At 44.0% G+C, this 135,593-nt stretch overlaps 7 protein-coding genes across 13 annotated transcripts; 2 read left to right on the forward strand and 5 right to left on the reverse strand.

Annotated features, from left to right (window-relative positions):
* Positions 1-3,885: 3,885 nt before the first annotated feature.
* On the forward strand, positions 3,886-32,468 carry spred2b (sprouty related EVH1 domain containing 2b). 2 transcript variants are annotated; one of them, XM_030106978.1, is made up of 7 exons: positions 3,886-4,308; positions 4,349-4,555; positions 20,805-20,997; positions 21,114-21,282; positions 23,480-23,544; positions 28,538-28,696; positions 28,842-32,468. In XM_030106978.1, the coding sequence occupies exons 2-7, from the start codon at positions 4,530-4,532 to the stop codon at positions 29,613-29,615; spliced, it is 1,386 nt and encodes a 461-aa protein (XP_029962838.1). In that variant the 5' UTR covers positions 3,886-4,308; positions 4,349-4,529; the 3' UTR covers positions 29,616-32,468. The 2 variants fall into 2 exon arrangements, with proteins under 2 accessions (XP_029962838.1, XP_029962837.1); XM_030106977.1 differs by lacking the exon at positions 3,886-4,308 and having other exon boundaries at positions 4,322-4,555.
* A 99-nt stretch (positions 32,469-32,567) lies between these two features.
* Positions 32,568-48,963, reverse strand: actr2b (actin related protein 2b). 3 transcript variants are annotated; one of them, XM_030106980.1, is made up of 11 exons: positions 48,817-48,963; positions 45,583-45,693; positions 45,065-45,079; positions 43,573-43,788; positions 43,345-43,417; positions 42,907-43,043; positions 42,646-42,795; positions 41,025-41,170; positions 40,735-40,867; positions 39,117-39,309; positions 32,568-32,735 (listed from the first exon to the last, which is right to left on the reverse strand). In XM_030106980.1, exons 1-10 carry the CDS (start codon positions 48,862-48,864, stop codon positions 39,139-39,141), a joined length of 1,200 nt encoding a protein of 399 aa, XP_029962840.1. In that variant the 5' UTR covers positions 48,865-48,963; the 3' UTR covers positions 32,568-32,735; positions 39,117-39,138. The 3 variants fall into 3 exon arrangements, with proteins under 3 accessions (XP_029962840.1, XP_029962839.1, XP_029962841.1); XM_030106979.1 differs by lacking the exon at positions 32,568-32,735 and having other exon boundaries at positions 37,947-39,309; XM_030106981.1 differs by lacking the exons at positions 32,568-32,735; positions 45,065-45,079 and having other exon boundaries at positions 39,139-39,309.
* Positions 48,964-50,779: 1,816 nt separating this feature from the next.
* On the reverse strand, positions 50,780-52,685 carry LOC115399260 (aftiphilin-like). The gene is made up of 3 exons (XM_030106540.1): positions 52,673-52,685; positions 51,853-51,979; positions 50,780-51,007 (listed from the first exon to the last, which is right to left on the reverse strand). Exons 1-3 carry the CDS (start codon positions 52,683-52,685, stop codon positions 50,866-50,868), a joined length of 282 nt encoding a protein of 93 aa, XP_029962400.1. The 3' UTR covers positions 50,780-50,865.
* A 675-nt stretch (positions 52,686-53,360) lies between these two features.
* LOC115399548 (uncharacterized) lies at positions 53,361-61,395 on the reverse strand. Its single transcript, XM_030106976.1, has 7 exons — positions 61,319-61,395; positions 58,103-59,499; positions 57,844-58,001; positions 57,072-57,198; positions 56,847-56,903; positions 56,489-56,602; positions 53,361-56,031 (listed from the first exon to the last, which is right to left on the reverse strand). Exons 2-7 carry the CDS (start codon positions 59,462-59,464, stop codon positions 55,930-55,932), a joined length of 1,920 nt encoding a protein of 639 aa, XP_029962836.1. The 5' UTR covers positions 59,465-59,499; positions 61,319-61,395; the 3' UTR covers positions 53,361-55,929.
* Positions 61,396-66,037: 4,642 nt separating this feature from the next.
* Positions 66,038-77,491, reverse strand: lgalslb (lectin, galactoside-binding-like b). 2 transcript variants are annotated; one of them, XM_030106983.1, is made up of 5 exons: positions 77,325-77,491; positions 76,745-76,828; positions 76,577-76,665; positions 75,634-75,820; positions 66,038-71,484 (listed from the first exon to the last, which is right to left on the reverse strand). In XM_030106983.1, exons 1-5 carry the CDS (start codon positions 77,355-77,357, stop codon positions 71,341-71,343), a joined length of 537 nt encoding a protein of 178 aa, XP_029962843.1. In that variant the 5' UTR covers positions 77,358-77,491; the 3' UTR covers positions 66,038-71,340. The 2 variants fall into 2 exon arrangements, with proteins under 2 accessions (XP_029962843.1, XP_029962842.1); XM_030106982.1 differs by having other exon boundaries at positions 76,745-76,837.
* Positions 77,492-82,626: 5,135 nt separating this feature from the next.
* On the reverse strand, positions 82,627-87,861 carry LOC115399261 (eukaryotic translation initiation factor 4 gamma 3-like). Its single transcript, XM_030106541.1, has 3 exons — positions 86,563-87,861; positions 85,945-86,454; positions 82,627-83,025 (listed from the first exon to the last, which is right to left on the reverse strand). The coding sequence occupies exons 1-3, from the start codon at positions 87,859-87,861 to the stop codon at positions 82,627-82,629; spliced, it is 2,208 nt and encodes a 735-aa protein (XP_029962401.1).
* Positions 87,862-89,019: 1,158 nt separating this feature from the next.
* Positions 89,020-118,112, forward strand: abch1 (ATP-binding cassette, sub-family H, member 1). 3 transcript variants are annotated; one of them, XM_030107235.1, is made up of 20 exons: positions 89,020-89,105; positions 92,412-92,560; positions 95,944-96,103; positions 98,056-98,210; positions 99,673-99,780; positions 100,443-100,536; positions 103,499-103,573; positions 103,769-103,952; positions 104,082-104,178; positions 104,262-104,430; positions 105,166-105,266; positions 107,800-107,870; positions 108,136-108,185; positions 109,466-109,522; positions 109,602-109,672; positions 109,805-109,893; positions 110,758-110,861; positions 112,645-112,804; positions 113,380-113,484; positions 115,039-118,112. In XM_030107235.1, exons 1-20 carry the CDS (start codon positions 89,031-89,033, stop codon positions 115,143-115,145), a joined length of 2,181 nt encoding a protein of 726 aa, XP_029963095.1. In that variant the 5' UTR covers positions 89,020-89,030; the 3' UTR covers positions 115,146-118,112. The 3 variants fall into 3 exon arrangements, with proteins under 3 accessions (XP_029963095.1, XP_029963096.1, XP_029963094.1); XM_030107236.1 differs by lacking the exon at positions 89,020-89,105 and adding an exon at positions 89,471-89,587; XM_030107234.1 differs by lacking the exon at positions 89,020-89,105 and adding an exon at positions 90,684-90,818.
* The last annotated feature ends 17,481 nt before the right edge of the window (positions 118,113-135,593 follow it).

The raw sequence follows: 135,593 nt of genomic DNA on the forward strand, positions 1-135,593 counted from the left end.
CGGGAAGTGAGACGTCAGCGGACTGGAAGCTTTAAAGCAGTGTGGTCTGCATGCTAGATGACCTGTAAGGGTACCTGAACACACCACCAGTAGCAGGCGACATTGCCTTTGGGCCAGGGAGTATTTACAGTGGGCTGTTCTCTGATGAAGGTCTGTTCACACTGAGCAGAAAAGATGTTGGAAACATCAAGGAGAGCGCTGTACGCCAGCTGCTGTTGTTGACTAGATGGCCTTTTGGTGGTGGTGGTGGTGCAGTGTGGGCAGGTGTGTCCAGTCTAAACAGAATTGCCATACAATTTGTGAATGGCACAATGATAAGCTCAAACTACCCAAAAAACCCGATGAATCCAGTTATTGGACCCCTGCATGAACAGCACAGATCTAGTTTTATCTTCATGGATGAAAAGGCTCCAGGTCCTCAAGATCTCATCATGAGGGAACAGCTGCTGGAGCGCCTGCCATGGAGTGACCTGAACTTTCTCCAGACCTGAATCCCACAGAAAACCTCTCGTATTCTGAGTCGTTGTGTAGAAACTCATGACCCTGTTCCCCAGAACCTCAGTGACCTGAGAGAAGAGTGGGATGCCATTGCTCAATGGGCTTAAGTCCACTAGTGAACAGCAGGAGATGTCACTGTAAAGCTGTAACTGAAGCCCTGGGATACATGACAAGTTGTTAAGATGTTGATATTTATTGTTGTAGTATATTAAACACTGTTTCTCGTTTTTGTTTCAATAAACTGTTTGAGATGATGAAATCCCCACATTGCATGCTTCAGCTTAAACTCCGCCTTTCATGATATAATATCACTAGCATAAAGCATATTTTCCATAAATTTCACCCAACAGTCAAATATTCCTTGCTTTTTGTGGGTAGTGTATATGCAGCACACTACTTTTTTAAAAAATACTGTGACACAAAAACATTTTAAATGGCTTGATAAAAATACTGAGACATATCAGAATCAGGCAATAATTTAAAGCGTTAACTATTAATTCCTCTTGATAAATTCCCTCCTCAAATTATCTATTGGCGGGTAATTGTTTAATTTAAAGGCTGAAAGATACAGCTGCTGGTGAATTGTTGAATTTTACACTCAAAAATCAGTTAACAGCAACTGAGCCATCAAATTGTTCATTCTCGGTTCACTCCTTGTGGTTTAATCGCCGGAGGATCAATTCAAACAAAACAATCTTACCTTCTGACGCCTGCAGGCATCCAGAAGAAGAAAGAGTGAAAGACTTCTCGGTTGGTTGAATAAACGTTCGGCACACTCCGTCGATATGTGCATAAAAGTTGACTTTGACTATCTGACATGCAGAATCAACTGAGTGGAAAGACAGGCGTCCAGAGGCTGAGCAGGAAGGCCCAGACTAGTAGGAACTCCTGCAGATCACATTTGTCCCAGGTGAGGGCAGTGTTTCCAGACTGATGAACTCTCTGAGTATCAGGTTTGGTGAATGGTTTTGGCAGATCTTCACATCATCAGTTTGACATCTTTTGTTCCGGATAAACCTTAAACTTTTATTGGTTAATAAACCGGACAAAGATGCAATCATGTGTGTATTTTGTGACAAACCTAATAAGGACATAAACTGTTTTCAGGCCATTCGCAATGCAAAATTAAGGGTTTGTATTAAAGTAGTGAGAAAAAAAACGGTGTGAAAAGTTTCTTCTCCAGTTGTGGCCATTTTGGTTGAACTTTTGGTTTTGAGCATTGAAACTTTATTGTCATGTTTGAATTGATTTGAGGAAAATCACTCCAAGAAAGTCAACGTTTAATGAATTAAAATGTTATGTTTTATGTTATTTCACGGTTCGGATGCGGAGCATTTTCAACCACAACAGCATTATAGGTGGACATAATGTTCTCCACACTGACATGTGTCCACCTTTATAGAAAATACTGAGACAGCTTAGGCCATGCAAAGAACATGTCATGGACTGACAGGAAGAAAGCAGAATGGTAAAAACAAAAAGGGTGAAATTTGCCATTTTATCAGAGAATACCTCAGTTTTAATCATACTATTTGCAGTTAATAGTATGCAAATCTATATAGGAGTGACCCAGCTACACAAAGCTCCAGGTATGAGCAGCATCAAGAAAATTCTGTGGCTCATGTCGAGTTTTTTTTCCCCATAGATTTTTAGAACAATTACTTTAATAATGGAGAATAATGGAATTATAAAATGGGCTTTAATGGAAAACTGTGTCAGTTATGACCATTACAGACATATGAAGTCTGACACAATGTTGTAATTAAAAGCATGGAACTAGCTTTTGAGGATTCATGCATCTATGCACTCTTTGCAGATGGGATTTTAAATTAATAATAATAATAATAATAATAATAATAATAATAATAATAATAATAATAATACATTTAATTTCACAGCACCTTTCTGAACACTCAAGGACGCTTTACAATGAATGAAACAATGAAATTGTAGTATTTTTTAGAGACTGGCAACTTTGATCATGATGAAGGCCACAAGAATGTCATTCTATTTATTTCAAATCGACACATTACAACCAGCTATTTAACCTACTGATTTAACATAAAGGGCTGACAGTAAACGTGTAAATTAAGCTCAGTGAATCAAAACACATACATATGATCACTTCTACCTTAAAAGGATGTCTATTTTGACAATATTTGAGGAAAATACATAAATAGTAATAGTAATTAATACTGGGTTCAGAATAAACTTGACAGTGAAATTAAGAGGTCTGAGTCCATTTACATCTCCAGGAAATGCTTAAAAGCACAGTTATTGGGAGGATACGATTCTGCTGTAAAGTATGGTGAAAAATTAGAAAGATTTTTTTTTTGGGAAATATTTTGTGATCGTTTTTGTATTTTGATTCGCGAAACGGTTGTATTTGATTTTGTGAATGTTTTGTGATATTGCTTAGCAAATCTGGACAAACTGTCATTTATTTTATGTTGATGGGGGCAGATATTATAAGTCTCACTTCTTTCTGATCCTTTTCATTTCTTTTAAAATAATGAAATAAATAAAAATCAATCAATCAAAACTGACCTTCTCAACCTGTGGGAATTGAAGTAAAAACCATTCTTGATATAAGAGAAGGGTGGATGGATAGTCCGTCCTAAACCTGTAAGACGCAGTCACCGCCACGTGGGGGCGCCGCACGACCACGTGTTGAACCGGCAGTGTGTTGGTCTAAACGGGCATGGACCTGAAAACAATGCAGGCGACTGTTTGGGGCAGGAACACAAATCTGGCAGCACTCAGCGCAAACAAAAGTGGCTAATCGTCTAACTTCCTCCGCACTTTAGCGGATCAATAGGTGATAAAGAGCTCAATCTCCGGATCCGTTGACTTCACAAAGGCAGCGAGATCCTCCATGGAGGTGTGATGGAAAACACTAAAGTAATCCACTGATCACAAACAGGAAATACACTCCTTTTGGTGAGATGTAAAATTGTCTTTTTTTTATTTGTGACTCAAAATAAACGTGAATGAACTGGTGAAACATATGTGGTAAAAATGATACAGCTGCATGCATGCCTTTGGTCACAACTATAAATAATGTCTCCAATAAGAGCCGCCAACTCGCACTGATATGTTTAATTTCCCGAGGAGTGCATTTAATAACCACACTGAAACGTTTTATAGGGGAACAAAGGTGACATGCCTGGCTTTGAAAGCCCGGATCCGGGGAGGGGAATGGTGGTGGTGGAGGAGAAGGGGGGGGGGGGGGGGGGGGGGGGGGGGTGTGCATTTATCAAGGAGGCCCCACGGCGCGCGGCAGCCACCGACCGTGGGCCCTCAACCTAAATGTGGACCTACGTCACCGCTTCCGCCCTGCGCCCCCCCCTCCTCTCCTCCTCCTCCTCCCCTCCTCCCTCCCCCGGCGTCGTTGGAGCTGCTCGGCCGCCTGCGATCCAACATGGAGTAGAGAGAGATGGGGCTCTAGCGGGGCCACCCCTCGGTATCAGCAGCGACGACGCGCTTTTTTACGCACAGCTGGAAGCGGAGTCGTCGGTGAAAACATGCGCCAAAGGACTTAAGAGAAGAAGCAGAAGAAAAAACGGAACGTGTGCCTTGTGGGTCCGTGTGTGTATGTGTGCGTGCGTGTGTTTGGGTAGAGCGAGAGAGAGAGAGAGAGCGAGAGGGGGGGGGGGGGGTGAGAAGACAAGAGCTGGATACGGCTTCTCAATAGTCTGTGTGCGCGACTTTATCTGATGGGGGGCTGGAAGTTGTAGGGAAACCGGGGCTTGTTGTTCGCGATCCGGAGGACACGGAGCGGCTGCGGGGGCAGGAGAGCGAACATTCGGGGTGGGTGGGGGGGGGAGAGGAGGAGAAGAAGTAGAAGAAGAAGAAGAAGAAGAAGACGGAGGCGCAGCCAGTCGAGGGCAAGCCAAAGAGCCGACACTCGCACAAAGGCGCAGGGGGGATTTATGCGGAATTGGAGACGGAATCGGCGGAGCCGCGCTGAGAGAATGACGAGCGAAAAGTATGCAACCGCCGTGGTACATTACCTGAGGTGAAACGAGAAAATGATAGAAGAAACACACCCGAACGAGTAAGTACTGTCAGAAGATCCCTCTCCCTGTTTGTCCTTTCTTTACGCTTCTCCCTGCGCCTACAAGTTGGAGATGATTGAGGCAACTTGGCGGAATGTGCAGCTTCGCTTTTCTGCGTTCCGCGTGTGATTTGTGAACCTTTTGTATTTTTACTGATCATCTATCTGCTTGATCCTGTTTGTGCCTGCCGCTTGTGGAGCAATGCAATTGACAGTGCTGGAGAAAGAGGGCTTTTTTTTTTCGGGCCCCCACCTCGGTGTGGACGAGGCTCGAGAAGGCAAAAAGAGAAAGACGAGGGGGAGGAGGAGGAGGAGGAGGGGAGAGTAAGCGTGGGTGGATCGGAAACATTTTCTGAAAGGATCTGAAGCGAGCAGGCCCTGTTGCAGCGTAACTTGGAAACTCAAACACGCCCAGAAGTTACACCTTTTTCCAAATCCGCGAGCAGCAGGAGAGCTCGCGCACCTTTTGTTTGCGTCTTGTCGGGGGAGAAAGACAACAGACCCCACGGCGCTTATTTCGCCTCGTTATTTGGTCACATCTGCGCGTGTGAGTGTGTGTGTGTACGTGTGTGTGTGTAAGTGTGTGTGTGTTTGCTTCCAACCGAAGGGGGAAGTCTCACAGGATATGAGATATCCGATATGCCTCATCCGCCATCTCTTTCTCAATCGCCCTCATTTGCATAGCCTACCGCACTCCATTCATAAAAAAAAAAAGAAAAGAAGGAAAATATAGCGATTGCAAACGACGACTTGCCCCGAGAAAGAAACGCGCGTCTGTTTCTCTTCGGCTCGAGCCTCTTTCCTGGCATGTCTGCGCGTTACGATCCGGCTCACGGAGCCGCCGATCGGGGCTTTTTTTACGGCGGATCCGGAGCCGGAGTGTGGAGGTAGGCCCGCAGACGTGTTTATATGGCACCGAGCGGGCCTGCGCGCGGCGGAACTCCAGCTTTACCTTGAAGGAACTGTGGATTGTTGCGAAAGACACGCGCGTGCGGCGCCGCTGTTGAATATTCACGGGTCTGATCCGTAAATAAAAGCAAAATAGAAGAGATTCATTCTGTGACAGTGGCCGTGCACGCGGTCGTGTGCCACACGCGCACACGTATGATCGCGCACGCCACATCTGTGTGAAGTCTGAGCCCCGGAGGCTTCGCTGCGGGAGCCGGACGGCCCGGGCCGTGTCTCTCGGCGGGATCGCCCGCCTCGCGGTGCGGTGCGGTGCGGTGCGGTCGGCGGGGGTGGAAGGGCGAAGGGCACCGGAGGGGATGTGTGCGCCGCGGCGGCGGCGGCGGCGGCGTGACGCCGGCTCATTCATAAAAGCCCTCTAACCTTCAGCGCGTCCCCATTCATGCCTGCTGGCCGCAGGCTGAACCACCGAGCCGGCGCGACCGGGGCAGACCGGGCCAGACCGGGGCCTGGATCCGGTTTGGGACAACCTGTCCTGCTCCCACCGAGTCTGACCGCGAGTCACATTCACCCACTCCCCCGCTTCCGGCCGCTTGCTGTGAATATTCTTTGAACACAAAGAAAATATATGAGGATAATCTGAAGATTAGGTGACAGAAAGGAGCCGCAGCCAGAAGGCCAATCTCTGCTTATTATCATCTTCCTTGAGGGTAATGCACCAGTAACAACATGGTCCTGTCAAGGCACCTTTACAGGTTCAATAGATAACAGGCAGCAGCAACAGCAGATAAGAAAGCCTCCCTTTTATTAAAGGAAACCCACTGCAGAACGTTTTTCACCTTCTGTAAATTTTGTTCTCCAGACTCTGTTGTTCATCCCGTGCCAATAAGATGCACTTTCAGACATCAAAATAGCACAAAAAGGCATCAAATCCACATTTATAGATCACGAAATAGTTTAAACAAATCACTTCCAGGCCTTTGTTAGTATGTGTTCTCTATGAAGTAATTCATCAATAATACACTCATATGTTCTGGGTATATCTGGAAAACAGAGTATTTGCTCAACCAGTAAACATTTGGTCCATTAATATTAATAATAGATGCGACAATGTTTTGCAAATCTTACTCACAGCTTCAAAATTAACTTTACATCAATTCATTTTGTGCCCTGTAATAAATAATATTTCAGTTTGATTTCTCTATCATATCTGTGTTTTGATTTCTTATTTCTAAAGTTAAACGTAATCTGCATGATTCAGACATGACTGGTGATCTTTATTGGTGCCACAAAAGCATTTGAAGAGACTTTTTTTGTCTTCCTACAAAAAGTCAACAACACCAGATGTAACAGGAATCAAGAGAGGAATTACCACACACACTGCCAAAACCAATAAATTATAAGGGAAGCATGTGTACACCTGTTTTTTTTTTTTTTTTTTTTACTGTGCCATCGTACCAGTTATTGGCTAAAAACATGCAGTTTGTGGCTTTAATAATTACACCAGGCACATCTGGAAATGCAGCTGTGGCGTGTATTTACAGATAATCCACGTTCACCAGAGAAACCCAGTCTAAGCTGAAGATTACTGGTGTGATGTGTAAAATATAGAAGCTGTAACAAGTGTTTCCTCCTCAGCTTCGCTCGCTTTATTCGGTGATTTCTGAACATTTCATCCATCTCTGACTCCAGTATTTCACTCCTGTTTTTATTGCTAGCTGTGGTGCTCTATTTTCTATTCTGCATTCAATTTGCGATTTATTCCTCAGATGCGAGTCTACGCAAACTGAAAGCCTTTATTTACGTGACTTACTTATAGAAAAGTTTTTAATCATCGTATGACAGGGGAAAGATCCCATCTGTGCCCGGTTATGTGTCGGTGTGAGTGTTGTGGTTTTGCTGTCGGAAATGAAGGCTGCTGTGAGATTAAGGCAGAGTCGGCGAATAAAGACACACCTTAAAATGTTTTGTGGTGTGTTAGAAGGCACATCAGCAGTTTTCTCGCAGTTCTCACAACCTCATTTATGATTTCAGATGTTAGGTTTTTTTAAGCCTTTGCATCCTCGGTGTGTGTTGAGGCTCTCTGAGTCCGGCTGTTCATGTCTCACCTGAACAATCAGTCTGGAAGTGTCGGTTTATTATCGACGATCGGCACATTTAAAGGTACCAAAAGCATGAAAACTGTGTTAGAGCCCTGTTTTTGGCCATGTGACGTGAGCTAAACCATAACCACAGCTATCACATCCTCATTCAGGAGGATGCGTCTCGTTGGGCCCGTCTCTCCGTGGACGTTTATTACCCTTTTCCAGCAGGAGAAGCTCTCCCTCGCGCCGGCTCCCAACACGAGCAGGGGACGTATCGATCGGCCGCGAGCTGCTGCAGGGTCAGCATGTGCACAGTCAGTATCGGACAGGAGATGCCCGGTGACATTCAGCTAAGGTCAACGTAGAGTCGAAACATAATCCATCCCCGGACAAAAAGCACTCATCAATTGGCAGACCCAGCAGCGAGGCGTGAGCAGGGCTGTGTGTTCCCTCAGCGAGACTGTTCTGTTCCTCACGCGTACTCTTTTTTTTTTTTTCTACATTAGCAGCGTTTGATAGTGAGACTATAATAAACCTGACTGGTGTGAAATTTCAGGGCAGTGGAAAGACTCCTTCACCAAAACAGTGCACTGAAATAACCGACGGTGTGAATACTCTCAATCTAAAACCGTGTGATAACTTTATATATTGTTATAAAAGCAAAGGTGGAAGTGTTTTGATTGCTAATCCTACTTTTGTTTACCTCGCTTTCCTTCTTATGTTGTGTATCACTACATTTTTAACAGCCAGTGCATTTCTCTTTTAGCTGTACTCGAATCACATGTGGGTCGTTTGAGCCCTCAATTGATCCCTTGCGTTGCAGTCTGGGTAATAGAGGCCGTTCCATCGGTTGGTTTGTGTCGCTTTTCGATCATTCAGTCGAAAGGCCAATAATGAATATTAATTTATCTGGTTTTTGCACGTGCACGTCGGTCGCATTCAGGATCTCCAAACCGTGTGGGAGAGAAATTCAGAGCAGCCGAAAGAGATGATTTAGATGAAAAACAGTTATCAGTTAAATTGTAACCACAGCTTTTACAATCCAACATTTAGGACACATTGCATTGAAAAAAAAAACCTTGTGTTTTTACAGGAAGTCGTTTCAGTGCATGCAAATGAGATATCAGGAATCTCAGATAAACTTCCAGATCTAGAGATGGAGAGATCTGCAGGAATGTACAGAGAGAGAGAGAGAGAGAGAGAGAGAGAGAGAGAGAGAGAGAGAGAGAGAGAGAGAGAGAGAGAGAGCGCACAGACAGCAGGAAAGAGATGCACAAAGTTGATGTGTTGGATTTGCATGAACAGCTCTGATTCTAGTATTGTGCATCTGATGCAGAATCAGTAGTGTTGCAGTCAGATTAAATAAAACTTTTAGTGAAATTCACACGATCTTGAGATGTTAAACGTGATTCCGATGGACCAGAAGTCACCGTACACATGAAGTTATTTGAAAAGTTGTCACATTATGCAAGATTGAACTCAGTGTGGACGAATCTTCTCATCTGATCACAAACATAACATTAAAAGACATTGTATACCAGTGATGACATTACTCAATATGAGGCAGCGACGTTAAACATTTCCTTTGCAATGGAAGTATTGTCTCCTCCTGCACTGTCCAACCAAAAGTTATGATTTTTCAGGAAACATTGAGACAAACTGCGATCAGATACAAAAAATAAAAGTTTGGAACGGAGAATATTGACACATGCTGCATGTCCACAAATGAACTCCCTTTGCAGACCCTTGGCATTTTTCTCTCACTCTGTACTCACACACACACACACACACACACACACACACACACACACACACACACACACACACACACACACACACACACACACACACACACACACACACACACACAGACACACGCATCATGTGGAACAGATCCTTTTTCACAGTGTTTCCTGTGTTTTACAGAGAAGCTCATCACTGCTTGCTATCCGGAGCCTTTATATAATGGCCTGAGCTGTTTATATCGAGAGACCAAACAATGGAGCCGGATTGTTTGCCTGTTTTTTTACTAATCTCTGCTCATCAGCTGACTGGATGACCAAGATTATAATAGCTTGGGTTTTCATTCACTCCACTGTGTGCTTCCCTCTTGTCACACCATGCTTACAACAATCCAGCAGGCGTCTTGGAGGAGAACTCCTCTTCTCAGCTCCTCTGTGAATGAACTCGGTGAACTTCCAGTCGTTTGGTAACCGATTCAGTTTTCAGCTTTGGTAAAAAAGAAGCAGATTTTGCATTGCATGCAATGTACTGATGTGCTGCATGTCTGTTTGCCTTTGTGAACTGTCCAAGAAGATGTGAAATTATGTAGAAAGGAGCTGTTCTTCTTCTGTGGCCGGTTTGCCAGATGAAGGAGGATCATTTTGTGAAGTCTGATGACTCATCCAGGGAAACACCATTTTAAACAGCATTGTTTTGCAGGCTTAAGAGGTTATTTGTGTATCATCGGAGTCGGCCTCAGGTCGTTCCCGTGCTGCTGCATGACGTGTCGTCACTCCCGCGACGCCTCGGATCCCAAACAGGTTCAGAAGCATTAAAAAAATGTTGCTCCGCTTTCACACTAAAGTGTAAAAGGCAGAGATTCACCGGTCGTTTTTCTTCGTGCTCTCATGGATCCTTTTTTCATTTTTAGCCAAAAGCAAATCCTGCAAACATTTATTAAAGTTAGACTAGATCTCACATAAAATCGCAGTTTGGAACATTGCAGGCCGTCATGTGCAGCAGTAAATGCTGCATATCAACATACTTAAAAAGGGGAATCCCTGACGGAACAAAAGTCCTCATTATTTTCAGTTGCTTTGGAGCCCTGGAGCTCTGCAACAGGATGCCCAGTTACAAGATAAACCATCTGACAGTTTATGCAAATGAGGTCCACCCAATCAAACACACCTCGGCTGGCGGCGTGGCGGATATCGGCCGCATTAGAAAGCCGCCGTTCATCACTTACGGTTGACCCCAAGCGGCGACTCTAACAATGCATTGGTGGCTACGAGGCATTATGGGAGGGGCTTGGTTGCTTTCTCAGTTACTTCTAAGAGGTTTAAAGACAATCAGCTTATTTTCAGTGGAGTCTGTGATTAGATGGTGGACTTGTCGAGTCGGTAACGCCAGGCTATGTTTGAGCTGCCATCTGCAGGAATTTCTCTTGTTCATACACAGCGGGAGAATAATGTTCCCCTAAAATGCCTTAAAAAACAAAGTATCTTCAGAAGTGATTGAAACGAGTGAGCGGCACAGCCACTGTGGAATCCTCCGTTGTCCATCCACTTGCACATGTGCAGGAAAAACTACTGACAGGGCACAGTGCATTTAGTGTCGCGCACACTGCTGCGTGCTTCAGAAGTTTTATTTTACCTTTTCTACACTGAGACAGAGACGGGTGCTTTTCGAAAATATTGCACTCTGCAAGCCATTTTCAAAAAAGCGTCTCCGACGGCAGCGGCTTTGAGAGTTCCTGAAAATGGCAAATAACCAAAATGCAACTAAAGTTTGCAATTTAGCATCATGCAAACAGAACCTAATGATGGCAGAGTCACTAAACCTGAAGCCTTCATTTGCCAAAACATATATAATAGTCTCTGTTTGAGTCCATGTTTTATTTTTATTTGATTATTAAAGACTCAGCACACCGGCTTCGAGCAAAGCAATCGATTACCGTGAATAGTTCCTGACCGGCGTTGTGATTGGTCAGCCGGATATGGGATGTTATTCTCCACACGCTAGTGACCTCCCTTCACGTCAACCGACACACTCGCACTCATTCACACCAGCAGCCGCGCGCTGCCCGGACATGTGAGCACTCCATAGCACTGCAGCTGATTGACAGGAAGCCGATCAAACCTCCCCTCAGGAGCCCCGGCCGTCAATAGCTGTGAATGAACTCTCTTCAACCCACCTCCCCCCTTTCTATCTCTCCCTCTTTCTGCCTCCCTCCGTCTCTCTGGCGACAAAACCCAGAGAACAATAAAGAGAATAGACACAGCGCTGTGAGCTCGCTCCCGTTTCTCCATAAGTTATATGTGCTTGTTTTTGACAGTGTGGCCTGCAGAGATGGGCTCCTGCAGTCATTAGGGGTCCCTCTAAAAATGTAATAACAACAGAAGTTCATAAAATCGTCCTCTCACAGTCTAGAAAACATGCATTTGAAGTTAACTCGTGAATGTAGAATTGCTTGTATGTGTGAATGCGAGTTTGTGTGTGTATCTGTACTTGGACAGCGTTGGATGGACATGAATGCATCCCCAGAGTGAAAAACGCAGCGGAGCTTAAAATGAGTGATTGCTCTTTGAAAGGCAGCAGCAAACAGAAAGGTCTTCATCTTGTTTTGAAAGGACTCCGAGTTGGAGCCATCCTGCAGGTTTCTGGGACTCTGTTGCAAATATTTGGTGCATAAAACCTAAACTCAGCTTCTGCATGTTTGGTTCTCCCTTTAAAACAGAAAGCGTGTTTGATCCAGATGACCAGAGAGGTCTGGACGGTTCATAACAGAAAATCTGAAATTTACACGGGGTCTGAACCACTCAGAGCTTCCAGTCAAAGTCATTTGAAGTCATCTCTACTGGTGTGGTTTATCTTTTTGGTGTTTCCCGGTTTGTTTTAGAAATTCTATCAACCAGTTGAACGCTGCACCAAATGGGACACCCTTCCCAGTGTTCCTGTTGGTTTAGTAATATGTTGGGAGGCCAGCATGTGAAGTTTCAATATCTCACCAGACCTTTGACACATCATACACTGGAGCTCACACACTTGACCGGTTCCTCCTCGGCAGCATGACGATCCAGAACAGAAGCACATCCGGCCCACTGACTCGCATCCGCTGCCACTGCAATGTCGTGCACCGGCAGCTATCTTCATTCCTGAGCTTCTGGATTTATTCCAGCTGTAGTTTAAATCGGCTTTTTCATGACGTATCATTTGTTAGACTTGGGAAGAAAAGGGCAGGCTTTCCCCAGAAAGATGGAACTAATGGTAAATATAGGTTGAACAGGTGAATAGGTCTCGGCAGCCTTAAAATGACATATTTGATTTAATGGATTTGTGTTGAGGTTATTTTATTGTTATTTTTAATTTTACACAAGGCATTTTTTTGTGTTTTGGGCAAAGAAAGGAGAGAAATATCAAAGCTTTTTACTTTTGTAAAGATACTTTTTTACAGTATTGTAACAGAAGCCAGAGTTACCCAGATTGCAGCAATCAAATGAAAGATTTACTCGTCAAATCTACAGTTTTAGCGTTATACTGCGCCAACAAACTGTCCGTGCATCAAAAACACAAACCAGTAATGAAGTGGTTTTGATTGTGAAGCGCCTCTCAGTCACTTCCTGCTGGCTGCTGACAGCGCGTATGCTGTGTGTGTGTTGCGTGGAGGTGGAGGTGGTGGGTGGGTGAGTGAGTGGGTAGATGTGTGTGTGTGTGTGTGTGTGTGTGTGTGTGTGTTTGGCTCTGTTGATCAGGCAGAGGCGCGGCCAGTCATTCCTTATCGGAGGAAGTATAGCCGCCCTTATCGCACATGGCTGGGCTGCCCTCACTGCTCACTGCCTCTTTTATCTGTCACACATGAGCTGGATTCCAGACCTGATAGCCAGTCTGACCCTCCTCCTTATTATTAAATTGCAATATTGTTTGATGCGCAGACCACATCAGGGACCTTCAGGGTCCAACGCACCGTAATATTATGCTCCTAATGTGTGTTATTAAAAAGCTTTTCATTCAGAGAGTTGACAGTAAATATTGCCGAAATGTAAAATTCATTATGAGAAAACCTGAAATGTACCAGTTAAGTTATTGAAATAGCGGTAATCACTTTAGGAGGGACTGTTTCTCGTTTGGCAGAGCGCGTCACCTTCAGTTCAAAAGGTCGATGGTTCAATTCTCCATCTCAAAGTGTCAACGTGGCGTTGGTCCCAGTGGATCCAGCTCCTTTGCTTGACAACCATCAATGTATTGAGTGTGAGCGTGGCGATGAGTGTAACGCGCTTTGAGACGTGGAAAACGCTAAATATTCTTAAGTCTGTTTAACATTTAGACAGCAAGACGAAATCAACAGAATATGACTTAATTCCGCTCTGTAGATGATGATTAAATTAACCTTGCCATGTGTCGTCATTGTGAGTTGAAATTTGATGAATACCGGAGCTCTTTTCTTTCCTGGATCTAGTTTTCAAGCATGGTTTTGAGAAGTATAGCAGTTGTTGCTTTGGCTTCTTATGATTTTTCTTAATTGTTTTGCTTTTTAATTTGCTCCTGTCTTATCATGTAATGTTGAAATAAGGAAATGAAACCATCCTTAACAAAATCTAGGGCAGCACAGCTCCATCTGATACTCAGGATATGAACACACACTGCATAAAAACATAAAAATACATAACTGATCTCAACCCTTTGGTTTGTACGTTGCATAAGCACCCACTCATTGAACGTTTTTCAAGTACAACCATATAACTAGAATAAATCCAGTCAAGCTATAAGAGAGTTAAAGACAATCAACAGATAGCTCCAAATTAAAGTCTCCAAACGGTCACTAGACATGTGAGAATACTACTCTGAAAATATAATGTACATCTGAAGATTTGGTGGCCTTATTGAAACCGCAAAAACACACGCACACAGTGAGAGCAGGTATACAGATAAGAGTGTGTGAGCAAGTATAGTTTGTCAAATGTGGTGGATCAGTAGATTATAGGTTCAGTACCAATAAGAATCCAGCGGTCGACCACAGTTACTTCTCAGAGGTTGAACGCCGAAAATATAATATTAAAGATATTCTTCATGATGTATACATGGTCAGTGATGAACAGGACATTTATCCGCCTGCCTGTGAGCATCCAGGGAGCCAAAAAATAACCTGCATAATGAGCCGGATCACAGTCGCCTCTTACTGAACCGTCATCAACACCAGGAGGGTCAGGGAGGGATTTCCTGGTCTTCAGCGAGCACTTTTGCCAACAAAGGTTGACAATTTGGCAGTTTTTGTTTTGGTCCATTGATCTTCTTTGACTCATTTGTGTTTGATTTTCCTCAGTATTATAATATTGATTGCTTATCTCAGTATTTATCATTTTGGTTTTTACGAGCACAGGTGTATTTCTGTAGTTTTTTTTTTTTTGTGTGTTTAAGACAAGATGTAATCAATGGCTGGACACGCCAGCCAAGGTCCGGCCTGTGTAACGCACATTAGTGCGTTATTCACAATTTGATTGTGGTGCATTCAAGTGGACAAAACATGTTCATGATTCAACACAAACGAGAAAAACTATACAACTTCTTCAATTGTAGAGCAACTCCGAGCTGCTGTGTGTGTGTGTGTGTGTGTGTGTGTGTGTGTGTGTGTGTGTGTGTGTGTGTGTGTGTGAGGAGAAGGCAGCGGCTGCAGCGCGCCGTCAAACCGTTGGTATGTTTGCTCACCGAGCAGTAAGTGTCACGATACCTGCGGCACTGCAACTCAAACAGAAACGATTGGCCCTCGACGGCAGTATAACGACGCTCCCGAGTGGCGGAAGGCAGACACTCCCTGCACCTTTGACCCCATATCAAATTAGAGGAGGACGTGATACGTGAATGGCCGGCCTGTTCCTTATCGGCGGGGGGTGTTGAGCTTCACCCTCTATCTTCCTTCTCAACTGAGTCATCGCTCGACGTTTGACGCAACACTTCGACATCCTTATCCCACGCGGCAGAGACCTTCCACGGTGTGCAGAGTGGAAGATTGTGAGCAGGATGTGATTATAAATAGCGCATCGGGCACCTTTTATTTTCTCAAACCGGGCGTCACAGTCCCTTTTCAAGCTTTCGGTACCTCGTGCAACATTCGTGAGGACCGAATTAGTTCCCAAATGTGTGTGTGTGTGTGAGCGTCTGTGCCAGAATGTGTGGTCACTCCCAAGTGTATTAAAGTAGCACGTTGCTGCTGGTTGTGGCCGTCTGTGTATCCCGACCACAGATTACAGGGCCAGTCGGCAGACGCGGCTCTAAACGCGGGTCACAAGACGGCCCCAAATGTGACAAGTTCATCTCAGCGAGCCGATAGCCGCTATCGTGTGTCGTAGAGCACGTGTGCTTATATAGCTCTGAATTGGGTGTTATTTCTGTATGTGGGTGGCCTGGACGTGCGGTTCCGTATGCGAATGTGTCATACATGTGTTTGAGTCATGTTCGACCGCTGCGGTGCCTTCGTATGAAAGCAGTGTTGGGTTTTGGATTTTCAAAGGAAAAAAAAAAACTAAACATCGTATAGTTTTCAGAGCCGCTGGGAAGGCGGGACTCAGCATTACCTCAACATCCCACTGAAAACACAGCCGGCATATAAATCAGGAGTACGGTACATTATCTTTTATATTTGTTGACATGAGCAGAGTTTTTATGGGGCTCGTTTCTAATATTAGCTCTAAATGACCTACATCTATATATGAAACCCAAAATATGCACTTCTGCACTTTTTCAAGATAACCTAAACCTCTAATTTGGTCGATATCACTGTTTTTCACTGAGAAGTATGTGACACACTGGTGAATCTGGTCTATGTTTGGTTGACCATACTGAAAATCTACAGGGTTCCACTGAATGACTGCTCAAAATAAAAAACAAATTTATCGACTTTCTGCCAGCTTTTGAACTCTCTTGGTGTCCCGACCCGTCCAGGAGAGTTCCATATGCCACATGTTGGTTGTAAAAGTCACAACCCAGTCAAATCTTATTCTCAAACCATTTTTAGTTGTTCCAAAGGCGGAAAAACAACAACAACAACAACAACAACAAAGCTATGCTGCTGCTACTGAAGTCTTTGTTATGTCAGTGTTGTAATCTTTCCAACTTCTACCAAGCTCAAAAACAGCAGCCATGACGTAACAATTCAGATCAGAAGGAAGTAATCAAACTAGACATTCTTCCCAAAAAAAAAACAAAAACAAACAAATCCGACTGACATGAGGACGTTCAAATGGAAATGCTTTAGTGGATCCAGATGATAAGTGATTGTTTCAAACTGTTTCCTTTTGAAGCATTTCTCAAAAATAATAAAAAGAAAATTGACAAAACTATGCATATTGGATGTTTTTTGTTAGATTTGTGAATAACTGCAAACTATTGAAAAATCCACACAACAGGTAGAAAGCCTGTGAATGAATACCGGCAGATGTTCATGTTTGATTACAGGAAACACAAAACTTTCAGTCCCACTTCCTGTCAGTTACTTTATTGACCGAGAGGCATTAACATCACAGCCATGCTGTGAGGGGAACGTTTGTAAAAACATTAATTCTGAAGGCTGCAGGAGGATGTTCTCTGTGTTATAAAATGAGATAAGTGTGATCCTCTTTAAGTTTTGATCAGAATATTGAATTGATTATAAACTTAAACTCGGGTTCATTTCAGATGATTTGAGCTTCACAAATAGCTCAGAGCTGGTTTGGTAGCCTTGAACATGACTTAAGAGGAAATAAAAATAGGCACGGACAGCTCTATTTTCGATTCCTATTATTTACTTTGTTGCTTTTCAAGTTTCCCACGTGGCGAAGCAGAACCTGAATCACTTTTTGCCGACGCCCGTTGTGGTTTGACGCGACAGAAACGGCACAGCCGCCGCCGCGGCCTGCCAGTGACGATACAGGATCCTGCTGGCGTCTCGGTTTTAGTCCCGCGTGTTTGACAGCACTTTACTGGGCCGGCGTCGTCTTGTGTGTTTTTAATGCGCTAACACAACAATCCTCCCCGTGTGTGAACGGAGAGGTCTGGTGTGTATGTGTGTGTGTGTGTGTTTGAGACGCAGGAACAGTCCTTGTGGGTGAATCTGCGGTCGCCGTTTCGCCTGTTTGTCTGCCGTCGCCCAGTCAGTCAGTCAGTCAGTCTGTCATTCAGTCAGTTTTATGAATGTGTGTGTGGGCGGGAGCTGGTGAACCAGTTTTACCACCTGCGTGTGTGTGTGTGTGTGTGTACATAAAATCCATGGAACTGTCTGTAAGCTAATTATATAACAACGCCCCTCTCAAACACTCTCACTCTCTCCCCCTCCCTCGATCTTTCTCTCTTCTTTCAGTGTTTTTCTCTCCTCCATTCACCCAAACACACACACACACACACACACACACACACATGCAGAGGTACATCCTGTTATTGTCGGATCATTCATGTGGATTGGGCCTGTGCTCATTGTGTCCCTGTGAGGGTGGTGCCTTTCATGCTAATGCTCCAGAATGTCTCGGATCTCGCCGTCGTCCTGCTGTGAATTGTCTCCTCTGCGCCTTTTGGCCGCCCATTGTTTTGCTCGGGCCGCGCAGACTAAACTGTAGCCGCACTATCTGTCACCGTGCAGGATTTGTGTCCGACGGAGGCTCCAGGCTGCTTTCCGCTCAGCTGAATGGCGCCTTGTTAGAATGAGACGGCGGGTTGAAGCGTCTTTACGTCAAACTCATTCGCTGGATTTCGAGGCTCGATAACCGACGGTTGACTTGGAAAAATATAACCAGGAATTTGTTACGGTGTTTATATGTTTTGATACAGGAACTTTATCACTTTTTGATTTATTCAGTCTTCATCGGTTGGACATCAGGTGTCAAAGAGTCCAACTTCTTAAAACATCCCCCAGATTGGACAAATCTTCATATGTTGACGTCAACGGTCCCACCGCTCCCCGTAACCTGCATGTGGTAACCATGACAACCAACAACACAGCAATGGTGGATTCCATGTGCTTTTTTCAGCTTTCATAACACATTTTTCACAATTTATTAATTTCATTCCTCTTCTTTTTTTTTTTTTTTGCATTTTTCCATAATTGTCATTGTATGGGGACAAGCTTCGTGTGTGTCTCACCATTTTGGGTGTTTTGGTGTGTACGAAGAACTCCCAAGAATTTTCCTCTGGGATTAATAAAGTATTTCTGTTGTATTCTATTCAATTTCCCTTCTATCCTATTACAACTTCCTGGAAACAAACGAGGACAAACGCCGATAAAAAAAAACTAAAGTCAGATGACTTTAAGAGCTTTACAGCATCGTAAACAGGTTCATTGAGACAACTCTGGCAAGGCGACGCGCCCTCCTCATAAGTCAGATCCCAACAGTCCATTTATTCAAACTACAATGGAGATAAGTGTTAAATAAAAAAAAAAAAGTCAGTTCACATCTGCATGACTTCCTTAATGTGGCAGTATTCATCCTGTCATAAGCTCAGCACTGCAGAGCCCAGCCCCAAACGTTCACATCCTTTCAGGAGTGTTTATCTGCACTGCGATCAGGAATGCTTTCTGAGGGGAAACAGTTCAGAACCCGATATTTCACTCATGTTCCTAAAGTGAAGGGAAAATGTCCAAACTTTGGCTCGCGCTTGAATTTTAATCTGCTTTTCTGCTCTTATGTCCTGGTTCTCTCGTAATGAATATGACAAACAGTGACTCAGATTCTTTATGTTGTTTTATCAAAGTTCATTTTGCTTTGAATGTGGAGCAGTGGACTCATTTTTATAGCTCCTTACGCATTTAATAATTCACCTGTGTGTCTTTTGCGAAAACGAGTTTCGTTGGTAAATTAAAGACTAAAGCACACTGAAGTTGCTGTGTCATGGAGTCACACTGTTACAGCTGCTTCCTTAAGGCTCTCGCTCAGAGAACCCCCAGCAGTGAGAATCAAACCAGCAAACTTCCCGTAACAAGTTTATTCCCCTGACCTCCAGACCATCAATGCGTCTGTATTATAAATAACTGATTCATAGATTTTTTTTTTAATGTTTTCGTGGCTCTTCTATTGGAAGACATAAATTTGTTGTGGGTTTATTTCCTGGTGGTCTTTGGTAACGATCATCTCCCGTCTCTTCTCATGGAGGAAGTTTCCAGCCAGAAACCGCCGCCAAGCTGCATTAAAGTTAGCGTGTGTGTGAGAGTGTGTGTGTGTGTGTGTGTGTGTGTGTGTCTTAATGCTGACTTGTCCTGGTGCAACACCTCCCACACGAGCACAGTGAGGACCAGGCGAAGTCGTGACTCGCGCCACCCTCTAACAGCCTGCCAGAGTGTGAATTCAGCTCTAGAATATACTTGTGTGGCATTAACTCGCATTAAGACAAGTTTTTTCAGCTTTCAGGTTTGTCACTTTTCACGCGCTGAAGTCTGGACAAAATGCTTGCTGCTGGAGGAAGGCTCCGTGTCCCTGAAAGACGTTTTATATAGTCCAGGAAATGAATGCTTCTTCTTCTTCCAGTCAAAATCATCCCACACACTTCATACACTGAGTTTCAAAAATGGCTGTAATTCTATAAGTCTATACTCCAGAGGGGGAGATGATTGTTTTTTCACTTTGGTTTTGCTGTGGAAGGAAGTGGTTGCTTCTCGGCCATTTTTTTGCCCTGAGGGCCGACGATTGAAACGTCCTGTGCTTTTTATCGGTGCTCATCCGAAGTATCACGGCAGTATTTTTTTATTTTGTGTTTTTTTTATAGGTGATAAATGCCAAGTCACATGGGAAAATAATACTGAGGCTTTTGTAAGAGTATCAGACTAATGTTTTTATATGACTGGACATTAATTGACTACTTCCGCTTGTGATTCATTATGAAGGTGAAAAATCTGGTAACCTAAAAACTCTGACCTCAAGGCTGAAATGCCCTCAGTTTGCGGCAACAGAGGCTTTTTTCTTTTTTCTTTTACTTGATTTTTGATTGGTTTTTGTTTTACCCCTTACATTTGAACACACAGTTCTCCTGTTTACATTCTTCAGACAAGTTTTAATCTCCGAGGACGATTCGGAGCTACGGTGAAAGAATTAAAGGAGCTGACTAACATTTATGCACTCGGAGCAGTGGTTGAATACCAAGACTTCCCTTTTCTTTTTCTTAAACAAAAGGAATTGATTGTGTTTTCCATTCAGTCCGGGTTGATGATTACTCATGTTTTTAATTATGTTGCAATTATTTCAGATTTCACCCTGATCACTCACTAAATCTTCATCAGCTGTGTTGACATGTCAGATTGAATTTTTCCCAGTTGAGAGATTGGATTATCTCCTTCACATCAACACAGAATGAAGTGATCAGGTTGATTGATGGGCTCAAAAACAATAATAATACAACCTGATTCAGTCAGTGGATCAATCCCATAATGCTTTGCACTGTGTGCTGTTCAGGTGTGACATTTGAACTCTGGCTCTCTGTTTTCTTTGATGAATCTTCATCATAATCTTCACCTTTGTACTTGTATAAAACGTGAAGTTTTCCGACGCCACCCTGATTATTCGTCTTTCTCGTTTTCGCTCCAGTGACAGCTACATCGTGCGTGTGAAAGCGGTGGTGATGACGCGGGACGACTCGAGCGGCGGCTGGCTGGCTCAGGATGGGGGCGCTCTGACCAGGGTGGGGGTGTGCCGCCTCCTGCCCACAGAGCTGATGCCCATGTCGGGCTCCGGAAACTCCCAGTTCCTCATCCGGGGCGAGCGGCTGCGCGACAAACAGGTAAAAGGAACCCCTCGAGCTAGAATAGATCCATTTCAGGACAGGAGCAGGGGGTTGACCTTGTGTGTGTGTGTGTGTGTGTGTGTATGTGTGTGTGCTGTGTGTCGGACACACAGGTGATCCTGGACTGTCCGCTGAGGAAAGATCTGGTTTACACCATAGCTACGCCCACGTTTCACCACTGGAAGGTGGAGGACAGGAGGTGCGGCCTGTCCTTCCAGAGTCCAGCAGATGCCAGAGCTTTCGACAGGGGGGTGCGGAAAGCCATAGAGGACCTGGCTGAAGGTGATTATTCAAAAATGCTCTTAAATCAATCTGATGTAGATGTAAAACGTGCCACGATGGACCAAAAAGAATGGAACAAATATAAAATACATAACTAATATGACAGCACAGAGTATCTTGGTATTGTTTTGTCATCTAAGTCCTGAACTGCTTCACGTTTTCATGAAGAATATCATATACGTTCCAACATGCTGGAATTAAATATCTGCTGGAGCCAAACCACTATTCATTACAGTGGTGACATTTTGTCCAAAAATTTCATAAACTTACAGCAACTTGTTAAACACGGTGATGTGTATTCTGCATAAGATCGCTCCAAAAAGTCCAGTTTGTATAACATCAAACTGCAATGCACAGCTCATAAGATGGGAAGCGATAATGTTAGAGAAGGAATGTGACTCAACAAGCTGCACAAAGAAGCTCTTGAAGAAAACTTTTTAGCTAAACAGAAATGCTTTCATTTTTTCAGTTATTTATTAACACTCTGATTACTTAACATAAGAAGAAATGCAGCTGCACCTTTTTTTTATAAAACGTATTAATTAAAGTCAGACTTCAGCTTATAAAAAAAATTCTCTTTTTGGTCCTTTCATAGTCATAAAAGAGTTAGCTGCATGTTTCTCAATCACCTAAAAGGTTGTTTAGAGGTTACTGAAGCCAATGAATTTAACATTATCCATCGGGCTTTGATCGTAGCCACAAAACGTTATCGAGCTTAGTAACAAGAGCCCAGATTATAAGAGGAGAGCAGCTGTTAATGGGCGTGACTGTTTAGTGGTTGGCTTTGGAGCTGAGGACGCAACGTAAGACGTTCTGACAAAGGCGGTGTAAAGCTCTGCGAATCTCATCGTCACCAGCTTAAACGGGCCCCTCTGAACTCTTGTTTAGGAAACACTCATCAGATTTAGCGGATCGGACTCTTTAAACGGAGAGTTAGTCGGTCCAGCACCTCCTCTACCGGCGTGACTCACAAACCTGCAAATATATAAACACCCAACAAATTCATGAATGAGAGCCTCTGTAGTGGCTGAGTGCAGAGAGGTTGAACGCACAACACAGGTCAAACCTGTTCGTCCTGGCAGTGACATGAATGAAGCCACAGCGCGCAGAAAAATATGCATGTCTTGACGTTTTGATAAGGAGCGGGAAAGGTAAAAGTCGGCGATTTCCTGGATGGCTTTTCAGTCGTTCCTCACGACTCATGTCACGATTTTGGCAGGAAGACTTAAAATTTCGCTTCAGTATTTTGTGTTTTAACGTAATAATCTGAATGACACAAAATGAGGTTATTTAAAAGAGAATTTAGTGATGTCCTGTGATTATATTCACCAACAATCGGCTGGCGTTACAGCTTGTTCTGGCAGGTTCAGTCTTGCAATACAAGTTTGAACCACAGGGTGGTGTATTGAGTCACCATCACAAATAGTTAGCAGAACATGGAAGCTCCGGGGTGATATGCAGCAGTGTTGTCAAAGTTTCCCCCCTGAACTAAACGTGTCACGTGTAGAAGGAGCTACAGGAGATGAAGCAGCACCACTGTCAGAACCACATTTTAGAAAATACAGGCCTCTTTTACAAAGATCAAGCATAGAGTGAGAATTTTACTAAGAATAACATCATTAAATCTTATTCAATTTAGTTGTTTGTTTTTTTTGTGTGTGCGCGTGTTTGTGTGTGTGTGTAGTAGAGCCTATCTTTATGAGAATTATCTCCTGGAAACTATCAGTTCATTCTTGGGGGATTGGATGGATCGCTGGGAGCCAACAAAAACACACACCTGTTGCAGCGTTACAGAAACCTGAATCTGAATTCAGACACACAAAAAGAACACAATCTAGGAGAAAGTCAAAATTTGAAGTGCGACCCAGAAAGTGTCTGTTGATGGACGTCACGGAGGGCCAACACAGGGAACGTCAGTTCACGCCTCCTTTTCAAAACAGGTAACTAGTGACGGGTAAAAACAGGCAGTCTTGTGGACACACTTTATACGTCATATTATTCGAGGAAAATACACGGAATTGTTGGATAAACAGGGAGTTTACAAAAGGCCTTGCAAAAAAAAACAAAAAACAACAAATAATACCAGCATGGAACCCTTTACTTTAGAGATGGTCTCAAAAGCTGTTGTGTGGAAAGTCGTCTGTGCATTGCAGTTGTGTGTGCAGGAGGAAAATAACGTTCCTGTCCCCCTCTGTAGGATCCACCACCTCCTCGACAGCCCTGCAGAACGAAGGCGAGCTGGGAGACGACGACGTCTTCACCGTAAGCATGTTCCTCATGATCACTGGGGTTCGGGTCAGCCTGCGATCCCCTGCATATCTGGTGGGAAACAGTGTGGAGCTTTTACAATAAGCAGTTTATTTTTCTCTGTTGAGTTGAGAGAGTTGAATCCATACTGATAACCACTCTATGGTATTCAATCTGGTTCTTGCATCTTTAAAAATGCACAACAGATTTGACAATAACCCAGTTTTGATTCTTTTTTTTTGTGTTTTGGAGAGTTTATTTAAAAAAAAAAAATCAGTGTTTCCTTCAGTGTAATGGAGCATGTTGAGGAGTTTAACCTTCCTGCACTTCACCTGATCTCTTCACTTTTTATTTCCTGACTCGCTCTGTGCTACATCAGGATGTCACGTCAACCTTAAGTTTGTCTTTAACGACGGTGCAGCAGCAATGTTTGTCTTCATCTCTCTTTCTATCTTTGATACGGCTAAATACAACTCAAGGCCGTGAGGCGCTGCGGATGATTCACAAATATATACATCTGAAATACTTTCAGTTATCTGGAAAAGCTGATTTAAATAGAGGGTCTTTATTAAACTTTCTATTTTCAATACTCTATTATGGAGTGAACCTGTGATTCTGCACCAAATTTGGTCTGTGTGCTCAGCACTGCCCCCTACAGTGAACCGCAGGTACTGATGGCCTTACTTCCTGCATCTTTAAAACATGAAATGGTCGTGCCAGTATGGAATCTGAAGACTGAAACATTTAATTGTGTGTGATTGTACAGTATGAGGAAAAACATGTATGTTCAGGAAGAACATGTAAACCGAACAGAAAAATGATCTAAATCTAATCTAGCTAAATACGAAGGTTTCTTAGATGCTAACTACACACCAGACTGTTCGAATCCTGTGGTTTTACCACAGCAGACCTGTATCTGTGATGGTGATCAGCAGATTAACACACATTTAAACCAGAAAATCAGTCTGGTTATGAGATCGTAGATCACTGCTGTGTGAAGTACAGACTATTGTCCTGTTGGTTACTTTGAATTTCCCGCAGCGGCAACTTTTCCAGAATTCTAAAATCTTGCCTTGAGAGTTACAAACTATTGTGCAGCTTTTTGGAAACAGACAAAGTTTTAAACACTCTCAAACTGGACTTCCTGGATCAGATTTCGTGTCTTTCCAGTATTTGAAACAACACGCCTCCTTCCATTGCAGCCACCAGCGTTGTTCCAGACCTGCTTTCGTCTCAGTGGCTTCTTGGATGTAGACGCAGCTGTAGTCAAACGCTCGCATGCTTTTATTGAAATGTGAGGGGCTGAAGGGTGCTGCTATTCTTCATCCTTTCAGCCGAAATGTATTTGAGTGCAGGATTTCACTTAGTGCTCCTTCCCTGTCACGTATACCTGCCACACTGCATGAAATGTGTTTGTGTGTCAGGGCCTCTCTACCTTAAGTTAGCATGGAGAGCCACCACCACCCCCCACCCTGTTGTAATCTGACACCAGGACCAGCAGGCAGGGTCACAAGGTCACTTCCTGTGTCCCACCAGCTCCCCTCTCTTCTGGTGACCCCCCGCCTCCGTCGCCCTCCGCCCCCCCTCCACCCACCCGGTTGGAAAAGAGAGCAGCCACCAAACTAGCAGCTGTTTCCCAGCTTAGCGCAGAGCCGGTGATTTACGAGAGGAAGTGCCTCGTGGTTCATCTTTGACTCGGGCTGTCTGTAAGGGCCAAGACTAATAGGTACTCTGCTGGGAGTGTACAGCCACCACAGAGACACATACAAACACACGGGGAGGAGGGGGAGGGGGGGCCGGGAGGGGGCTTCAGGGCTGTTAGAGGGTGGAGCAACCGCTGAAATGGAGCAGCGGGTTTTCAGGAACACAGAAGCGTTCAGGGCAGCAAGTCTGGGTTTTTTAACTGCCTCAGAAAGTATGCTATTTGAAAAGCGACTTCACTGATATGGGAAAGTTTAACGTTGCAGGGTTGGTCGCACGCGCACGTTCTTTTACACACAGCAGTGATGGCTGCCGTGAAGGCTGCTCGGCCTCTGAGGACACTGTGATCTATGGACTGAATGAGATGTGTTGATGAGGGATCAAACCCTCTTCCAACAAGCTCCTGACAATCACCAAAACCCAAACAGGTCATTAGTTAATGTGAGCGCCGGTTGCAAAACATAACACAGTTTTTACATCAGCTCTGCAAACACCTCCGTGGATGTCGACTGGCCGAAGTCCTTCTGTCTGTGACTCTGCACAAATTGGCCACAATTTCAGGTTGAATCACTCAGAATTTGCAATTTCGTTTGTCTGACACAGAGACATTCACACGATACTTACGAAGGATTTTCATTTCAAACAAAACTTGTGAGAATTTTCTCGGATATGGACTGAATATACTATAAAAACAACTCCACAGCGTGGAAGCCGCGGCCAGGAAAAGTGTTGGAATTTAGCTTGAAATGATCCCACAGCAGCAGAAAAAAGCAGTGATACCTCTGTGCACTCCTGTATGCCACATGGAAGTGAAGAGAGCCCCCTGAGTGGGGAGGTGGGGGGGCAACACAACCTCTCCCAGCTCACCTGCATTGAGCACAAGCATCGCAGTGTGTGACTTTTCGTGGAATATGCATGTTTTCATCATTGTATTAAGGTAGCTTTTGGTTCTGGGTGTCAGCCTTGTTCTGTGGCAGCTGTCCTAAAACAGTGTGACCTCTAGTGTTCACATTTTGAACAGCAGGGCCTTCTTTGTGACAGAAAAGTACCTTTTTGTAATTTCCCCACTCAAGGTCACCCTGCAGGCTGACCCTCTGTGGGGCCTTTTCTTGGCCACGGACCATTAGTTTCACACCCTGTTGCTAAGTATTCTAACAGCTTTGGAGAAACCGCCGGGTTTCACGGCGCCGAGCCTGAAGTCTGCCTGATGCCGCGATGGTTTCGGCTCCGCCCGTGTCCCTCGCAGCTCGTGTTAATGACCTTTCCTAAAGTTAGCGTTGGTGGCGGCAGAGCTGGTGAGCCAGGCAGTCGTGGACAGGGGGAAATGCTGCTGCAGATTTACAGCCGTTCGGGGGACAGGGGAGGATAGCTGGGAGCTGGGTGGAGGGGGGCTGACAAGGATGGACATACTTCCCTAAATTATTCCTCGTTGGCCAAACCTAAACTTAACCCAACCCTTCCTCTGTCCCTCCCTTCAGCACGTCTCCTCTCTGTCTCTATTTTGGCTCCTTCACAACAGGGGGAGTGAAAGCTATTGAAGCAATTCTGGGCTCATCCCAAGTGAGCGAGACGGGCCTGTTGAAGGATGAATCCTCCCGAGCTTTGAGTCGGGACATGTTTTGTGTCAGAAAATAACTCGAAATGCCCTCTGTCCAGCCTTGGAGCAGAAAATATAGACAGAGGATGTCCACAAGTATAAACTCTCCCCCCTCGGCTCCTCCTTTGTCTCTGCGTCCTCTTGTGCAGAAAAGTCTGGTCTGTGTTTTGAATTAGTTGCAGCCATGGAGGCCAGACTCGGACCGGTTTTAAACCGTATCAGGCCCCCCCCCCCTCCCCAGTAATGGCTTCTCCAGGGGGGCAGGGGGCGGGGCCCGCAGCGGAGGCAGCATGTTATGTTATTTTTGGCCGGCTGCTCTGAGGGCTTTGTAAGAAAGCTGGGGGAAATTCTCAGCATGGCGGTATCCATGTGGGGAGCAGGATATAATAGGGATGGCTTCAGCAGACAGACAGACAGACAGACACACCAGATCTGGGTCATATAACTAGCAGATCATTTGCAGCATTGCTTTTAGGCTCGCTGTTTTCGATTTTTTAGGAAAAGTTCTGTCAGTTTGACGATCAGTTGACGTGTTACCAGCCACACTTTCAAAATATCAGGTAGGCCTCTGCTGGTGGCGGCCAGCGAGCAGCAGGAATGATCTGCAGCTCAGGGCGATGCCTTTTCACACCGTTATTTTTCTCTGTTTATTTTTGAGTCCAAAATCATGAATGGGTTTATTGTTTTGCTCGAGGACACTTCAGCAGGTGTGCAGGATCGCTGCGATGTCTCACACTAATCACCTCATCCTCTCCTTCCCGGAGAAAAACAAGAGAAATTGTCTCATTTAAAGACAAATTCTGTGTTTGTGGAAACATTTTGTTATATTTCATCTGCACAAAAAAAAGGCGAAATCCCACCAGGAGCCATGGATGAACTTTAGTAAACTCGTTGTTGCATAACGCTTTTTAAAAACTGCAAATAGCTGTTTCTTTCACCTAGTTTTACCTGATTACTCACCTCCATTTGCACTCATGCTACTCAGATGGGACAGGAGGACCTGTTGGGAGGCTGGCCTCTGGTGTGCCTGTCTGAAATACGTCCATCACGACATCGAGTCTAGTCGACTCATTGACAAGGACCTCATGCTTATTTTACTTAAAGGTCCCTTTAAATGATATCAAAATATTCTACAAATACTCCGACAAAATTTTCTCTTCATTATATTTCTGCAAGTGCAACCCAGTGACTGTGTCTGCCACCACAGTGATCATTCTCAACTTTTTCCACATGCTTATCATCACAAAATCACCTTAGAAATCTCAATATATTAATTCAAGGCGGTTCATTTTCTACTCTCTCAAATACAAGAATTGCTTCCATCTGCCATCTTTATGTTGCATTATGGCCTTAACTCTCAACAGTTGATTGAAAGTGCGGGTATCACGATACCACGGTAAGAAATGTATTCTGTTTTTAAGCTCTTTCAAGTGGCGGATGGGAGTGTGATCTGGAGTGTTTGTCTCCGTGGCTGCTGCCTGGCGCTCCGGACCAGATGTTATAACTAAAAGTTTACCTCACGTACGTCCATCCCGACGCGGATCAAGTGGCTTGCAAAACAGAGCTTCCTGTTTTTCCCCAATCAGCGCCACGCCGAGGCTTCCTGTTTTTGTTTGTCCAATCACGGCGTCCTCTGGCACTGTTTGTTTGGTCCGTCCAATCAGAGCGCCACGTTTCAGCTCGCATCCTGTGTTTGTTTGTCCCCCTCAGAACACCACCGACAGCTCATCCAACTCCTCCCAGAAGCTGGAGAGCTCCCTGCAGCCGCTCGAGTCCTCGCCCCTCCCGCACAGGCACAAGTGCATGCTGGGACATCGCCACGACGTCCACGACTCCTACCGCCTCTCAGACCACTACTACCTAGACCAGGTGAGGCACGCCTGACGCAGTGATGCCAAGGGAGGGATGGGGGAAGTCGAGTCCAAACCGCTTTTTTCCCCTTTTAGAAATCATGACAAAGATGATTTATTATTGTTTTTGGATCAGCAGTTTGACTTTCGTTCTGTGATTTCAGCCGTTGTCTCGGATTCCCCGCCATGTCACCTTCGAGGACGAGGAAATCGTCCGCATCAACCCTCGGGAGCGCAGCTGGGAGCGTGCCACCGAGCGCCACCACGGACGGCTGTCGGACCGCTCCTTCCTCACCGGATACGAGGACTACCGCCACGCCACCGTGCGCGACAAATTCATTCAGGTGGACGACTCGGAGTCGTACGTCCACTTCACCAAGACGGAGGCGCAGAAGCACGACTACACCTACCCCCTGGCGCCGGCCCTCTCGCCCTCGGACTCAGACCCCGCCCTCGGACCCTTGACCGATAAGGGCCACGGCTTCTCCTCGGTGGTCTCCTCGCAGCCTCGCTCTTTCCTCCCGAGCTCCTCCCCGTCCACCAACGGCGGAAAGGGGCGGAAGGATGACGGGATGGAGCGTGCTCAGTGCGAGCACTGCGGCGAGGCATTCTACGTCTCCGACAACCGGAGGGGCCGCTGCCAGGACGCCCCGGACCCCGTGCGGGCGTGCATCCGCCGGGTCAGCTGCATGTGGCTGGCGGACACCATGCTCTACCACTGCATGTCCGACCCGGAGGGGGACTACTCGGACCCCTGCTCCTGCGACGGGGGCGGCGAGGGCGGCGGCGGCGGAGGCCGCTCCGGCTCGCGCTGGTTAGCCCTGCTGGGCCTGTCGCTGGTGGCGCCCTGCCTGTGCCTCTACCCGCCCCTCCACGCCTGCCACCGGGTGGGGCTGCAGTGCGGCTGCTGCGGCGGCAGACACAAGGCCCTGAGCTGAGCGGAGGACGCTCAGAAACCTCCCAGACGAGGAGCGGGGGGAAAAAAAAAAACTACATCCAACGCAAGCACAGGGAAAGGGAAGGATGGGGGAAACACACAGGAGGGACAAGTGGCCGTGGCTGCTCACTTTCTTGCCTTGGTTTCTCTGGGTTTCTCTACAAATTCCAGACACTGAAATAAGCCAAAAAAAAAAACAACAACAAAAAAAACAAATCAAAACTGTTGGTGCATTTTCTGAACGGCCTGGGAAGATAAGCTCCCCCTTACGGCAGACAGTTCTCTCGGCTCTCCATGTGGCCATTTCATGCTCTGTTTCTAGTGAGAGAGCACTCTTTTTCAGGGGGCCTTTTTTATAGCTGACCTATATGTCATGTATCACATATGCAGGTACTTTATATTGTTATATTTGTACACTGACTTGGCGTCAAAGAACTTGAATTTTCTTCTCTTTTTTCCCCTATCCCTCTCTCTCTCTCTTTCTCTTTTTCTCTCTCTCTCTCTCTTTCTCGTCTTTGATGTACGCGAGGCTGTTTTGTTTATATTCCAATATCAGGCCCGCTCAGCTCAACTCCAGCTACAAGAGAAGTCAGACACTACACCTCTTTGCGCATGTGAGCGTGTGTGTGTGTGTGTGTGTGTGTGTGTGTGTGTGTGTGTGTGTGTGTGTGTGTGTGTGTGTGTGAGTGAATGGTGAGTGTCGGCGGTGTCCAGACCTGGTCCCTCAGCGTCCGTTTCCTTCCTGCTTTCTGTGTCTCCCTGCTTGAGTTTTAATGATTCAGGTGTGTTTCAGCAGAAACGTGCAGGATGGGGGGGGGGGCGCCCTCCGGGGCCAGGGCTGGACACCCCCGGTGTGTGTGCGCAGAGGCCTTCTGTTGTCTGTACTGCAGCTCGTAGTGAAGCTCGTGTATATAGTCGGCATAGCTCTCCACCATCAGCATCTTCTTTGTTCACTGAAACAAGCGTGGTACTCATCTTAATCTTCTAATATCCCAAAGATTCATGTTTTTATCCTATTTATTTTCTCACCGAATTGATCTACCAGCAAAAAAACTAGATAAAAGGTGCTGGGTTGTAATTTACGCCGAAGGAGACGGTGCCTCAGCTCGGGCTATGATACGCTAGCGTCCGTCTCCCTGCTCTTTTCACGTTATTTCAAACAGTGCCTGAAATGTGATCGCTGAAACCAGGAACCCACCGAGTCTTATGATTCCAGTCAGATCTTTGGCTCACTTTACGTAACGGACTCTTAAAGCGGTGTGAGATTCTTAAGGCTCCGTTTCCGCCGGTTCTTTGCGGAACCTCAACGAGAACTGAAAAATCAAATCAGATAACTGTTTTAGAAATTGGTGCCTGAATGCCTTAAAAACGTGGCGTCACACTCCGGACTCGCGCCGCCCTTCTCGTCGAAGATGTCTAACGTGAGCACGGTTATCGCTCCAAGCAATCAGCCTCAACACACACTCTTTTAAAGTTGGTTTGAACTATTTTTGTAATGAATAAAGGACACCTAAAATGCTTGTTAAGTGCATCGACTATGGACTCTAGTTTGCCTGCGACGTACAATCACCTCCCCCGTTCCGACGCCCCGTCCACCTGGAGCACACCAGTCACATGTGGGAGCAGGAAACAGCCTAACCAATGCTCATCTGGATAGATAAAAGATAGGACTCTGTCCATTCATCCATCTTTTCTATACGCTTTTGCAAAATTTAGAGTTAACAGCAACAAACGAAAGGCAGTTCACCCTCCCATCAGAAGGACAGACAATCACCCCCATATCCACCTCATGGCCAGTCAATCTTCACATAATAACCAAACAGGAAGCTGCAGAGCAAACCACTGTCACACTGTGTCTTAAAAATGGCAAACATCAACCAAATAAATACCAGTTAGTTTCATTGTCGTTCAGGACCTGATCCAACATTTCTGTTGTCTCTTTGGGTTTTTTTTTTCTTTCTAATCTTTCAAGTTAAATGTGTTTCACAATTCTGGACAATTCTTTAAAAAAAAATGGTATAAACTTAAACGCACTCATTTTTACTTCAGTGGATGATCACATGAACACGTATGATTATGTTCATGTAAATTCTGTTGTAAGATAATTCTTCGTTCAGATATATTTATTTGAATATTATTATTTGAACACTAACAGGCCATTCACAAGTTTCTCCAGTTGAAGTTTGGCATTTTTGACCTGCCTACATTCGAATAAGTACTAGAAACTAAGTAAACCAGTAAACCTCGAAAACTGACTGACAACATCTTCTTAGTTTTAATTGATTTAAAAAAAAACTGAAGTAAAACGTCAAATAAGTTTGACAGAAAAGTCTGCGCTGGACTGCTTTATTCAGTCTCAGAAGACTCTAGTTTTCATCGGACAGAAAATTGATTCCACACACACACACACACACAAAAAAAGAAAAAAACCTTCAGAAGATGCCAAGCCAACACTAACTGCTTTCCAAAATCTTAGATTAGCACGATGGACCTGCCGCTCTGACCACATGTGGCTGGTGTGCGCTGCTCTTCTCAGTCCCGCAGCATTTTTTTCCTCTCCGTGCCAGGTTTGGCACATCATCATCGCACACTGTAAAGTCAGATGCTAGACAACAATACGTCTGAATGAAGGAAGACACATTGTTTTTTTAATAAGGGTCTCGGTGGGATTGCTGACGTACAAATTCAGGTTGTGAAGAGGGACCCTGAACTCGAACCAAAACACTGAACCGACAGCGTGCTCAGAAGCTTTCCTGCTTCGTCCAAGTCTGGGTGGCGACGGCGCGATCAGGGACGTGACTGAGAACACAATAAGCTTTTTGAAAATTAAAAAAAAAAAAAAAAAAAGGCAGGACATCAGTATGATCCCACTGGAAAAGATCAGGAGTCTGAAAAACAGCCGAAATCTTGGAAACAAACATCCATCCCCGATTGTTTTGCTAAGGAAATGTCACTTACTGTAGTGCGACTACAGAGCGTCTGAGGATGTCCTTTTTCCTTCCCTGGTTGTATCTGTTTCATGCATCCTGTCCTGTGTACCAGTTTGTACGTCCTTGGTTTGTGTGCATGCTTGTGAGTGTGTGTGTGTGTGTGTGTGTGTGTGTGTGTGTGTGTGTGTGCGTGTGTGTCACATCCCGTCCACCCACCATCTCCTGCTCCTTGATCCAAAGCTACTGGGATCAGCTGAATATGCCATCGCATGCGGACACCCTTCCAGTAGAATCAGATGTGATGCATCAAGGACAGGACCAATCAGATTGGAAAGAGTGTGTGTGTGCGTGCGTGTGTGTGCGTCAGCATTATGTCTCGTCTGGTTTTTGATTGAGTTCTCGAAAGTCAGAGCCATTTACAAGTGCCTGAACGCATCCTCTTTATCTCCATGTGTATTTAAATTGAAAAAAATTAAAGAAACAGCTCCCTGTATTATTGAATTAGAACCATTTTTTTACGCTTAGTATTTTTACCTCTGTAAAAAAAAAAGAGCAAAAATTATATTATATATATCAAGTGTATGTTGTACATTTTTATTTCTATTTTGTTTTTTTAAAACAACTGTTTCTAACATGTACGACTTTGTAGATACTGAAGGGTGGCCAGGTCTGTGAGAAAACTAAAGTGAAATGTGTGTCTTACCTTCCGCCTCCAATAAAACGAGAGAAAACAGTGAAACCACGCGAGAGTCTGCTGCTTCATTATGTCGCTTTCGAGACGCGTCCCCCGCCACCACGAGCCTCCAGCGCTCCTCATCAGGATCGCTCCTCCACTGCGAGAGAGGAAATCTACAAGTAAATATCTGACAGCATCTATTTCAGTGTTAGAGATGGAGATAAAACCGCCGCCAATGAACATCTCTCCCACAGAAAATGAGAGGTTTTATGCCTTAAAGATTTCTCAGCTCTCTAAACCTACAGCAGCTGAATTAGAAAATAAAACCAGCACGGCTTGAGTCAGTCCGAACTGTAAGCTTCAGCAAACTATCTAGATTTCATTATTTTAAAGTGCTAATTCAAAACTTTAAAGCCTGAATGAGCACAAAGACAGAAAAAGAGCTCGGCCTCCAGCCTCCACCCTGCTTCTCTTCAAGATGTCTGCCTCCCTCCTCAGGAGGAACATGTGATAGCCATCGAGGACGCCGAGCCGCTTCGCTCAGGATGTCTCAGGAAAAGCATGTGGGCGATAATGATGGAGCGCGAGAGAGAGGAAAAGAGAGAGGAGGGAGGGAAAAGAGAAGAGAGAGAAAGAAAGAAGTGTCCCTCAGGGCTTTTGGGGGCCTGCTAAGCAGCTCAACGGCTGCAAACAGCATCGCGGTCCACATGTGCAAACATTTAAGATATCTGCTCATGTAATGGGGTCAGCGTGGCCCCTCTCTGGGAGCACAGAGCACCGGCGCTCACTTCCCACTGCAGTTTACTGGAATGGGTGGCCCTGCTCTTATGTCCAAAGATAGGCAGGATTTAGGCTTTTTTTTTTTGGGTCTTATATACAACTAATTTTACCCTGCGTCACTTCTGCAGCACTTTCAGCTGCTGTGCTACTTCATCGCCCCGAATGGCTTCACTGACCCCCAATAAAGGACCACGCTGCAAAAATTTGCAAAAAAAAAAAAAAAAAAAAAAAAAAAAACTGTTTGAGGGTGCTTTTTTCAGACAGGAGTTCACGTTGTGGCCCTAAAGATAAATCTTGTGACACTGCGGAGGGACACATTTCTCTACTCCCAACCTACAGAAAGGCTTTCAGCTGGAAAGACCATGTGCGTAAACTAGTAGGCAATAATTTATCAAGAAATGTGGTCTTTAATGTCATGTTTGTGTTTTAGCGGCATTAAAGTTGATAAAAGAAATTCATCCAAATGAACTAAAGCAACAAAACCAAGTATTGACAGGAAATATTTATTGTGAAAAACTGAAAATATAAGTATTGTTATCTTCTGGAGGCACTCTCCTGAGTTCTCCTGCTACAGCAAGAACTACGTCAACTTTCACGTTTCACACCGAGCTCAACCCTTGGTACTTCTCTACCCGTTTTGCGTTCTTTCTTTCTGACGTTGCTGTCAGCTGGCAGTGCCACACCTACCACTGTTTTCCTCTTCTGTTGTTTGTCGACCACCACTGGTCGACCGGCTGGTTATCCAGCAGATGTTAGTCAGTCTGGAAGCTGAAGCATCACAGGATCACAGCCCTGTTGTTGTTGATGTCCCACCAGAATCTGGGGATGTCGAGTCCATGCTGGACTCAACCTTAAGAGCTACTTTTAAAGTTGCTAGTCTGTACAAGAGCTACCGGTTGACAGGAAGTTTTAGTCATTTAGTCATAGTAGTCCACCTGCAAATTCAATACACAAACAACATACAGAAAAGCAACCCAAACATACAAATGTAGTTGCAAATGTGAGAATTGATTAATTGTTTACCTTAGTGGGAGGAGGCAGTGAGTTTCTCATCAGGGTTTTTTGAAAGCCATGTGTTGGCCATAAGATGATCATCCCTCGTGGCAGCTCTGGAGGTGGATCTGATGATCTTCATGTGAGACAAGGCATGTTCGCACAGATTGGTGGGTCCAGAAAGTGGTGTGACGTTGAAGGAACATCTAAAGCAGGGATACTTTTCTTCCAAGAGGTTCCAGAACTCTCCACTGCTGCCAGGTGTTGTGCTGGATCTGATCTTGATGCCATGTGCTAGTTTGAGCTTCTCGTTGTCGACAGCAGGGCTATCTCAGCTGAACAGTGTTCCTGCTGTTGAGATAATCTCATCCACATCAACTCCTCCACCCAAAGGAAAGCACAGATAGCTGGAAATGGGTTTCAACGGATGCAAAATCTGTAGAACAACTCTCAAATTCTGTGAAGAGGCACTGAACTTCCTCAGCGCTAGGAACCCATTGAGGTGTAACCCCTATCAAACAAAGCAGACACACTCTTTCTGGTACACTCTGATCACAAACCAATCACAGTGGTGTGGTGAGTTCAAGTGCATCACTCCAGCTCAGGAAACCAAAACGCCTAATATACTTTAAAGATTTAAAGAAAATGAAAACAGTACAATTTTTGACAGTCGCCCAACCTCACTATCTCAGTCACTGCATGTACGCTCATCCTGCTTGAAACTTACTTCCTCATACTGTGTGCTAGCTTCTCTGCACAGCCTGAACCTTGAATGTGGTCTACTTTGGTAGACCCTTGCCTTTACGTCCTCTGACCTGACTGTCTGTTCTTATGCAGCCATCATCATTTCCGTACTGTCAGTCAGTCCAGCTTTTTCTGATCATTGGTAGGTCTTCTTGATATCAGTCACTTCCTTCATCCGGCCGTGGCACATGCCATGCAGGTGTTTGTCTCGCCACATTACCTGCTCTTCCTCATTCTCATCAAGTTCCTGCTCTCTGAAGTATCCACACAGGTATTCATCTGTTGGGACTGTCTTCCTGATGATTCTGGCAAAGTGGCTCTAAACCTCAGTTTCCCGCTTTGCTCAGCTTTGTTCAGAGACAGGTCATTGGTTGGTAGTTAGATGGTTCCCTTCTGAGGGTCCTTCATGATGAGGACTGTTCTACCCTTGGTTGACCACTGTGGGAGAGAACCAGTGAACAGTCGTTCTCTGGGACAAAAAGTAACTCAAATAACCATTTGTTTCCACCGAGGTATGAAGACCATTTCTGTCCACATAACACCTGGAACCTTTAACCACACTGGGAACCCCTCCAGTCAGGAAAGAACAGGAAACTGAGGCTACGGTTCATACAGACTCACCAAAGCTGGACAATAGATTAGAAAACTGCCGGCTGGTCTGATGAGTCTCGATTTCTTTGACCACATTCAGATGGTAGAGTTACATTAAAGCCTGGATTCATCCTGCCTTTTATCAATGATTCAGGCTGCTGCTGGTGCTATGATGGTGTGGGAGAGATTTTCCTGGCACACGTCTCATCTCCACAGCCTACCCGAGTATTGTTCCTGACCATGTCCATCCCTTTATGAACACAATCTTCTGAAGGCTGCTTCCAGCAGGATAACATTAAACTCCAATCATATTAGATAAATCAGTGAACCTTTCTGTTTCACCGGGATTACTGCACTCAATAAGAAGCAGATTGATTTATTTCATACAGCAGCGGCAGCGAGACGACTGGATCGAGCTCAAAGCTGCACAAAAAGTACAGTTATTTTGGCGAGAGTCACAAATGATGAATTTTGTGTCATGAGGGGGAGGAAACTTCAAACGGCTCTTCAGAGGTAACAGTTCAGGGTTAGGAGGGAAGTGGCAAGAGTCGAGGGGATTAAAATGGAACAAGGCCGGAAGAGTCTGGGAGAGATCTTTATTTCAGGCACGGAAAGCGAGCCTCTTCCTTTGGTGGCGCCAGTCCTCGGCCACTGTTCCATTTCCTCTTCCTCCTTCTGGTCTGTGTACAGAGATCTTCCTCTGCCACCGAGCATCGGTCACCTTCGTGCCTCCATCCTCTCCCCGTGCCGGACCTCCCATCCGATCCGACCTCCGCTGAGGCGAACTAACAAGAAACTCATTTTCATATTTTTTAAAATGGACTTTCAAGATACTCAACCTGATTACTTTAGTTTCAGATTAGATCATTAAGATTTACATTTTAAATATTTAATGATTCAAGATGGTATTATGCAGCTATTAAATCATATTTTATTTTGGTCTAAAACCGACACTTAGAAAATTATGAGGGCTAAAGATAAATATAGTTTGATTTGTACAAAACATTCTTCGCTCTCATAAGTGAACATACGTTCCTTGATTTTTTTTTCTCCGAGATGACTTATGAGACATTTTCTGAATGTCAGCCTTTGAAATCTTTTTCTGAATGTGCGAGTCCCGTCCCTTATCAACAAATGGATAGTTTCAACAAGTTACAAATCATGTAAAAGTTTCCTGATTGATTGACTGTGTGCTTCACTTCAAGCAGGCTAAATCTTCAGCTAAAAACTTGTGGATATGTATTCTTCAATTTGAAGGAATACACACAGCAGTGCTAAAACAAAAGTGACACGAGCATCCTTATAAATCACTTTTCTTTATTTAAATCAGCGTAATGCTGTGAACAACACAGGAAAATAAAAACCGTGACAAAAAGAAAAGACATTAAAACATGAGAGATCCAGTTAACATTAACTGCACTTGGCACTGGATAGACGTTCATGGAAAGAGGAGAAAAAAAATATACACATTTATCATACTCAAAAAAAAAAAAAGAAAAAAGAAAAAAAAAGTGCCTCCAGTAATTGTTAAGTTGCCTGTTGGGAGTGAAAGCCTGGAGGACTTCAATATGTTCTCAACAGCATTTCAACTTCAATAAGATACCGTTTTATTTTTTCCTACTTTAGCGATTCAAATACATCTCATGGTCGCCCCGCCGCTGCCTCCATGTGGTGGATTTAACGGGACCGACAGGTGAGCCGAGGTTTGAAATGACGCTCACATCCGGAGAAGAGGCAGAGGCCAGGAAAACACCACCCCCCCCAACGCCCACGCCCACGTTCCACCAACGCAAGCCCCCTCAAAGTACCGTCACACACCCGATGTCAAGCTCAGGGGCTTCACTTGGTGTATTTGTCCCTTTTGCAAATCAACCATCAATTCTTCATAAACGACATGGAGGAACTTCTGTTGCCACAATACACTCCATTTACAATGGTAGTAGTGCACAGCAACAAAAGGAGGAAAAAAATTAAAGTTATAAACTGAAGTCATATATCCAACAAAAAAAAAAAAAAGAAAAAAAAAAAAGGGGGGGGGGGGGGCAAGAAAAACCAAAACAAAGTAAATCCCTCTCCCAGAAAAGAAAAGTCATGATATCATTTATAAAAACCGACATAAAAATGTGATCAGTTCTCGCTCGCCTGGAACAGACGCAGAAAGCGGCCCCGTGGCTGTTTTTGTGGTGGACCCTGATTGTGACGTTACAGAAACTAGGCATCACTTCATCCCCTCGGGAGGTTTAACGCAGGGAGGGGGGGAGAAAAGCTAAACTTTCTGTGTGTCTGGTGGGTTTATTGCCCAAGACCGCCTCAAAATGTTACTTCACGACAGACGCCTCTCGTCTGGGTTTCTAACCTTCCCCACCAGCACGCAACAGAAATCCAACATACACCAGCAGTGCAACAGGAACCCTTCAATTAGTTTTCAGGTAAGGTCAACGAGGGGTTTCATTCAAGTGGGGGAGAATCTGCTAAGATGGAATCGATTCTTGGGGCTTGCGAGGAAAAGTGTGAGTCTATCCTGAACCAGGAGAGAGACAGAAGGAGGCAGAGAGGTGAAAGAGAGAGGAAGAGGAGGAGGAGGAAGAATAGGGGGAGAGCAGGGAGGTAGCGGCTACAACCACCCATATTTGAAGAGAATCGAGCTGAAACAGAGAAGAAGAGGGATAAATAGATATATACTCTGATGTGGGCGAGGGGGAAATATGCATGTCTGTGTGAGTGTGTGTGTGTGTGTGTGTGTATGTGTGGATATTTGCGTGTGTGTGTATTTAATGAGCTGTGTGTGCGTCTTCTGTCCGTCCAGTGCTTTATCTGACGGTGACTCCGAGTTTTTCCAGCACGCGGACTCCTTTCTCCTGGTACTCCTCCCGGGTCAGCCAGAAGTTGTCCTTGTCCTTCATGATGTCGGCCAGCACGGCTCCGCCCAGAAACACCATGTGCTTTCGCCTGGGAGGATCCTCGATCCGGATCTTAAATTTCTGATAAAAACAGAGGCATCACACGCTTAGCAACTGGGAGAAAACCCATGGAAGCTCAGCCCAGATAGTGTGATATTAGAATTTGGATGAATGTGAATAATAAATATAGATACATGCAGTGTTGAGATTGTAATAAACATACTGTATTGATGAAGTTACTACTGTGCTTTTTAAATTTTACTATCTTCTCCTTTTAAATTAAACTTAGAGATATTCTATCTAATCCGTAGACTTTGTTTTGATCTCCACTCACTCTTGATGGAAGCATGGAGAAATCTGACTGTTACACAAGGACATAACACAAAAAAAGGTTTGAAAACGAACCAAAATACAATTTTTTTAAGCCCTCAATTATCAGTTTGAAGGCACCGAGAAACACCAAAGTGAGGAATCTGATTTACATCCATCCTCATTAAAAATAATAAAAAAAAGCGTTGCTGTAAGACACATGTTGCTTCATTGAATGTTTCCAAGTCTGAAAGATCAAACACGGTTCAGATTGCTCCTGTACCGGTGGCATGCTCAGTATGTCCAAACACTCAGATTTTCACCAAATAGGGCGAAGGACGCAGCTTGTGTTTGTTGTATGTGGGACTCCAAACAGAGTAACAAACCAACAGCTTATAATGCGAGTGACACATGGGCTGAATCTCAGTATCTGAGAGTTCAATAGACAGGAAAGTGGAAGACTGAGCTTTTTTAACTGAGTTCCATGGAAATGAGTCTGAAAAAGTTGAATGGTCCAATATTGTGCCGTCGTTGTGCTAATAACCAGATCAATAATTAATTTATGTGCTTCTTTTACTGGCATTCAAATGTTCCAGATGTTACATATGTAACAAGAATATAGAAATATTAGGGAATTCTGACATATTTAATAACTAAGACAGAAACTCTGCAACATGACAGCTTCTAAATATTTAAGGGGAAAAATAATTTTGCCTACAAATAAATGCTTCTAAGATCACCTGAATCTTTTGAACCCTGACCTCTAAGTTTAGGGTCTTTTCACCAAAGGAGTGCCTGTGGCTGCAAAGTGGCCCCCTTGCATACTGCATGCACACGTAAGTTAGCCCCTGGCACCACCTGGTGGCCGTTTGTGTGAAATGCACCTGAAAAGGACACCAAAAGATGATCCTTGCAGATGTGCGGTGAAACAGATGTGGCTTCAATGGGAGCTCCAAACAATTCACTGTGTTTGATTTATTTTTACTGAACTATCCTGAGTTAAACAATTTAGTCACTAAACTAGTTCAAATAAAGTTCTTCTGGTAGCTTTACTTCCAGCCCAAACTCAGACGCTGAGTGCAGGAACGCCAGATGCTGATGACTGAATGTACGAGTGAGCTCGGTCGTCTTTTAATAACTTCAGCAGCCTATTTTCACAGTGCAGACCACATCCGAGCAGAGACGCTGGCTTCTTACCGAAAGCTTGTCCACGTCGCCCTTGAGCACGCGCTCCAGGTACAGCTGCTTGAGCTCCCTCTCCAGACGGGATGGCAGCCCCGGGTACATGGTGGATCCTCCTGACAACACGATGTGTTTGTAGAACTCAGGCCTGAAGACGGGAAGACAAGAGACGAGTCAGGATATCACATCAAATGCAGATGTTTATTTCCTGCAATATTTCAAGTCTTCAAATGATCCACAAGCTCACTAAGATTTAGGATTTTTATCCTGTGGTGCATTCACACGCACGCTGTGGTTGGCCTCACCTGGTGTCGATGTCAGCTGCTTGGATGGTGTTGAAGAGGAGCTCGGCCACTCCGACGCCCTCCACGTTAATGAGGTGGGGCTGGAAGAGCGCCTCGGGGGCCTCAAACCGCTCTCCTCCCACCTTGATCACACGCCCGTCTGGCAGCTGGAGACGCGTGAGAGGAACGAGATGAAACGAGAGGAGAGGGAGAGAGAAACCAAAGCATGTTTGAGGCTGCTCCAGGGTGTGTGTTTTGAATCAAGAAAGAGGTTTTCTCTATGCTGATGGTACGATTCAACAAAGTCAGATCCCAGAAAGTGCGGGCTCCAAACAGAGTGGAGTGAGTGTGACTATAAAAAAGGCTCCATTCAGCTGTGGGCAGCGGGAGGAAGTGGAGCCCAGGCAAGTGGCTGCACAGGAAATGATGTAACGCGCGGTTCAGGGCCCTTCGGCCACCGTTACATTGCCCTCCTTGTTCCAGCACACGAAACGGCACTCAGACACACATGTTCCCTGGCCTCTACACACACCTACACTCCCACACTAACCCAAACACGCACGGTCACAGTGCGCTCTGAGACACAACACGCGCTCGGTAAAACAGACTTCAGGACCAACGTTTAGACTTTGTGGTTCCCTCTGCTGGGAAAAGGACCTCGGAAAGAAAATCAAGTGTGGAGGAGGAGCACCGTCACCCCGAATGTTCGATTCCCACTGAAAACACAGCAGCCAGTGTGTAGCAGTGCAGTTTTGAATATAGATGTACACCTGTCAATCAGGTTTAATCTTAGATATGGATTGAAGAGGAGATAAATGTCAAGTTCAATGAAATGAAAACCCTAAACAATGTTGAACTACACCCAACCAGACAAAATGTGCCCATCCTCAAAATGACAATACCTTTCTATTCCCCATCTTTTATACAACACGCACATTTTGTGAGTTTAAAATCGGTTGTTTTTCATATTGCGCCACATAAATTATTGTACCTACTGAATCTGTACTGAAACCTGTTTTTATGACCTTTTCACGGAGCCTGTATTGTACGTTTGTCACTCCTCCCGTTGATTGATGAGACAATTAAGTCGTCCCTCTTTCTTGAGTTCTTGTCTAACTCAGTTCCACTTCCTCTTCATGAGAAACTTTCTTGATTATCTCAAGCGGAGAGTGCCTCCTGACCTCATATGTTTCACCCTGACACCAGAACGAAACACGTCCATTTTCACTGCTTTATTCCAAATATTACACAGAGTGTCCATGTGAGGGCAGCAGCTGGTTTGTACGAGTTAATGCTGGTTGAACACCTGATGCAAGACAAACCGGTTACATAATGAGTTCAGCAGCAGTTGAACAGCCTTGTGAGATAACTCACACCCTGACCTGCAGGCATTCACACACTGACTGTACCCACTTTGATCCCCACACGTCCAGCGCTGTGCAAACGTGTCAGGCTGGTGTAGCATAATGCTCCTAATCCATCATTTAATCCCAGCAGGAATGGATCTGATGGAGAACACTCCTGAGTAAGAGGTTATGGAAGTGAGTGCGTGCCTCCTGTTGAACAGGACTGCATTCATCACTTGGAAGAGACTTTGTTCCCATAACTTCATCTGCGCGCAGGAACATGTACTGCTGTTTACCGTGTAGGATTCCACCAGCACGGTGGTCTCCAGCGCCAGCTTCTGCTCCTGCTCGATGTTGTAGCCCACGTAACACAACTTCTCCTTCATCATGCGCACCGTCTCAAAGTCTGCAGAGTGGTTGAAGGCGTAGCCCCTCAGCAGCAACAACTGCGCCCACACGGAGAAGGAAGGAGGCAGAAAGACCATCATTAGAAGATCCCCTCCTAGACACCAATAAAATGTGTGTGTGTGTGTGTCTCACTATGGGAACCTGGATACCTTGATGAGGTAGCGGGTAATGTCCCTTCCTGCGATGTCGAGGCGTCTCGTCAGATGAGGCAGACTGAAGCCTTCGTACACTGGACAAATGTGTGTGACGCCGTCACCCGAGTCCACCACAACACCAGTGAGAAGGCCTGAAACACAAACGCACAACAGTTAATCGACATTTCCACTGAGTCTGGTGCAGCCAGCAGTTTTATCTGGAGTGCATTCTCACTGTTGGCCAGGAAAACAAAACAGCTATAAATGACATCTAAATAGCCTCAGAGCAATTCTTTGCGAAGGTTTAAAAGTTAAACAATGTCACTGCTCCTATTAATAAATGAACTGCCCCTACTTTTGAAGCTTCTTTGTATTTAAAAAGAGAGATCGGTGAAAGGTGTAAGGAAATAATCGGTGTAATGCCCATAAAGTTGCAGAATGAAGTCCACTCACCTTGAGCATACAGTGTCAGCACAGCCTGAATGGCAATGTAGACTCCTGCAAACTGGTAAGTCTCAAACATCACCTGCAACAAAGCAAAGACACAACACGGCTGTTTGTATGGACTCTCACGTACCACTAATTCAGTTCTAGTTCCAGAAGGAAAAGTCTGTCTTATGATCAGACTAATACAGTATTCTCTGCATGAATTATTTTTCTCAGACATGAACGCTCCTGTACCTCGATGATTTTCTCTCGGTTCTTGGTGGGGTTCATGGGGGGCTCCGTCAGCAGGATCTTGCAGTTGCGGGAATCGATGTTGAGCTTCTCCGGGCCGAAGGTGTAGTCCCACAGGTGCTTCATGTCATCCCAGTTCCTGACGATGCCGTTCTCCATGGGGTAGTTGACCTCCAGCATGGAGCGCAGCTCGCTGGCCTCATCGCCCACCATTAGGTCCTGCAGGAAACACGGCAAACACAACATATATGAGCATTTAAAGGCAGAATAGCACAGGCCCTCATTTAATGAAGCCCAATTTGTGGCCCTTGCAATGTAACTGGCAGTGAGGATGAGCACTAGGTATCACTTCAGCTTGCCTGGCCGTCAACTAAACTCTGGAAAACTCATCGCCTCTTTAATTTGCATCACCACGAGCCATCTGCCTGACGACAACAGCTGCATTCATGAAGCTTGTCAATGTAAAACTCAGTTACCCAGCATGCACAAGGCATTATTCTCTCCATGCAAGTACACACCCTGGAAACACTCTCCTTCGGCTACAGTAAAACACTTGTGTTGTCCTCATGCAACGCAGCCTGGCTGCGGGGTTAGAGCTCGGTGTTAGCCACACAGTCAAGCATCTCGCGTCCCACTTGGAGACATCAAAAAGCCGACTGAAGGCGGCCATTTTATGGGTTCATCCTGTGAGCTTTGGCATTAACAAAGTACCAGTCACAGGCTTCGCCTCCATGTGGTCTTTATAAGGAAAAAAAAAAAAAAAAAAAAAAAAAAGAGAGAGCAAAAAAGAAACAGTGAAAAACAGATGTGCTTCCGACTCTCAGCTGGCTGCCATGCATCCTCGCCTACTCACACTTCCTCTGCACTGTAAGTAGGTGAAATAGTTGCAGATCACTTAACATATGAATATTAACTGGACGATACATCAATGAAATATGTATGCCGCTTCATACACAGCAACTAAATCTATGAAGCACGCAGACACAAAAAGAATGCATCATGAGAGGCGATGTGTTCCAGGTGCAGCTGAGATTTTAACACGTGAAATCAGCAGGGATCGAGGGAAATGTGGCCGTCAGGATGCACCACGAGATCAGAGGCTCTGAACATGGAACGGCTCCAAAATCTCTTTCAGCACTCCATCGATAACAGCTGGCCTGTGATTCATCGCATCTATTTCTGCTAACACGTTCAGCCTGAGGGAAGGAGCGCATTAACACAACGTGCTGCGCATCTATCGCAAACTCCCTGCAACTCATCTGGCCAGCGACACTCCAACACAAAGCCAAAAGACCATCAATCCAGGTCGCATGGAGAAGAATGGAATCAGAGTGTGAAGATGAAAAAAGATGAAAGAATGAAGAAAAACAAAAGGGCAGGAGAAATAAAAATGAAAATCAAGACAAGACAGAAAGCCGAGTTTTCAGTTGAGATCAAAACATGGCACAACTCTGCAGCAGGCAAGAACAGGAGGCACACACCAACCTGAACTTACCATCTTCTGGGCATTCTACTTCACCGAGGGGGAACAAAACATGGAGGGACAGGAAGGCAGATATAACAAAAAGAGGATGAATAAACAAAAGAATCGGAAAGGACAGGGGGACAGGCAGAGACAGACTCCATGCTCAGATTATGAGAAAATGTCTCTAATCAGAAAAGTGAAGTTTTCACATACTGTAGGAGTCTAATGAGCTTCTTCTTGGTGGGAATGGACTGAAGATCACTTAACATCTTAAAACAGGTTGACACAGTTAAGGAGGCTTCTCACTTTTATTAGAGTGAATTACATGAAAGGCCTGCTATTGGTTTAACTGCTGATTTCAAAATTATTATTTTCCTCATTTTCTTTGGCTTCAAGCTTGATGTTTTCATTTCTGCGTTGCTCAGAGTTTTGTCTTTCGCTGACTGCTGGCACCCTTGAAGCCCAGAATCTCTTATCAAACGATTAAAAGAAAGAAAAAAAAAAAAATTGCTTAACAAAAAAACCCAATCAGGAGATCCCGTGCTTACCTTAATCTCAATGTTCCCCACTTTGGCTGTTGAGCGAATGATGGGCCTGCCAACAAGCGCGGGGAAGATGTGCTCAGGGAAGTTGGAGCCTGCATAGCCGCACTTGACAAACTGCAACAGACAGAACCACAGCAGACAGGAAATTGTTCAATCAGTGAAATAAACTGTATGACCGAGCACAAAGAAAAAAAAAAGCGTCACTGACATCGTGCTGATAAAAGGTTTCGTGCACAGTACTGTGTGACAGTCTGACTGTTGTGTGGTTGTTGAAGTGGACAAAATAACTGCAGGTGAGCTTCAATTATTTCTCATGTTTTCATTTTTATATCTTAATGCAAATTGAAAAGTGAACCAGCAGAGGAGGAATGAGCATTTGGCATGACCACCATTTGCTTTCACAGTGCAGCATCAGGATGCACTCAGATATTTTGACTCTTCATGTTAATCAACTGATTTTAGCCCAAACGACACAAACAGGTCCATTTGATCCTGAGTTGATTAAACTAGTAAAACAGCAGAATAAAAAAAAAAAAGAATTTTTCAATGCAAATGTTTGGACAATTCCAAATGTTTGAAGACTGAATGATTGTGGCTACAACGTGTAGCAGCAGAGTGTTTGAACCTCAGCTTGGTGTGTCATCCCTAATTTACAGTACTTTTTTGCATCTTCATCTAATATTTAACTCTTTCCACAAAAAACTGCTGACAGCAGCATTTGTTTGGTCACTTTTTCGATTGAATTCTTTCTAACAGATTGAATTCTTCCATTGACATGAACAGTGATCACACTGAGGTGCGGGCTTATATACACCGAGAATATAATCTGAATCATTCAATGTCTCAAACCCATAATGCTCAGCAGTTGGCGAGTCAAGGTAGCGTTTACCAGGCTTAAGGTTATGCCGTCCGTTCTGATTGCAATTTCTGCTGGATTGGGACTATCAGAAGGGTTTACATGAAAAATATTAAGTCAGACCGGTAACCACTTGGATTTCTCACTGTTCATTTAACTGCAGCTAGTGACTCAAATTTTAGAAATTATAAATAGAAATCAACCTCATAACTCCTGCTTGATTCAGTTCACACTTGTTGAGATGCAAAAAAGACACTTCACATCACAGATGAACCAAATGGAGCACATGTTTGCAAAGACAAAAAGTGAAGGCAAACTGTCAGCTTTTCAGCGGAAAACAAAGTTGGGCAGTCCACAGAGCGGTGACATAGAGGTTCAGTTTCGTCTCACTTCCTCTTGACTTCACAGTTCAACCCCGACACAAGGCGGGCTTCTTTCTTCCCTCAAAGCTCTTGAGAGAGTCACAGCTCAAAAAAAGCCTTATTAGTCAGTAACATGCTGAGCCAACATCCTCTTTGACAGCTGACACAGTTTAGATAAGGAAGTGCCTTGGCTCTGAAAGATGTGCTTTTACCTGTGTTTGCAGAAAGTATAGTAAGTGCAGGATTTGCTTATTTTAACAAGAGATTACAGTTGATGGAAAATCCTCCTACACACTATGCGAAAAGACCACCACAGTTTTACACATGTAGGAGTGATGCACCAAACTTCTGACTGATGGTTGGTTCCTATTTTGGCGAGGGCTGCTTTGTTGCCATGGGCAGATCACTGAATAGGCATACCAGGCACGAGGCCAGGGCCCCGGAGTCACAGGACCCCTGATCTTGTCCTTTCTAACTTCAGTTAGGTCTAACTCTGGTTTGATTCATCGTCTCACAAAATCATATAATTCTCCTGTGTAAACTCCAGAATAATTCAGATTTGTCTTCCATTTCTGTTTCACAGATGCATTTCAATTGCAAATGCCCCGTTCAAATAGGATGTGGTGAAACACCTCATCTATGAAAAAGTAAAACCTCAGGGGGGAAAAAAAAAGTGCAGCCTTTTTTAACATATTTGGTCAACCCCACACTAGATCATCTTTAAACTATCAGTCACTATTGTGTACTTGTTTTATAAATGCTGCACAAAAACACTGCAAGTCTCAAACAACTGCCAGAGGCAAATGAATGAAAAAAAAGAAGATCTCCAGTGAGGACGGTCCAGCAATCTTTAGGTTTTCAGACAAAGCTTTAGTTGATTATTCTAATTGACCATCATCTGATTCATGCTACATCTATGCAATAAGTCCACTCAACAGGCTGCATATTTTAGTTGCAGACTGTTAGGACCAAACTGGGTGTTTTAGGCTGCATGCCAGATTTCAGGAAAAACAGGTCACAGCGTTTTAACCATTTGCTGGGATTTATATGACCAAATAAGATGAATTGAAAAGCCATCCGAATCAGACAAACAGCAGCCAGATGCACAAGGTGACTCATAACGAATCCAAGGAGATGGCAGGCATACAATTATTTACAAAAAAAGAACAAAACTATGCCGTTTAAAATCTTTGTGACTGTTTAGAGCATCGATCATTTTATCGTATCTTATCATAATCCGTCCTAACAGAACGTTTCCGAATACACACCTACAACTTCCTGATTGTCTAATAACCCATCAAAAGCCCTCATTACATCTTTGTGCAGAGCATGTAAACACATGAATGCTCAGCTAAAAGCTACATCTGATGGGATCCAATCATATAATTGAAAACTAATTGGGTGAGGTTGTTACTAAGTTGAATCTGGTTGTAGAAAAAAAAGGTGGTTCCTCAATTCACCTGGCACGGCCTAGTTACCGTTACACAAAACTAACGATGAGGGTTCAGACGAGAAGAAAAACCCAGCTGCAGGCCTCTAACAGGAAACCAAGAGTGCAGGGAAAAGAATGAATGTGCAGATTCCGTGTGGTTTTCTGGAGAAAAGTCTGAAATGCCTGCCGCAGCTGGCAGACAGTCGGAACCAGACAGCCAGCTGTTCTACGCCAGCTAGCAGGCTAGCTAGCTAGCAAGCTGCCGTAGCTCAGCCACTGTTAAATGAAAGCTTTCCCATTTGTTTAAATGCTGGGGTTTAAGTAGTCGAACGGGGTGTGATTTCAGCTTTTATCCGGGCTTCCGCATCCACCCTGGGAGCTTTTTTTCCGAGTGTGGTCTGGATGAATGAAAAAAAAAAGCCAGCCGGCTAACGAGGCTAGCAGGCTAACTACACACCCAGTTGACGGTAGCTAGCTTGGAGGCTGACAGCCTCACTTCCTGATCCCGAGAACCGCTCGACATTAACGGCTCCGTTTCACTGCGGGACACGGCTCCATCACGCATCGAGCACACGCGGCGAACTCACCCCGGTCCCATTGTCGCAGACCACCACTTTCCTTCCCTGGCTGTCCATTATGTTGAAGCCGAGCCGCCGTTGAACCTCCCTCAACTTTCTTCAGTAAGCAGGAAGGAAGACAGCGCGAGCCGGCCGAGAGGAGGAGGAGGAGGAGGAGGAAGGGAAGGGTGCTCATCCGGGGTGGAACACTCAACACAGCCTCCAAATATACGTCAATTCACAGCAAATCTCTCAAAACTACATTTCAAATCATCAAACACATCATGCAACATACATCATTCCACACGCGCCCTCCACCCACATTCAATTTATGACATGAAATACCAAATTTTATCCTCACATTATTCAATAATCGGATAGGGTGCTATGCAGTAACCTCTGTTTCATTGCAAAATTGCAAAAAATAAAAATAAAAATTAATTCATCTCACAGGTCCAAAAACGTCATTAAAATCAGCCGATATGCTCTCTTTAATAAATGTGAAAAAAAAAAGAATTGTGCCACAATGCACCTCATTTTTCATTCTTGCACAACAAAATGTTTATAAAATCACATAAAATCCACACTGGCTCCAAATTTGAGTGTACCACACAAAAATGTCAGTTTTCAGTCAAATGAAGCATAAAATGTTTTATATTTACCTTCTTCAAAATATTAAGATTTGTGCCAGTAAAGACATTCTGTTATATAAGACCACTTTCACTGAATTGATGACACAAAATACAACATTTTCTTTTTTTTTCTTTAATATTCTTTAATTAATATCCTCCTCTTCACCTCAAAATATTCCAAAAAATCTTACTTCATCCAACCAGCCGAAATATATCATATAATATTTAGGCAGGAAACCTTATTTTACATCTACTTTCATCAATATCACTCCTTTTTTTTCTTTGACAGGTTTTAACTGAATCACATCTACTACATAAACAATTAACCTTACATTTACAGTGCAACTATATGATCTAAAATATATTGAAAAAGTCCCTCACTGTTTCCACCTGAATTTGTCACATAAATGTCCATTTGACACATATAACATTATCTTCCATGTACCTCATGGGAAACGTCTCCCACAAACATTTTCATATTCATTACATAAACATCTCATTTTACATTCAGTCCCTGCAGTATTTGTTAATTGATCACACAAAATACATTTCACTTTGTCAAGGAAACACACCCATTCACATCCACCCCTTGAATATTTGTTGACATGAATATCTTAAAATCTCTTTCAGAGCTGTGAAACGTTAGTTTAGCTTAATTTTTCTCTGAAAGATCACATTTATCACTTGTTTTATACAAACACTCTAACTTGTTTTTACTTTAATCACACTATATGCATCTCTCACAGCAACATCTTGTTGTGTCTTGTCAACTTTATTCCACATATCTGATATGGATAATGTTAAATAGTGTGAATGTTTATGAAGCATTTAAAACACTGTATTAAAACATCTGATTAAAACCGGACACTATATGTAAGACAACAAGTAATCCATTTCACACAGTTCAATTATTGTGCAATTTTGTGGATTCATCTGTTGAAACTTTGAATGAAAGTGAACTAATGTGCATTCACTATAAACTGACCTTTACAGTAGCTTTAAATCTAAGCGTGAGTTCACTATCTGGGGTTTATCTGCCTTTTCACCAACAGGCAGAGGATCTCCAGCAGATGGAGTGTTTCTGCTCAAACACACACTTCTGCTAGTGCAGTCCAGCTTGTGTGTGTTAGCTCACCTTCAGTCAGACAAAATAACATCTAAGAAACTCAGAAATTAATCCTTTAGGAGCCAAAAATCAGCATAACAAATTTAAAAAATGTGTTTTTGTAGGTGACATCCTTGCTGGAACAATGCTTTTTGAAAACACAGCTTATTCTGTTGAAAAGTTTGTTCATTGCTCCTTGAAGTTGTGTCACATGTATCAGGAAAATGCATTTGTGGGATGTGCAGCTGAGCTTATGCAATGCAATGCACTTTCAGAAACTGTTTTCTGCCAAGATGCATTGTTATGACAAAGAAATAAGTTCCTGACTGCTTTGTGAAGACATCAGACATCAGGGGGCCGTGAAGCTTCAGGAACGAGGATGCTGGGAAACACGAGCACCTTGGCCTGCATGAAGGACAGACTGGGAAGTCCGGAGAGCACGCTGCAGGCGTCTGCGCTCAGACTTTCATCCTGCAGAGGATTCCTGATGGACGGACACACACACACGCGCAGACTCACACACACTGCAATGAACAGTAACCATAAATAACTTTTATATGATATAGGGACAATTACATATATCGTGTGTGTGTGTGTGTGTGTGTGTGTGTGTGTGTGTGTGTGTGTCACATACAGCCATATGGACTCTAAATGAGTTAAAACAATGAAATAAACTAAAAAATACCAAACTCCAAATTTCAGTGGAGAGAAGCATACATATAAAATGGAGAAAAGTTCCAATTGATGCAACTTTTACAAAACATACGGCAACCTCTATAAAAAAAAAAAGATACCTTGCTTTCATTGCAGCGTCTTGGTAGAGTCAGCCTTTCTAACCCTAGATTTCACTGTTCTCTTGTATATTAACAAATTCATTGAATTCCAACGGGATCGAGATCATCTGAGTCTATCTCATCTAAACATTAAAACATTGTTTCAGCATTTAAATTTATTTTAGAATAACCTTTGTTTTTTCTGTAATCTTTAAATGACGTAAAATAATTCCTAGGTGTGGACTGAACCCTCTGCCTGGCCAGTTTGTGGCCCATGGGCTGCAGGTTTGACATCCCTGAGTCAAGGGAATGGTTTCTGGTATGAAGTATATTCTATTCATGTTTCATGTTTTAAGATTCATCTGTTTTTATATCTATCCGCCATCTGATTCCATGTATTATTCAGTGTGATAAAAACATCAATTGAATTGGGAGGACACGTATTGATGCTTTTGAAAATTAAATACCCAGTCAAATCTACAAAATGTCATATTTATCATTTGAAGAAATCTGAGTGTATATGCAGTAAATAGTGACCTCTGCAGTGACCTCTGACCTCACTGAAATGCAGGTTTTCTGTGCAGAGGAGAGCAGGCGCTGCAGAGCGTCCTCCACGTGGCTGCTGCTGCTGCTGCTGCTTTCCAGCTTCCTCGTGCTCAGCTCGTACAGCTCAGGGTCGACTCCTTCACACCAGAGCCACACGGGACACATGAGAGACAGAAGCTGCTCGGAGACCGACCTGCTGCATGAGCTCCATCCAGAAGCAATGAGAAGGTTCTCTGACCTGGAGGAGGACTGCTGCTGCTGCTGCTGCTGCTGCTGCTGCTGCTGGACCTGCTCTCCTCCTCCAGACCAAAGCAGTCCAGGTTGAGAGCAGAGCAGCCTGCGTGAGCAAGGAGAGACGGCGGAAAGACGATTCGCCTCTGAAACAACCTCAGGGAAAGCTGGTTTACGTTTACATTTCCTTTTGTAATTTCTCACTCAGACTTAAAACTACACTTTCTTACGATGACTTCATTTCAAACTGAACATTCTGCTACTGCTGGCTCCACTGGTGGAAACTTTTCAGGTTGTTCCAGCTGTGATAATCAACAGAATCACAGTGAAGTGGAAGAATCCAGTCCTGAAACCACACCTTTAAACCTCCAATAGACCTGTTCCACATGTCACAGCAGGAAAATCACACATTTTCAATGAGAACCTGTGAAGTGAAAATCCTGTCTGACAGCAGTCTGAATGTCCTCAGCGGCAGCGGCACACAGGAAAGTGTGAACTCTGACCAGTTCAGTTCACTTAAGTAAGTCAGAGTGAGAAGGGCCCTGTGGCATTGTGGGATTCCTGTCACAGAACCTGGAATCCTGAAAAATGAATTTTACCTGCCAACTGCATTACACTGCTTACGATCAGTCACATTCAGCCATTCACTGTTATTAGGTCCTCAAACATCTATGCGTGTTTTTTTTTATGTTAGAATGCATTAATTTCCCATCTAAAGATAATGTACTGTTTCATTATATCTGAATTTGCACATCTTAATTAAACATTGCTATGGTTTGAACAAGTAAATTAATATTACAACCACTTCATTATTTTTGGGATGTTTCTTTAGTTCTATTGAGAATTCTAACAGTACTAAGTCTTGTAATACTACTTTGTACCACAAGGTGGAGTCCAAGAATTGAAACTGAAGCAGATGCAGCAGATTCTGACAACAAAGGACAGAAAAATATGATTAAAGGCGAAGTTTCTGCCTGATGAAACTCTGAGGAAAAGTGACTCATTGCTGCCACCCAGTGCACAAACATGGTATGGCTGCCATCTTTAAAACTACCTTCAAAAACTGAAACCTTGCATTAATACTGGATGTTTTTTTAACATGATGTGAAACCATCCAGTGAACAGGGAAAAAAAGAAATCCAAAAATACATTTCATACATTTTTTTTAGTCAATAGAAAGAAATTCCAAGAAAGTACTTGATAATAGAGGGATTTCTCACTGCATTCAAACACACAAAGTCTCACACAGAGGGAAAATCTGAGGGAAGAAAAGCAAAACCGAGCAGAAAGGATCCAACAATTTATTTCAGTATTTACAAGGATTTCCCACAATTCCTTATTGCAGTGCACTGATTCTCAAGTTGAGCAAATACAGCTGGAAAAATTCATCCCAAAAAAAAAAAAAAAGATTTCTGTTGATAAAGTATACGTCAAAAGTTCAGCACCTCTTAGAAAACGACTGCGAGCAGGGAAAGGCACAAAACAAAACAACGGTATCTGCACTTACAGAAAAGTTATGGGAATATATTTGAGTGGAAATAAAAAGATGAAAATAAATGTTTACGGCTGCTCTCTCTTTAGGATTTGGTACTTTTTCAGTGCTTCATACATTTGCAGCAAATGTCAGACAGCATCAAGTACCAGAAGAAAGCACAGCTATAGTGTTTAACTTTCATGTTTGATATCCATCATTTTAAGAGCCTGAAAATAATTAAACAGAATTAAAGCCCCAAAAATACATATGGTTGACAAAAACCTAAATCCTAACATGATTTAGACAAACACATTTTAAAGATGAATAATTTGTATTACTGTTATTTTATTCTTTCTTTGAAAACCGCTAGTGTAATTTAACTTTTTTCTGCACTCAGCGCGACATACAGACGTCACGCTGCCCCTGCTGCTCACAATATATCATTATAACACCGTCTACTCCAATAAAATACAGAGAGGCAGCCTACATCTCTTGACTGTATCAATCCAATGCAGGTAAATAATGTTTGATAATTGCCAGGACCAATGAAAACAATGAAATATCGAGGTGGAGAACAAGCATAAAGGCTTTAAAAACCTTGTTTAAATTTCTCCAAACACAGACTGAAAGCCTTCAGGTTTCACCTGGGTAATCAAACTGGAAATGTTCATGGAATGCTCCATTCAAAGGGCTGTTTTAGGTTTCATGCTACAAACCCAAACCTTGAGTTTTATTTCTGTCACTACAGCGATCGCTGGTTCCGTTAATTAGTAAAGCCACATTTCTAATAAATATAAGTATTCATCTTAGTGCTTCCTTCTTTTTTTTTCACTTCAAGAACATGCAGCAGATTTACTTGAGTGGCAAAGTTTATCTGATGGGAATATTACAATTTAAGCAAATTTTTTTTTATTAATTCATGAGATAACATTTTAATACCAACTATAACAAATCGTATCGTAGCGATTTAAACGTGAAAGCAGAATGTGCAATTCGCTGAACAACACTTTAAAATGCTCATTGTGTAAGCACTGCATTAATGCTGATTTTGTGAATGCTGGAAATAAATGCTGCTGTGCCCACACAGAAACGTAAATCTGCAAAGATTTCCTGAGCAAACAAGTAAAAAAAAAAAAAATTCAGGACATTCTTTTTGTTTACAATATTTGATTTGATTAGTCAACTGAATTAGAGGCCAGGGTTGCCAAGTCTGCAGATTCACCACAGAATACAGATAATTCATAAAAAACAGATTTTGTATGTGACGTACATGAACGATACCGACGGATAATAAGAGGGGTGGATATCTGGAATGGAAGTTTGACATCTTATCAAACTGACTTTGGGCCAGACTAACACATACACACATGAAACCCTCAATCACACACAGTAACTCAACGTTTAACATGCAACAGCGTCCCGCTACGAATGGCAAGCTCACGACACGAGAAAGGAGCAGAGCCTAGTTATGCGAGGAAATACAGAAAAGAGCTGGTTTTAAGTGGCTATTAGGCTGGTTTTGGCTCTCAGACCTGGCAACCCTGCCAAAGACCTAGAAACAATTATTCACCCCCAAAAAAACAAAGTGAAATGAAAAAAATCAAAGTGCAATACTTAGAGTAGAAACTTAATGGCCAGGAACAGCCATGCCATCTGAAAAGGCTACACATTATTAACACTGAGACAGTTAACAGTGTAGCGACTGCCGGTTTATGAAATGGAAATAGATGTTTGGGCATTTTAACCAGCATGGCACATGTTCTGACTGCTGTTAATGGAAGAAAAAAAAACTGTCTTTTTAAATAGATCAAATCTACATGTTTAGAAAATAAACTTCACTAAAAGAGACAAGATAAAGGCTTCAAAACCTTAAAAGCAGCGTAACTCTGTGCACATAATCAGGTGGGACCTCCAGAAGACCCTCCAGTTTCTACGGTATGAGTGAGGCTGATAAATACTGAGATAAATTCTTTCTAAAAGGCGACAGCAGGTTAAGATCAGACACTACAGGAGACAAAAAAAAGAGAGAAAATGAAGACGAGCACAGTGTTTCCCCAGCGACAGATCTTAAACTACTGTCACTGATTCATAGATTCAGAATGTTTTTGGTTTGGTTGCACATTCATCTCATTTTAAGTCCCAGGCTCTTCTTATTTATTTATTTTTTATCTGCTTGAAAAAAGAAAAGAAAAAAACCCCAAAAAAACTACTGAATACTGTTTCAGAGTTGTGGTTAGCCGCTACTTGCCGAGTGAGCGGGGAGGGGAAACACGGCGTGAAATCAGAGAAGCGGAACATGCCCCGGAGGAAGTGAAAATCCCAGAGTGAACTCTGAAAATGTTTTCAGCTCATTAGCAGAAGCCGTGTCGGGGGGCTGGCGCTTTACTTCCGGCCCCAGAAGTGAGGGGCTCTGCGGGGGGACGTACCGTCCTGAGAGCTGCTAAGGCCACGGCTGCTCCAGTCCGGCTGTCTGGAAGGAAACTCCTGAAAACAGACAGAAGGAATGAGCGCCACTCAAGCGTACATGTCATAAAATAGGCTTAAACAAACTCTCCAAGGTTTCAGCTCTGAAGTGTTTCAATGTGCGGCTTACTAAGATCGTAGCACATTCATATCGTCTGGGATCATTGAAGTCAGGTAAATTTTTCACCACTTTCACACTGAAACTGACACACTGACTTGTGTAACAGGTCCGAGTCTGTAATATATCAGCGTTTAAGAATGTTCACGTTGCGGTCGACCCAGATTCAAATCAGTAGAGACACACTGGGAAGCAAAAGCTCTTGTCAAGGTCCTGTAACCTGAAGACAAATCTGCTCCTCCTCAACAGCCACTGTGTTTTCACCATGAGGATAACCTGGTTAACCCTTTAATGCATCCTCTTCTAATCAAAGTCCGAAGCGGGCCGGCCGACTCTGCTCCCACTGCCAAGTGAGCTCACCTGTGCTGGATGAGCTGAGAGGTCTCGGGGTCCCGGAGGAGCCCCTGTTGTGACCACTCTGCGTCCTGGAGAAGAAGCAGCTGGTGCAGGGTCTTTGGTGGGCTCCAGCAATCCCTGATGATCAACAGTTAAAACAGCAACGACAAAGTGAAAACAGAGACGGAGCCCAGGATGATCTTTAGGCTATCAGTGTTTGTAACAACAGTGCCGCTCACTTCAAAACTGTGATAACATTACACAAACTACGCACACATCTGAATGCAACTTATGTTCATAAATATGTATAGCTACATGTGTTTATATGTCAACAGTGTGTAACTTTCATCAAATGTCATTAGTTTTTCTGTTTAACTCTCACCAGGCCAGAGGCAAAAGCAGGCACAGTCACTGGTTGCTTCTTTGTCCCCATGAACACCTTTCAGAAGGCAAACCGGTGGTTAAGAAACAGCAACACACAGGCAGAGTAGAGGCTGCATAACAGAAGTCTATCTGAGCTTTAGGAACAAAACAGAAAATAAGGATCTAGTTGAAGTTTGACACAAGTACTCCTAAAAACGCTTCTCATGAAGATGATGGCACTCACAATGTTCCTGGTGTCCACGCCAAGGCAACTGAGCAAAGTGCTGTTGACGTGAGACCCGCCCCACTGGAACCGGAGGCCGACGGCACCGTGAACGTCCTGGTGTGAGCGCAGCATCTCCTGCTGGATCCTGGCACAGAGCGACGGTACAGTCAGGGTAAAACAGGGCCGTACTGAGACATGGGAGGCAGAAGTGGTCCGGCGGTTCGAAAGGAGCTGCTGATGGACCACCACTGTGGCTCCCTCAGAAAACTTGTGCTAACTGGAAAACTGCAGTTGGAAAATCCCCACTGGGAGCATTTTGGCGATTCATGTTAGAGTCTAAATATGTTATGAAAGCTTAACAACAATTGAAATGCCTTTTCTATAGCGGCCCATCTCAAAATAGAAGTACACTTACGAAAGTTTTGTTGCACAATTTGATTGCGTTATGCTGTCAGAATATGCAGAAGTAGGAAATGTACAAGTATTCGGCTATTTCTCTGTTATAACAATGCTTCTTAGTGACAAATCTCACTTGTTTGGAAAGTCTGTTCTCGTCTCTTTTAAATGGCTCCACATCTGTAAGCAACACATTTTGAGGAATGAGCAGCAGAGTTGAATATGTAACTTGAAAATTTACTTAATCTTCTTTGCTAATTAAAAACAGTCTGATGTGATGTGGCCCTGTTTATTCCATATTTTTTTCCAGAATTAACTCATTGAACCAGTTTATTTGAACCAGTGCTGATTTGTGTCGTCGGTGTGAAGTATGAACGATTCAGATCATCCTCACCTCCGAGCACCACTGAGTTGTGATATTTCCTCCTCGCTCTCAGGGGGGTGTTGTTTCTGGAGCAAAGCACCGAGGCTGAGCAGCTCCTCCTCACCTTCCACAGCTGGGACCCCGACCTGCGGGAAACTGGTCTCCAGGAGCTGCTGGACACGGGAAGCCTAGCCCCCAAGGACAAAGAGAAACACAGTTCTTTGAGTTTTTACTCAGAAAGCTGCAAACATTCGCTGATTTCAGAATTTAATTGATGTTAAGTTGGAACCTGCTCCTCAGCGTCCACATCAGTCTGCGGGCTGCTGACCGACTCTCTGAACTGAGTCCAAGTCTTTCCCTCCACCTCTTCAGTCTGGTCCTTGAACTGAGCCCACGACCCCGTGGCGTCCTCCTGCGTGGGCGCCGAGCAGAAATCAGCAAAGCTGTCACTCGGCGGGAGGTTTCCCAGGCTCAGCACGCCTGCGTCGGCCGGCCGGGCGTGGTCTCGGTCCCCGCGGCGCTCCGAACTTCCATCAGTGAAGTCAGCAAACCTGTCGCCTGGGTCCGCTTCTGATTGTGGCTGGCTGGAGGTAGCAGAGGTTTCCTGAGTGGCGTGTTGCTTGCGGTGATGAAAACCCTCCTCGGACTCATGCGGGCTGAGGCTTGCTCTACTCGAGTGTATGAAGTCTTCCAGCTCCTCCACTTCGTCGTCGGTCCGGTCCCAATCTGTGGAATCATCCTGCGAAATGAGGGATGAAACATTTGGTTCCAAGTCAGCCGTCGACGCGCCCTCAAACGACAAGTCATCAGAGAACGACGGGAGGTCCTCCGAGGCAGCCTCACTCATGAATGTTTTTGGAATAGCAGAAACGCCGTTTTCCTGATCTTCCCTCTGAGTATCCCCGTCCCATTCCTTCATATCAGAGGGAAAATCAAAAGGTTCTGCAGCTTCCAGAAGCACAAAGTCATCCTGAGATGACAGCACAAGTGCTGCATCTCTACATTCACAGTGCTTTAATTTAGTGACGAGGTTTTCTTTAGTCTTATGTGCACAAACAGATCCGGGCTCGAACTTCATTATAACCTCGCGGCCCGAATCACTGATTTGTTTTCCTGAACTGATGTTTGTGCCTCCGTTCAGTCTGCTGTCCCACTTTTCTGAGCTGCTCACGGGGGAGAAGCCGCAGCACCAGGGGTGAGCCGTCTGGTCCGTGAACACTGTAAAATCTGCAAACCCTGTTTCCTCTTGGGGAGAGCAAGCACCAGCAGCAGAATGGGCCACAGAGCGTCTCTCTGCATGTCCATTTGTGAGACGCAACGAAGACTCGGCGTCACCGTCCTGCCTGTCCATCTGACCTCTGCCGCACTCGAACATCACAGTGGACGTTGGTTGAGATTGTTCGACTGGCTGATCGAAGCTGCAGCTTGGTTGATGGGTGGCTGGCTTTATGTTCGGAGGAGGTGATCTGAAACTTGAAGGCAACTCAGAAGAATCAGCAAAGCCGATAGGGGAGCAGGAAATCCCAGTGCGAAAGTTCCCGAACTCCTCCTCTTCCCCTGATCTCATCTCTCCATCGGCATCGTCATCTTCTTCATCATCCACAGCAGGAGGAGGCGAGGAGGTGTGCAAGCGCATGATATCTGACTCCATGGGTTCTCCCTGCAGGAGCTGAAGGTCTCAAGCTCCTGGAGAAGTCGAGAATAAACAAGGAGAAAATAAGAAACTGCAGCTGTTTATGAACCTAAAAATATGCATGTCATGAGGATTTTCTTGAACTCTGGATGAGTTGGTGGCAAAATGTCCAGTAAAGAATTTTGTTTGGGGTCATTCAGTCAGAAAAAAAACTTGCAATGGGACTTTGTGAAAGCTCAGTTTCACAATAAACATTTTAAAGTCACAGAATAGAAATAAATAAAACTGAACATAGTTGCAAATACTTACTTGCTTACTGCTTAATAATTGCCTTTAATGGGATCGATTCAACACTGGGTCTCTGTCAGATCTTTCAATAAAATCTTATCAAAAATTTAGGTAGGATTACAGTTCAACACCTTAATATAAACAGGAAGTACACGGTGCTTTCCAGGATGAAGGGGGAAAATAAATCCATAGTTTATGTGAATACATGAGAAGCTTAAAGCAGAAGTGCTGCACTTTGTCAACATTTCTGTAAATCATTCATAAACAGCATCACTTTCAATAATTACCACAACATTTTCACATGTTTTATGTGATTAGTCCTGACTGATTATTGCTAGTTTGGAAGAAATGAGAAATTTACCAAATGTGGTGAGTGTCCAGATAAAGAGCTAAATGGGATTTCTGGCGTAATATCAATAACAGATTTGAAAGGATGTTCTTCTGATTAGTTTGTTTGTTGACATCATTTATTCAAAACTGTAGTTTCCATGAACTTTGTTTCAGTACGTGCTGTTCACGTGCTTATTGCTGTGCACATTTGAGACATGAACCATTTTGAGATTTACTGTGTGAAAAAAATAAGGAACATTTTTAGTTCTGTCAGCTTGCATGAACAAAACTGGCTGCTTTTGTTATTGTTCTAGTTTGTTGTTTACATGAGAAATGAAGATTTGCTGTGTCTTGTTAGGATGAGCTTAGAGTCTCCTCTGTGAACTCTCCATATCTAATCGGATAAGCCTGCTACTATATGTTCAGGTTGGTCACGATGACAGTGTCACTTGGTACAAACACTTGAAGGAGCAGTGGTTTAGATGGTACAGCTTGCACAACAACCCTGCAGGCTCTGACTCAGATTTAATTGCAACAAATTGAGGAACTTGGAAAAACAAATCTTCTGCGTTGACAACCACATACAAATTCAGCTTTGCTGCAGTGGGTAAATAATTTCGTCCTGTATCTTTGGACCTGCACATAACTACAGTTGTGAAGATCCTGAGATGGAAAAAGTGTCCAGGGACTGGCTCCGGTCCGTAAACCGATACAGGAAACCTGATCCGCAGCTTTGTGCTACTTTCTTAAACCGACAGTTCAAAACCAGGTCTTTAGGATAACAAATTATCCTCCGATGAAACCCTTTAACACGGAACACACACATGTAAAGTACAAGCCGATTTATCACATAGATGTGACTGTCACTCTGTTATTCTTGGTTTTGTGTTGATGAAGCCACAAACAACAGCTGACCCCCTCCTGCCATTTTCTCCTGTCTCTTCAAACAGGACAGTCAGTTATCACACTAAGACACGGATGTGGAGTTATGTTAACATATGTAGGGGTTTATTAACCACGAACAAAGAGGTGGCTATTAACGTTACATCTGTCTGTTAAGCTAATTACATTTAAATGAGGTGCAAACAACAAGCTTTAATCGCATTACCGACGCAGCAACTGATTAGCTAACAACTGCTAGCCAAAGAAAGCCGCCGCTACCGGTTTAATGCATTCCCATTAAAATCGTCAAAAATATTATTGCCAAATGTTGCAGAGTGTAATATTAATGAGACATTTTTATAAATTATTTACCAGCACTCACTCACGCCTCTTGTCAGTCAGCGCCGCAGCCTTCTTCTCCATCCTCCTCCTCCTCCTCCGGGGACATGAGCCGGGATGTGGAAATGAGGGGAGCTCTCACTCTGCTCCCATTTCAAGAGCCGTGTGGAACATTGACAGAGACTGGACCAGAGAGAGACGTATTGCCAAAATAGACGATCTGCACAGTTCAAACTCTTTTGTTTGGTTTTAATGTTATGACTATGGAAAACCTTGATTAAACATGTTTTTCGGGAGAAATTGTCAAATAACAAATAGAAGTAACGTTCTATTTTTCACATCCGTTAAAAAAGCTATCATGTACAAAAACTGAAAGGATCAGCTACTTTTAAACAACAAATTAGCTTATGCAAAAAATACACCATAATTTGTTCAGTAAACAAACCTGTATTATAGGGAGACTGTTCTGAAACGTAAACCTAAAAGATACAAACATGCAAATTACAGAGCTCAACTGTCAAACCATGACATACTCAGCTTATGATTTTACATAAGTAGATCAGCTGATGAAAGTTGTACTCAGGTATGGGATTACACAGCTCGGAATTTATTATTGCAAGTAGAACCCCACCCAAAATGCTATCTAATTATAATTATAGCAATGTTAGCAATTGTCATTTGTTTCGTGCACCTCGGGACTCTAGTTATGTTTTCATATGAGCCACAGTGCATTTCATTTAATGGAGAAGATGTAAAGCTAAAACTTGTCAGGAGAAAGCAAAATTTGAGGGTGATACAATCATGATGCAAAACTTATTAAAAATGAACAGATTCTTTTCTTTTTTGGGGGGAAATAAAGATTGTGGCTAACACACAAAACAGTTTAGGCTTAATTGTAGTTTTGTAACAAAAGTAAAAAAAAAATAAATAAAAAAATAAAAATAAAATATATATATATATATATATATATATATATATATATATATATATATATATATATATATATATATATATATATATATGTGTGTGTGTGTGTGTGTGTGTGTGTGTACACATTCAGGGAGTTAGAGGCACTGCAGAACCAAGTGGAAATTATGAGATAACACATTGAAGTGCTTGGTCCTGTGGTTGACTTAGTATTACAAAGAACAATCTCCCACCTGTCTCATCAATAGCCGTCATATCCGACTGATTGTCTACACAGAATACACGGGAATCTTATCCATTTAAAGCACTAAATCTTAAAATATCTTCCAAATAAATAAATAAATAATCATGAATTTATTCAGAAATAACAAAGACAACATGACAAACATGAAAAAAACAGACAGGTTGGGCAAACTACTGAACGTGTGCTGTCCTAGCATTGTGGACATCAATGAGCACGTACAAGTCAGAAGCTGTGCGAAACGTTGTGCCACAAATCGAACACCGAAGCAGCTTCTCGTCAATGGCCTTGGCAGACAGATGAGCATTCAGTTGGGACATTTGTGAGGACTTTCCACAAATGGCTTCACACTTGTGTGAACCGTTGAGTGTAAGACCAAACGATCTGGACATGTGAACTCTGTCACACTGAGGGCACTTGAAGGGCTTCTTTCCCACGTGCCTGACCAGGTTACTCGGAGAACTTTCTTCTGCAGAAACGGCACGACGTACAGACCTGATTTTCACCAAGTCTGCCATCAACACCGCTGCCACCCTCAACCCCCTCGCCATCACGGCTCACAGTCATAGTGACGGTGGACACCATCTGACAGGCTGTGAATTTGTTTCTGATTCAGAAAGCGTCACTTTTACGTCTTCTGGAGGATGAGTGTTCAGGTTTGGCCTGCTGAGGGACAGAGTGTTCAGGTTTGGCCTGCTGAGGGACACGGGCCTCATGTTGCTCCACTGTAAGCTCCTTGGATTGCTGCTGGAAGACTGAAACCTCATCAGATTCGGGATCTGGAAAACAGAAGGTAGAGAGAATGTGGTAAATAGTAACAGAGTCATATCCAGTAGGGGAATGGATAACTTTATTCATAGTTTATTCATAGTTAGGGGATGAGAACTACAAAACTACACTAAGTGTGCTTAAACAAATAAAAACTACTAAAAGAAAAGACTAAATCTGCTGTAAAAACAAACCGACAATAAAGAGTAACAAAAAACTAGGACTAAAGCAAAAGCCAGACCTGCTGTCAGTGACAAGATGTGCGGCTTCAACACAGGGAGCTGCTGTTCGAGCTGCCGCCTCAGCCGGATGTCCTCCGCCTCCTGCTCCGCCGTGGCTTCTCAAACCGGCCACAGGTCTCCTCCGCGGCCGCGGCGTGCCGCTGGATGACCAGCCTCCAGAGCTGCGGACAGCCCGACATGATGGAGCTCCTCCAGCTGCAGGACGCGGAGGGAGAGACGGAGAAACAAGCAGCAGCGAAACACACACAAATCGCGCGGTTGAGATAACTTCCGGGTCAACGTGAAAACGCGAGCGAGTCGGTCCTGCAGCGCCCCCTGCTGCGGTGGATGACCCGATCAAACGGAGCCATTGGAATGTAGATATAGAAAATAAAATCAACAAAGCCACTAGAGACGTAGACAAACTGAAAGCACCTACAGTAAGAATTACACTTTGATTTCACTTAGATTTAGAGTATTTTTGGATGTAAACAAATAAAAACCTGAATGGCAACAGTGCTGATTCAACTCATTAACATCAGTAAAAGAAAGGAAATACTGGATATGACATGTATGAAAGTCAAAAAGTCTATTAAAAAATAAAAGCTCACTTCCCTGACCTCTGGCCAACTGATATCCCATTCGAGTAGATAAAATACGATGAAAGTTAAGTGAAATGCTCAAAACTAACTATTATTTGAAGCTTAGAGTAACAGGTTAGATTATCTTAAATGAAAATATCAATCAATCAATCAATCAATCAATTTATTTTTGTATAGCCCAGTATCACAACAACAGTTGCCTCAGAGGGCTTCAAGATGTTACATTGGTTGGTAAAAATAAAAACAGTGAATAAGCATAATGTTAATATGTCAAATTCACAGTAACGAGACAAAACGAAGCAACCACCGCCTTAGACCCTCACATCCGGCAAGAAAAAAACTCCAAAAACCCAGTGGGAAAAGAAGAAATCTTGGGGAGAACCACAGTATGGAGGGATCCCTCTCCCAGGGACGGACAACTTTGGCAACAGCTAGCATGAGACAATAAGAAGTAAGGCTTAGGACTATACACCTGACTGATGCATTTCTCTCAAAAAAGGGAAGGAATGTGGAAAGTTGTGCTTAAAATTGGGCCCCCTGCCTACACAGTAAAAGATATACAGAAATCAAATAAAATGCTTTTGTGAATAAGACAGTCTGTTGTAGGGAAAAAAAGGTTTCAAATTCAGAGATTTGTTTGAACCAGGTCAGTTGAAATATTTGTGACATTAGTTTGAAGCCACTCTGCAGGAGATATTTTTGCACAAACGCATCTAATGGTGCATCTTCATTCTGCAAGGATTTAACTATTTTAAAACAATCATTCAAAACTCCTCAGCCAGTGTGACAAAACTGGAGATCAGAGTGAAACTTAAATATAAAAAAAACTTTCCACAGATGTTGCAAACCCCTTTGAGCGGAGGTATACTCTGGAGAGACAGCCTGACTGGAAGCTTCACGGCTGTGACTCAAATCTTCCCTCTCTTCTTTATTTACACGGGCAGCCGTGGAGCGGGATGATGAAGGCGCCAGGCAGATGGCACTTCCTTCTGTTTCACACCGTAGGAAGGAGCGAACTCCTGTGTTGCTCAGAGCCATTTCTCTGACTCTTTCATGTGCTGAGGAAACCGACCTGAGCTCTGTGGAGCCCCTGTGTTGGGACTCCACTCCTGCTGAGGAACACACTTTCATCTGTGAAACATGAAAGAACATTCCCATTTGCATTTTATGCAAGAATGAAAAATCAAATGCGCTCTTTTCAGCTCTGCCAGTCATAATTAGTATCACTTCTCTTGTGATGGTTAAAAATAAAATATATATTCCGTTTTTCTATTTTGAAGCTTTAGCAGCAATAATTTTTGATACGAAAACTAAAAACAACAATCTTTTATTTCCACAGAATTCAGTCTTTTATGTATTAGCAGAAGTGATCACATTTTCAAAGATGTTTTAAATTCTTTAATAATCCAGTATTCAATCAGTATTACAGCAACATTACATTATTGGCAGGTATTGTGTTTTGGGCTATTATACACTATTTGTTGTAATGCTATAGAGTCATCATTTGCAATGCTTTGTGCTTCCCTGTCAAACTGGCGAACGTTCTGTGTGTCGTTAAGTAATCTGTAGGAGCGAAACATTGGAATATGATTTAACTTAACATGTCAGCACTTCCAGAGTCATGAGCAGAAAAATGCATCCCAGCATGACTTTGTGATCTTAAAGTGAAGTGACAGCACTGTGTGAGGCTATTAGCAGTTCTACGTTACTGTGATACTCCTGTGTTGTAACCTTCCCAGAGGAGAGTCAGATTAGGTCTTAACCTTTCACGTCAGGTGTCTGGTTCGAATCCCAAAACTGCCAAAGTCTATTGTGCATGTTGGAATGAGGTTTATTGACAAAAATGAGTCTCGTTCCTCAGCATGAACTCCTGCTGAAGCCACCTGTCTGAATGAGCCTGTCACCAGGGAAGACGTCCCTCAGCCTGATCTTACACAGGCAGGTCTGCTCAGTGCAATTCCTCTCTGACAAGACACAGAAAGCACATGAAAGATCCAAGATGAGAAGTTTATTGGTTTTTAATGTAGCTGTTTTTACAAAAGCATAAAGAAGAAAAAAACAAAAAACAAAACAAACAAACAAAAAAAAAAACATTTGAAACCAGAACAATGGCGGAGCGTAGTCTCTTGATCTAAAAATACAGGTTAGCCTTAAGGAGATGCAATACTGATCATCTCTGATCACTTCAGGAATGTGCCTTCATGTTGGAAACAGAAGTGTTTTTTTTTCTTTAGCGAAAAGGCAGATCAAAAACAGCCAACATGATGCTTGCAGATGTGACTCTGAACGCTTTTTTTATTTTCCCAAACACCGTGATGCCCGTCAGACCTGCTATACCTCTGAAAACACTCGAGAAACAGATGGCTAATCTTTCTTTAAAGTTGAAAGAAAAACATTTATGGAGGATAAATTTAAACTAATACTCCTTGAGCCCTGTGCCCCATCCCAAAAAAAATCATTATAAAAAAGACTGAACCTTCCAATACACCTTCATATAAACAGCAAAAATGAGCATGTCAGCACACACACTATTTATGTCTTCACCACGCACAACCCTGCTGGTTACACTGTAATAAATAGAAATGATAACATGATTTTACAACCACACGACACAATAGCCTACTTCTACTCAGAGGACACTTCATTAATGGACGCGATGGAGCCCTTCGCGCAACAGCTGCTTGGGTTTTAGCACTTTGTCTTCGAAAATTTGAGTTCAAAATCAGGAGAAAACAGCATGAATTAGATGCTTAGTCTAAATTATGCATCGGATCGTCGACGCTCAGGTCAGCAGTGTTGATAAATCCAGTTTAGGTCAGCACTACGGTTCATTTTTAATACATACTCGGCTCTAAAAAGGACAAAAAAATGTTGGATAAATGGTTGAAAATAATCAAATACCATGCTTGACTAAAGGAAAAACTGGCAAAAAAAACCCCAAGTATTACTTCAATTTGTTATTACGAAGACGCCAGGTACTCGCTTTTATGCACAAAAAAATGCTTTCTTCAGTTTGCAACTTGTGATCCATCCAGTAAAAAACAAAGGCCTCACCCTCAGGCCATGCTCAAAATATATACATCCAAAGTCCATAAGCTGGTGTTCCCCAGGATCAAATAAACCATTTCTCTTTAAATCGGGCTTTTAACTCAAGGTAGGAAAGGTGTGAAAACCACATTTCACAACTGAACAGGTGGATCCTTTATAGCGGGGCAAATAGGAACAGCATTGATACTCAGATTACAATCAGGAAAGAGAAAGACATTCACTTTTTCAGTTCTGTTTTTAAAGGGATGTAGAACAATGTAACGGTGATATTAAGATTCACCACGATTGTTCTTCTTCAGAAAGAAATGGGATCATCAGGATATCAGGAACTGCTGGATTTATCCTCATAATTCAAGACGGAACAAAATGTCAGCTGTTTCCCACACAAAAGTAACTTTCCTTTTTTTGTTTTTTTTGTGAAAATGTGACATTAAGCCATTGGAAGTGACTAACACTGTTTTAAAGTGCAACAGTACCACATAGTGAGGTTGACGTACCCTGCAGGCTTTATTTACCTGCAGCACATCCAGCCGCATGACGAACCCCGATGGGAAATCACAGCATGCTCGAACAAACACAGCTGGAAAACCCACTAAAGATCCCCCAAAACAGCTGATTTCACCTGTGCAGACGCACACTGACGCACAGACACACACAAAGCGACTGCTGTTGTTACAAGTTCCGCACAACTGCAGAGGAATGCCTCCCTCTCGGGTAAGTGTGTGTAATGGAAGACTTCTGAAAATAACCAGGACTTTCAGTTTGACTCAAGCAAACCCAAAGAAATGTGTGTGTAGCTTAATATCATTGAGGGGGATTCAAATATTTGGAGTTACGGGTGTTATTCTATCAATTCTATTGAGCAGAATTGAGTGAAATTGGTGCACACATCGAGGGTTATCAGAATAAATCATTGTTAAATTTGAGCACATTAAACTGCACATGCTCCTTGAAGAGGGGTGTTATCTTCAGCAGTTGTGCAGAACTCTACGTAACACCGGGTCAAGCCCTTTAAAATCCAGAAAGTCTTGAATTGTTGGTTTCCCTCCCCCATAACTCCTCCTGCTGCTGTCGGCTGCCCGACAGCCAGCGACCCCAAAAACACGAACCACCGTTCCACTTCCACACACGTCCACTGCACATCACTTGAAACATACCGGAAAACTGAGTATATTCACGTTTTTACATGAGACTGTTGCATTACAAATGGTGACCAGGTAGTAGGATGTTAATCAATAAAAAAAAAAAAAAAAAAACAGCATCCACAAACATCCCTTTCAACACAATTACACAAGATTTGTATACACTTGTACTGTTGTGAGTGTAACACTGGAACACTGGCGTGTAGCTCTGGCTTGTGTCCTCATCTTCGTACCCTCACATACCAAACGGCGCTCACTTCCTGTTTGTGTTTGAGTTAAATCAGGAAGACCCTGCTTGAGCAGAGAGAGAGAGAGAGAGAAAAAAAAACCGCCACTCCAGAGTAGAGATGTTATTGCTATGAGAGAGGAACTCATGTGTCTGTGTCTAGAAAGCAGTCGCAGTGCTGCAGACAGGTAATGAGATGCTAAACAAGGAGGCTTCATTAGAAGACGCTGCAGTAACGTGAGCAGTGGCGGGGATCGATTCCACACACGGTCTGCTCCGCACGGCCGGCAAGGCTTTCTCCAGATCCACAGCAGAAAAAGGTGATGGAGGAATAAAATATCAGACTTTTGGGGGTTTTGTGCAGCTTTTGCTTCTGGTCCTTTTCCTCAACGAGCATCTAAATCAGGGGTGTCAAACATGAGGCCCGCAGCCCAAAACGGAGATCATTTTGACCTGTACCAGTTACAAGGAAAACGACAACTTTAAACGTTGCTGTTCTCATTTCTTATCTCGTCACGCTGTTATAGAAGAGTAGCTGAGGCCTGAGCTGAGAGATCAGTGCCGCAGCGGTGAAAGCCAGCGACCTTTATTGCTAGTGACTCAGTATTAGCATCGGTCACACCGTGAGAACTCGCGAGAGCATGAAAGCTAAAAAGCTGCAGACATCATGCACCCTGAGAAGAGAAGCATTGCAGCAGACAGGATTTCAGATGGAGCAGCATTCAATGCACTGCTGGGTGCTATAATATTCCAGAAGAAAGTACACGTAGCATTATGTATGTGGCAGAGTTTTTTTGTGCATTCTCCTCTGTTTGTTACAATTTGTCTTAATAAAATTCAACTTGTTCAGATTTTGAACAATAATGACAAGGTAACACTCCCTTTTTTCACCAAAACATAACAGTAGGAGTTCTTATATGAGTTACTATGCCATCACTTTGCAGGTCTACTAAACTGGGCTGTGTTTGGCTCCTGAAGTAAAACCAGTTTGACACCCCTAATCTAAATAGTACTCGCAATAATCAGTCCTTCATTTTGTTTCTTTGCAAATGGTTTATTGTTGTTTTAATACAATAGTGAATAAATAACTTACAAATCATATTATTTTATTTAAGTCATTAATGGGAACCACATTAAGATCTAAGCTTATAAAACCTGCAAACATTTGGGGGGAAAAAAAACCTCACATTAAAGATGATTTTTTTCGTTACTTATAATCCGAAAAGCCACGAAATCGATCAGTAATTTGTAAGTAGTTCTCTTGTGCGACTAAATCCTTGCACAGAGGAGGGTGATACTGTGCGGAGATGTAAACAAAGGCATAACACTGCTACTGTGGGTGTATCTTTGAGGACAGCCTCTCCTCACGGCGTGTGTTTACTACTTCAAGAGAGCACGTCTGGCAAATAGTGGAATGATTAAAGACAAAACCCGCGTGACGCAGTGCACGACGACGCTCAGCAGACCTGCCGCTGTCTGCAACGAACAAGGACGTAGCTGCTTTATCATGTTTAGACAGGAGGTGGAATGATTCAAGAAACGTTATAAAAAAATTAAACATGAAACATTAAAAGACTATAAGACTATAACAGCACCAAAAAAAACAAAACAAACAAAAAAAAAAAAAACCCTGTGACATTAGGAAATACCTCTGTATCTATGCTACTTATATTAGAAACATGAACACTTTACATTCAGAATACCTCCGAGATCTGATCCCCCCCTTTGAGCTCACTGTCAAATGTAACTCTGAAGGTTTGGATTTTAGTCATTTCCTTTTTTTTTTTCCATGAAACTACAGCTTGCATATTGTGTTAGTGTGATTCTGGTAAGACTTTCGTGAGACCAATGTGCAACAGCCGAGAGCAGAGTACAATGTTTCAAGCTCATTTCAGTGGAATTCCTCTACTCTGGAGTAAACAGTCCTACTTTCTACCAACAGGCTGCAGTGATCAGTAAATGAGTGCAAACTACCAACAAACGCAGTGCACAAAACATGGAACTCCACCAGCGCGTAACGATATAATCCTCAGTTTTGGGTATTTAGGTCGGTAAGGCGGCAGCGTGTTTCCATGACGACCCAGTAAACCCCAAGGGAGGTCAAGGGGAGAGAAAACATTGTGTAATACTGTTCGATTGTGTTTAATTTTATTTATTAAGATAAATAAGTCCAGTGGAAGGCCAAATCTGAATGCTGATAAAAAAAAAAAAAATCTAATCTGATTTAAAGAGAGGTACCAGATCGGCACTGATTGAACCAATGATCACGTTTCACTGCAGCGTCTCACTCCTCAATTAGCAGTTAGTTAAATTCCTGGTTATTTTAACATATCCATTCTTGAAAAGCGAGAGCTCCTTCTATACAGTTAGTTTAAATTAGGGATCAGACCAGCAATTCCACCTCATGTGTGGTTTATATTCCGACCGTCTGCTGAGTTCTGGATAGTTTTCCTGAGTAGCTGATTTCTAGAGCGTCGAGTTGTTGTTAGCAACAGTACCACATGCCTGCCTGCACCTCAGAGGATCCAACATGAAGAATGAATGCACTATTAATAAGCTGTGAGATCCCTGGTCTGACAAAACTGGGGCTACGAGGAAAAATACCTGAAAATGGAGCAAACACATTCATCCACACATGTACGGTATCAGATCCTGGATTAACAGAAAGAAACGAAGCAGAGGGGGGTCTAACTCGCTGCCGGTGCCTCCCTCCCCTCTTCCTATGCTGCTGCAGTGTTGTTGCAAGGTGATGTAACAGACGTGTGTGTGCGTGTGTGTGTGTGTGTGGTCATTTGAGATCAAGTCCTTCCTCCACACACTCACACACACACACACACACACAAACACACACACAACTGGGAAAGCAGAAAGAGGCGGAGGTTAACCCAGCTTAGTGATCTGTAGGTCTCCTTGTATCCGTACTGTGTCGATCGAGGGCAACGATTTCACTTTGTGATAAAAGTCAAAGAGCTGGTGTCCGTCCACGAATATCCGGAACCGCTGGTGCTCGCAGTGGATCTCGATCTGCAGGGGGGAGCACAGGACACAGAGTAAGAAGGAGTTCTCCATAACGCACACTGAGATGAATCAAAAGGAAGTTTCAACGTTGACATGTTTAATGTTTAACGTTTAATGTTTCTGGTAAAGACAACCTGGATTTAACTCCTGAGACAAAAACCACATTTTTAATCTGTCAAAAAAAAATTCTAAAAGAAAATAAAAAATACATTGTATTTTACCTTTTCCATTATTAATTTCTTAATGGGCTGCCTCAAAAATCAAAGTAAATTTAGATTGAAAACTTAGTAAAAATAGCACACTCTTTGAACTTCTTCAAGTCGAAGCAGGGACATTTTGCCGCTGGAGGGCCGTGTTTGAAGCTGGAGTCATAAACACACCACATGTGGCATCCTGCCTCTAACCAAATGGGCAGGAATACGCCCTGCGACTAATCCCTTAAAAGCAGATTTGCTTGTTGTATGAAGCTAATGATAAAGAAAGTGCATGAAAATCAGCTCAATAAAAAGCCCTTCAACTGAGATCACTGTGAGTGTTTAGGAGAGAAATGAGCTGTTTCATTAGCGGTTTTACAATTTTGAGATAATCTCAGAGAAACAAAATCTCAGGTTTTCATACAATCTGACATTTGTTTCAAATCCCTCCAACATTTAGTTTTGGGCTTAAATTTTGATAATTAACAGCTAATGACCATGTCAGCAGGTTAGTCTGTCTGTCTTCTAATTGATGTCACCATCTAATTGCACAGCTGCTCATTTGCATATCTAGGTCAAATTAGATGCTGACATCATTTAAAACCCTCCTCAGTCAGGATATCAGTCAGGATGTCATCATACAGAAAGAAGGAACCGTACTGATGCAAAGTACGCCACATGAGATGATGAGATACATCCATAGAGCCCTGATCACTCAAAGGCTGCTTTAAAATGGAAATACAGGCATCTACTGACATAAATCTATTGTGTTTCATTATTCTTTTACAAATGTAGAAATGCTATCTACAGCTACAAATCAAATTTGATTGATGTCCTGTCTTATATTACCACTCAGGCACATTTCGACTAATGTAGTGTTTCCTGGTTGTAATGTATTCTGTCAAGCATTCAGTTATTTCATTAATCATGCATTCAGTTTTCTAATAAATAATTGAACATGTATCTTAAATTTCCATTAAGAAGGGATCCAAACTCTGAGATATTTAAGCATGTTTTTAATGTAGTGGAATAGTGACTTTGCCGAATAATTTGTTACTTTTAAAATATTGTAACTCAGTTACTAACTCAATTACTTTTTAAAGAAGTAACTGCAACTAATTACTTTTTAAGAAACTTGCCCAACTCTGCATTAGTGGTGTTTGGTGCCACGTTGTGAAGTAATCAAACAGGTCGTATTGCTATTTCATTCATTCCATGTGAAAACTCCTCAGTGAGGAAAATAACTATTAGTTGTCCTAAATGAATCATCACATAATTTGCATTAACGTTTGTTTGCATGTAATTATAATGGACGTTGTAGGACAGATGATCAACGTCATGGGAAAAATCCATATGTGAGAAAACATTGTGAGCATGTTTTGAAATACAAATGAACTTCCTCCTGTTGGTTCTCGCTCAGTTCTCAGTCAGTTCACGTATGCACACCTCGGAAGAGGTGAGCGTCTGGGACAGTGTGGGTATTTTAGTGCGACAGTGATGAAACATTTATATTTTCACGCCCCCTCTGTAAGCCAGCAGCTTTCCACATGCCCGTTTTATCTGCAATCTGAATGTGGTGCAGCTTCCACTGCTGCAAAGGACACTGTGAGACCCCTGTTTGTTTTTTGACCTGTGAACGGTAACAGTCCTCTAATTTCATCTTTCAGGGTACTACTCGGAGTTGTCAGACTCAGGGGATCAGATCCTTTAAACTGACAGCAGGTTGAGTGCTTCTATTTTAAGGTTACCTGGAATCTAACAACATGACGTTGTATTGTGGGATGAAGCCGTAGCAGCTTGAGAAAATCCACACAGGCAGAGGGAGAACATGCAAACTCCACATAGTAAGGTCAAAACCCAGAGGCGAATATTCATCCTCTTAACCAGTAAACCACTGCGTCTTGGTAAGAAGCTGAGAAGATCAAGTTATTGGCTGTCCAGCCATCTTCTTTACTGGTTTATCCAGTTCAGGGTCACAGTGACACAGAGAGGGGATTTACTGTAGGTTCACCAAATAGCCTCAAACACATGTTTCTGAACTCTGGAGTAGGGAGATGTAACCACTGCACCACAGTTTTGATGTCCAAGCCTTTGACTTGTTTGCATCTGAACTTAGGAAAGCTCAGATTTGGTACGAGAATGACGGAGTATAAACACCCCTCCACATTAGGTTTTATGGGAAACAAGCTGGAGGTGTGATCACACAGCTCGAGGCAGCCGCAAATGAGCCGTCCTGCTGTCAAACCGCAACACATCATGTGTTCATCCGCATGCCTCTGAATTCGTGAGACGAGTCCAAAACAATCTGCACCGGCAGCCTTAATCTGCAGCCTTCAGCTTGTGACTGGTTCAGGACTGTGCTGTCCTGCTGGGTCACACTCCAACCACAAACACTGACACTTTATCAGAGGGCTGACACTCAATGACCAGCCACTAAGAATAAGCTACGCACTGTGTTTCTGCTGCTTATTATGCAATCCTGAGAATAATTTTATGTATAATAAAATCCATTGGAAAGCATAAAATGGTTCAAATGAATTGAATTTAAAGCTTCCAAATGCTTTTCATTATCTGGAAAAAGGTCAAGGGTGAATTTTTCTAGTCAACCACTGCATACTTCACTTCAGATCAAAACATGTCCTTGTATATTTTTAGCAGAATGCCGTATGTTTTCTTCATGGCTGCATTCAGAATTAGTAGAGCGGAATATAACATTAAACAGCTAACAAGGCCTCTGGTCGAATGAAAATTACTCATCATGCTCAGGAACAGCTGATGCTGCCGCTCCGCAGACCACAGTTTATATTTACATTAGAAATGATGGAGCATGAAAAGCATTTCCTGTTTGATTTTTTTCCCCTACACTGTACAGTCATTGGCAGCATTTGTGATTATCTGCTGATTGAATCGGTGACAAAAGAATTACTCATAAAACGAAACGTTTTACAGTTTTTTTTTTTGTGTTTCTCAAACTGGAGGGTCAACCGGCCAATAGCCCACACCTCACTGGACTAAGCTCTGAAGAAAGAAAAATCCAATTCAGTACATTGGTACTAAAACTGACATATGAAAGTACATGTGAACATGTTAAACTGAAATACAAGACTTGAAAGTTGCACTAACACACCCAGATAGAGCGACTGAAAGTCGATTTACTCCTGTATGAACTAACAGCAGTCCGACTGAAATAGGACGAGAGTTTCAAGCCGGTGCTGCAGCTCTGCACCAAACCTTGACCTGGATATTTAAACAGGATGTAAAAAGGTGAGCAGGAGCTGAACCGGAAGAAATCGAATGACCGATAAGTATAAACATGGCAGATAAACACTCAATTACTGCACATTTTGACATTTCTACAGTCATGAAATTAAAAATAACACGAGACAGTCTAAACAAATCACAAAATGTTGAGATAAGGAATCTGGTTGGATTTGCTGCGTGACTACAAGCCACTGAACCACATGGGAGAAGAGAAGGAAAAACTGTGAATACACTGTACGATGATTAAATCTCTCAACAATTCCATTTGCATCACATTGTTCTCTCTTTTCCAGAAAGATCTGAGCTGCACCACCATCCCAAAGTGCACAAGGTCAGCTGCCAAGGCTTTACACAGTTGATACAAACAGCTCATGAAAATCCCTGCAGCCAAAAAAACGCTTCGTTCCAGGAGTCTGTAATATTCTATTAGCCTTTATCTGAGATCAGCGCGACAAGCACAAAGCAGTCGACTACTTTATAGGCTGAGGATCAGTCTGAGAAGCCAAATTAATTTGAGAGTTAACCACGGCTAAGAATACCAGCTAATTAAATCCAAAAGAAACTAATTCAGCTTGTTACGCAAACCGTAACCCTAAAACATGGGAGAATCCAGCCGGTTCTGTTACAGCCACAAAGTGCCAGAGAAGAAGACGAGCACGCAGGACGTGAATACATCACGGATGCAAAACGGAGGCTTTACCCTAAAAGGCTGATCTGGGATGAAGGGGAAGTAGGCGGTGGACGCCTCCTCCTCCGTCCATTTCCCAGACACACGGGCATTACGCAGGAACTGGCGGTCACTGAAGCGAGCGGTGAGTTTCAGGGCCACGTCGTACGGAGGCTCCTCCTTCTCCGAGTCGCGGCCGCAGGTCAGGCTGACGTCAAAGCTGAGGGGGAAGAGAGAGAGAGGAGGCAAACGACAGCACGGCACGGTAAAATAGATGTCAGATGCTAATTGCAGATTGCTAATCTGGGATGAGTCAAATGCATAATTCTGTTGATGCTGTGTCAGAACCGAGCAGTTGTGTGGTAATTATGTATAATCCCTGCTGCTTGTTTGGGTTTATCCTCACTCCCCTGCAGCTGTGCAGTCCACACGCAGCACAGGCTTCTTTTTGTCCGAGCTTGGCGGTGTAGTAAAAAGTCTTCAGCCTGAGGAAAACAGCTGTGTGGAGCAGCTCCTGTCAGCCGGGACACTCACATGAACTTTGGCATGAATACTCTGCCAGCAGCAGCCACAAAACAAGATGAAGTCACCCGGAGGTTTCTTCCAAGTTTGACACAAGTTTCCATGTAGGGTAATGACACACCCAGGCAATTTTGCTCCACTATGGGGCTTCTCCCCCACCCCCCCACCCCCCCCCCCCCCCCACCCCCACCCCCCCACCCCCCCCCCCCCCCCCCCACCCCCACCCCCCCTTCTCCCTCCTTTTTTCCCCCTTGCTGTTGAGGAAACGCCCTGTCTCTGCATGCTTAAAGAGCCACCATTCTCTCAAGCGGCCCACGCATTATTCCTTGTCCTGGGGTGGCTGTGCAAGTCTGACAAGCCTGAGCACACACAATTCAACTCGAGTTTTAAATATGCAGAGATAAGACTTGGCTGCAGGTATCTTATCTGCATGCTTTGTTTCGTGTAATCTCACCTGTCTGGCTCCAGGTCGACAATGCCCATCACTATGATCTTCTTCCCTGGACGCATGCCGCCTCGGATGCGTCCGCTGAACGGCACCGTCTGCGCGAAAGAGCATTGCAGTTATTACGCACGGGGTCCGAGCAGGAATCAAACAAGAAGAGGTGCCTTTAAACCTTACCAGCAGCCGTGATAAATCCTCCTTGTCAGGTGAGATGAGGCCGGGGTTCCCCAGCGAGTCGTTCAGAGGGTCATCCTCCACGTTCTTCAACACCAGTAACAAAGAAATACAAGAGGGAAACTATTAGATACAGAGTGGCATGGCACAGGTGAGACATGGGCCTGTCGTTTAATAGACACACACGCGCGGGCGCGCACACACACACAGCGTGGTCTCTTATGCAGCTTGTAACAATGACGAGGTGGCAGCAGAGCTGTCAGTGCCTGCAGACCCTGCAGCGGGCCTTTAAACTCCGCAATAAGCCGCGCTTCAGAGGCGAGTGCGGGCGTGCGGAGCACCGGCCGAGCGGCCTGGAGGTGAGCGCAACACGGCCGATTCATCCCCGCTGCATTTGGATCTCCCTCATGGGAGAGGAGTCGCCCCGCAGTCTCTGAACGCGCGACAATGAAGCAGCGCCGGGGCAACGCGCATAACGGTGCGCTCGAGCCAAATGTGCGCCAAAAACAAAACAAAAGAAGCGCACAGACACGTCCAACCCACGCCTCGGCGTTCCCCCCCGCTGTCGCCTTCAAATACTCACTATTCCGTCCTTTTCCGCTGCCTGCACCGCCATCTTGAGCAGAAGAGCATAGGATGCTGATTATCGGAGCGGAGGCAGCCCTGCCGGCCGGGTGGCGCGCCGTGTGTCCGCGTCGTGGCACTGCCTCAGGAGGATATATGGCCAGTATATTCCTGTTCCTGGGTCTGCGCGTCTGGCACGGGCCTGGCAGAGGGCGCAGCCTCTTCAGCAGGACATCCCTCCGCTCCGCGGTCTGTCCTCAAATGGGTGGATGTCTGCTGACGTATGCTTCATAATAATTACAGAGCAAAAGCTTAATCCCCGTCCGTCCGTCTGGTGGAGAAGGCTAATCAGACAGATCCCCCCCCTCCGCCCTCCGCCCACCGGGCCACGCGCTCTTTGGGCTCTGGTTGAGTTTTATGCTGAAGGATTTAAAACAAAAGAAGTGATTGGTAGTAGATTAAATGCTCAGTTTTGGGAGGGAGGGGGGGTCGCGGGACTGCTGTATTCGCGTGTCACATATTCGCTCTGCATGTGGCCTAGTTGGCCCGAGCGCGTCCACTCAATACTTCTGAATGATTAAACAATCCTGTAGGGCTCCGAGGCCACAGATGGCTAAAAATAGCTGTAAATAATCCAGGACAATATTTTTTTTTTTTTTGAAACTGACTACTAAATAGTCGCGCGCGCACACACCTCCTGTATTCCTCCCACCTCTCTCATTCAATTTGAATACATTTAGGTTAAATGGATCCACTCCGCCACCCTCTGGTCATTTCTGTGCATTACAAGGAGAAACACTGATTTTACTGTAAGTGACCATCATGTTCAAATATCTCCTCTCAACGTCGCTTAAAATAATAAGGTAATAGCAAATAAGCAATATGAAGATCAGTTGAGTGTGAATAGTGAAAAAAAAGAAACCAGAGTAGAGAATAAAAAGCTTCAGTGTGTTAAATAAGGTGCAATATAGTATGTGGTAAGTGTTGTACAATGCAGCCCATCTAAGGCCACAGTTTAGAGTGTTAATGGCTAAAAGACAGATAATATTTAACAATCTTTCTCTCCGAGCCTTCATGGATCTGAGCCTGTCAGAGGGAGGTGAGTGCAGTCAGACCTGATCTTTTTGGCTTTAGGGCCTGGTTGTTAAGAGCTTTATAGGTCAAAAGAAGGATTTTAAATTCTATTCTAGATTCATCAGGAAGCCAGCGAAGAGAAGCTAATATTGGGGTGATGTGATCTCTCCTGCTGGTTCTTGTCAGAACTCTTGCTGCAGCATTTTGAATCAGTTGAAGACTTTTTATTCAGGTTAGGCAGATACGTAACAGGGAATTACAATAGTCTACTATTGCAAATGCAGGGATTAATTTCTCAGTGCTGCTTTGAGTCAATATATTTGAGAAACATTACATAGTTAAAGAAGGAGGTCCCACAGGCCTGAGACCTGTTATCTCTCTATATGTTCTTAACAAACTCCAGAATCAGTCCAGGTCAACATATATTATGTTTTGCTAAATTTGTTTTCACATTGGATTTTATCGAGCTCTGTTTTGAGGAAAGGAAAATTTATAGTGATCAAAGCCTCAATAAAATGATTCTGAAATAGAGTTTATAGACACAGGAACAACCAAGCATCCACAAGTACATCAGTGCAAGTAAAGATCTTAACGTGTCTTCTTTACTGTAACATCAACAAAATCCCTGGACTTCAGTGTAACTGGAATAAAAAACAAGCAGAGAAATGTTCAATTTCCATCTTGAACAGCCAAATCTGACTGGAATGGTTTTGTATTTCAGACCAGGCAACCTGGTTTGTGGACAGGAGATTTTCTGAAAGTGGCTCATAAGTTGTAGACTTTGTTTTCCACCAGTAATATAAAGGATGGATGCAATCATCTCTGTGCAACACAGCTCAATTTGTCATGTTTCTTTACCTTGATTTTTTACTGCGATAAATTCAAATCCATCTTGTTGATGGGTTGAGTGGCTTTCCGTTCACACTATCAGCTGTTCATCTTTACCTCACCTCATCCAGGTTCTTTTGGTTCTGCACCAGCATTTTATAATCAACCCAATGTTATGTTTGTTTTAAATTCAACTTTATATTTCATTTTTTAGCATACTTTTGTGATACAACAATTAGCAGGATAACAGCAGACTTTATTGACTATTATCTCTGGTTTCCCCTTTCCCTACTTACCTGGCATGATGTAACAATGAGATGTTTAGGAGTTGAAAAATAATGACAAAAGTGAGTCTTGATCTTCAAACAGAGAATAAGGCAGAAAACAGCTGCCACCAAACCTGCATCACACATCCAGAATTCACCTGGTTTAAAATCATACTGTGAGAGGAAGGTGTGGTGGAGCGAAGCAGCAGGGTAGAGTTTGTGGAAGCGGCTCAGGGAAGGCGCTCCAGAGATTTAACTCGACACATCTTGGTCTCATCGGGGACTCATTACCTCCCTCACACATTAGCAGGAGATCACTCTCGAGGGTGGCGGGGAGCAGACCGATCTGAAAGGGCTGCGGTCTGAATCAGAGAATGTAAAATAAATAGTTAAACGTGATTTCTGCAGCTTCTACACTAGAGAACCAATGAAGTGTCTCATTTAAACACACCTCACTGTCTCACTCTTCGTTCACTCTGTCCATCTCCTGCCCCTTTCTCTGGAACTTATTTCCCCCAATATCAGCAACATTGAGCAACTTCATTAATTAAAAAAAAACAAAACAAAGACATGACTTGGTTTTGATTTTTGCCGCCATTGCAGGGTTTTGACAATAAATGAAATGTGTAAAAAGTTCATTTTAGCTGGTATTAGCAGCCAAGACGGAAGAAAGTGTCAGCTGATTTTTCCAATGATAAACTGAGTTTACACACAAACACAACAAGATGGAGCAGCAGACACTCAACGCACAAACCAAAAGCTTTTAGATGAGAGGACTTCAGGGTATGAGTCATTTTTCTCCGGAGTTACACTGAGAAAACGTATCTGCCACAGGTTAGAACAAACAGTAAATTAAGATAGCTGGAAACTCTCAGACAGAATCACTTCGATACTATCAATATTTTCTTGTTTGTCTACCCTGGGAGAAATGTGTTGCTGCTGGTGGTGATGGTTGCATATTCAACACCACACACACCAAATTAATAAATAAATAAATGAATATCCAGTCACCTGCCACTTACTTGTCTGTCGTGCCTGTAAGTATCTTCCTCTCTATGCTTAAGGAATTTGTCTCTGGGATTAATAAAGTATTTTCTATTTCTATCCCTCTACCTTGTGATGAACTAGTGACCTGTCCCAGGTGTCCTCTGCCTTTGCCCCTCAGCTGGGATGGGATCCAGCGCCCCGTGACCCTGACTTGGATAAAGCAGCATAAATGATTGATGTTTGTTACGTCGGCATGATGGGACCTTGTATCGCCTTGCTTATTGCAGGATGTACTCAGACTCTGAAAGTGAGTGATGTAGTACTCGTAGTTTTCTAACCTTCAAGTGGGATTCCAGGAGGCTCAAAGTGTATCAATACTTTATTTTAAAAAAGAGCAAAGTGCTCTTCACAAACTTACAGGGATATTTACGTCCAGCTTCAGGTCATTTCTGGGTGGTTTACAGGTCCACACAGCAGATGCAGTGACCAGATCTGTTTGAAGGGTTGGCAAGGTAAGTAACTGTCAGTTCAGATGGGACTGTGACAATTTGCTTAGACACTGTAACAAAAATGACATAACACTTATAGCAATCATGTGATTTCCGCACGTTTGCTGACCACACCTCAACCTGCCCATTGCATATGCAGTGAGAATCTTATAGATACACGGTTATCCAAGTATTTCTCTTCATCTTGCATCTTCTCTATAGTTTTTCTGCATCTGTTGCATTTGGTTAGAGGAATATTTCCTCCCCAGCCAGGAGAGGCACTGCTCTCCACATGTTATCTGGGTCGTTTACATGTAGTGTTAGTATTACACAAGCCAAGGAGCATTTTTTTTGGATTTAATGCAAAATGGGGTCGGGGTCATGATTGCGCCTCCTGTCTGGGGTCCAGAGGATGTCTAGAAACGCCTTTGGCGGTGACGCTCAGATTGTGCAGTAAAAATAATAATCACAGGTGGATGGATGCATTGGAGAATGTATGACATTTGAAGAGGCTCCTCCACTCCAGACGCCACAGCTCGATATTCCCACGGCGCATCTGCACACACACACACACACACACACACACACACACACACACACACACACACACACACACACACACACACACGCACAGTCTTGTATTTCTATCCTTGTGGGGACCGTCCATTGACTCCCATTCATGTCTAGCCCCTAACCCTGACCCTTACCCTAACCCTAACCCACACCACAACAAAGCCTAACCCTAAAGAAATGTTTTTGCACTTTTACTTTTTTCAGTAACAACAACATGGTCAAGAAAACACTGTTTCTCCGACTTAGGACCGGAAAAAGGTCCCCACAAGGCACGTCGTTCCACGTTTTGCTATCCTTGTGGGGACATTTGGCCCCGACAAGGATAGAAATACAAGAACACACACACACACACACACACACACACACACACACACACACACACACACACGGCACACACAGAGCACAATACAGTTTTACTTTTTAATACTTTATATTTATTTTTTCATTTTATTTTTTTTTTTTTTGTCTTTCCATGATGGCAGGGGAGGCCCTGCCTCCTCTGACATCACTGCTGCGTTGTGTTTTGGTTTTCCAGCGTCCTTGTTCCTTATGAAGAGACGTTTGATTTTTCTTTTTATAACCTTTTTGTGCGTGGAAATTAATTTTCTTTGTTAGCCTGTTTTTGCTTTGAATTTAGCTTTTTTCTTCTTTTTTCAATCGATTTGTGTCTTGAAATTAGCTTTCTTCTTTTGTGTGTTTTTAAAATATTTGTGGACTGGATATTAGCTACTAACATCCACTGCTTTGCTACACCTTGTTGTAAATTCTGGGACTCTGTTCATCTTCTTGTCCATAGCTCAGAGTCCTCTGACATCACTGCTGCGTTGTGTTTTGGTTTTCCAGCGTCCTTGTTCCTTATGAAGAGACGTTTGATTTTTCTTTTTATAACCTTTTTGTGCGTGGAAATTAATTTTCTTTGTTAGCCTGTTTTTGCTTTGAATTTAGCTTTTTTCTTCTTTTTTCAATCGATTTGTGTCTTTAAATTAGCTTTCTTCTTTAGTGTGTTTTTAAAATATTTGTGGACTGGATATTAGCTACTAACATCCACTGCTTTGCTACACCTTGTTGTAAATTCTGGGACTCTGTTCATCTTCTTGTCCGTAGCTCAGAGTCCCTCACACGCCCGCAGGAAGGTGAAGAAGGGCATGGTGGACTCAATGGCCTTGGCTTTTCCCTTGTGCTCGGCGTCGTCTCTACTCATCTGCCACTTGCGGAACGTGGCAACTGAGATCAGTCCCCAGTCATAGAAGACATCGAAGAACATCTGCAAGAAGTTTCGAGGGTGACCAAGGGATTCGCTCAGACCCTGAAGGGCATAAAGTGCCTGCAGCTGTTGCTCATCGTCGGACTCCAGGTATTTTCGTAGGACTGGCAAACTCTTCTTTAGGACGAACGTGTCCACTCGACAGTTGCCTTCATTATCATTCATTGTGGGCTGACGCACTGCCTTCACCACAGCTCTCATGAAGGAGGACAAGTTCAGCTGACATTCCTCCACGTTGGCCTGAAAAAGAGATAAACACACCGGCTCTAAAGGCTCCACGGCTTCCACCGGCTCCACTGGCCCCACTGGTTCCACCTGTTCCATTGGCTGAACAGGCTCCAGTGGTTCCACGGCTTTCACTGGCACCACTCTGTTTTCCTCCATGAGTGCTTTGTTTCTGGCCTCTCGTTGTCTCTGTTTCTTGGCTTTCTTCTTCATCTTCTGTAACTCCTCCTCAGAGCTACATTCAGATGGCTCCAGCGGTTGCACTGGCTCCACTTGCTCAACTGCCGGCACTGGTTGCACCGACTCCACCAATTCCACTGGCTGAAGGGGCTCCAGTGGTTCCACTTGCTCCACCTGCTCCACCTGTTCTACTGGCTGAACAGACTCCACTATTTCCACCGCTTTCACTGGCTCCACTCTGTTTTCCTCCCTGTGTGCTTTTTCTCTGGCCTCTCTTTGTCTCTGTTTCTTGGCTTTCTTCTTCACTATCTTCCATTGCTCCTCAGAGTTACATTCAGCCAGCTCCAGTGGTTCCACCAGCTCCACCTGCTGCACCGGTTGAATGGGCTCCAGTGGTTCCACGGCTTTCACTGGCACCACTCTGTTTTCCTCCATGTGTGCTTTTTCTCTGGCCTCTCTTTGTCTCTGTTTCTTGGCTTTCTTCTTCATCTTCTGTAACTCCTCCTCAGAATTACATTCAGATGGCTCCAGCGGTTGCTCTGGCTCCACCTGCTCAACTGCCGGCACTGGTTGCACCGACTCCAACAGTTCCACTGGCTGAACGGGCTCCAGTGGTTCCACCTGCTCCACCTGTTCCACTGGCTGAATGCGTGCCACTGGTTCCACCGCTTTCACCTGATCCACTCTGTTTTCCTCCATGTGTGCTTTTTCTTTGGCCTCTCTTTGTCTCTGTTTCTTGGCTTTCTTCTTCATCTTCTGTAACTCCTCCTCAGAATTACATTCAGATGGCTCCAGCGGTTGCACTGGCTCCACCTGCTCAACTGCCGGCACTGGTTGCACCGACTCCACCAATTCCACTGGCTGAAGGGGCTCCAGCGGTTCCACCGGCTCCACCTGTTCCACTGGCTGAATGCGCGCCACTGGTTCCAACGCTTTCACCTGATCCACTCTGTTTTCCTCCATGTGTGCTTTTTCTCTGGCCTCTCTTTGTCTCTGTTTCTTGGCTTTCTTCTTCATCTTCTGTAACTCCTCAGAGCTACATTCAGATGGCTCCAGTGGTTCCACCGGCTCCACCTGCTCCACCTGTTCCACTGGCTGAACGGGCTCCAGTGGTTCCACCTGCTCCACCTGTTCCACCAGTTCCACTGGCTGAACGGGCTCCAGTGGTTCCACCTGCTCCACCTGCTCCACCTGTTCCACTGGCTGAATGCGCGCCACTGGTTCCACCGCTTTCACCTGATCCACTCTGTTTTCCTCCATGTGTGCTTTTTCTCTGGCCTCTCTTTGTCTCTGTTTCTTGGCTTTCTTCTTCATCTTCTGTAACTCCTCAGAGCTACATTCAGATGGCTCCAGTGGTTCCACCGGCTCCACCTGCTCCACCTGTTCCACTGGCTGAACGGGCTCCAGTGGTTCCACCTGCTCCACCTGTTCCACCAGTTCCACTGGCTGAACGGGCTCCAGTGGTTCCACCTGCTCCACCTGCTCCACCAGTTCCACGGGCTGAACAGGCTCCAGTGGTTCCACCTGCTCCACCTGCTCCACCTGTTCCACTGGCTGAATGCGCGCCACTGGTTCCACCGCTTTCACCTGATCCACTCTGTTTTCCTCCATGTGTGCTTTTTCTCTGGCCTCTCTTTGTCTCTGTTTCTTGGCTTTCTTCTTCATCTTCTGTAACTCCTCAGAGCTACATTCAGCCGGCTCCAGTGGATCCACCAGCTCCACCTGCTGCACCGGCTGAATGGGCTCCAGTGGTTCCACAGCTTTCACTGGCACCACTCTGTTTTCCTCCATGAGTGCTTTGTTTCTGGCCTCTCTTTGTCTCTGTTTCTTGGCTTTCTTTTTCATCTTCTGTAACTCCTCCTCAGAGTTACATTCAGATGGCTCCAGCGGTTGCACTCGCTCCACTTGCTCAACTGCCGGCACTGGTTGCACCGACTCCACCAATTCCACTGGCTGAAGGGGCTCCAGTGGTTCCACCTGCTCCACCTGCTCCACCTGTTCCACTGACTGAATGCGCGCCACTGGTTCCACCGCTTTCACCTGATCCACTCTGTTTTCGTCCATGTGTGCTTTTTCTCTGGCCTCTCTTTGTCTCTGTTTCTTGGCTTTCTTCTTCATCTTCTGTAACTCCTCAGAGCTACATTCAGATGGCTCCAGTGGTTGCACCGACTCCACCTGTTCCACCTGTTCTACTGGCTGAATGGGCTCCAGTGGTTCCACCGCTGTCACTGGCTCCACTCTGTTTTCCTCCATGTGTGCTTTTTCTCTGGCCTCTCTTTGTCTCTGTTTCTTGGCTTTCTTCTTCACTATCTTCCATTGCTCCTCAGAGTTACATTCAGCCGGCTCCAGTGGTTCCACCAGCTCCACCTGCTGCACTGGCTGAACGGGCTCCAGTGGTTCCACCGGCTCCACCTGCTCCACCTGTTCCACTGGCTGAACGAGCTCCAGTGGTTCCACCTGCTCCACCTGTTCCACCAGTTCCACTGGCTGAACGGGCTCCAGTGGTTCCACCTGCTCCACCTGCTCCACCAGTTCCACGGGCTGAAGGGGCTCCAGTGGTTCCACCTGCTCCACCTGTTCCACTGGCTGAATGCGCGCCACTGGTTCCACCGCTTTCACCTGATCCACTCTGTTTTCCTCCATGTGTGCTTTTTCTCTGGCCTCTCTTTGTCTCTGTTTCTTGGCTTTCTTCTTCATCTTCTGTAACTCCTCAGAGCTACATTCAGATGGCTCCAGTGGTTGCACCGACTCCACCTGTTCCACCTGTTCTACTGGCTGAATGGGCTCCAGTGGTTCCACCGCTGTCACTGGCTCCACTCTGTTTTCCTCCATGTGTGCTTTTTCTCTGGCCTCTCTTTGTCTCTGTTTCTTGGCTTTCTTCTTCACTATCTTCCATTGCTCCTCAGAGTTACATTCAGCCGGCTCCAGTGGTTCCACCAGCTCCACCTGCTGCACTGGCTGATTGGGCTCTAGTGGTTCCACGGCTTTCATTGTCACCACTCTGTTTTCCTCCATGAGTGCTTTGTTTCTGGCCTCTCTTTGTCTCTGTTTCTTGGCTTTCTTCTTCATCTTCTGTAACTCCTCCTCAGAGTTACATTCAGATGGCTCCAGCGGTTGCTCTGGCTCCACCTGCTCAACTGCCGGCACTGGTTGCACCGACTCCACCAATTCCACGGGCTGAACGGGCTCCAGTGGTTCCACCGGCTCCACCTGCTCCACCAGTTCCACGGGCTGAACGGGCTCCAGTGGTTCCACCGGCTCCACCTGCTCCACCTGTTCCACTGGCTGAACGGGCTCCAGTGGTTCCACCGGCTCCACCTGCTCCACCTGTTCCACTGGCTGAACGGGCTCCAGTGGTTCCACCGGCTCCACCTGCTCCACCTGTTCCACTGGCTGAATGGGCTCCAGTGGTTCCACCGCTTTCACTGCCTCCGCTCTGTTTTCCTCCATGGGTGCTTTTTCTCTGGCCTCTCCTTGTCTCTGTTTCTTGGCTTTCTTCTTCTTCACTATCGTCCATTGCTCCTCAGAGTTACATTCAGCCGGTTCCAGCGGTTGCACCTGCTCAACTGGCGCCACTGGCTGAACGGGATCCAACTGTGGCTGCTTTGAAATCCTGGGGGTCTCACGAGGGATGAAACACCTGGTGGGAGCAGTGGAACTGGTTTTTTCCTTCTGGTACTGAGAAGCGACCGAGGTTCTTGCTGGTTTCCAGTCATCTTTGGAGAACAGCTGCTTCATCGTTTTGATCTGCTCCTCCTGTTGCTCCATCTCAGCCTCTTTGTGGACCTGGAGGATGGTCTTTGGGCCCTGATTGGCCTTCCGAGGAACCCAGTTTTTCTTTCTTAATGCCACAACGTCCTGCAGCATGAAGCGGATTCGTGCCGACGTCTGGCGCTCCTCGATCAGTTTTGCCATCTGGTTGAACATCTGATCCATTTGTGGCTTGGCTCTGTTAGTGTCGAGCTCTTTGCCGACAGTCGTGAGCAGCACGCACAGCTGCTCCAGCGAGTCCTCGTCCTGTTTCTTTAACAGCTGGAAGGTACAGCTGAAAATAATGGCCGCCATCAACATCTTCAGCTTGAAGAGTTCCCCAATGAGTTTGATGAGTCCGACTGAGTGCCTCCGAGCTTTGTTCTTCACATCCTGCAGTTCCTCCTGAAGCCGCTCACGCTCTGCAGTGGATGCAGAAGAGTCCAGCTTCGCCTGCTTCCTCTGAACCACCACGTCGTCACTTCTCTCCCCATCAAACTCCTTCTGGCAACGGCGAAGCAGCAGCGTGCGGAAGGTCACGGTGCTGTCGGCTTTCTCGGTCGTGTGCACCTTCAAATGGACAAGGCGGTGGCACAGCTGGCCGTACATGCCGGAGAAGCTGAGAGGCTCGTCGATGGCCTTTTCAAAGACCAGGTCCACCACACCACTGAGCCTCTCCTCAGAGTCGATACTCAGCTCCAGCACCTGCTCCACCAGTCGGTCGAACCTCTCCGGAGTCAGTTTATTCAAGATAGCCCGCACTTTTCGCAGGAGGTCCTCCGTTTGCAGCATTTCTGGGTCCTTCTCAGGGCAGTTCCTTTTCATTCTTGGTCTCCAAGCGTTGCTGCACTTGTTGAGTTTATCATTCTTCAAGCAGATGGTCTGAACCTGCTTAGGTTGGCTCTCTTCTGTTGAAGTCATATTTTGCAGATATGAATTGTCTCCTACGGTTAAACTCTTCAGAGTAAGGCTTGTAAAACGTGAATTCGCTCCGGGAATCAAATACAAGTGATCTCAAGCTAAGCAGATACAAACAAGATGTTCTGGGTTTCTTGTTAAACTGTTCAGAATAAGGCTTGTAAAACGTTTGAAAATAGCAAAAGTCTGTTAAAGACAATGAAAGCTGAAGTTGATCTCTAAGCTGAATTCGCTCTGGGAATCAAATGCAAGTGATCTGAAGATATGCAGATGCAAGCAAGAAGCCATGGGCTTCTGATGACGACAGCAGGCTCCTTTCAAGTGGCGGTCACGATGGCAACAAATGGTGACGTCACAGCTCGGAGGCTCACACGAGGGGGCGGGGCTGACTAGCCTGTTGTGTGATCACATACCTGTCACGTGGTATGGTTTCTCCGTATTTTAATAAGGGGAAATGCAATTTTAGTAAATGCCGGCGTATTGCCATTTGCTCTAAAAAAAAAAAAAAAAAAACGGCGACAAAAAACTACTCGAGAGAACCGAAAATCAACTGGAAGTCCTGCGGCAAAGCTGCAGTGTCACACTTTTAATATTTTCCTTTTTAGAACTTTTTAACAAAACGTCTACAGCACACAAAGGGCGTCTCCTTCCCTTAGCTGTGAGATGGACTATATGCTAAAAGCTATTTTTTTTTTTTTTTTTTTTTTTTATCAAAAGTATCTGTCAGCAGAAACCGCATTGATAAGAGGATCCGATAGTGCTGCGGTGTTCAGGGACCGCCTGCAAATTACAGGACCCTGCAACAGTGAAGACAAATACCACAACAACATATGTAATACCACTGTTGGGATTCACTGGCGTGTCACCATAATCACTACAACTTTCACTTGTCTCCTGTAATAATAGAAGAAACAGTTTGATATAAAAAAAAACCCAACTTTTTTCATAGTTTGAATGGATTTTGTGCATAATGACATTCATACGACTTCACTGCAACGAATTAAACTTGTCTGAACCCATCACACACACACACTCACACACACACACACACACACACACACACACACACACACACACACACACACACACACACACACACACACACACACCCCTCCCTCCTGCCTCACAGACGCAGCCGTCCGGCTGAGCGCTCCGCCCCCCTCCCTGCTGCCATGGCCGCGCAGGAGGCTGCCGGCCACAGTGATGGGACGAGCGCTTCTGCAGACTGCACCGAGATGGAGGAGCGGGTAAGATACAGTTTCTGGGTGGATTTGTTTGCGGTGTACATTGCAGGATCGCGCCGGAGCCTCGGTAACAGCAGGCCTGGACGCGCCGCCGTCGCCGCCGCTGCAGCCGCTCCGGTCTGCAGGATGCACGCATCTCTAGCCGGGTTTTGATTTATTTATTTATTTGTTTCCTTTTTGAGAGTCCGTCGGGTGGATGAGGCTGCATATGTGTGCATTCAGAGGGAGGGATGCGGTTCAGTGCACCGCAGCGCACCGCTCCAGCTCCGTCGCATCCTCCGACGCGAAAAGGAGAAGTGAAAGCGCGCAGCAGCTGGTCGGCTTTCGAGGCTCGGCTTATAAATAGTCGGGCACTGGTCACTCTTCATTTAACAGTTTGTGCACTGGGATTTTGTCTCGCTCGCGGCTGAATCCGGACCTGTTGGAGTTGCGCCTGTCGAGCCCTTTTGGCGCTGGCGCAAGTTGGCAGCGAGTTGGCAGGCAAGGTGGGAATTCGTGGTGACCGACGGAGCACAGCAGGGCATGAATGAAAAGAGAGGTTTTGTGGCGCTGATCGAGGACGGTGTCCACCCAGAAGGCTCGGATAGAAGCACAATGTGGCATTTTCTCTAATTATAGGCCTGCTCATTCAATCAGATGATTGGAAAAGTGGAAATAATGTCTGCATGGATGGAAACGCGAGCATCCAGATGACAAGGAAGTTAAATCTGAAGTTTTTACAGCTACAAATGAGACGAGTCGTGTTTAATTATTGTACTTGATCAATATTATGTGTTATGATCAATTTTGAGCGTAAATGCAGGAAGTGTGGCGTTTTTTCATGCAAGGAGGTGGATAGAAGTGGGAAAATCTCTGTAGGTAAAGAAAATCAAGCATTTCAAATGTAGGAAATTCTTGTGAATAGCTTCGAGCCAAAAGTGAGTCATGGGTTTTGTGTAATTGGTATAAATGTCAAAAAGTGTTAAAACAAAGGAAATCCAGCAAAGTGCTGTTGCACCCACTGTTTTATAAAGCAGAGGTGCAGAAAGTGTGACATCTGTCCATCCAGTTATGTGAAGAAAAAAACTACATGCATGAAAAATGAGCATTTTAAATGTAGAAAGTCAAAATTATCTCAGTGATCTGCTCTGTTTAATTCTAATAAATCATTTTGTGACGTTAAACAAATGGATCCAATCCCTATCCATTGTTTTGTATGTTGTCATTAACGCTGAAGAGCAGAAAATGTGACACATTCTTCCAATCAGGTGGTTGGATGAGGAGAAAAATCTGTACATGGAGGGAAAAAAGTGTTAAGAAGTTAAATTTCAGATTAACTTGAGCCACAGGTTATTTATTGGTTGTGCTTAATTGCTGCAAATCAAAGTATGTGACTTAAAACAAGTAAAAATCACACAGGGTGCAAAATAGAACATCTTTGATAAAGTAGTGTTGTCATATTTTCATCCAAAAATTGTATAGTCAAGTGTGTGTTTTTGTGTGTGTGTGTGTGTGTGTGTGTGTGTTTGTGTGTGTGGTCACTCCTCTGAAGAAAGCATTCGTTCTCCACCTGCCACTAAACCCAACCTGTTCTTCCACTTCGCTGAGGTGTTGGCGTCAGCTGACTCTCACATGCTTTTTAGTTGTTGTCTTCAGTGTTTTTTGACTCACTCGCCAGGTGCTGCTCATCCTTTCCGCTTCTCCTTTTTATTTTTTGGTCTGCATCCTCTCACACGGGTGAGTTCTTCTTCTGCTGCTCTGTCCTCCGATCAGTGGCCCCTCTTGGTGAAGACGGGGTTAGTTTATCTTTGTTCGACGTTATCTCAGATCCCACCGGCGGATAACAGTAAGTGGGTTTCCCCGTCAGGTCGTCTGCTGATCACGGTTTACATGCGGAGCGATGCTGAGACCTCTGCAGATGTAGGCTATAGGGCCAAAGTTGAGGCAAGCCGAATGCTCCAGATTACACAATGCAATCTTCCTAATCTCCCCGCTGGAAAATGAGTGATTCTGGATTAAAGATGGAGGCTAGTTGGAAACCCGTGAAAGAAGGCTGTTATTGGAGATTACAGGCCGCCGGATTGTTCCGTGGGCCAACGCTGCAAAGAAACCACCAGGAATATCAGGAGTACACCAGGGAGTTTTACTTCTCTTTGTTGTTTACATCGGTCAGGAGATTCTTCGTGGACTTTTCAGGTGAAAGGTCAAACTAGTCAACCTTCTTTTTGCATTCTTGAGAAAGAAATCTACTAATCTGGTCGTCTCCCTCGGTGTCTGGCTTGCTCGGAGGAGTCATTTGCATTGTCTTTCAGCTTGCAAACTGCTGCCACTCCTGAGAGTGCTGCAGGAGCGTGCAGAACTCACACACTAACCCTAACCCACACTGACTGCATTTCATTTAAGTCAACAGAGCAAGCAGCAGCTCGCCGCCACACTGAAATTAATCCTGAATGTCACATCAATGTATATCAGTACATTCTTTCATGCACTGTTGATGCTCTCCATGTCAACATATTCGGCCAATCAGACGGAGACCTACTGCCCCAGAATGATCATGTTTCACTTCATTGTTTCAGTGTGAAGTCAGAAGTACAAAAGTACAAAAAAAGAACGACTAAAATGCTGCTGGTGGCAACTGCAGACAGGAGTGTAAAGAAATCCAGGACAGTTTGGTTAAAATTTGGCCCAAGAAGAGGAAAAGCACTGCTAAAATCCCAGAGAACAAAGACTTTAACACCTTAAGTGTTTATTGCAATTCATATATTGATTACAATCAATAATATTTATTGCCTATTATTGCGCAGCCCTGTTCTATACCACGCTGAATGTTTGTTGTTTATCGGAATATATTAAATATATTTCATTCTTTTTTTCATTTACGGACAGTGAAGCAGAAAAATGTTGCTGATTGGTGTGAAAAACACAAAGAGGATCGTGACAGTCGGAGGACAAATAGCCTGAATTTAATAACCACATCAGTTTTTATTGAGATGAATGAAAGGAGAACTGCTGAATGATGTTTTTGAGGTTAATCTCATACAGAGTGAGGCAGATGCTGTTGTCACCGCATGCAATCGTAAGAATACAGTTAATTCAGGAAATGGAGAAACATATTCACATAACTGCTGGTCGTACATGATCTGTTCAAGCAGCAGATTAATTTTATTAGTTAATACAAATACAGAATAACTTGCTACTCTTCAAATAGTATTGACATAGTGAACAGTGTCTTGTGTGTTTGAGTCCAGCTGTGCTGATCCACTGTAATGTTGCGTTCAGGGGCCGTCCTGGTTAAACTGTTGTTTTAACACCGTTTCTTCTCTCTTCCAGCTGAAGGAGGGAAACATGAAGGCTGATTTGGAGGCGTCTCTGCCTGCTGGACAGGATGAATACGCCATCCGCTGCCGGGACGTGTGCCGGTCGTACGGCAAACTGAAAGTCCTCACGAACCTGAACCTCACCGTACCGCAGGGGCAAATGTGAGTAGAGCGACATAGGCTCAAATCTGTGTGTTGCTTTGTTAGTATTATCACATTTAAGCTCAGAAATTCACGTCTGATTAGAGCTTCAGGGAAAGATCCACAATCGAGGTGCAACTCAAACTGTGGACAGAGGATATTTAACAGCGTTTTACACAAGATTCCTGAAATACAGCAGTAAGAAGACAGAGGGAATGAAGGACGACTTTAGTTGCTTTGGAATGAATTCAGCATGGTCTCGATGGGAAACTTTACTCTGAGCTATTTGTGCCACTGAACTCTCCCACAGGGAACACAACTCTTTGACTGACTGACCCCCAAACTAACAAATAAAGGAAAAAGTTTTAAAAAAGAGCAAACTCCTACAGAAAGCATGTGCACTTTTTCTTGATGTGATGGGAAAATATTATCACAGTGTGGATTTTATCAGCTGAAGGTTAAACCGTAATGATGAAAACTGTATTGCTAAATCTTTCACAGTCATTTGACTTCATTTATGACGTGCTTTGAAGATTAGATCTTTGTTGTCACTGCACATCGCCGTGTAGATGTATTTCATTACACAACTCCCCTTATCACTGCAGATAAAAGCAGCAGTATATGAAATGTGAAATGTAAGCAGCAGCACACAAAAGTCAGTGCACTGCAGTTAAATATGCAATAAACAGCTGAGACGGTGGTGTAATATTTGGGATATTTTGTCCTTCACTGACTTCCCCAGTTGAGAAAGTTTACCCCAGATTGTTTTTTGTGCTTCTTTAAATGTCCAGCTTGTTAGAGCTGATGGCAGCTCAGCTCACTTTAGCCTCCCACAGACTCTATTATGCGGCCAGTGGCGACTCTCTCTGTTATCGAGGCTCGCTATCAGCGCAGACTGATATGATCCGTCACATCGCCAGAGCTGTTGGGGAAAAAAAAAAAAAAAAAAAAAAATCGCAACAGATCAACAGATAAGATTTAGAATAGATTGTAAGACCTTGTAAGTAAAAGGTAAAAGTCAGGGGGCAGGTAAGGTAATGCTCCTCAGCAGGATAACAGCAGCTTTTCAGCTAAAATTTGAACTGATTTGAACATCCTTTACAGATATATTAAGGACACGATTCCCAGTGCGTTCTTTGAATAGATCGACTTATATGTGTGTATTTCATCAATTTCTTTTTAGTCCTAATCTTCATTAGATCAGGCTCGTTGCATTCAAGTGGCACTAGATCTTTTACACAGTACTGATATACAGTATAAGCATTTTTTTTAAGTCATTTATAAAACTTTGTGCTTTAATATGCTTTCAATGACTGTCTACTACACACATTAAATGAGTTTAACTGCCTCAACAAGTGAATCCACTCAGTTTATGATGCACTGAGTGTTAGCGTCAAACTTTATATAGTAGATATAAGGGCCAAGCAGCCATAAAACGTTTTAGGAAATAAACTGAATCAACACAACAGCAGTGGCCGTCAAGCTCTCAACGTGCGAAACAAGGCTTATAGCGTTTCAGGGTGAAGTGTTGGACCCAGCAGCAGGCGGCCACAGCTCCCCTCCGTCGTATCTGCAGACCCATCACATGATAAAATCTCAACGTCCTGCAACACAGCCGGGTTTACCTTCGTTAAAAACAGCTTTGTCTTGCTCCTGGAGGCTGAAACCAGATAACACACTCATCCCAAAGGGCCGTGAGAGCTGCAGAAGACAATTTAAAGAATTTGTGAGAACAACGTAAATCCGCAACGCATTATGTTTATATATATTCGTCTGTCGCCTTATCTGTGTCATTTCACTGCACGTGCGCTTCACTCTGAATGATTTATGGGTCAATTGTCTCACACTTACCTCCATTCTTGAAGTGATGAATGATTTGAGAAAGACCTGAGGGAAAGCTAAAACCTTAGATTTGAGATTGCGTTGGCGCTCAGGTTGCGGTTTTTAATGTACGAGGTGTGGAAAATGTTAAAGATGAAGGAGCTGTCAGGGTCGGCGAGAGGGCTTCTCACATTTCTAGCATGTTGAGAATGAGCCGAGATACATACCACTCCTTAAAAGCATCCAGGTCACGAAGAAGCATGAGTAGAGATGGAATAACCTGGAAAAGCTTCACGTGTTTGTCCGTCTATTACACATTGATCAAATGAAACCATGAAAGACACATCTGCAACTTTCAAATAATGAGATTTAAGTTCCTAAAATTTAAAGAGGAAGCGTTTCTGAAGCTGACAGTAGATGAATCTTGTGAAGGACTGAAGCCCACTCCACAGTCAGTTGTGGGGGGACCAGAACCAGTTTTGGGGTCTTCAGGTCTTCTGCAGTCGAGGTAGTCTGCACGGTAAAGCTAATGAAATCCATTTTCCATCTCACAGTTGCTTAGCAACCCTGCCGTCAATCGACAATGAAGTCTTTTCCTTGAGAAACTGGAGTTTACTTCACTCAGCACCATCAACGTCACACATTCAGACATTTGTTTTGGTGCATTGTTTAGAACTGAATGCTGAGGCTGTGGGCTAAAGTGCGCCAGAGAGGAATCTAAACCTGCTTTATGGTTTATTAGTGGAGGATTTATTGGTTGGATCCTTCATTTCCTTGGAAGTTGACTCATTTGTCAGCTGCATTTAAAAGAGCCATTGAATTGCAATTCAATTCAATATGATTAGAGTAATAAATGTTTGCTTATGAAAATAACTTTGTTTGCTTACTTTACCTCCATTAAAAAACTAGCCCAAAGTTTAATATCCTCTACGAAGATCCTGTTTGGCTCAGTCACACACAGACTGTGAAATATTGCCTGGAGCAAACTCATGAAACATGTGCCACTTGTTGTGTAAAATTTATGGCTGTGTTGCCATAATAAGTAATCAGAATAGAATCAGAGATAGTGAGTCTGAGTAACAGAATAGCGAGCTGTATTGAAACTGAACAGCCCTTTTTTAAAAACAGTAACAGAATCGAGCTGAATTGCTCATTGCGCTACAGCTTAATATAGCTACAAAAAGAGACATTTTGAAAGAATAAAATTGCAAACAGATATATCTTTACACCTGGTAGAAAAGATCAAGGCTCTTGTTTAGCTTAATAAAATAAAATTAAAATAAAATTAGCTTTTCCTGTCTGCTCTAAATCCGCGGCACTACCTGCAGGCTTTTTCTTGTTATTATCTCACCTTCTCATGGCTGCCTGCATGCCTCACCATATGTACAGGCAGCTTCCACTTTCTCTAACACGGTCAACTAGATTCCTCTCAAGGAGGGACTGAAACGTCACAGCAGCGAAATGGAAACGAAGAAGATGGTATTCACAGGCTTTTGTGTTGCAGATATTCTTTCCATGAATGTCAGATCCAAATAAAATGCAACCAGGTGGGTGTTGATAAGTTCATTTACTGTGTGTTGCAGTTATGGTCTTTTGGGGCCCAGCGGCTGTGGGAAGACCACCCTTCTGAAATGCATCGTGGGAACGCTGAAGATCTCGCGGGGTCACATCACAGTGTTGGGAAAGCCGCCTGCATTTCCCGGCCACGCCGTCCCGGGCAAGATGGTTGGGTACATGCCACAGGTAGGACGGTCATTTGCAATGTAAAATGATTTAAGTCTGATTCACGGCTGCCAGACTAAACCTGTAGAGTGCCAACAGAGAGGATAAACAACGAGTCATTCAAACAGGAAACTCTTCAGGCTTCAGACATCGAATTGGACTAAACTGTATCGTAGCATAGAGTCACAATTCTGCTTATCATGATATTAACTCCGTTGTGTTTTGATGAGGAGCTGTTTCCTCCCAGTCAGTGTAACTTGATGCAAATTGAAAATATAAGAAAAAAAAAAATAGCTGTTGTTGAACGTGCACCATGCATGTAAAACTAGTGCAAGAGACAGTATGTGGCAACCATGTACCCAGTGCATCCAGTGAACCACATTTAGGTCTCTTAAGAGTAAATAACATGTTGTGTTATAATCTAGTCACAGCCAGTAGAGTCTTGACAATCTTTAACTGGAATCAGATGAGAAATTGTTCATCCACTATTACAATACATTGTGAAATAAGTCAGTTTTATTATATAAAAGTCCCTTATAAAAGGCTAAATAACATTTTCAACCATGGAGATCAGTGACTGTTACATCATTGACACTGCAAGTTTTCTCAAGCATCTTATATACGGCTCCACGGATGGATGGACATGAACAAACGAGTTCACTGATGTCAATGCGCTTGAATGGTGGAGGAAAGAGAACGACGCTCACATAGTTCATAATCAGCAAACACAGAGTTAGAAACCAAACAATTAGCCTGAATCTGCACGTCTGAGCCTGGTTGGTTTTTCCTGTCCACCGTCGCCTGTGCTGTGTTGGTTTTCCTCTGGAAAAGCTCTCTGAGATGACTGTGTTGTGTTCACTGTTATATAGATGAAACTGAAGTGAATGAAAATGATATTAAAGTGTTAAAAGTATCCACAATGAATTCTGAGCGTGGTAAGACTGCCGTGGTTTGGAGTCCAGGAGTACCCATGATGCTTTACATTTGTAACCTGGACCATTTATGGCATGCATGCCTGATTCCACCTGGACACCGCCATGTCTTTCCAACACGTGAAGCGTCATGTGGTGAGCTGCAGGACAGACACGTGAAGGAAGCCTGCCGACAGCTCGTACAGTGGGAAACGGCAGAACGCGGCATTTGATTGGACTCTGGTCGGACCATAAACAAAGTCACACCATCTCCTTCCATCCAATGGTCGTTTCAGCCAGATAACACCAAACCACAGCTTTGTATTCCCCATTGAACAGTGATCTGTTAGTTGGGACCGACTTCAGATAACCGCGCTACAGAAGGTGGGGTGAAGAAAAAAGGGGAAGAACGGATGTGATGCTGATGGAAGGAAGTGAATTGCAGAAAAATTAGAAATGGATTCAAAGTGAAGTATGAAAGTAGCCGCTGTTTTCTCTCACAAAGACTTTAACCATCTGCTGAAAATCTATTTCCACATGGTCTCTAGCAGCTCGTGTGCAGCTGTAATGTAGCCGAGTTACAGTAAGCCAGCCGTACCTGAGTGTGTCTCATTACTGTCGGGCTGGATGACTGATTAGGCCGATAACATACGTGGCGTGTGTCCTCTGGAGCATCACGTTCGTCCCTGCAGGAAGTGATCTGTGACCCACAGACGCAGCAATGCGACACCTCGAATGTGGGCCACCTCCACCACCGCTTCTGCTGTTGTTGTCCCACAATGCAATGCAGAGAAATCCGTCATCTTACAACAGTACACATGTTTTCTAACTTTTTTTTTTCCATAAAAATGAGAATTTAAGCGTCAAATGAACTTAAAGTAGCCACTTGACCTTGAAGTCAGAATAAAGAAACACAATAAGTATCAAAGCTATTGAGCATGAGATAGCGTAACACCAGGTTTTAATAAAGAATATCGTAGTGGCAAAATGCTACATTCATACGTCCATGCATGTGAAACAAAAGTGTCCCCTCGTGCACCCTCTTTGTGTTGTGTTGTGCAGGAACTGGCGTTGTACAATGAGTTCACCATCAGCGACACCCTCACGTTCTTTGGCCGGATTCACGGCCTTACGTCGAAGGAAACGCAGACGCGGATGGAGTTCCTCATCGACTTTTTAGATCTACCTCAGAAACACAGCCTGGTCCGAAATCTCAGGTAAAACCGCCAACATTTATTTTGGAGAATCAATAATGATATTTATTTTATGCATCTCTCAGATGCATAAAATAGATGCACTCCGGTTATTCATTCTCCACGTGTGTGGGCATAATGTCACATTCGCACCTGTTTATATACTCTTAATCCTGGAGTTTATCAAACGGTTTGATAAGATGAGAGGCAATAATCAATCAGTCACGCCCACTGCTAGATTTAACTGATGCCAAGAAGCCCATGTCAGCATTTCCATCTTTCCAAATCATCAAAGGAGTCATTTCAAGGAAATCTTGGCAGAGGAGCCTTGAAATTGTCCACAAATTAAAATACGTGATTGGAAAGCATAAACCTTAATGTTTAATATATTTTTTCTATGTATTTTTTTTTGTATATTATCTAATAAAATAAGTAAACAGTGAGAATGAGCTGCTGCAGTGCTGGTTTATTGTTCTTCTTCATGGGAGCATTATGTAACATTGCCTGGTTATTGCTGTGTGCCGAGCCGACTGTAAAGAAATCTTTCTATAGTCTGTAAAGACCAGATGTGGCTGCTGAATTGAGACGTCTCAAGTAAGCGTGAAAGAATTACAGCTTCGTCAGCAGCTGTCTCTCCGCGTTCGGCCTCGCCTGTGATTGCATCATTAGCCAAAATAATAGGTCTCGCTTTCACTGGTTGGTTGAATGCTCGCTCCATTTTTTAATAATTAAAAATTTATGATGCACTATTAGGTCACAGTTATACAATGAAATACTTTGCAAAGTGAAAATTATGCATAATTTACTATTTCAAGTTAAAATATTCTTTAAGAATAAATATTAATTTAAATATTAATCATTTCATGAAAAGCTGTGACTATCTCAGGCTGTCCGGCCTGTATGGAGAGAGCGTAGTCAACTCTTGTTGCCGCTCTGGATTCACATACCTGATTCCTCACAAAGACCCTTGTGTTCTGTGAGAGGCCTCTCGCTGTGGCGTTCATTAGCGCTCACCTCATCTAATATTTACCTCATTTGTTCTGTGACAGCCCGTCAAATACAGAGACGCAGCAGCTCCCTGGCTGGTTTTCAGGACAGGACTCGGTAAAAAAATGAACGCCGTGTTGAGGCCATGCACGCTGCCGGGCTTCATATCTGACTGCGCGTCGTAGAGACGGCGATTATCGTCTCTGCTCCAGTCTGACGCCGCAATCAGCCTCAAACTGTCCCTGACACATACTATGAAAGCTATTCCTGGTATGAGCAGCACGCTGTGCGTTAATGATCCACTTCGGCTTTAATATTCTCTTGTTTTTAATGAAAAGCCTCTCCAGCATGTCAGCCTGGGGTTTTGTGTCTTTTCCTCCGTGTTGCCGGGCAGGTTTGTCCTGCGCCGCCTCTTTCTGCAGCCCGGGAGAACGTCCACCCTGCCTTCCCGTGGTTTTGTGTCACGTCCTCACTCGTTTTCTGTGTTTGTGCGCCTCAGCGGGGGTCAGCGGCGCCGCGTGTCTCTGGGAGCGGCTCTGCTGCAGAATCCCGAGCTGCTCATCCTGGACGAGCCGACGGTCGGAGTGGACCCCGTGCTCAGGGCCAAGTACGTAACGCTCTGTTCGTTCTTTATCCGTGATATACACACTTTATGCAGACAACTGTCAGAGCCAATATACGCTGCTCCACTCTTCAAAAGTGGATATTTTCATGTTGTTTTTGTTTGAATTCATACAGATTGAGCATGACTTTTGAATTTTTTAAGTTATAAAGCTTTATAGTAGGAGTCATAATGTTAGTTTGGCAGGAAGCAAACAGCTTTGCAGACACTGTGCATAAATGCGGAGTGAAAATAAGCTGTACATTGCAGTTTTGGTTTTAATTTGGTTCGTCAAATTTGCTATCGTTAACTTTCAACTGAGAAATAAGAACCTCCCACTTTGTAGCTATCCCAGTTCCAAGCTGCATAAATGCAGAGAACAAGGCTGTTAAATAAAATTCATTGACAAGTTGTTGCCAGAATTACATCTTGACAGCTGAGAGATAATTTGGACTAAAAGCTCGGAGCCAGAAAAGCTGGTCTTTTGTGAAAGCATGCTGCACTCCCCCCCCTGTGTGTTACTCTGGTGTCATTGTGTAATCGCAGATCAGGCCGGTTGGCAAGCGAAGCTGATGCTGGCGACAATGCAAGCTGCGAGCTCAGGAAAACTCCACCAGCGAACGTGTTACGTAATTTAATTTGCTCCTTTTGGATTGTCGTCCTTCCAGGATCTGGCAGCATCTGGTGGAGATTGTAAAGACGGGGAAAGTGTCGGTCATCATCACCACGCACTACATCGAGGAGGCCAGGCAGGCCAACGTGGTGAGTTTCTCCATGGAAACGTGGCACGCACGTGTGTGTGTGTGTGTGTGTGTGTGTGTGTGTGTGCGCATCATCTCAAGTATGAGCGCATTTGGGAATAAAGACATGAGCTCACCGATGTTCCATATTCACACTCATCCACGTGGTCAAGGAAACACAATGCGTCTATTGATATACACTGTTTGGATGAGCTTTTTTCTTCATTAGATCTGACAGGAAGGACGCAGCCTCATTAAGGGGAAGAGGCGCCGTTGTGTGTTTGTTCTGCATCAAACTGGACGCTGCTTTAAATAATCACTGCAGCGACTGATTATGAACTCATCCGCCCGATTGGCCAAATGAATGCATTAACGCTGCCTTCAAACATAATTCATCATAACTAAACCGTCTTCAGGGTGTGTTCATATCTTTCCTAAATACTTTACCCTGGTTGGACATGCTGTGAGTCAATCTGACCCATCCGTATCTCTGTTGTTTCTTTATCGACGGCCATAACAGGACTATTAAAAGTAATAAATTGAGCATCGAAGCCATTTGTTGACTGTAGCTTTATGATTTCCGCTGAGGAAACTCCCCGTCTGGACTTTGGAGCCTTGTGCAGCCGATAAATAAATTCTCATCTCTGCCCCGATGACAATTTGATACAGTCAGAACAAAGACGCAGAGGAGGAGGAGCCGCGGCGATCACGCCACACTTTTCAGTCCAATTCGCACCCGAAAAGAGCCGCAGCAGCATTTTACAGCATGTAGTTCGACATATTTCTGCTCACGCTAATACTAATACTTAGCTCAACATAAACCCACTGATTTTATGAGTTCATTCATTGTTTTAGCAGTAATCGTCTTTGTATATGAACTCCATCAATCCACACGTTTTAAAGTTGAAGGTTTGCACTGGAGATTAGGTTTCTGAAAGCCACGTTTGTTTTCTTATGATTTAATGTCACGAGCCACCATTTGGAGAATGAAAACAATTTCCATTGGAAAATTAAGGCAACTTTGGAGATTCATTTTGGACTGATTACGTATTAGTTTAGCAATTGTTAAAAATGATTTATATCAGTGTTGTCAACGCCTAGCGTGAGAAATCTCAAGCTTCTCTCCGAGACAAAAGACACTCTGCTAAAAATGTCAAAATGTCCATAAGTCATTGCTTTTAAATAAATATGTTTGACGTGTTCAGATCTTATTTTATATCATTTGGTGTCCTTTATTCTTTGAAGCAATGAACCCGTATTTTGCAGAGTTATGGGTTGTGAAAATTTTCTGAAAATGCAGAAGTAACAAGTATTTGTACTTTATTTGACTTTGCAGGTGTCATGATTCGTGCAAAAAATAATTTATTCAATTTGAAAGAGGAAAACTTTTATGAAAACATACTGGAAAACATACTGGGCGGAAAATGCAATCATGTTGCATATCAAAGTAGCGCATGCATCCTTCAGTGTGCCTAATAAGTTACTTCTGCTTTGGTCTCCTGTCAAGCTGGTGTGTGAAATGCAGAACCAGACGCTGAACTGTTGCTTTTTATTACTTCGCTGGTCACACAGATCCTGTACTTCTTAAATTACCTGCCAAATTTTACCTTTACATATCGAGTCCTCGCTTCACTTTATACATATATTGCATCTAAGTCTCCCTCTTTGCGCTTCTTTAATTCTCTGAAAATGAACATTTAAAAAAAACCCCAATATTTCATGCTCTCTATTCCGGCTGCAGTGTCTCTCTGCTCTACAGAGCTGATAGCTGGAGGAATTTCACCTTTCGTCTGGGTTTTAGTGGAGAATTTACTGTCACATGGTGGTTGAAAAGCTCTTTGAGGAGCTTTTTCTGCCTGCCGACAGAACGGGAAACACTCACTACTGAAGACCTGTATCACTCCTTCAAACAAACCACCCAGCTTGAACTCCAGCTTGAACTTGTTGATCTGTCACACCACGTCACATTTAATCAGTGTGTTTGTCTGCGGAGCCTTTGTGTGTGTGCTCCTGTCGTCGTTAAAGCGAAAGAATGTGAAACTGCATAACGATAACGGAAGAGGTTTTTTTTTTTTTTTTCCCCCCTTCTCAAGTTGTGTGCGACAAGAAGTTTATTTTGGGCTGAGATCAAAAATCTGGGCCGGAACCAGTCTGACCACCCTGTGGATGTGGATGTGGAAGTGGATGACAGCAGACAGAACAAAGCAGATTTGTTGATTCATTTGTATCCATGCAACCTAAGTGTGTGAGGTGAAGCGGCACGCAGCGAAGCATCACTCCACAGGAAAGGAATGAGCTCTGTGTTCTGTGTCAACAAGCCTTGATTCACACAGGAGCCGCAGAGTTTGTTTTTGTCTTGTTTCACCTTCTGAAGCGATCAATGGGATATGTTCCAGTTTCACACACAAAACCAGAAGAGGTCACAGTTTCTGGAGGCTGTTTGTCTGTTGTAAACGGTTGTGTGCTGTCATTTGTTGATTTATTTGGAAAACTAGCAGATTATATACAGGGGAATTTGTGATCATATGCTCAATCCAGAATCCACATGAACACTTTGGCTGTTGATTTACTTAATTTTGCAAATTAAGAATTAATTACGTCTCAAATTTAACATGCTTTGGCTCAGGAGAGCCAAAGCATTTAGGAGAGATCTGGATCATGTTCTTAATACAAAATCTATAAGAAATTATCTGGATCCATAATATGATCATGATATTTAACTGTGCATATGTACTTTAAACTTTCAAGGATGTTCAATGGTTCTGAGACAACTGACTCACCACAGCTGCTCTTTGATTCATTTCATATGATTGTTAAAGCAGTTGAGTCTCAGTTTGAAGAGCAGGTCATCTCTAACCCCAATGGATGGCGGTTCGATTCCCCCTTCCTGCCCTGATTACGTGTTCTCTGATTGTATTCCATTTCCACTGGTGTTTTGTCAAAATGAAATCCCTTTTTTTAAGTGTCCTCTGTCTGTTTTCCAGGTCGGTCTCATGCGGAATGGTCGCTTGCTGGCTGAAGGCCCTCCAGAAGCAGTCATGAAGCAGCACAGTGCGACGGTCAGTTCAGTTTGAACTGTCAACTGTGAGAGTTTACTCTGCTGATTTGATGTGTTGCAGGGTTTAAAACTCTGTGGCCACATAGTTGTAATTTCGTTTTGCATATTAAAAGCAATCCCACATACACACACATAAAGTGTGTAAGTGGCTGTGAGAGTATTGATAAACTGAGGAATCCATTCCCTCCTGCTGCAGACCCTGGAGCACGCCTTCCTGCAGCTGTGCGAGACGTCGGACCGGGTCGGCTCCAAGCGTGGCTCCAGTCCGCAGGGAACCGGGCCCCTAGAAAACAGCCAGTCGTTCGACAGCGGGCGTGACGAGAGTCAGCCCATTCTCGCAATCGGACCTGCAGCTACAGACGAAATTCCCAAATGTTCAGGTAGCAGGAAAAGCTTTACTTCTCTTTTTTTAATTCTGAAGCAGAACTCCCGAGCTGCACGAGTCCTGATGTTAAACATGAGCGGGACTCGGCGATCCCTGACAGCGTGTCTGCTCTGTGTGTGATCAGCCGACTGGAAGGTGCGAGCCAGACACGTGCTGCCCAAGTGGAGGAACATCACCGCTCTGATGATTAAGACCCTGGTGCGGATGAAGAGGATGCCGGGGTACGCCGCGCTCCGCAGCGCAGAGCAGCGACCGAAAGCAGAGGCTTTCCACAGGCGTCAACGTGTCTCTCCTGCGTCCGCAGCTCGCTGTGTTTCCAGTTCCTGCTGCCCGTCATCCAGATCTCTCTGATCTGTTTGTGCGTCGGAGGAGACCCGAGGGGGATCCAGGTGGCCGTGGTGAACAACGAGACCTCCTCCTCTGCTTACAGCCACTCGCTGCTCTCCTTCCTGGACAACTCCAGCGTGCACCAGGTGCGTGCTCGTACCCAAGAGTCTCACACAGAAACACAACACGGACCATCGCTGTCTATTCCTATTATACAAGTCACACACACACACCATGTCGCCACATTCAAATATAAATTCTATCAGTTTTACATCTGCTCACTTTTTAAGTTTCACCTTCAGAAAAACTTTGGGGAAATTCACACTGACTCTGTTCTTGTTGCAAAGCTTCAGTGGCAAATGCAGAAATGTTTTTTTTAAGGGTATTTTTTTTGTCAGAGCTTTGAGAGACTTCAGTGTGTGTGTTTTTTTTTCTTGAACTTTATTTGACTCTATGCAAATGGTTTTCACTTCTGCTTACAGTGAAACAAACTCTTTAAACTTCTCTTTTCTGGGAAATTAGAGGAAGATTCTCTGTCTGTATTACAGAGCATGATAGTATTTCAACATGCTGAAAGATGTGCCTACAGTTGTTTGCAAAAAATGAGGGAAAAAAGCTTTCGATTAATACAAATGGCTCATTTGTGTACAATATCTATTTAGCAAGTTTTTTCACAGTTCTGGAGGGTTGGCATCCTGCTCCTCCTACTGGACATTTTTAATCAGGCAGTATCTTCCGGGCATATTATGATGCTAATCATTAATTTTGACACAAGAACAAAAAAATCAATCTAATCCAACGAGGTGTGGTCAGTTTGATTTTGTACAAAACCCCTGAAAGCTGCAGCGTGGTGAGTCAGGCTGCTTTCTCTCTGTCTGCAGGTACATTTGTCTCACAAAGAAGCTTTGGACGGGATCTATAACGGAGAGTACTGGGGAGTCATCGGCTTTGGACAGAACTTCACAAGTTACCTGACCAAACGGTGAGAGAATCAAAAACAGAATCACTGAACCACCTGTAAACATTTGTCTCTCTCTTTCTTTATTTTTAGAAATTAGTAGAACATGGCTGAAATGGGCCAAACGAGTCCATCGCTGTGGCCTCTGTAGACTCCAGATTTTCCAGCGATTGCCGTGATTACCTTTACTATAACGACCTCCTCAGGCCCACGCTTGAAAAGTTCAACCTTTTCATCCTACTTAACATTACATAAGAAGGAAAATCTACTCTACAAGAGTGTCAACTTCTGTAATCACACAGTGGAGGCTGGAAGTAGGTCAGCAACTCGGAGAAAAGAAAAATAAAGTCGTCCTCCTGCCGTTTGCAAGCAAGTCTGCTGTTTTTCACGAGAAGGCAACAGCAACACTTTTCAAGTGAGTCTGAAAGGGAAACATAAATACTGCGATAAAATAAATACTTGCAAGCAGCGTTGAGCCGGCCGGCACACTTCCACACACACTTTGAGAAACACTCTCCATTGCTGTGTCTTCAGACTAGATTGAGTTCAAGACAGAAATTCATAATACATGTATTTCAGATATGCTTTTCAAATAGAATATACGACTTTGAAATTTATTTTTCAGGTTGAAGACACATTGTTTTTCCTTTTATTTTTTTTTAGTTTTCAGAAATGTTTTGCATTTACGCAGCAAAGATGACTGTTTACGTGGAAACAGCAGAAACGATGAGCACTGGATGGGTCCGCTCATCGTTGCTGATCAGCGATTAGAAGCCAAAATCCAACGCCTGCCACGTTTTCCAAAATAGCCGACTTCCTCTGAGTCTTTGTGACGTGAACGTTTTTGCAGACGTTTGAAGAAAGATTCTATATGAAACTGACACAGAGCATGTCCCTGACATGTTGGGCCAAAGCTTGCATGTTTACCGCTTCAGTCCAACATGTTTATTTGTCATGTCTCAACTTGCCCTGACATGCTTTGACCTTTCCTTACCTTGTGACTCTCAAACAGACGCTGCTATTTTTGTTTCGCTGCAGGCTCTTCTTCCCCCCCATTTGTCTCACCTGAGGCAGTTTTTTTTCTAAACAACATGTCACGCAGTCTAGATGGATGCTTTTCGAGTTACAAACCTGTAACGCAGTCTTGATCGTGGACAGCTGTGTTTATGTGCGTCAGCGATGGCACCAAAGCAAAAATCCCACCCACAATAAAACAGGCAGGCGCTGGAACTAATAGCAGTCTGATGGAGCAGCTGCCTTAATAAATATTTATTTGTACATTCAGTACAGACCAGTGTTGAACTTGTCACAGGTATTTTTAAATGTTGTGGTAATAAACTTTAACATTCATAAGTTATCATAAGTTCATTCGCAGTAAAACTGAATATTGCGAGGCTGTTTCCCAGTATTCCTCCAGTGAAAGCTCTTTGTTTTGTTAAAGCTGAATATAAAGAACGACGGTCTTTTGTTGCTGCGCTGTTCCACCCGTCACCCTCCCTCCGACCGTGACGCACATGAAGTCACTTTGAATCGGCCGCACTGCGACTCGCCTAACAGCCGAGTCATGTGGGCGTGAGTCAGAGTCGCTGGGCCAAAGGGCGCAAGGTGTTTTCTGCGTTTGATTCCCCGCTCGACGGTCTGGTCACTTGTCAGGCGAGTTGCTGCCGTTGTGTTTTCAGATGAAAGAACAACTGAGAGCGAAGCACTGATATGTTTAATTCTCCTTTATGTCATGAAATATTGTGGGATGAAAACATGACAGATCTTCTAGGTGGTTTTGCAGTCAGGTTTAAGCCGTCATCAGTACAGGATTGAGGTTTTTTTCCTACTTTACACCAAATGAAACTGGTTTCACCTTCAAAATGAGAAAAAAAACTAATTCTATTGTTGTGTTCAATAAAACTATAGCTGATAGTGAATATATGATATAAACTATAGTTAACAATAAATAAATTCTTATAAAGATTTGTTGACATTTTAATAATTTTCACTGTTTTATGCTATTGTACTATTTTTGCTAACTTCCAACATTTCAGCTATTCTTAATAGTTTTTTTGTTTTTATACCGTTTTATCTGCTTTGACTTTGTTATCAATTTTAAGCTATTCGACAGTTCAGTAAGTTTGTGTAATTTTGCCATTTAACACTTTCAGCGTAACATTTCAGGTTTAAATTTCTGTTAATCCATGAAACGTAGAGCAAAAGTGCAAAAAACAAAAAACATAAAACGGAATGTGAAGAAACATCATTACTTCAGTAGAATTTCTCTTCTGAGGTGTTTTTTTCATTTTATTATTTTATTCTATTATAGGAGCTGTTGTGACATTCACTCTCGAGTTGCAAATGCAGCATTTCTCAGCTGCAGTGAAAATCGTCCACTTCCTATTTTAAGAGCAACAGTTGTCACCTGGAGATGTGAGATGAGAATCTCTGAGATAAACAGCTTGTTGTTCAGACAAGTTACAATAAGATTTAACAAATGTAAGCATGTCTCCAAAGCCACACACACACACAAACACACACATTCAACCGTTTTTAATGGAAATCCTGTTTGCAGGATGATCCAGCGGCAGGTTTCCAGAGACGTGGTCGATGGAGGATCGGTGCACGTGTGGCTGGACCTGACAAGTAAGATCCAACAACATGACACGGCAGGGCAGCCTCATCCTCTGTCAGTGCTCACCGTTTGATGTCTGCAAAAGGTCGTCATTATCATCATTATCAATAGATTGAAGGCTTTTTTCTCTCAGTTTGATTCGTTAGCACAGTTTTAAAAACCTTGTGCTTCATATGGTGTGAGTGTGGAAATGAGAGGTTTCAGGAAGGATGCCTGTTTATAAACTATCATCTATGTTACCTGAAAAGCTCAAGTTCTTTTCTTTTTTATTTCCAGATCGACAAATCGCCCTCATGCTGCAGAAGAAGCTGCACGAGGCCTTTCAGGTACGACAGTGACTCAGAACTGTCTGAAAACACGCTGGATTTTCAATTACACTCAATCAGAGGGATTGATGATGTCTCTGTGACTAACCATTGGTATCTGCTGATATTAATATCCTCCTTTCTCCATGATAAAGAAGAAGTCCTAAATGGCTTAAAAACTTCTTCAGAGCAGATCCACTCAAACAGGATCAAATGTAAATTTTATTGTTTTTCATGTTCAAACACCAGTAGTTTAATTGGTCTTTGCTCCAGGGCACTGAATGAGTCCGGTAGGAATAAACTTGAACTGGTGTTTTTATCGGATCTTGACAGGATCCATTTATTCACAGACCTCACTTTGTGCTGGTCAGTGAGGTCGTTCAGGACTCTGCCAGCAATTTTCATGCACATTTTGTGCACTGCAAGTTTCAGCAGGACAGTCCAAACCGGGAGATTTGTCTGAATGTTGATGAAAACTTTAAAAAAACATTCTCATATAAGTAGAATCCTCATGAAAACACAGCTTTCATTAAAACAGTACATCTGTTAGTGAGCAAAGTGAGTCCATATGGGCTGCAAAGGTCAGTTTGTCATTTCCAGTTGTTGTCAGGTTTTTTCGTACTGCTTCACAATTTCCACATCTGTCAAAAATAGCCAAAATCAGATGACCAAATTTCCGACATCAACAACCATCAAAGTTATTTTGGAAAAAAAAAGAGAGAGAGGAATATGACTCAGACCAATCAGCGTAATCCGTGACGACCAAATAAAGTTTGGAAGCATCAGTCGGAGACATTCTGGCTCAGGGGTGTCAAACACAGAGCCCGTGGGCCCAAACCAGTGCATCAGAGGAATAAATCCACGAGAAGATCTTATGAAGTACAGAAACGATAAAGAAAACACATGAACCGCACACTGTTCTGCAATAAAAGTAGATGTTGTTCTTATTTATCCTCTTGGAAAATGTAACGTAATTCTCAGCCAGGGCTGTACAGCAGAGGACAGCAGTGTTTGTAATCACACAGCTATGCATGGAGTCTGAATTTGCATGTAAGCCAGCCATGAAGACTGTCGAAAGTGTTGGTGTTTGGTGAAAACAACAGGATTTTTCTAAAACAATTCAGAAAAAAGGGAATTTTGTCATATTTGGTAAGAAACAAATGACTCACTTAATGCAAAAACCTTCAAAATGTTTGTGCATTTGATGCACATGGTGATTCGTGACATATACAAGAAAAAAAAATCCTTTAGTAATGTGCATTAACAAGGATGACAAATGTGCGTTGTTGTTTATCTTGTAGGCTTTTGTGGACAGTAAGTTGGGATCCATGGCGTACATGGCAGCTCTGCCTATAAAGGTGAGGAAGAACATAATGGAGACGGTGTGGAGCAGTTTGTGTCATATTTTCTAAAAAAAATTTTTTTCTTTTTTTTTAGTTTGAAGAGCCAATCTATGGCAGCCAAAACACAGACTTCACCACATTTGTGACACCGGGAGCTGTTCTCAGGTCTGTAGAGTGGAGCTGAACACGTGTTTAATATCTGCTTGTTTTTCAAGAGTAAATGTTTCAGACTGTGTATAAAGTCTTGCGTGATGGATCCAGTAATGGTCCCTGTCCTCTTCCTCTCCGCCTCTCCAGCATCACCTTCTATCTGGCCGTGGGCCTGACGGCGCTGTCCTTCGTCCTGGAGAGGAAGGAGGGCCTTCTAGACAGATGCTGGGTCGCAGGTGAGGAGTCGAAGGTCAAATGTTCAAATGAGTCTCACACAACACAGACGACGCCTTCCAGTGTATGAATGTTAATGGCACATCTTAATTTTATTCAAATTTTAATCTGAAAGTGTGAAAAGCAAGAAATTACACTTAATGAACACTTTTCTCCAACATTATCTAATTTAATTATTTCTATGATATAACTCAACAGCAGGTCATTTCTACAATCAACAAGCACAATGTGAAAAACTGAATATTTTAATGAAAACTGCTCAATCAATTATATGTACTGTACAGTTGTGAAACACAGTGAAAATTCTATACATAAATATAATTATAAAACAAGCTGTGCATCTGGAATAGATAATATTTATTGCAAACAGTAAACTAAACAACATTTTTAAGCACTCTGTAAGGCTAGATTAGTAGAGTGGCTTTAAAAACATTTGGTCAGTTCATGTCTTGTGTTTCTCTTAAATATCTGTGATTTGAGGTCTGACCAGCAGAGGGAGCAAAGATCACAGCAGGGACAATTTATCAGCAGAGGAAACAGACAGACTTTATTATACAGTATTTTTTCATAATAATGAAACGATTAGTTTACTTCAAGTTTAAATCATAAACTCTCTTGATTATTTTTCTCACAAATTCCCCAAAAGTCAAGAATATTTCAGCTGATAGGCAAATTCTTTGTTTTGGTCAAATATTTATAGAAATGGATATTTTCTTTAGAAATAACCAGAATAAATGAATAACTTTCTCTAAACTGATCCCCTATAGCTTATCAGTAATCTTATAATAGTGTAAATATGTGTGTGTGTCGATGTTTTGGTGTGTGAAATGATAGAAATGAGTTGTGTGTCTCGCCGTGTCCGTCAGGCGTGAGCTCCATGGAGACGATGCTGGCTCACCTCTTCTCTCAGCTGTTTGTCATCAGCGTCCAGATCATCATGCTGCTCCTCTTCATCCTGCTCGTCTTCAAGGTTCGAGTCGTCTTCTCCATTGTCTCTTCTTCACGGTTACGTCAATGCCGGACGACGGAGTCAATCCTGCTTGACTTCCACAGAAGACCATAATGCTCACGCTTGATAATTATTTATTTTTAGTGGCCATGCTGACTGTTTTAGAGGTCATTTATAGCTCCGTTAAAAGACCGCAACATTCCTGACATGGTCCGGTTTGTGCTGAGTGAGATTGTCGTGAAGGAAACAGCTTCAACATGCCAAAGGTTAATGTTTTACTGAGCTGGGAGGTTATTTTTACTCTTATTTGCATTTTTATTACATCTTCAGATATTTGGTTTTAATGCCGATGCATCTCAGTCACATTCATGTTGGCAGCTACTCTTGTAGTCACCAAACATTGATGAGCAAAAAACATACATGTTTGTCACTTCAGAGTTTTTTTTTCTCCTGCAGAGCAGTAATAACATGTGTTGAGAATTTTAGCTCATTTAAAACAATTATGCGAGCTTTCCATCTGAGTTTTATTACACATAAATAACTGGAACTCTGGACATTGACAGTGTAAATAAAATCATTACTTCAGTGAAACGTCTCAAAATTGCTCCTCCTGTCTAAATATTTAAAATATTTAACCTCCTATAAATAACACGCAGCATGCCAGGGCAGAAAGAATATCACCTCGATGGTCTCATGTGAGACCCTGAAGGTCAACGGGTTCATATTTAATGTGGAAACTACAAACCGTACTCAGTATTGATCATCGTTGCTCATATGTAGGTAGTCAATACAGGTAGAAGACATATTTCAGTGTCTGCGAGTGTGTGTGTGTGTGTGTGTGTGTGTGTGTGTGTTTCGGTTTCGAGCAGGCGCATGCGTTCTGTGCACGCGCACGTGTGTTAATTAAGGCGCTGCAGTCCAGAGAGACCACCGCTCCATAAATCACTTCCTGCGTTGTCCGTATCCAGGGATCGCTGCGGGATCGCCACAACAGCCCCTGATTGCTGTGGCAACCCAGTGGTCCTGCGGCCTCCTGGCGCAGGTCTATTTTTGCGCGTTGTCAGGGGAGACGGATGGTGTCTTTACACACCGAGGGGAGCGCTGACACGCTCAAGTAGAGACACACATCCGCAGAGGTTCTCACACACACACACACACACACACACACACACACACACGGATTGTTATCAGCTGAAACTCGCAGGCCTTCTTCTGGTTTTTGGATTGTTTTGAGTAGTTTTACATCCTTGTGGCCCTCTCCTCCCCTCTGCCTGCCTTATTCAGAACCAGAATGAATCAGCACTGACATTTCTTTCCGTTTCTTTTGTGGTATTTTTGGCTGCAGATCAGTGCACAGTGTCAGCCCGCTTGTGTCTCAGCAGGTTTTTTCCTTCTTGATCTCTCTCTTCCTCTTTCTTGATCTCATCCTCTCATCTCCTCTCATGTTCCCCAGCAGGGTTCACCACTGATTCATCCCTGAACTACTGTCAGACGCATGATGGACAGCTTTAACCTCATTTTAAACTCTTGTATTTAACAAATACTGTCATCCTACAACAATAGTTTCATGCACAAAGGTTCATATGAAAAACATTGTTTTCTCGAAAAATCTCTTTTTTTCTGTGAATAAGGAGTTCAAAGAGCCTTTTCAGATGTTTCTGATAAACATAATGAAAATATAGTGAGCATTTGAAAGTAAAGAATTGCACACAAATGTGGGTGGCACCCAGCTCAGTAATAATAATAACTGCTTATGCATGAAAATACCCAATTTTCCACAATCTTGTTGTCTGTGTCTCTGCAGATGCCTAACGAAGGCTCCTTGGTGCTGGTCATCATCCTCATCGTGCTGCAGGGCGTCACCGGGATCTCGTTTGGTCTCGTCATTTCGTCCGCCATCGACGACGAGCAGAGCGCCAACCAGGCCGCCCTGGGCATTTTCTACCCCAACCTCATCCTCAGCGGTTAGCGTTATAAAACACTGTCAGTTAGAGAGACGTGTGCGAGAGGCCGGTGGGTGTGCGATTACTGGAGCATTATTGAAGTAAGAAAGTGGATTAAAAACTCTTTCATGTGGTGCTGGAGTGGGCGTGAGCCCGCCTGTTGGCTGCAGAGATGAATGGTTGGGCTTTTATGGTGAAGGGCTCTAAAACTTTCAACGCTTTGAAAGGTTCCCAGAAAAATCCTCCTCATCGCCATAAACGAAGAACAGTAGTTCAAACTCTCATTCAGTCTGCGCTCTGTGTGTCAGTTTAGTGTTAAATAATGGTGTTTTTTTGTTAAAAAGAAAAGAGGTTGCTCAGCTTGTTTCACAGGTTTGACAATGCTTCAGCGTTTGTTTTTGCCAGCTGGCTTTTAAGTTTTATGGATTGCATTGACAGCCCAGCTGTACTTTTTTTGCTTGAATTCTCATGAATTGTTTGTTTAATTCAGATTAATCTGTATTTTTGCTCATGAAATCTCAATCGAAAATAGGAGAATCCATTTCCAAACTGGGTGTATTTTTAACCTCTCGCATGTCTGCTGCCCTGTGATGCAGGTATCATCTGGCCTGTGGAGTGTATCCCGTATCCCCTCCGCTACCTCAGCCTGGCTCTGCCTCAGACCTACGCCTCCGAGGCCCTCCGCTGTATCATGTACAGAGGTAACGCGCACGTTGCATGTTCACGCTGTGCGACGGTTTCATAACGCCACGCGCCGGCGGTGTCGGTGCCTTGTGTCGGCGTGCCGGCCGCAGCCAGTCGCCTAAATGTTTAATCATCCCTGGATCCGGTGTAACCCATCCCGCTGGAGCGTCTCCTCTCCTGGTTCTGACCTCTGAACAAAGACACCTGATGAAAACACGATCTGTCCCCGTGTTACGTGATACACGCAGGAAGTCGTCGTCGTCGTCGTCGTCTGAGTTTATTAAAGCTGCAGTGTTTGCCTGAGTGGAAAATGAGACGCGGGCAGAAATCGACAGATTCAATTTGGGAGATTGGTTGAAACTTTTTTCAAAGTTGGAAACTTCAACTTCAATCAGTTTCTGCTTGCTGTGAGGTTGAACCTCTGCTACATGCCGACACCCGTTTTAGCCTCCTTCGTTATCCTCATGTGCAGACGATAATGAGGATCGATTTGCTAAATATCTTGCAGCTGTTGTGGTAATGGAACAATTTGTCCAACGTACAACTGAGAGATTTCTAAATCAGTCAGTATTTCTTACATGCTGCCGATTTTGTTTCCTGCATAATACATGCTGCATTATGGCCAGCGGTTTCTGCTGCAGGAGCCCAGAGTTTTGCTCCCAGACGTTGGACTTTGAGGGTTTGGACCACATAGAGGTGGTCTCTGACATGATGCCTGGCAGGTGTAGGTCCTGGTGACCCTCTCCCGGGCAGGGTGCACCATCTGTTGCTCTGGAGATCAATAGACCACGATCCAGGAAAGGTAGAGGAAAGAGCCTTTTCTAGGTCAAGGAGTTGATGTGTGTTGGGATCCCACAAATGATATGAGGAGGTTTTATAAGACAGACTGCAGTTTCTGGCAGATGTCTGCAGGGACGGAGTCGCTGAGTATTGGCGCTGGATTCACCCATTGGCCTACATCTAAAAGTGGCTAAAATTAGTTTTCCCCACAAGTCAAGCATCCAGGAATGATGGAAAGTCAAAGCACTCCTCCACACTGAGAGGAACCGGTTGAGGTGGCTCGGACTTCTGATCAGGATGTGTTCCACTGGTCGCCTTCCATTAGCGGTCTGTCAGCCACCTCCAACTGGGAGGAGGGCTGGACTTTGGCCCAGGAGCCGCTGAAGAGATCTGATGTCTGGTTTGGTCTGGGAGTGGTTTAAGGTTCCTCCCAGAAGGATGGACGGATGGATTAGTATGACTTATGAGACTTGTTGACTGCATGATTAAAAATAGATCTTGTCATTTTCTGAGGTTTTCTTTATACATTGCAGTGATTCAGATACCGTTGTCCCCATGTTTTTAAGACAAATGCATCAGTCAGGACTCGAACACAGTGTGGATGTAATTAGGAGAGATACAACATTAACACCTCGATCAATTAGTAATTCCTGCAGTTTGCAATTTTTGATCAGAAAAATACAAGATAGGGATAATTTGCATTGTTTGAGTTGAACTCATCAGCTCAAGTGACTTTTAGTTTCTGCAGCCATTATTTGCATTTTCAATGTAGATATAATTCTTCCCTCCAGGCTGGGGTCTGTCTCGGATGATGGTGTGGCGAGGATTCGCCGTCACTCTCGGCTGGAACACGTTTTTCCTCATCCTGGCGACGGTCATCCTGAAGCTGAGGACGTGAAGGCCTTGCCTTGGAGGACTTCCCTTTGAGAGCGCCACCGAGCTGTCAGGTTCAACCTGGAAGTCAGCGTCCCGCCTGCTCCTCCTCTTCTACCAGCACCCAGCGGTGCTGCGAGACGGAAGAGATAACGGAAGAGGAGGAGGGGACATCACTGAGGGACTGACGAGACGACGCATCAGTCTCCCTCCTCATTATCTGTCTCTCTCTCTCTCTCTTTCACACACACACATACACACACACGCGCAAACACACGATGCCGTGGTCTTCAGTCAGAAGCCTGATCCTGCAACACCTGCTGTGATTTCGGTTTGCTACACATGGAGGTGTGCCGGACACGATATGCACAGTGTGCTAAAATGTATTGGCTTCATTTCCGTCAGCAGCTTCTTGAACATTTTCACCACTCCAACGGCCGGCACCAACTCAGGGTCACACTTCCAAGTTTCTGTTTTACCCGCAGTCTTAATGCTGACAGTGAGATTTTTCAGTTCGAAGACTTTTCAGGACAGTCAGTGGAGCCTCAGCATTTCGGTGGAAAAAGAAGTAAAGATTGACTGAGAACGCACTGACTGCAGCTGTACGATGGCGTTAATGTTTGCACAGTATTTGTCATGTGATTTACATTATATCTATAGAGAAAATGTTTGCAAACCTTAAAAAAAAAAAAAAGGCGGTTTTAGCACAAGAAAATGTGACATTGTTTGCCAAGCAGAAAAATTTAGAGAAACGATGATTGTGTGACGTTGAGGGGAACGGAGGGATTTGTCTCCCGTTCAGGCCTCCCACAGTAACGTTCTCAGCAGCATTAGCTTGTGCTTAACCTCACCGGCTTTTTCAGTTCAGGTTATTGGTCTTCTCCATAACTTGTGTTTTGTGCCTACGCCCCGGCGGGAGGAGGTTGGTGACGGGTGAACGTGATGATATTGCGTCTTCTTTTCTCATGTTTTTGTTTTGTTTCGATTACTTTCTACTTTGCTGGACAGAGTGGAGGTCGTCGGAAAGACTGCTTCTCACAGGTTAGCGTGTATCATTCACAAATCTTTTTTTTTTATTTTACACAGAGGTTTTAAATTGTACCGAAACATTATATACTTTGGAGGAAAGCACAGAAGGAGTGACGCAGCATGTGGGGTTGGTGTCTGCACTGTGAAAACATACAAACTACAGAAATGAAGAATAAACCGAGTTGAGTTATAGATAACGATTGTTTTCTTTCCTTCTTTTTGTTTTTATTTTCTCAGAATTTATGACGAGAAAAATTTGATTTTTGAAACATGTAATATGTGAAATCTCTTGAAATCTGGTAATTCTTTATAGACTGCTACTGTTTATACTCATGAATTCACCCCTCCCCCCCCCCAAAAAAAAAACTTATTTGAAACTTCTTTATTTCTATAATTAAAAAAAATTCATTTAAAAAAAGTGTCTTTTAAAAACAAATTTTCATTTTAAATTAGTTTCTCAAAAAATTACCCCATGGCATAACTCCAAATTTCTTCTTCTACTTTCAGTTTTTTATTTCGAAGATTCAGAGGCATTTTGCATTCTCTTTAAAAAAAAAAAAAACAAAAAAAAAAAACATCAAATTTTATTAAATTACTAGGATACGTTCATATGAGCAACAAAAAAATTGTGGATTCTGTTTTATTTGTGAGCAACATGAATTTATTTGACTAAAAAATATGTTTTTTTTCCACTACATTTTCATAAAATGCCAATATAAATTCATCTAATAAATTACCAGCACATGTTTACATACTTAAATTTCAACCTAAAATTTTATTTTATACATATGTCTCCAATATTATTTTGAAGTCAATAAATTCACCAAACTAATTTAATAGGACTAAGACAGCTATGTTCTTTCTTACTGACTTTTAACCTTTTACACGTGTCACTGCTGAACGGCTTCGTCTCACTATTTTAAAGTGTCTCCTTTATTTTGGGTTAAAAAGAAAAAAAAAAGCTAGTGTCATTATGCTTGTGTGAATGCAATACACTTTTCAAAATAATTGCACGCAGCCATTAATAAAACAGAGTTTATCAAAGCAGATTAAGGTAGTTTATTTTTGTATTAAATTCTCTGATTTTCCCACATGGACACATTTGAAAAATGCTAATTTAAGCACATCAACCCCCACAAAACTTCAATTCACCAATGTTTCATTTCATTTCTTGTTGGAAAGAAGCACATGAGAGCATGGTATTTTTGTTTCTTCTCTTTTTTATTACTTTTATGTAAAAATAAATGAATTCAGAATATTGAAAAAGCAGACCAGCATCACATATTGCACCAAGCAAAGTTTTACCATGTTTACATCCATCAGTTCTGAATTTATCTGAATAGCTTCTCAGTAGCACATGCTTTACCAGGAAATCTAAAGCACATATATATGAGCATGAGTAGTGCTTTCCTGTATTGTGAACGTTCCCTCTCTTGCATCCACAAAACATTAATGGCAGTGTGTTAGCATTCATTTGTCCATTAACAAGATAAATAATGAATCTTAATGGCTGCAGAGGCCTCTGATTGGTCTGATTCGGGTCACTTAATGATGGGATGGTGCAGATTTACATGCAATATGCTTTGTGTAGAGATGTTACTGTGCTGTGATTCTGCTGTTGTTGCTCTGCTTCACATTCGTTGGTGTTCCTATTGCACACTCTTAAGGGACATTGTGCTCTTGATTGGTAGATATAAGAGATATACAGAAACACCTTTCTGTCTTGGCCAGATGACTCTGAGGATGTAACCACTCCACACTGTGGCTCTGACAGAGCGTTTGGGGATGACTACCTCTGTGCCTGACTCCACTCCGTGTGCAAAGTTGGTTTATAAGTTGTGATGTTGTTGTAAAATCTATTTAATCAGTATAAAATTGGTGATTTTTGTTCAGATGTGTATACAGAATCGATTGCTGCTTGATATCCCCACGCCTGAGCCCCAGGTGAATGGAAATGACAAAAATAAAGAAATTAAATAAGACAACGAAGAAAAAAACAAAAAAAAAAAACGGAAAAATATATCTGCATGTATTTCACTAAACTTACATCTACTGCTATTATCCTGCTGAAGAGACCTCATCAAATCAGCTGTGGAGACTCAATGAAAACTTACATTCCTGCATCGTTCCCTCATTACACATGCTGGTGATTACATCTTCCAGCCATATCAGCTGCCTTTAGTCACAACTTAAATAATCTCAAAGATCTTCAAGGTGTCCAGATGAAGAGTCTGAATGACACATCGACCTTCCATGAGATTAACATTTAAACTGTGAAGAAACTTTTAGATGTCTCTTTTGTCAATTGGATACAGAGATTCTTTACCTGATGATGAATTATAACCATCCTCTTGACCTTTTGGTCTTTGACTAACCATTAACGAGTTGTTAATTACTACAGAACCACCATCGTGAAGTAAAAATACTTTGCTTTTACGTTAAAATGCCTGGAGAACTTCAGCTAAAAGAGGTGCTAATTTTTACAGTTAGTTTGAAGTCTTCTGTAAAATGAAATACACACAGTTCTGGTTGTAGTAAAGACAACAAAAGTAAATATAAGTGTGAATAAACCACTTTCTGCTCTAAAAGTTGTTTTAAAAGTAGCTCAACCAGGGTTTAGTTAAAAAATAGAAAACCTGTTTTTAATAGGACTTGTTGAACATTCCTTGAAATGATGGTCTTCAAAAACAACAAAGGGAATCTATAACTAATATATTTTCTCTTTAAAACAAACTTGCACAACTCAATGGTCAAGTAAAAATAAATGTATCAAGTGGAAGAAAGCCTAACTGACCAGCCGACGGGGTCGATTTACTGGATGTTAAATCTTACAACCCTGATAAATAATCTCTGAATATGATCACGTTTGATTGCTATTTGCCAATATTGTGTTGTTTTGAGAAATACATATGGTAATATTCCAGACTAGGTTTTATAAGAAGAACATTGTAGACCTTGAATTCGTAATAAAAGAGCAATCATCATTCAAGCATTTGATTACGACTTTGCGTATATTTACTACTCTTGCCTCCACAGCTGATGAGGAAAGGTTTTGAGGTGAAGTTTGAAGTCTTTCAGCGGGGATAGCGCAGTTGGTGTAAACAGTGTTTGAAGGTCTGTGTTGCCAGGATGAATCACTTGGCGCCGAGCTCCAGTTCGACTACCTCTGCTTCTGTCTCTCTCCAAAGGGCATGTGAAGCATTTCCACTCCTCTGTTGTGACATGTACTCACTGTGACATGCTTCCATGAAGTTCAATTCATTTATTCTCAAACAATAAACTCCGCTGAGAAAAAAACAAAACAAACCCTTTTCCTCCTTTCAGTTTTCTTCTGATTTTCAGAGCTGTGCCAGCTTTTTAGTCACAGCCGGAGTGCAAAACAACCCCCACATAACTCGTGTGGTTACAAAAACACCCGGAGGACATGGACGACAGATTTATTCAGTGACATCATGCAGACTTGCATCACTGTGTTTCTGGTTACCATTGCGACGGCAATGACCCCGATGCTTTCTGTAGAATCTGGATCCTCACCTGTTGAACTATGTGTGTGAACCTGAAACTCTTCGCACACTCATATCATGGAGATTTGTAATCAATTTGAATACCAATACAGGTACTCATGATGAAAATTGTGTGACTTTTTTTTTTTTTTTTTTGGGGGGGGGGGAATACATGTTTTAGGATAAACTAAAACCTTGGTTTCTAACTTAGTATGTTTATAGCACAAGGAAGGATGAGGCAAGCAGTAGCTCTGGTCGAGCTTCAAATAAGCCTGCAGACGTTTGTGTACTACAGTGTCAACAAAAATCAAGCATAAAACATAAGAATTTTTGGTAACACTTTACTTTAAAGCTAGGGTTGGCGATCTGAATGAGATACATTTTTTTAAATACTGGTTAAAATGGTCTTTATGACCCGATGGGAAGCAATTCATAGCGTGTTTTGAAAGTAGAGCGGAAAATATCCACTATCTACAGCAGGAGTAAAATGGGAAAAACAGCAACCAATAGTCTTGCTGGGACACCTTTTTTAAACCAATCAAATCCCTTCGCCGTTCGACGTGCCCCCTGCACGTACATGTCAACGGCGTGCACTGACCCTGGTTCAGTGCGAGCGTAGGAGGACAGAGCGTCGTTACAGAATGGCAGAGAAGAATGTTTGGGGGTTTACTTACCGGTGAGTGCGCCATAACTTGGCGTAGTGCAAATAAAGAAAAACGAAGAAACGAAGCGTGAGGACAGCGGTGCTCGTGCATGTAAGCGGGTGTGTCCGACCTCCCAACGGGAGCTCCTCCAATGGGGTGGGAGCTGGGCGGAGCTAGGCGGAGCCTTGGGGAGATGCTACATTCGTGCTACATGCTAGTTTTCCAAGATCGCCAACCCTAGCTTTAAGCAACCGGTATAACACATTATAAGTAGTTATAAACACTCATACATGATCACAATGCTTTATAACTCACTATACAGCATAGGATTAGGATTAGGGTTAGGATTAGGGTTAGGGTTCGGTCCTGGCACTGTGATCATCTATGAATGTTTATAAGAATAGCTACACGTGTTATAATGGCATTATAATGCTTTATAAATGTAAATCTTATAATGTGTTATACAGGGGGGCTTCAAATAAAGTGTTACCGATTTTTTTTTTTTTATTCGTGTTTTGGTGACTTTGTGAGCCTCAATTCACTTGTATGGTCACAATGTGATTTTAGAACAAAGTTTACATTTTCAGTGAGGTTAGAGTTTTCACTTTCTTGCTTTACCTACACTAAGGTTGAGTTGCTAAGACAGTCTTTGGTGTCCCCACTTGAAATCCTACATGTCATAATATCTTGGCTGTGGCAGGGCATATAGCACACACTTTCCTTTCCACAGTCGCTTATGCTTGCTCATGTGGATCTGTTGAGTTTCTCTGAAAAAGCGTCTAGAAACGACTATGTTGTAACTGGCACTTCATAAATAAAGCTGAATTGAACTGAACACTCTTTTGCATTGGAATTAGGGTCCGATCACCGACAGTGTAAGGACCCTATTGGGATTGATCAGAAAACCTGAAAAATTGTCCTGCCATAGCAGACCGTGTTTTTGACGCCCTAAACATTTCCACAAAAGATATTTAACTTCACACACACATCAGTCAAAAATTAGATATTTTGGGTGAAATACACATGACTGCCAAAAGGCCTGAATAGCACCACCTGCAAAATATCAATCAATCAATCAATTAAACTTTATATTTATAGTACTTTACGGATTTAAAAAAAAAAAAGCCAACAACATAAAGTGCTGTATTAAAACATAAAACATCATAAAATAGAAAGCCTGTCCTTCCAGCACCTGCCCCAGCCCCCGACAAACAGGGGGACCCTCATATCAAGCCAGGGAGACGCCCAACCTGCCATGTCGAAAGCACCCCCTGCAGCAAAAAGGAGCAAGCCCCCAGTGTAAACGTCGTGATTTAGTTTGGCTGCCTTGAACAGTTGCATTGCTTTTTCTTGTAACCTGGTGGACCTAATCAGAAAACTACAGTGTTTTAACAAATTTTTTATAACACACGTTGTGTTCTCAATGGTAGCTGCTGCCTTGCCTGCATCCTATTTGAGCTACAGCTACAAAATTTCGCACACATAGTATGCATAAAAGAAGTCGGGGGTACACAGAATGAAAACTCAAAGAAAGTTGGACTTTTTTTCTTTTTTGACCTGTCCTGTCCAGCATCAACGCAGCAGAACAGAGGTCTAGCTGCTGTAAGGTGCCGGACAGATTTACTCTTCCAAGAGGAGCTTATTAGGTTCCTCTTGATGATATGTTTTTTTTTTTACTTTATTTTATTAGTTTTGAATACTAGTATAAAATATTGCTGGACCTGACAAGGGCACAGAAAGAGAAAAAGAGAGAGTGTGAGAGAAACAAAAAAAAACAAGCAAAAAAGAGTGCAGAGAAGAAAGACAGTGCAAGGATACAACAACAGTCGTTCGATTGGAACCGACACTCCAGACAACCGGCTACTGCACCTGCACAAAGATATAGCAGAGAACATCCTGCAGACTTTTGTTAGGTTTAATAACTGGTAATTATCTGGGACGTGCAAGCTGAGGATCCAGGTATCGAATTGCAAACCAGGGCATCAGGAAAGCTCGAATACAGCCAGCCATTACTCTAGTGCCCCATAAGACAGCACAGTGAATGACGAGTCCACATGCAGAATATGAAGAGTGCAGAGTTATTAAAGCCAAACATGGTCATGCAAATATGACCTCTGACCTCTGAGAAGATCAGAAGCAGGCCAGAAAGGACCTCAGGTCCAGAAAATAGGCAGCGGTCCAAATGCTCAGATCCCAGCGCCCGACCCCACAGGAAGACATCCACACACCGGTCCAGAAAGGGGCAGAGGAAGGCCCGGGCCAGGACCCCCAACAGTCACAAGGCTAAGAAAAATGATATCAATCTTTGATATTCGTTATGAAAGAGTACGGTGTGCAGTGTAAATAGCCTGAACATGATGATCAGCCTCAAACTATATGTTGCATCACATTCCGGCCCTAACAAAGCCATATGACGACTGTCTGCCGCCGCTTCAGGGTGTGGCCACACTTGCCATGAAACAGCATAAGCACTTTAAAAACTCCGACAATGAAAATCATGTTTTTCATGTTGGTGGCATTTTTCTTTTGCTACAGGACCTGTGTTGAGAAAAATATGATCAAAATTGCATTTCTGAGTATTTCTGCATTCAAATTGCTGTGAACGATAATCTGACCAGAAAATGCAGAATTAAAAAGACTGGATTTGTTACATCACTAACCCACTGGGCCGGCCATGAGCAGCGAGCTCCACCCTGCCCACTCCAACGCAGGCTAGAGGCTTGAGAGGCTTCACCCGCTAACGTGGCTGAGCTCGTCGTGTCATTCCTCTGTTCTGAGATTCACAGGCTGGACTGGAGGGTTCACGGACAGATAAATTTAAAATGTATGTGATTCATTTTCTATAAAGAAACTCAAATAAAAGAGCAGATACATTTTTCTTAATTTTGAGTTGAATACATGTACACAACACCACACTACTGCATTTGATGTTTTTAACATAGAAAGCCACCAAAAAAGCACAGAAAAGCTTGTTGGCGGTGAATTTCCTACAGCTTAACCAGGACCAAACAGAGGTTGTAGACATCCGGTGGTGACGATGTAGGAGTATAGGTCGCATGAAGAGGTCTCCTGGCTGAATTGTTAATACCTGTAAATACCACCACTGATTTTGGAAAGTGACAGACTGCAGCAACAACGTAAGCTGGTTTGAGAAATGAGCGGTTCTTCATCTAAAGCGAGTTATATGTCGAGCTGCCCAGTCACTCGCTGCAGAGCGTCTACTGTCACCTGGGTCAAATTGCTTTACACTAACCCAGTCGCCTCGGTCCTCGCAAATGGACCCAAGTCTGCCCCATTTCCCCTTCATTGTGGGACCAGACAGGGCTGCCTTCTCTCCCCGCTCTTATTTGCCATAGCCATTGAGCCCTTAGCCATCTGGTTGTGTCAGGAGGGCGGGTTTGAGGGTATCACCAGAGCTGGTGAGTTTAAAAAATATTGGCAAAAATTATATTCTGGAAGTTCTCTCTGTCACACTGTATCATATGTTACGTGTGTGTGTGTGTGTGTGTGTGTGTGTGTGTGTGTGTGTGTGTGTGTGTGTGTGTGTGTGTGTGTGTGCGTTCTCGTATTTCTATCCTTGTGGGGGCCAAATGTCCCCACAAGGATAGCAAAACGTGGAACGACGTGCCTTATGGGGACCTTTTTCCGGTCCTAAGTAGGAGAAACAGTGTTTTCTTGACCATGTTGTTGTTACTGAAAAAAGTAAAAGTGCAAAAACATTTCTTTAGGGTTAGGCTTTATTGTGGTGTGGGTTAGGGTTAGGGTAAGGGTCAGGGTTAGGGGCTAGACATGAATGGGAGTCAATGGAAGGTCCCCACAAGGATAGAAATACGAGACTGTGCGTGTGCGTGTGTGTGTGTGTGTGTGTGTGGGGGGGGGGGGGGGGGGGGGGGGGTGCAATGTTACAAATTAAATTTTGTGAAATCACTCTGACAGAGCCAAGAATCACGCCTCAATCACATGATTCACCAATGATTCCTGCTTCTGCTCAGTGATCAGTGAGTAGCAGGCAGGGTGGCAATAGGTCCCCCAGGACTCCCTTGAAAAAGAGGTTTTTAATCTCAGCGGGACCTTCCTGGCTAAATAAAGGTTAAATAAAAAAAAAAAAAAGGTTTTGAGGAAGGGGGGCTCGGCCCCCAGGGGATACATAGGATGTGAGTGAACGTAGGGCACGAGCACAGAACTTTACAAACGGCTAACAAAGGCTGAGAAATGTGTCATTATTGTTTCATTTTATTATTTTTTTTAATACAGCACAAGAAGGTTTGCCTACACACAGCCCAGTGTTACAACTGATGTTCCTATTTCTCTGGAAACAGAATTAATGTCTCATCTCGGCTCTGCCCCTGTGATGGAAAGCCGACTGTAGCTCTATTGTTTTTCATATAAGTAGTCCTAGACTTTAACTCAGGGGTGCTCAATCCTGCTCCTGGAAAGCCCCTATTCAGCATGTTTTAGTTCTCTCCCTGCTTCAACACAGCTGAATCTGATGATTCCGTCATTACCAAGCACCTAACAAAACCCAGTGATGAGCCTGTGATTGCATTCAGGTGTGTTGAAGCAGGGAGAGAACTAAAACATGCTGGATAGGGACTCTCCAGGAGCAGGGTTGAGCACCCCTGCTTTAACTATTTGTAGTATCTCGATCATAACATACCAGACATTATAATTACTAGATGTAACTACAGTTCTACGAGTGTGTGCATGCCCATCTACGGGCGTTGCTATTGGTACCCTCCTTGGCACCAGCCAGACACTGAGAAGATCAAATGAGTCGCCGCGCCAATCATGTCCGCACGCTGGCACATGTCCATGCCTCCCGCCCCCCCAAAGGGTATATAATGCGGCCATGCCATCCACTCTCCCTTCTTCGGATCAGCCCAGGAGAACACGGAGGCGGTCCAGCTGGGCCAGCAGGTAGGTGGGCACGCACACACTCGTAGAACTGTAGTTATGTCTAGTAACTATAATTTCTACTTCGTGTGGTGCTTAGCCCACCTACGGGCTTCGCTATTGGTATCCTACCAAGGCGGAGGCCGTAGGGATAAATGTACTCCCAGCTGGACAGGCTGACAAGATTGGCACGGAAAAGAAAGCAGGCAGGTCATACACCCAGTACAACCACACCAAGCCCCCAAGACACTGACGGGCGGTTCTGCGCCTCATAAGCGGTCGTAATAGCACCACCAACCCAGTGGGCAAGGCGTTGGGAGGACAGTGGGGCTCCACACCCCCTGCCTCCAATTCCCACCAACAACTGGCCCGTCGTGCGGAAGCTAGCTGTACGCTCAACATAACAATGCAGAGCTCTGACTGGACACAGCAACCGCAAACACGGATCGTCCACTGACGAACCAGGCGAGGTGCAAAGCGCCCTGATCAGGATCACTCTCGAACGAAAGTCCGAAGTGATAAACTTGGGATGAAAGGCCGGGTTAGGCCAAAGATGAACCAACCCACCATCCTGGCTGAAGGACAAGCAGTAGGGGTGGACCGACAGGGCGCAGAGAACCCCGACCCTTTTGGCAGAAGCCAGAGCCAAAAGAAGGGCAGCTGTGAAGGAGAGAAAACGGAAGTCCACCCACTCCAAAGGCTCAAAGCAGGGACCCCTCAGACCATCCAGCATGACGTGGAGGTCCCAAGGGGGAATGGCATGTCTTGGGGGAGGCCTAAGCATACACGTCCCACGCAGGAACCGCTTCACCAGCGGCTGGCTGTGTGCCGAAAAACGCCCAAAGCCAGCGTGGCTTTGGCTGATGCAAACACCGTGAGGGTGGAAGCAGAGCGACCACTATCCAGCAGACTTTGCAGGGACTCCAGAACCCCGCCGACAGCACAGGAGCCAGGGTCCACACCCCTCTGCGAGCACCACAACGCGAAAAGGCGCCACCAAGGCCTGTAAGCCCTGATAATAGAGGGGGCCCTGGCACTCTGGAGAGTGGACACCACAGCCGGGGGGAGATCTAGCTCTGCTAGTCTCACCCTCTCAGCATCCAGACCAGGAGTCTCCTGCCCAAGATGGGGCGGGACCGCAGGGCGCCCCCTGCTTGGAGTAGAGCGTCGGGTTCGTCTGGTATCGACCAGAGATCCCCGACCGCCAACTGAACCAGGTCCGGGAACCACCTGTTGCTCAGGTTGGCCGGGGCTACCACCAGAATGTGAAGGCCTTGCAACTGCACCCGGCGCAGCAAAGGGGTCAAGAGGCGAGTCGGAAGGAAGGCGTAAAGGAGACACGAGGGCCAGACCCTAGGAGCCACGGCGTTCATCTGCCGACCTGAGCGAGAACCAGAGTGGGCACTGTGCGTTCTCTGCACTGGCGAAAAGGTCGGCCACCGGATGGCCGAACCTGCGCCAGATCCGGGTCACCATTTGGGGCGACAGGCACCATTCCTCGGGAAGTGGGCCTCCCCGAGACATTCTGTCTGGCACGTGTCGCGCCCTCAAAGAGGCTGGGTGGCGACCTGCCCACAGCAGAATTATTGCCGCCCTGTGATGCGGGGGGGGGTGGCATCTGGTTCCCCCTGAATCTTCTCCTGTAGGCCACCACCATGGTGTTGTCTGACCTGACCAAGACGTGTTTACCCTGCAGCCTGGGCTGGAAATTAAGCAATACCTGTCAATACCAGTCATTTCCAAGACATTGATGTGAGTGGGCGTGGAATCCCGGGCACCACTCATGATTGACGTCATCCAATCCCCGGAGCGGATGCTCTCCAGGAGGTGTTTGACCGTCAGCATGCGGAACCTCCTGGTGGTCACTTGGGTGTTGAGGACCCGCAGGTCCAGAATAGGTCTCACTCCTCCTGTTTTCTTGGGAACCAGGAAATAGGGGGAGTAGAAGCCTAACGTGCCTCCTCCGTGCTCAACTCTGTTATCGGGCCCCGGCAAAGGAGTGAGGTTACTTCATCCATAAGTGCGGCCGGCCCCGAGGGGCAAGTGAGCCACGTGTGGGTAATCCCAGGAGGAGGGCGACATGCAAATTGCAGGGCGTAACCGCACCTAAGCATTCTGGACAACCAGGGTGAGAGCGGACCCAGCATCTCGCGCCATGCGTGAAAGTGAAGTGTAACCGGTTGTACCAGGTTCACATCCAGGAGCCCCGGCCCGCCCATCCTCTCGGAACAAGGAGGCGGGGGGCCTGTAACGAAAGTGCTGCACGCAGCGCAAGCTGGGAGGCAGTGGGGAAGCCGGCTGTTCGGCCGGTCCCCGGCGTCTTGCGGCAGCAAACGCAGGTGAAGGGAGAGGGTCCCGAGTCGCATCGGGGCCCCGATACCGCTGATAACCCTGGTCGCTGGTGAAACAGCGTCCAGCTGTCCCGCTGCAGGGATGCTGCTCTCCATGGTCCGCGCGCCGTCGATTTCACCTCTGCTCCATCTCAAGCATGTCAGAGGAGGGCAGGAGAGAGGCCAAGGAGAGGGACGCTTGATGCTCCCTGCCAGGAGGCAAACAGGGAGCGCAAGCGAAGAGGCAGAATCGCTTGAGGCAGAGACGCTTGAGGGCAAGCACCGTGTCACCAGGGGCACCCTTCTTCTGTATTTTATGTGCGCCACCAGCGGGACAGCCGCTGAATGTAGGCCGGGTGCCGTCACGTTCTCCATCGCTCACGCGAGCCCGACGGGGGTGAGCGGGAGAATGGAGGAGAGGGACGCTCAGCACACCTCGCAGGAGGCGGACAAGAAGCACGAGTGGAGCAGCATTATACACTGCCGCGGAGGCCAAATTGGGACGCTCGGAAACCGACACCGCATCACCAAGGGCGCCCGTCTTGTGTGCCTCACGAGCGCCGGCGGCCGGCCTGGCCGTTCCCGATGAAACAAGAGTGAGAGAACCCGCATCCAGCACCATACGTTGTTGTGGCGTGAGCGCGACGCGTCTCGTGGCAGTCGAAGCAGGTGCAGGGGGCGTGGTCCCGAGTGGCATAGGGCCCTGGACACCGCTGATAACCCTGGTTGCCGGAAAAACAGCGCCAGGCTGTTCCGCTGCAGGGATGCTGCCAATCATGGTCCGGGCGCCGTTAAGTTCTCCTACACTCCATTGCGAGCCTGTCGGAGGAGGGCGGGAGAAAGGCGCAGGAGAGGAACGCTCAGCGCTCCTCGCCAGGAGGCGGACAGGAAGCACGATTGGAACAGCATTATACACTGCCGCGGGGGCCAAACTGGGACGCTTGGGAACCGAAAGCACGTCACCATGGGTGCCCTTCTTGTGTGTCTCACAAGTGCCGGTGGCCGACCTCACCGCTGCCACCAGAACAGGAGAGAGAGGACCAATCATCCAGCGCCATACGCCATCGTGGCGTGAGTGCAATGCGCGTGAACATAATGATCCCGTCCGGGGGAGCCGCCATGGACCGGGAGAAGTCACAGCTGCGCTCAGCTCGCCACAGCAATGCGAGTGCGTTGTGATGCAAAGGATTATGCTCTTTAGAAAACCGGGGGCGCGTGGTCGTGGCCACAGCATCCCTGGCAGCTCGGGTGCCCCGCAACCCGTGGCGGCGAGGGGCCATTTCAGGTGGACCGGCCATCATGGAGAGGTGGGGGAGGGTCGACACGCCCCTGCTGTGCAAGTGCAGCAGGGGAGGCTGCAGAGAACAGAGCCACAAGATGCTCCCCCAGTTCACGGTGCGGAAGCAGGAGACACGGCTCCCAAGTAGCAGCTCAGCGCTCGACTTCTTCCAGCGGGAAGACGGAGGCAGGCCGACCAGGAAGGACGCTGAGTTACAGGCTTACCTCAGAAGCAGCGGCCGTGCCGGTCTTGCTCCAACAGCGGAGTGCCGCGTCCTGGGGCCAGTGAATGGCCCGACGCAGGAAGGCAACAGGGATCGGGCTGTCCGTCTTCGTCTTTGTCTTTGTCTCGCAATTATCAACTCAAGGCTGAAGAAAGAAGAAAAGGGAGAGTGGATGGCGAGGCCGGATTATATCCCCTTGAGCAGGGGGGCGTGGCCATGTGCCAGCGGACATGATTCGCCAATCATCGTTTGATCTTCTCAGTGTCTGGCTGGCGCCAAGGAGGGTACTAATAGCGAAGCCCGTAGGTGGGCTAAGCACCACAAGAAGTAGAATGATCCTTTGTATGCTTTTGTCATTCTGACATCCATTCTTACTTTTTGTATTGCACCACGAGCCTTCACTGTGGCCATAAGCTGTTTGTAGTTTAGGGGTCTACATAATGCCACATCACCCTCCGCTGAATGTTAAATCAGCTGCATTTCAGCTGCATTTAGTCTACATCAGGACTGATTTTAAGTTTTAAATGTCTTAACTTCCTTGCATCTTTTTTTTTTTTTTTGAGGATCTGTTTTTACCATATCAACCTTTGCGGGCCCTGAGGTCCTCTGACAGCTAGTGGCCTATTATGCCTCCCAAAAACCAGAACCAAGACCCACGGGATGTGGTCTCAGTCAGCCTTGCCCCTTGCCCCCCCACTATTTTTTCCTCAACCAGGAGGTGAAGCGACAGAAAAAGCCTTGCCCCTTGCTCCCCCCCGTTTTTTCCCCAACCAGGAGATGAAGCGACTGAAAAACGTCTTCTTCTTTTTAGTCTTCTTCTGCATTTCATTTTCCAGGGCCAGGTTTGCTGGAGCCACACAGCTGCTGGTGTGCTCAGGATCGTCCAAGAAACAGTCGGTATGAACACTGGAACAGTCAAGACTCCTTGAAGTCTTCAATCTTCCTGAAGTTTCAGAAAACTTCTGATTTTGTGAAAATGCCCAACATACTGAAGGCTTCAAAGAGTTGTTTCCGACGGAAGGTCTCAAACTATCAGGCCTGAACAGAGAAATGCAGAGAGTTAATAGGAGTTTCACACAGCTCAGCGTTGATTTTCTCTATGATAATACTTAAATATCTTCATACAATGTTGATCTTACCTTTCACCAATCTCCTGAACTGGCAAGTCTTTTGAGGGTACAGTTGCTGGACAATTTGGAGGGACAACTGGGGGGTGACATGCCTCTGGGCTGGGAATGAACCCAGAAATGTCACAACCGTTGTTTCCTATGGAAGGTCTCGAACTGTCGGACCTGAACACAGAAATGCAGAGTTAATAGGAGTTTCACACAGCTCAGAGTTGATTTGATGTCCGATGTATATCTATACATCTTTATACAATGTTTGAGATGTTGATCATACCTTTCACCAATCTCTTGACCTGGCAAGTCTCCTGTTGCTGGACAATTTGGAGGGACAACTGGGGGGTGACATGCCTCTGAGCTGGAGATGAACCCAGGAATGTCACAACCGTTGTTTCCGACGGAAGGTCTCGAACTGTCAGGCCTGAACAAAGAAATGCAGAGAGTTAATAGGAGTTCACACAGCTCAGAGTTGATTTGATGTCCGATGTATATCTATACATCTTTATACAATGTTTGAGATGTTGATCATACCTTTCACCAATCTCTTGACCTGGCAAGTCTCCTGTTGCTGGACAATTTGGAGGGACAACTGGGGGGTGACATGCCTCTGAGCTGGAGATGAACCCAGGAATGTCACAACCGTTGTTTCCGACGGAAGGTCTCGAACTGTCAGGCCTGAACAAAGAAATGCAGAGAGTTAATAGGAGTTCACACAGCTCAGAGTTGTTTTTATCGCTGGTGTATATCTGTACCTCTTTACACAATGTTTGAGATGAAGATCAGACCTTTCACCAATCTCCTGAACTGGCAAGTCTTTTGATGGTACAGCTGCTGGACAATTTGGAGGGACGACTGGGGGGTGACATGCCTCTGGGCTGAGGATGAACCCAGGAATATCACAACCGTTGTTTCCTACAGAAGGTCTCGAACTGTCAGGCCTGAACACAGAATTGCAGAGAGTTAATAGGAGTTTCACACAGCTCAGAGTTGAGTTTATCTCTGATGGATATCTATACATCTTTATACAATGTTGATCATACCTTTCAGCAATCTCCTGAGCTGGCAAGTCTCCTGTTGCTGGACAATTTGGAGGGACAACTGGGGATTGACTTTCCTTCGAGGTACTGTTAAACCAAAACACAGTTATCATTTAGCCATGTTAGCCATTTCAGACCATTACTGTACTGCGACGGTTAAAAATGAACACTTACGTTGGACTGGATAGCAACCTGTTGTTGGCACAGCTGCTTGTTATAAAAGGATGGTTCAAGATACCAGCAGGGGTGATCCTCTCCTCTGCATCCCATTGGAGCATGGCCTTCAACAGATCGATACAATTCCTCAGATCAGCAAACTCATCGCCCAGACCACTGCGTTTCTGTAATGGAAAACAGTAGAAAACACAACAAAAGCTTTTTTAATAATCTCCCAAAATTGTCAAATCGTGGAGGAAATTAAACAGAGTGCCTTCTCAGTAAGTGGCTGCTGATCTTCACAGACTTACCGTTATCATGTCATCTAAGGTGCCTTTAAATGCCAATGTATTGAACATTTCAGTAATCTCGGGATTGTATTTCTCTCCCCAATATTCCTCAGGTGTCTAAAAGACAAAAATATTCACAACGTTATTGATGCAAAGTGGAACATCAATTGTATAATCAAATATAGTGTGATAAAATCACGTCAAGAGTCAAGGCTTGGTATGGTACCTTCAGTGTCCAGGAATCCCCGTTCTTCTTAAAGAAGTTTTCTGTCCTCAGTCCTTGATCCAGGAGATGTTTTGGTGGTGGTCCCAACAGGTTAATGATGCTTTGTAACTGCAAAAAAAAAAAAAAAAAAAAAAAAAAAAAGTGGTTATTAAATCTGCTCTAAAGTTATTCAACTACTAAATGTGCAATGCTGTATATAATGTAGATGCTTAGTAATTGTTTAGTAATGTATAGTTAATATGAAGGATTTATGAAAAAAAGGAAAATATAGCGGAATGGAGTTACTCCATATCAAGTCCTTCCAGTCTAGATAAGTTGAGTTTCTTTGCAGAAAAGGTGTAGCTTCATGCACACATGTAGTAAATTACTTACACTGTCATATTCGCATCTGCCTCTGAAAAGAAACACTCCAAAGATCAAGTGGAACATCGTGCAGCCCAACGACCAGACGTCAATGGCCTCTGAGAATGTTTGTCCAAATATTATTTCCGGTGCTCTGCAAAGGAGGAAAGTAATGTAATATTAAATTAGTCACATAGTCATATTTTGAAAACTAAACAGACAGTGGCAAACTGAGTTCAAAGTGAGTGAGCAGCCTGCAGTACATGATTCCATCATGGTCATCTCATCAGTTCTTACCTCAGTTGATGTGCCTGGATGACCTTTCCTTTTCGGACTTGGTGTTTGAATAATGATAGGCCAAAGTCAATCAGCTTGACCTTGAGCGGCTGTCTGATGTGATCAACAAACATAATGTTATCCATCTTCACATCAGCATGGATCACACCAACACTCTTCAGGCCTTCAAGTGCCACAGCCAGCTGACTGATGATGATACGAGCATCATCGAGGCGTACAAGGGATCGATGTTTGTTGGCCCACGCTAGCAAGCTGATATCCAGAAGTTCAAATTCCAGACTCATTTTGCCACCAACAAATAATTTCCCAAAGTACTTCCCAATGTTGGTGTCGTCAAACTTCTTAGACATGAGATATTCCATGATTCTCACCTGCAAGGAGATTTAAATGAGTGACATGATCAAATCAGCCTTTCTTAAAACTAAGCAACACAAACTAAATATAAACAGCACTAGTAGGTTCAAACCAGTGGTACTGCTGTCTTTTAAAGGGGCTGTATCATGCTTTTTTAGCTAGTCCAAACCCTAGAAGTGGCATTAACATGGTAATAGTTTAGTTTTGGCACTAAGGAAAAGTAATTTTGTGTGAAATAAAAGATTTTCTGGGGCTAATTCTGAAACCCGGAAGAGAAAACGCTCCGTTTCACTGAAAATCCCGCCTCCCCCCCTGTGGACTTTGACTGACAGCGAACTTCAACCAATCAGCGCTTCAAAACAAATACGCTAGCTAGCTTTAGCTCTTTAGCTCTAGCTTCTCCACACGCAAAAACGTCTTTCCTGTGAGAAACTCACCAAGCGCAGACCCTTCAGACCCTTCAGACTGTTGCTCTTCCTTGACTGTTGCTTTCAGACAATGGTCAAAGTTTATCCTCGAAATCGGAGTTACAAAAAGCAGCAACGCTGATTGCCGAGGGCCTGCAGGAGGGGGGCTCAGGGGAGCCATCTTCACAGTGTGACGTGAACGTGGGAAAACAGAGCGTTTTCACGGTGCGGGAGGGGCTGCCTCTCTGAGCAGCACAAATACTAGGAAAGCTTAAACACGCGGGCACAAAGGAAAAAAAAATGCTTTGGGGATGTTTTTGGTGAGTACATAACTATATAACAAGGTTAAAACATACAAAAAGTGAATTTTGCATGATACAGCCCCTTTAAAAAGTACAATTTGCATAAATATGTCATGATATTTCTCATACCTCTCGGATCAGACTTGAGCAGGTGGGCTGTGTTGACACTTTGACGGCCACAAGCTGATCAGTCTCTGGTTTGCGGCATTTCAGGACTTTGCCATAAACTCCTTCTCCCAAGATTTCAAGAACCTCATACGAGCTTGGAATTGCCAGAGATTCATCTTTCTTAACGAAATTACTCATTGTGACGTGTTTGAATGAAACAGCTGGAAAAGAGCTTCTTCTTAGGATTTCTCTGTTCTCCCTCTTGTTTCAAGAACTAATGTAATCTGGACTACAAGAAATGTGTCTCTGCTTTCTCCTCTACGGCTCTCTCCAATACAGTGGAGTGGAATCTCCAGAGTTACCGAGACTGCAAAAGTCTTCGTGGGCCTTTGATTTCATGACATCAGAGTGTTGCCATGGAAACCACCCTCCATTAAATCTACTATATTTTGATTTGTGTGACTGGGAAGAGTCTGATTTGTTACCTATCTTCTCAAAAGTATATTTAGAAGAGTTTTAAATGTTACAACAAACTGGAAAGTAGAACTCTTGTGTCTTCTAGACAGAGATGGGATACTTGGACTCGAGAGTCGGACTCGACTCGGACTCGAGTCACGATTTTATGACTTTTTGACTCGACTTGATAAAATCAAAAAAAGACTTGGACTTGCTTGGACTCTAAGCTCAGTGACTCTAGACTTGGACTTGACTCGAATCCTTTGACTCGACGAGTCACGTCAAGTCATAATAGTCATTTTAAAAGTGCGATGTATGAATCATTTTTATTTTTTATCGCTTCATTTCATGGGATCGCAGTGGTGAGGTGCGCCTGCGGCGGGAGCGCTTGTTTCGTGCCGCCTAGAGCACGTGCAACGGGCGGAGTTCGTTCACTTCCGCATTGACGGGAGCGCTCGTTTTCAACACCCGCGCATTCCAGGCGCATTCCAAACAACACAACAGGTCGGCCACGATTGTTTTTAATAAACTGGTTTCAACACTGCCCGCCTGGAATGCGCGCATAGGCGTCAGTTTAGGGGGAGACTTTTGCCAGGGGTGTTTTTTTCTCCACTACACACAAATCCTTCACGTGTAGCCATTTTAACCCCGGTTATTTTCAGTAGTATATAACATTCCGATGCTCCCGAACGCACCGTCCGCAAGCATCAGAGACGCAAACAGACGTTCACGAGGATTAAAAAAACAAAACAAAAAGTGCGGCTGTTCTAAATGTGCGTCTGTTCCAGTGGAAGCTCCACACAGAGCAGCTCTGTCTTCTGCAACACCTGTGGTGAGTTTGAAAACTTGGTTGCTCGTTTAACCCTGTGAGTATCCCATGTTATAAACTTTATGCAAGAGGCGGTAGTCTGTTTTGAAATGTGGATATGCCCTGAAGAACTTTACTGTCAACATGCTAACAGCAACATTTTGAGGCTGTTTGGCCTCATTCTAGTCTCAGCTAATGTTCATCATCAACATACTTTTCGTCCCCGGGGGACCTGTTGCTTTTGATTAAAAAGAAATGCGAGTTTTATTGAAAGATGTGAATAGGGATGAATTTCATATTTTTATTTTTGAACTGTAATGAAGAAGAATGCATCAAAGATGCTTTATTTCATTAAGGAAACACAATTTATTTTAAGATAGGTTTAAATGTGCACACTTTAGTGAAGACTTTTTTTTAAAATCTGCCCCTTGGTTCAAATCTCACTGGACATTTAACACTGAACATAGAAAACACAGCTAAACATACTCAGACACTGTCTTTTGTCCCCGACAGAACTGCAGCTGTGAGGACTGGAAGTCCTACAGGTCCAGATTTGTAGGCTAAAAGGTAACATCATCATTTTTAAAAGTGCCCAAAAACATTGTCCTGCCGTTCTGAAGTGCTAATGAAGACATGATATCTGTCCTCCTTGTCCGTCCTCCCAG

The sequence above is a fragment of the Salarias fasciatus genome, chromosome 13 (assembly GCF_902148845.1).
Source record: "Salarias fasciatus chromosome 13, fSalaFa1.1, whole genome shotgun sequence".
Lineage (NCBI taxonomy): Eukaryota > Metazoa > Chordata > Actinopteri > Blenniiformes > Blenniidae > Salarias > Salarias fasciatus.

Excerpts from the sequence above, each read along its gene's own strand:
- LOC115399261 (XM_030106541.1), bottom strand. The coding sequence starts at position 87,861 with ATGACTTCAACAGAAGAGAGCCAACCTAAGCAGGTTCAGACCATCTGC. Across the intron at positions 86,455-86,562 it reads CAGTGGAACAGGTGGAGCAG|GTGGAGCCGGTGGAACCACT; the intron begins GTGGAGCCGGTG and ends CAGGTGGAGCAG. Across the intron at positions 83,026-85,944 it reads CAGTAGAACAGGTGGAACAG|GCCAACGTGGAGGAATGTCA; the intron begins GTGGAGTCGGTG and ends TCTCTTTTTCAG.
- spred2b (XM_030106978.1), top strand. The coding sequence starts at position 4,530 with ATGATAGAAGAAACACACCCGAACGA. Across the intron at positions 20,998-21,113 it reads AGCGGCTGCGCGACAAACAG|GTGATCCTGGACTGTCCGCT; the intron begins GTAAAAGGAACC and ends TCGGACACACAG. Across the intron at positions 23,545-28,537 it reads GAGACGACGACGTCTTCACC|AACACCACCGACAGCTCATC; the intron begins GTAAGCATGTTC and ends TGTCCCCCTCAG.
- LOC115399548 (XM_030106976.1), bottom strand. The coding sequence starts at position 59,464 with ATGGAGTCAGATATCATGCGCTTGCACACCTCCTCGCCTCCTCCTGCT. Across the intron at positions 56,904-57,071 it reads GCGTGGACACCAGGAACATT|GTGTTCATGGGGACAAAGAA; the intron begins GTGAGTGCCATC and ends GCCTTCTGAAAG. Across the intron at positions 56,032-56,488 it reads TCTCAGCTCATCCAGCACAG|GAGTTTCCTTCCAGACAGCC; the intron begins GTGAGCTCACTT and ends GTCTGTTTTCAG.
- abch1 (XM_030107234.1), top strand. The coding sequence starts at position 90,714 with ATGCTTTTTAGTTGTTGTCTTCAGTGTTTTTTGACTCACTCGCCAGGT. Across the intron at positions 92,561-95,943 it reads ACCGTACCGCAGGGGCAAAT|TTATGGTCTTTTGGGGCCCA; the intron begins GTGAGTAGAGCG and ends TGTGTGTTGCAG. Across the intron at positions 105,267-107,799 it reads ACAAGTTACCTGACCAAACG|GATGATCCAGCGGCAGGTTT; the intron begins GTGAGAGAATCA and ends TCCTGTTTGCAG.
- actr2b (XM_030106980.1), bottom strand. The coding sequence starts at position 48,864 with ATGGACAGCCAGGGAAGGAAAGTGGTGGTCTGCGACAATGGGACCGGG. Across the intron at positions 43,044-43,344 it reads GCTGACACTGTATGCTCAAG|GCCTTCTCACTGGTGTTGTG; the intron begins GTGAGTGGACTT and ends TTTGTGTTTCAG. Across the intron at positions 40,868-41,024 it reads GCAGCTGACATCGACACCAG|GCCTGAGTTCTACAAACACA; the intron begins GTGAGGCCAACC and ends TCCCGTCTTCAG.
- lgalslb (XM_030106982.1), bottom strand. The coding sequence starts at position 77,357 with ATGGCGGTGCAGGCAGCGGAAAAGGACGGAATA. Across the intron at positions 76,666-76,744 it reads AGGATTTATCACGGCTGCTG|ACGGTGCCGTTCAGCGGACG; the intron begins GTAAGGTTTAAA and ends TCTTTCGCGCAG. Across the intron at positions 71,485-75,633 it reads TCCCAGATCAGCCTTTTAGG|ATCGAGATCCACTGCGAGCA; the intron begins GTAAAGCCTCCG and ends TCCCCCCTGCAG.
- LOC115399260 (XM_030106540.1), bottom strand. Across the intron at positions 51,008-51,852 it reads AAAACCTGCATTTCAGTGAG|GAATCCTCTGCAGGATGAAA; the intron begins GTCAGAGGTCAC and ends TCCGTCCATCAG.